Genomic DNA, 144,179 nt, shown 5'->3' with positions numbered 1-144,179 from the left:
ACATGGAGTTCCACTGTTTGTTTCAATATTCACTTGACAACTGTTGTAAATTAGGACCTATTAGATTACAGCAAGGTATGAAATTTGTCTCCCTGTAATGTTTCCCAAGAGTTATATATAGCATGAAAGTAGAAATTAACATACACCACACTACTACAGTATTAAATATTAATTAGGTTCTCTATCACAACTGCAAATATATATTGGCCAAAGTTCATGTTAGATGTGTTTGGAAAAAAAAATGGAAGAAGTTGTACAGATGTCACTGTACAACAGTGTCAGCATTTGGGAGAGAGGGATGGAGGCAGAAATGGAGAAACTGATCAGTATGAGGGAGAAGGAAAGAAATAAAAACGATGTTGAGGCCCTGATCCAGACAAACATAAATTCCTCTGTTGGCATCTCAGTCACTAACAACTGTATTGGTTCAAGTGATTTTCACATAAACTACAGACTTTGGATAAAAGTTTAAAAACCTTTTACACTCTTGATTTACACCACTCTAACAAAGTTACAACTAGTCTTGAGACAGTGATTAAACCCATTTTCACATTGAGTTACACTTGAACTGTAACAGACACAAATTTAAAGGATAAATATTAGACATATATCCAAGTTTAGTACTTTATAATTATGGCTCTTTTGTCACTTACCAGAAAGCATCATTATAAAAAAAAAATCTATTTGAATGTAATTACTCATGAACAGCTCCTATGAGGTGTGTTTTGAGGTTTTGATAAACAAGTGTGCAACACAATTAAAACTGATTTTGCAAACAGATTGTCAGAGACTAACTGTGACCACAGAGACAATAGTTATCAAAAATATCACCAGTATTTCACAGAATAAATATTTAATTTTATCTGAAACATTTCTGCTTTACTTTTCTAATTAAATTTTAAAAAAAACAAACAAAGCTTCCTTTTGTTATTTTACAATGTGACTTATCCTCACACAAAAACTTTAAAACATGGCTGAAAAAGCATCTGATCTGACAAACTAACAGAGTTTGCAATCTTTTACAGGTACACACAGCTTTAAGTGTCAAAAAACACAAAAACCATTTAATTAATCCACAACATGTATGCAGATACATATTTCTAAAGTCAACTCACAGTTTTCTCATAATTTTCCATTATTTTCTTAAATTCCAAAATAAATACAGACCTAGAAATTTAATTGGATTAGTTCAGTAGTCAATTTTATCTTTTGAGCAATTTCAGTAGTTTCAATGAACTTGGATTTAATCAGGAGGGAAATAACCTTTCAGATAGTTCATAAAGTCACAGTCAAGATTTTTTTTTTTTTTCCCATCAGATATTTTAAAATTAATAGATACTGACCAGTGTTTCTTTGAACAAATTGCAAGTCTTTTTTTATGCAACCATTTTAGATTAAAGCTTGAAACACAGGAATTAGGCCATGGCACTGGAAAGCAGACTTCACAGGTGGATTTCTTTGGTTGGATAATACAAGTCTTGATAATACTTTAATAATATATGAAAACATTCCTAGCAATCTATGCATGTTTTAGAAAATAGATATTAAGCATATTGTTTAAACAAGCCTGTTGTTGAAGACCAAAATATAGCAAGAGCATCCTGTTCTTGTATAGCACCAACTTGGCCCTGAATCCAGTGGTTGTTTAAAGAGATGTCCAGCTTTAAAGACAAAATTAATGCCAAGAACTTTAATGAAATTATGTTTTAAAAAACCTAAGGTTTCAGCTAGATAGAGGCCTCTGCCTACTTGTTTTCCTGGATAGTGTAACAGATTTGCGAACAACAGAAGTGAGCAATCTTACAGCAAGCTAATACAGAAAAACATAAAATTTTTCGAGAACAGGATGGGCTCAGGATCTGAATGTCAAAATGCACTCTCTAGGCCTTTTCACATGATATTAAGGAATTCAGAAAACATTTTTCAATCCAGTTCTGCCTCTAGAAATTTGTTTTACTGAGTTTTGTACTATCCTAACTAAAGTAATAGTGCCACCAAAAATCTGAACTCGTCTCAGTATTCCTTTCAAGTTTGAAACCATAATAACTTCTTGTTCCCAGCAAACATGGAAAAACAAGTTACTACTCTGGCATCAAAACAAGACCAAATACTACTCTAAGCATGCCAACTGACTTTTTGTGTTAAGCTTTACATTATGGCAGCAACTCACAACTCACACACCCAGACTGTTCAGGAGTTGCTCATTCCCTTGATCAGCAAGTAACGTGCCAACCAGCTTAACTGTATTAGATCATTTTAGCATCATTTGCTAGTCAAAAATTTAGTTGTCTCCAAGGTACATTTCCATCCTTCTCCAAACTTTTAATATCTTTATCAAATGGGATGCTGCAACACCAAAATATGGGGGGGGGGGCACTATTATTCAAGAGGGAAAGACAGCAGCAATCTCCAGAGAAGAAACAGATGAACAATTCAGAAAATAACATGATTTTATAAAATATTTTATTAAAGTGTTCATTTTTCTTGGTAATAGCTGAGAACTTTTCCCATGGCTTTCAAAATACTGTTTCTAACCATTTATATTTAGAAATCTAGAAATCTGTGTATGTACCCATGTTTCTCATTTGAAGACTCACACTGAAGTGCAACATTATGAGGCAAAGTTGGGGGAAACCATGCCTAGCATGTTCCTTTCTTTGCTCGAATTATTGCTTTTCAACTCTGAAGGTTTCCCCTACAGGGTCAGACAGGTATCTACGCAGGTTTTGAGGATGCTTCCTCACAAACCACAGTCATATTCCAACCAATTAATTCCGGTGCATGGAAAAGAAATGACGATTTACTGGAATGGTGCACCATATCTTCTGATACCTCATCAAGTGCCTCTATAAAGTGCTGCACTGCACCGTCAGGATCAACCAGCACATTCAGAGGCAGCTCAAATATCCCCAGCCTGTGCAACCTGGAACACTGCCCCTCTTGTCAATGTCTTACTACGTTACAAATGCAGTATCTGTAGTACTCACCAAATTTGTTTATATTTAAATACATATATTCCTTTTATTTCCTTCAAATAAAAAGGAAAAGAAACCAATGTTTCACCACAAAAAGTATAACTTGCCTCACACTGCTTCCACTGAAGACAGTGTTAAATCTCCTGCTAATCTCAGCAGCAGCAGAGCTTGGCCAACATCAAGTACTCTTGAGAAATCCCAGCATTCATATCTAGTGACTTGAGAACACACACAAGAAGGATCAAGTTGTTACCTTAAGTGTGTCATAGCATTGGATGGATGGTTGCCCATGCAGGGTCCCCTAGCTCAACTCCTCTGAGCAGACCTGCTTTCACCACCCCTACGTTCACTACGCAAGGAAGAGGGCATTTGTCACTGGGAGGTTGTTTTCCACAGCAGCATTGCTGTTTCTTGGGCTTGATTTTGAGGGCAGAGGCTGGGTGGTGTGAGTGGGAAGCAAGGGTGAAAGAGAGGGAGGAGGCAGACTTCAAAAGCTTTGAGAAATATCAGTTCAGCTTAAAAACACTTCAGAAATCAAACCAGCCAGGAGAAAAATAAAAATCACTAGGGGCACAAAAAATTGGATTAGTTTAGCCTGTTAATCTATAATAAGATATATGGACAGAGCTGTTTAGGAAAATTCTCAGTGGGAAACCTTAAGAATTCATAACTGAAGCAAAAAGGCAGCTGTGCCATTTGGAGTGTTTCCTGGCTCAAAAACGACAATATCCAGAAAGCACTGACTGACGGTCAATGCAGGGCTTCCTGTAGCAAACGGAAAGAATCACAATTTCATATTGGCAGCAAAGTTTTTAATATTTGCAGGAAGGGAAAAAAAACTTTTCTTTCACCAAACTATTAAAAAGATACTATGCACCTTCCTCCCCCTCTTTACCACATCTTAATTAAGTGATTTACAAATAAACAGCAAATACGATGTAACTTGTTCATATGCTTTGAATGAGAAAACACTAAGGGACTGGAGGCTGGCAGTGAACGGTTTTTGCCTCTTTGCTCGTTTTGGCTGGGATAGGGTTAATTTTTTCCATAGTAGCTTGTATGGGACTAGGTTTTGGATTTGTGCTGGAAAGGGTGTTGATAATACAGGGATGTTTTAGTTATGGCTGAGTGGTGCTTATGCAGAGCCAAGGCCTTTTCTGCTTCTCACACCACCCCACCTGTGAGTAGACTGGGGATGCACAAGAAGTTGCGAGGGGACACAGCTGGGACAGCTGACCCCAACTGACCAAAGCAATATTCCATACCATATGATGTCATGCTCAGCAATAAAAAGCTGAGGGGAAGAAGAAGGAAGGGGGGACATTTGGAGTTATGGCATTTCGTCTTCCCAAGTAACCACTACACGTGATGGAGCCGTGCTTTCTTGGAGATGGCTGAACACTTGTCTGTCAATGGGAAGTAGTGAATGCATTCCTTGTGTTGCTTTGCTTGTGTGCACAGCTTTTGCTTTACTTATTAAACTGTCTTTATCTCAGCCCATGGGTTTTCTGACTTTTACTGTTCTGATTCTCTCTCCCATCCCATCAGGGCAGAAGTGGCAAGTGGCTGTGTGGTGATTAGTTGCCTGTTGGAGTGCTAGAGGTATTAAATGATGAGCTGAAGTCAAAACTTACACCTCTATATCAACATATACTCTTCCCAGATGCAGCTGACATTTTATAGTTCAAAATAGCATTTGCTTAATTTTAAATATTACTTGGGGACACTGCCACAGGGAATAATAATGATTTCAGGCTTGAGGGTAGATGCTGCTCCCATAACAAAAATCCATAATAAAACTCTTCTTGAATTTAGTGGTATGAGGATCAGACCTGCTAGTCTGCGTTCTTCACTTCAAGACAAATAGCCTATGTCAGAGTACATCTGAAGTAGCCAATTTGCAATAACAAAAGCATTACATTAATATTGTTTCTACTGCTTAACCTTCTGGCTGTATTACAGTACAGGTCTCATTATCTTTAATAGATTAAAAGTAAATAAATTATGTAGATAGTAAATCTAGCTTAATGACTGAGTAAAATGAAGATATCAGTGAGGAAAAGTTTGGGGTTATTGAATTATTTGTGTGTGATAAAGGCAAGAAAGAATTCTATGCATCTCACACAAATGTCAATAGAAGTATGAAATTAACAGATGCCTGATCATAAGTTTTGTTTGCTTAGGTTGTCTTTCAGAAAAGTTTAGTTAATGAATGCCAGTAGTACTAATGTTCATACATTCCACCTACGCAAAGCTTTTCTCAAATCTGTGTAATCTAGTAATATTTCAAATCTATGAATTGAAAAGTGATCAGATGAATACTGATATATTAGAACTGCTAAAACAAAATCTTTTGTCACAAAGGGAACAAAGTGGTCCAGTACATTACAACAAAAAACAGAAACAAACATTACTAGCACTAGAAAAAGCAAGATCTTTTCAGTGCAAACATTTCTAACACTGATGAACCATGCAATATGAGGTAAAAGCCACTCTAGAGCAAGTTCTGCTCAGTACTAAACTAGGACTCATAATTTCTGGTGATACTAGAAGTTAACAGTAGCTTTCAGAGATCATTCTTTACAGTAGATCTTCTATGATAGAAAGAAAACAAACAAACAAACAAAACTTAAAAGGAACTCAGAGGTTTTCTTTTTTGTGTCTACAAAAATAACTCCAGCAGAGATGCATTAATGAGTAACTTGCAGGAAAGCAGAGAAAGGGACGATGCAAATTTAACTGATTACATGGTTTTACAAATTGTACTTAAAGTACAAATAAGGCTTTCCCAGAGCAACATATAAATTGGATTCTTTCTAAATTCCCAGAGTGGCACAAGGAAAAAGCTATCTGTATTAAACAAGTATCCAATTCTTAGAGTTCAACCAACCTACGTAATCCAGCAAAAAGACTTTTAAAGAATTTACAATAAAGTGGGAGGCATCCTACATTTATGGAGGGAAGGAAACTTAATACTCAGAAAAATGTTAGGTGTGAATACTGACTACTTCCAAGTGGTACGTCCTGTCAACATGGACTTTAGGCAATCTGTTACTGGCATATGTTTCATGTGTTGACATACATATGAATGTATGTGTCAACTGATAAATCAATATGGGAAATAAAGCTATTAACAGACAATGACAACTTACAGAAGCATAGAACAGTGCAGACTAGATTCATAATTAAAAAAACAACATTTATGTATGAATTGCCATACCTTGGATAGAATATTAATTTGCAAAGGGGCTGAGCCTTCAGGATAATTAGAGATAGAAGCAGAGATAATTGGCTGAGGTATCACAGAAACAGAAGAAAAATCACTGTGAAGAGGAAACCACAGATGTAAATGAAAAATTTGTCCAAAAATAAGAGCTCAAAACCAAATTTTCTTAATTTCTTTTGCACAGAGATGATTTAAAACATTTTTTGGTAGGAGTTTTAGGAATACTAAATCAGAAAAAAAACATTTTTACTCAACAGCCAAAAAACCTCACCAAACCCACACACAGCTATAGGACTTTTATTGTTTAAAATTAAGTGATGTGCTTTTTTTCACTTTTTTATATCCTGCACAGGAAATGTAAAATACACTGTAGAAACTTCTTTTTTGAACTAAACCAAAATAAATGTAACAATGTAAGAATACAAGTATCCTTTTTAAAATTATCTAAAAAAATGGTTCTCCTTCTCCCGTCCTAACACTAAGACTTGTCACACTTTGCCCCCAGTTATGAAAGACAGATTTAAAAAAAAAAAAAAAAAGTATCCCCACACTGGTAGTGTTGTTAATAGTTCCCACACAACTTTTTTAAGGGTGTGGCTCCAGGTTGAATTTCACTTTAAAATATTTAAAAATAATTTCAAGGTCAGAGACATCAATCATAGGATTACATTCATAGTATTACAACAATCATATTCATAAACTTGTCACAAATTTTCATCAACAAGACCATCACTTCTTAAGGCACATTCATAACATAACAGTTCTCTCAGAAAATCAGATCTCTTCAGATTATGTCCCCTCACCAGAAAGAACAGGTTCAATTCAATAACTTGTCTGAGCAGCAAAAGACATTACCCAGAACCATGCTTCTTGGTACCAGTCGTGACATCCCCATTTCCAAGAGTTTGGATTAGAAGATTCTTGTGTTACTTCTACCCATTCCCCCCAAAGGCAACAGCTCATTGATGCCAGAAGTTTTAAAATAATTTCTTCTAGATCTAAAAGCAGCTGCTATCTTTAAAATCTTACAGATTTGGGGATTTAAATGGTTTCTGAAGCAGACAATATATTGATGACTGCCTGCAGCCCAGCAAGGCTCCAGACAGTTTGAAACTGAGCAGGAAGAATCACACCTGGCATAGGTAACATGGGACTTCTTAGGTAAAAGAACTTGAAAGAACTTGAAAGGACTGTAATTGTTCAAGCTCCTTGAACAAATGAGATCTATATAGAACAACAAATCAAAACCTTTATCTAAACTAACATTTTGGCTGAAGTGTAATACATTCAAACCTGAGATACAGCCACTCCTAGTGTTAGAAACACATTTGTAACAAATTGGGGGGGGGGGGGGGGGGGGGGAGAACCAAAACAACAACAACAAAAAAAACCCACACAACATAAAAAGACAAGCCAGTCGACTCCTTTGGTGACACTCACAGACTCCTGAGTATAATTGTTTCAAAAATATTCCTCTAGAAGATTAAATGTCAGATCCACAGAGGATCTTACAGCAATTATAGTTCCCTCACCTTCAGAAACACAAGCCTAAAAAAATCTTGCCCAAGCTCATGAGTATTTGATTTTAGCAGACAGATTCCACAGACACCAGAAGATCTACTCAGGCACGTTATTAGATCTTCTGTTTTTTTTAGTGAGTAGATCCTCTGAGATTGATAAAACAGACCTTTCCCATCGATGCCTCCTCAGACAGCAGATATACTTAGAGCTGGCCAAACACACATCTACATTAACATAAGTCACAACAGGTGGTTTTGTCATCATACTTCAGGGCAAAGTGGCTTTTTCTCCCTTTTACACAAAGTTTAGCATTAAGAACATCAATTCGTAATGTGAATCAAAACACTTTTTACTCAGCCACAAGCATTTGAGCCGACTGTTCCCAGAAGTATCATCCCAAGTCACAGACTACTCTAAAATCTTGGGAATGAAGAAATGAGACCGTGGCCATTCCATTGTGTTTAGTTTTGTGCAAAAGAGTTCAGGTGTCCTGCAGCAGGGTAAGAAACAGGGCTCTGTACCCTCCCAACATGGATTTCAATGCTGGTTAAGGTATTAAAAGAATGGTACTTGTGACTGGGCTGCACTGAGCTATGTCAGTGATGCAACAGTGTAATAAATCCAGCTTAATTTACTGGTTACATTTGGCTTACAGCTAATACCTGTTACTGACAGAAACTCAATTTGTACTGCGAGTTGTCTGGGTTAGAGAATATCTTTTCCACTACTTATTTTTAACGTGCAGGACAAAAAGCTTGAGCTTCAGAACAGAAACAATTGCAAGAGCAGTTGACAGAGCCTGCTTGTGAATCTGCTTGACATTTGCTCTAGACGGCTATTTCAGAGCACTGCTCTTTAACTTTTGGTCACATGATTAAACTCATAATAAGTATTTACAGACAGAACCTCTGGTGGCTTTACATCATGTCCAGAGCAGATAAATGACAGGTATTTCTGCAACAAATTTGCCAATGAAATACTTTTGCAGTCTGGAGTGATGGAGACAAGGGGAAAGAATGAAAACGCCCCTTCCCGACCAGTTTCTCCAGTCTTGCTCTCAACTGCTTTTGAGAGTTTGACATTTCATTATCAAATGTGCCAGCTATGATTTTATTAGTCAGCAAAGCCTCAGTCAGCAAAACTAGCCTAGTAAGTTTGGCATTATGAAGAGTTAGATAGTGCTTCACCTTAGGGAGCTGTAAATATCAATGCTACTCTTGCCAGCCTTTTCTAAAGTGAATATGACGGCTTTGATTTTTTATATGAAGTATAATACAATGTCAGGTTGAACAGCTGGATAGGCTAGAGCTTTAACTGCTTACAAGGTTTTCTGAAATAACAAATCAGAAATTTATTTACAATACAAGCTATTTTTTTTTCCAGTTGTAGTCAAAAATCTCAAAGCTTGAATAGATTGAATTTTTTTAAATATATACTTGTGCATGTGGATATTGTGTGTACGTGTGTACACACATAACATATATGGGGGAGGGTTTTTGCACATATCTATGTGTACACATGTGTGTGTCTGTCTGTGTATGTACAATCTTTCACACACACGTGCAGAAATCACTGAAAGTAGGTGTTTGGGGTTGGTTTTTGGTTTTTTTTAACTTCAATGAGGATTCAAGATGCCTGTCAACTTCCTGACTCAGCATACTTCCACAACTTCCTGTAAATTGTTCTCAGGCTTTATCCTGTCTGAAATCAAACATAGGATAGGATAGGATAGGATAGGATAGGATAGGATAGGATAGGATAGGATAGAGTGGAACAGAACAGAACAGAACAGAATAATTAGTTGGAAGGGACCTACAATTATCATCTAGTCCAACTGCATGACCACTTCAGGGCTGACCAAAAGTTAAAGCATATTAGGAAGGGCATTGTCCAAATGCCTCTTTTTAAGGCACTGACAGGCTTGGGGTATCCACCACCTCTCTAGGAAGCCTGTTCCAGTGTTTGATCACCCTCTCAGTAAAGAAATGTTTCCTAATATCAAGTCTGAACTTCCTCTAATGCAGCTTTGAACTATTCCTACACATCCTGTTGCTGGATCCCAGGGAGGAGAGATCAGCAGCTCCCTCTCCACTTCCACTCCTCAGGAAGCTGTAGACAGCAATGAGGTCACCCCCCAGCATCTCTTTCTCCAAATTAGACAAACCCAGATTCCTCAGCTGCTCCTCACAGGACAGGCCTTCCAGCCCTGTCACCAGCTTTCTTGCCCTCCTCTGGATGCATTCAAAGAAAGACCTTCACATTCTTCTTTAATTGTGGGGCCCAGAACTGTACACAGTACTCAAGGTGAGGCTGCACCAGCGCTGAACACAGTGGGATAATCACCTCTTTTGACTGGCTGGTTATGCTATGTTTGATGCACCACAGGATGTGGTTTGCCCTCCTGGCTGCCAGGGCACACTGCTGACTCATATTGAGCCTGCTGTCAACCAGCAGCCCCAGATCCCTTTCTGCAGGGCTGCTCTCCAGCTGCTCCTCTCCCAGTTTATACGTGTATCTGGCATTACTCCATTCCAGGTGCAGAATCTGGCATTTGCTCCTGTTAAATTTCATGCCATTGATGATTGCCCAATGCTCCAACCTACCTAGATCCCTCTGCAAGGCCTCTTCTCCCTCAAGACAGTCAACAGCACCTCCCAGTTTGGTGTCACCAGCAAGCTTGCTAATGGTGCATTCAACTCCTGCATCCAGATCATTGATAAACATGTTGAACAGAACTGTCCCTAGAATTGAGCCCTGAAGAACACCACTAGTGACTAGTCACCAGCCAGATGTAGCCGCATTCACAACAACCTTTTGAGCCCTGTCATTCAGCCAGTTCTCCACCCAACACACGATGTACCTCCTCATCTCACAGCTGGACAACTTGTCCAGAAAGATGCTGTGAGGGACAATATCAAAAGCCTTACTAAAATCCAGAGAAACTGCATCCACCACCTTCCCTTCATCAGCTAGGCGGGTGACCTTATCGTAGAAGGATATCAGATTGGTTAAACAGGACCTTCCCTTTGTGAACCTATGTTGACGGTGCCTGATGATTGCATTGTCCTTGAAATGCTTTTCAATAGCACCCCGTATGGTCTTCTCCATCATTTTTCCAGGTACTGAAGTTAGAGTAACAGGTCTGTAGTTTCCTGGATCTTCTCTTACACCCTTCTTGTAAATTGGAATAACACTGGCTAGCTTCCAGTCAGCGGGGACCTCCCCAGACTCCCAAGACCTTTGGTAGATGATCAAGAGGGGTCCTGCTATAACATCTGCTAGCTCCTTCAGTACTCTGGGATGAATCCCACCAGACCCCATGGACTTAATGAACATTCAATTCATACAACTGGCCCCTTACAATTTCAGGGTCCACAAATGGCTGTTGCCACAGTTGTGGTCCTCCAACTCAGAGGAGTGGGCAGCCCAAAGTCTGTCAGTGTTATTAAAGACTGAGGAAAAAAAAGCACTGAATGCCTCCACTTTTTCTGCATCCCTGTTTGCCAGGTGACCATCTTCACTGAGTACCAGTCCAACATTTTCCTTAGACCTCCTCTTGCTATTAAGTAATTTAGAAATGCTTTCAAGAGACTCTTTCAAAATATGGGGTGAGGAGGAAGTTGACTATTTGCTTGTTTTGTTTTTCTTTCAAAACAAGTTTCTGCAGCTGAAAAATGTATGTTTGGTGGACTGCTTAGATCTGAAAGAGGAAAAGTGAAAGTCACAAAAGCGATTCAGATTGAATTCTGCCATCATTTGATAGCTGGCTGGTGTTAACATGATGTCTCCCACAGAACTGAGAAGGGAACAGTGGGGCAGGGGGTGTGCAGAAAGCCAAAAAACAGAGGTAAATAAAAGCAGAGAAAACCCCCTCAAAAAGAAGTCATTGAGCTGTGTCAGACTGCTGAAGCAGGTTGCATGAGAGTGAATATGAATTCTTCCTGTGCTTAAGGAGTCTGGTCCCCATGAGACCCCCCTTGAAGGCGGCTGCTCTCATGCATCATGCAGTGCCCAGAGAGAGCCTGTGCCTTGCAGCTGGGTTCTCCTCCCAGCGCAGAGCTCTGGCCCTCTCTGCAGCCCCAGAGCGCTGGGGCCTGGCCTGCTCTCACTGCTTTCTGCCTGCCTGCCTGCCTGCCTGCCTGCAGAGCCTCACCCCACTCCACTTCTCCCCAGGTTCCCACTGCATGCCTGAGGCATGCGGGATCACCTGCGGCCCTGGCATTGGCACCTGGGTCTTTCGCTGGGGGCCAGCAGCAGCTTTTGGTGCCAATCCCAGCAGCCGTCTTCTGCCCCTCCCCTCATCTCGTGTGGCCAGCTTGGCTGCAGAAGGGGTCCTGTGTAAGAGGAGGGCGAGGGGCCCTGGGGAGCATGGAGAAGATGCGCTGCCTTTTCCGCAGGGTTCACTCACAGCAGAGAGGAGCTGTGCTGGGGGAAGTCCTGCAGAGGGCATGCGATGGGGAGGGGTGATTGGGGTGGTGGTGAGGGGCACTGGGGAACTGACGGCGCCCATCTGCCAAAGAGGGGTCCTTTCCAAGCAGAAAGGAAGAAATGCCAGTGTCAAGGCTGGACCTGGAAGAGCAGAAAGAAGGCCTGTGCTGAAGGGCAGCAGCATGGTCACCTTTCCGTGGCTGCTTTCCAGCCGGGCAGCCTAACACATGTGCTGGTGCCTTGTGTTGTCCCTCCCCAGGTGCAGGACTTTGTGCTTCCCTTGTTGAACTTCTTGCGGCTCCTGCCTTGGCAGGGTACGACCCTAGGTTGATGCAGACAGCAGCACCAAGTTGTGACTCCATGCAGGAGGATGGATTTGGGTGCCGCTATTGCGAGGCTGCACCCAGCAGCACAGGCTGGTAGGAGAGCAGAGCCTGGGGACATGGGGGCAGAGGGTGCAGTGAGGAGGAGGCCAGGCCTGGGGTGATGAGCACTGGGGCACAAGCTGGCCCTGGAGACCCCCAGGCTGGAAACTTCTGCCTCGGGACCAGCTGCAGAGATGCAGGCCTGGAGCTGGGCAGCACTTGCCTTCGGGACAAACAGTGAAATAGTACCTGACATATGTAGAAGGACCCCTCAGCATTAACATCGCAACCCCCCTAGCAAAAAAGCAAAAAAGGGCAAACGTAGCAATGCCACCTGCATTGTTAGTAACATTGAGATGTTTTCTGTAATTTTCATGCATTTATTTTATTTGGATAATTGGATTTTTGGGGCTGGGACCCCTTGAGGGCGCGTGCCCCAGCTGGTGGCTCAGTCCTGGTTTGGCCATCCCCCGAGGCACCCTCCTAGGTCACTGATACGGTGCTGGCCTCTTGTTGGCTGGAGAGGCCTTGGAGCTGCTGGCCCTCCTCTTTGGGGGTCGCCATGGCCCCCCATGGGAGCATTCGCTGCCCCGGATGGAAGCAAAAGGCCCGGGCATATCCTCCCCTGGCTCTTGCTGGGGCTATTCTTGCTCTGCAGGGATGGCAATGGAAGCAGAGGGGTGGCTGTTGGGACCCCCCCCCAACAGCAGCAGATGAGGTGCCGGGGAGCTCGTCCACACTGGATCTGACAGGACTGCTGGAGAGGGCTGGGCCAGGAGCAAGAGACCCTCCTCGGGAGGTAGTAGGGCCAGGGGCACCCACAGGGCTTCCCTCCTGCCCCCTGGCAGCACAAGCACCCTGCCAGCCCAGCAGACGGCAGGCCTCCCTGTGGCACCGTCGCACAGCAACATGGATAAACTGTCGCACAAATGTCACTGTGTGGTTTTGGAGGGAGACCCCCAGCATCCTGACCAGCAGCTCTTCATCCATCCCATGGTTGGTCAGGATGGCCGTGATGGTGTCCTCCACCATGGCTGGCTCCATCTGGTTGTTCCCAAAGATGTGTATCAGCCTCTGTTGAACCCAGGGCAGCAGGGTCTTGAGAAGAGTTGGGTGGCTCCAGAAAAGGATCACCCAGTTCTCAGGCTGGAGGCCGCCCACAGGACACCTGGGCACCCTTTCACAGCCCGTGGTTGGAGTGCTCCAGGGAGGTGGTGGGCAGCTGGGTGTCCAGGAGCTGCTCCTGCCTGGCGGACGATGACTGGTGGTGTCACGGATGGTGTGATGACATGCTCCCTGTAGTCATCATCTGCCTGCACTGAGTGCAAGATGGAGAGGATCCTCCTCTTGCAGAGGGGGCACTCGGGCTTGCCCTCAGCCCACCGCAGGATGAACGGATAGCAGAACCGGTGGAGGCATGGCATCACAAAGCTGGCCTCCTCCCACCTGCCCAGGCAGATGGGACGGCGCTCCTCCAGCTCTGTGGCCATGCTCTCCAGTCACTGCGGTCGGCTGGGGGGAGCTGAGGACGTCGAGCTGCTCCCTCTCACTGGTGCTGCAGCAGCGGGTGTCACACCAGAAAAGGAAGGAAGGCCACAGTCATTGGCTGGCCTAGGGAGGGGTGGAAGAAATGCCTGGCTCCCTCAAGAAGGAAGCCCTACCAGCTCCCCAGGGTGAGGTTTCCCCATCCAGCTCACCTCTGCTGCTGCAAGCACACCTCTTGGGTGCCCCAGCTGCCTGAGCCTGGCAAGGCCTGGGATAATCCTTCAGCGGCTCTGAGATCGAGCATGGAGAGCTGCAGCGAACAACTCCCCAATCAGGACGCCAGCACCAAGGCCTCACTCAACACTCCAAACCTCACAAACTGCTCAGCTGGAGTGTGGGCATGAGCCAGCTGGGTGAGGCTTAGCACCTGAATATAAGCAGCGAGGGATGTCTGGGCACAATCCATCGCTTGGTGATGTCACAATCCATTGCTTGGGGACATCACAATGGACCATCGTTGCCTGCGGTGCTTGCCCCAGCAGTGCTGTAGCCCCAGCACACACATCTGGGGTTACCATAATGCCACTGCCCACCCCATCCCCCCATCTCTTGTCTAGTGCTTGGTGTTGGTGTTTCAGACCAGTCACCAAGGCCTCAGCCATATCTTCCTAGAGTCCCGTCAGGTCACTCCGACTATCGCAGACATCTCCAGGCACATACGGCAAGAGGGTTCATTTGGTAGCACCCTGTATCTCCCTTGGAGGCTGCAGGAAAAAGTCCCACAGGCTCTCCCTACACCTACTAGCAAGCCTTCTGGTCTCCCTTGCTTCCTCCCATGGGGGGACAAAGGCAGCACTTGGCTCAGTCTCATGAGTTTTCTCCTATCTTTCTCCCCTAGCCAGAAGGTATAATGGTGATCCCCTCTGACCAACACCCATCAGGCCTTATCGAGGCACTATGTCCTCTTTCGGGTCCCAAACAGGAGAGAGGTCGGCAAACCACAGAGGCTCAGAGAAGGCAAGGAGGATCTGTGGAGTTGGGGCTGGTTCAGCATGGAACAGAGAAGGCATCAGGGCACACTGGTGCCTATGGGGAAGCCATCAGGGGGATAGGGACAGGCTCTTTGCAGCACTGCCTGGTGGGAGGGTAAGAGATGGTGACATCTACTGAAATGAGAGAGGTTCAGGCTGGAGATAAGGAAGAAAAAACAAAATCCCTGTGAGGATCATGTAGCACTGGAGTGGGTTGCCCAGAGAGGATGTGGGATCCCTGAACCTGGAGGCCTTCAAGACCTGAGTGGCCACAACACAGAGCACAACTGTCACAAGCCTGTGAAGGGATGCCCTTTGAAGTCCCAGAAGAGAAAGCATTGCTCGTAGGAAAGGTATCATAGAATCATAGAATACCAGGTTGGAAGGGACCTCAAGGATCATCTGGTCCAACCTTTCTAGGCAAGAATTTGTACAGTCTACACAAGATGGCCCAGCATCATGTCCAGCTGAGTCTTATATGTGTTCAGCGTAGCAGAGTCAACCACTTCCCTGGGGAGATTATTCCAATGGTTGGCTGTTCTCATTGTGAAAAATTTTCCTCTCCTGTCCAATCGGAATCTCCCTGGGAGTAACTTGTACCCATTACCCCTTGTCCTCACCATGTGACTCCTTGTAAAAAGGGAGTATCCATCTTCTTTGTAGCTCCCCTTTAAGTACTGGTACATGGTGATGAGATCACCTCTAAGCTTCCTTTTCTCAAGGCTGAACAAGCCCAGTTCTCTCAGCCTGTCCTCATATGGCAGGGTTCCCAGACCCTTGGTCATCTTGGTGGCTCTTCTCTGGACCCTCTCCAGCCTGTCCACATCTTTTTTGTGTAATGGGGACCACAACTGTACACAGTATTCCAGGTGTGGCCTGACAAGTGCTGAGTAGAGTGGGATAATGACTTCTTTATCTCTGCTGGTGATGCCCTTTTTGATGCAACCCAGCATCCTATTGGCCTCCTTGGCTGCAGCAGCACACTGTTCACTCAGTGAGCTTCCGGTCCACCAGGACCCCCAGGTCCCTTTCCATGGAGCTGCTCCCTAGCCGGGTGGATCCCAGTCTGAGCTGCACTCCTGGATTATGTTTTCCCAGGTGCAAGACCTTACACTTGTCTTTGTTAAACTTCATAAGGTTCATGTTAGCCCACTCTTCCAGCCTATCCAGATCTTCCTTGCAAGGTGGCTCTCCCTTCCAGAGTGTCTACTTCCCCACTCAGTTTGGTGTCATCTGCAAACTTCATCAGGCTACACTTGATCCCGTTATCCAGATCACTTATGAAGATATTGAATAGCGTTAGGCCTAATATTGATCCCTGGGGGACCCTACTTGTGATGGGTTGCCAGTTTGAAAAAGAGCTATTTACCACCACCCTTTGGGTACAGCCTGCCAGCCAATTCCTCACCCACCACACAGATCACTTGTCTAGACCATAACGCATCAGTTTCTCCAGGAAGAGGCCGTGGGGAACCATATTGAAAGCCTTGGAGGAGTCCAGGTAGACAATGTCCACCACTCACCCCATGTCAATGAAGCACGTCACTTTATCATAGAAGGCCACCAGATTTGTCAGGCATGATCTGCCCTTGGTGAAGCTGTGTTGGCTTTTCCCAGTCATGTGTTTCATTTGACTTGTGATGTAGAATCATAGAATCATAAAATCATAGAATCATAGAATCATAGAATGTCCTGAGTTGGAAGGGACCCACAAGGATCATTGAGTCCAACTCCTGCCCCTGCATAAGACAACCCCAAAATTCACACCATATATCTGAGGGCATTGTCCAAATGCTTCTTGAATATTGTCAGGCTTGGTGCCATGACTACCTTCCAAGGGAGCTTGTCCCAGTGCTCCACCACCCTTTGGTTGAAGAACCTTTTCCTAATGTCCACCCTAAACCTCCCCTGGCATATCTTCCTGCTGTTCCCTCGGATCCTATCATTGGTCATCAGGGAGAAGACATCAGCACCTGCCTCTCCTCCTTCCCTTGTGAGGAAGCTGTAGACCGCAATGAGGTCTCACCTCAGTCTCCCCTTCTCTAGGCTGAACAGACCACGTGACTTCAGCAGCTCCTTGTACGGCTTCCCCTCTAAACCATTCACCGTCTTTGTGGCTCTCCTCTGGACTCTCTCTACTAGCTTTATATCCTTTTTGTACTGTGGCGCCCGAAACTGCACACGGTACTCAAGATGAGGCCGCACCAGTGCAGAGTAGAGTGGGACAATCGCCTCCGTCAACCGGCTAGCAACCTCAACCGGTGCTTGATGCACCCCAGGATACGGTTGGCCCTCTTGGCTGCCAGGGCACACTGTTGGCTCATGTTCAACTTGCCATCGACCAGAACCCCCAGATCCGTCTCCGCAGGGCTGCTCTCCAGCCTCTTGTTCCCCAGTCTGTATGTACATCCAGGGTTGCCCTGTCCCAGGTGCAAAATCTGGCACTTGCCTTTGTTAAACTTCATGCGGTTGGTGATTGCCCAGCTCTCTAATTTGTCTAGACGTCTCTGCAAGGCCTCTCTGCCCTCGAGAGTGTCAACAGCTCTTCCCAATTTTGTGTCATGAGTAAACTTTGATAACAAACCTTCAAGTCCTGCGTCCCAGTCATTTATGAAGACATTAAAGAGCACTGGCCCTCAGAAGGATCCCTGTGAAACCCCGCTAGTGACTGGTCACCAGCCCGATGTAACCCCATTTACATTAACCCTTTGAGCCCGACCTGTCAGCCAATGGCTCACCCATTGCATTATGTGTTTATCCAGCTGTATGCTGGACATCTTGTCCAGGAGGATACTGTGAGAGACAATATTGAAAGCTTTACTGAAGTCCAAAAAGATTCCATCAACTGGCTTCCCTTGGTCAACTACGTGGGTAACCTTGTCATAGAAGGAAGTTAAGTTTGTTAAGCAGGATTTTCCCCTTGTGAACCTGTTCTCACTGGCGCCAATGACTGCGTTGTCTTTCTGGTGTTTTTCAATAACTCCCAGAATAATCTTCTCCATAATTTTGCCAGGCACAGGGGTGAGACTGACAGGCCTGTAGTTACCGGGGTCATCGCTGTTGCCTTTCTTGAAGCCTGGGACAATGTTTGCTAGCTTCCAGTCAACTGGGACCTCTCCACATTCCCAAGAGCATTGAAAAATCATTGAGAGAGGTCTCGCTATGACATCAGTCAGTTCTTTAAGTACCCTCACATGAATCCCACCAGGCCCCATTGACTTATAGGGATGAAACAACAAATTTCAGCTTATTCCAGCTGAAACAGCAAATCCCACACAAGTTTGGGGTTGGTTGGGAGTTTGTTGTTCTCTCAGTCATGATTCTCTAGCCCAGGGCTCTGGGGGTCCCAGAGCACATCACTGGTGTTGAAGACTGAGGTGAAGAAAGCATTAAATGTCTCTGCTTTTTCTATGTCCCTGTTCGTGAGGTGACCGTGCTCATCAAGCAACAGGCCAATGTTACTTCTGGCCTGCCTTTTGCTATTAACATATTTTAAAAAGGTCTTTTCATTGTCCTTCACAGTACTGGCCGGCTTCAGCTCTATTTGAGTTCTGGCTTCACGTATTTCCTCCCTACAGTGGCGAACAGCCACTCTGTAGTCCTCCCATGTCGCCTGACCTTGCTTCCACTGGCTATAAATTTTCTTTTTTCATCTTAGTTCTAGACTGTAGCAAAGGTTTCCAGAGGTGCAATATCTTCCAGAAGCTGCAGTGCCAGAAAATCACTTTCTGGTTTCATTTGGTTTAGCAGCTTTCACAAACATTTATTTAGAATAGAACACAATAGTTCCAGTTGAAAGGGACCTACAACAATCGTCTAGGCCAACTGCCTGACCACTTCAGGGCTGACCAAAAGTTAAAGCATATTATGAAGGTGGACTTGGCAGTGATAGGTTAATGGTTGGACTCAATGATCTTTAGGGTCCTTTCCAACCTTAATGATTCTATGATTCTATGATTCTAAGGGCATTGTCCAAATGTCTCTTTTTACGGCACTGATAGGCTTGGGGTATCCACCACCTCTCTAGGAAGCCTGTTACAGTGTTTGATCACCCTCTCAGTAAAGAGAACTGCACACAGTACTCATGGTGAGGCCACACCATCAGTAAATAAAGCAGGATAATCACCTCTTTTGACTGGCTGGTTATTCCATGTTCAATGCACCTCAGGATGCGGTTTGCCCTCCTGGCTGCCAGGGCACACTGCTAGCTCATATTGAGCCTGCTGTCAACCAGCAACCCCCGATCCCTTTCTGCAGGGCTGAGCTTCATGTGTATCAGTGAACAGTAAGTCAGAAGTATGAATACTGTCACAGCTTGCTGGCTGGATAAGGCTGTTCTACCTTTATATATACCTGCAGTACTAGTAGATGATAGAAACTTTTACAGAAAAACCCAGAACTAAAATGCAGTTCCTTCTTCCAACAACACACCAACTCTCTTTCCAATCTTCTTTCCCTCTCCAGTCTACATTAATACAGGACATAATTTTTTGTCTTCAGTTTTGAGCATTAGGAAACACTAGAGGGAAGGGATGCCATCCAGGGGGACCTTGACAGGCTTGAGGACTGGGACCATCTGAAACTCATGAAGTCCAACAAGGCCAAGTGCAAAGTCCTGCACCTGGATTTGCATGGCAAGGTTTTGGTAGTGGTGGGGCTACAGGGATGGCTTCTGTGAGAAGCTGCTAGAAGCTTCTCCTATATCTGATAGAGGCAATGCCAGCTGGCTCCAAGACAGATGCACCACTGGCCAAGGCTGAGCCCATTAGCGACAGTGGTAGCACCTCTGTGATAACATATTTAAAAAGGGAAAAAAACACCTGCACAACAGCAGCTGGAAGAGAGGAGTGAGAATATGTGAGAGGAACAACTCTGCAGACACAAAAGTCAGTGAAGAAGGAGGGGGAGGAGGTGCTCCAGGTGCTGGAGTAGAAATTCCCCTGCAGCCTGTGGTGAAGACCATGGTGAGGCAGGCTGTCCCCTTGCAGCCCATGGATGTTAACGGTGGAGCAGATATCCACCTGCAGCCTGTGGAGGACCCCATGCTGGAGCAGGTGGATGTGCCCAAAAGACTCTGTGGCCCCATGGGAAGCCCGCACTGGAGCAGGCTCCTGGCAGGACCTGTGACCCATGGAGACAGGAGCCCCCGCTGGAGCAGGTTTGCTGGCAGGACTTGTGGCCCTTGCAGCAGGCACGTGCTGGAGCAGTCTGTTCCTGAAGGACTGCACCCCATGGAAGGGACCCATACTGGAGCAGTTTGTGAAGAACTGCAGCCCATGGGAAGGACCCACGTTGAAGAAGTTCATGGAGGACTGTCTCCCATGGGAGGGACCCCTTGCTGGAGCAGGGAAAGAGCGTGAGGAGTCCTCCCCCTGAGGAGGAAGGAGCAGCAGAAACAACGTGCGATGAACTGACCGCAACTCCCATTCCCCGTCCCCCTGTGCCACTGGAGGGGAGGAGGTAGCGAAAATGAGGAGTAAAGTTAAGGCCAGGAAGAAGGGAGGGGTGGGGGAAAGGTGTTTTTAAGATTTAGTTTTTATTTCTCATTACTCTGGTTTGATTGGTAATAAATTAAGCTAATCTCCCCAAGTCGAGTCTGTTTCGCCCGTGACGGTAATTGGTGAATGATCTCTCCCTGTTCTTATCTCAGCCCATGAGCCTTTTGTTATATTTTCTCTCCCCTGTCCAGCTGAGGAGGAGGACTGATAGAGTGGCTTTGGTGGGCACCTGGTGTCCAGCCAGGGTCAACCCACCACATGGTGCAGTCCCCAATATCAGTACAGAATGGGGGTGAATGGATTGAGAGCAGCCCTGTGGAGAAGGACTTGGGAATATTTGTAGATGAAAAAATAGATATGAGCCAGCAATGTGTATTTACAGCCCAGAAAGCCAACTGTACCCTGGACTGCATCAAAAGGAGCATGGCTAGCAGATTAAGGGAAGTGATTCTCCCTCTCTACTCTGCTTTCATGAGACCCTCATCTGGCGTACTACATCCAGCTCTGGCATCCCTAGCACAAAACAGACATGGGCCTGTTAGAGCAGGTCCAGAGGAGGGCAATGAAAATTCTTAGAGGTCTGGAGCCCCTCTCCTATGAAGAAAGGCTGAGAGAGTTGGGGTTGTTCATCCTGGAGAAGAGAAGACTCTGTGGAGAACTTATGCAGCTTTTCAATATACAAAGGGGTCTTATCAGAAAGATGGAGAGAGACTTTTCACCAGGGCCTGTAGTGACAGGACAAGGGGTAACATTTTTAAACCAAGAGAGGATAGATTTAGATTGGATATGAGAAAGAATTTTTTTACAATGATTATAGTGATACACTGGAACATGTTGCCTGGAGAAGTTGTGGATGCCCCATCCCTGGAAGTGTTCAAGGTCAGGCTGGATGGGATTTTGAGCAACCTGATCTAGTGAAAGATGTCTATGCCTGTGACAGAGGGGTTGGTCTAGATGATCTTTGAAGGTCCCTTCCAACTCAAACCGTTCTTTTATTCTGTGATTCTGCAAAAGCTGACCCTTGAGAAAGAGATTTGAAGTTTGAAAGTCTAACATAAATAATTTGCCAATCAATTAGGCAAACTGCAAAAATCCATACTATTCCAAGATTTATCTTCCTTTTCCTCTTCTCTCCAGTATGAAATTTGACAGCTTAAGGAAAAAAATTCAAAGTGTAACTTTTGTCAGGGCTACTTACACAGCATATTCTGGCCTGTGCTGAAAATACAAGCACATTTTGCCTAGATCTCCTAAGCTTGCAAAGACTCCTTTACATCCCTCAGGGCATGTACTTCTTTTCATTCCTTCACGCCTGGGAAGACCTGCTCTCTCAGCTGTGCAGGCACCACATGACACTTGTGCCACTTGGAGGACTGGCAGCTGGTAATCAGCATTCCACTGAGCAGGGTTCAATACAAACTACCCAACAAACTCAGGCTGCCACAGGAAACAAACATAAGTCACTGGGACAGCCTACTTTTAAGGACATTTTGGTTAGGGACGTGGGATTAAGGAAAAGAAAGATACTGACTAAAGCTCTAGACAGCTTCCTCTTCTACAAGACAAAGCAGCACGTCTTTAATCCAGTATTACATCATGGAAGGCCTGTATGTGTCATAAGAGACAAGTATTACATGATTCCACCTTCAATAAACATAAAAAATGTTCCTACAGGGAAATTAAAAGCTGTAGTCCTCCGGTTTCATGAAAAATTTCACTGCTGATAGAAAATCTTACACAGAAGTAGGATCTTTTACTGAACATCTGCACCCCCTTCTAACCTTGGTCACATTTACCATGGATGATCATCATACTCGCCTCATAAATATTTACATGACTTATAAAAATGTTTATAGACTCACTCTCAATTCCAGTAGCATCTTAGAATACATTCTGCAAAACATCTTAGCCCATTTAGTGCCCTGTAGCTTAATGGCTAGTAGTGCAAATTCTTGCCAACTATAAAAAATACAGATAAAAGATAATTGAGTGGTACAGCTGTGCCTGTCATCAGAAGAGCATAAAGAGTTTTATCCAGATGATTCCTCTGAAGACATTTTGACAGTCATGATCCCACTTAAGAAATGCCCAGACTCATATACTAACTATAGTTTCATCAATAGAGAAACTGACCGATTATAACATGGAAATCCTTAGAAAAAAAAGAACAGAAGTGAAATAATATTCATTTAAGTATTGTAAAAATACAGCTAACCGGTGCAACTCCTAGCATACCTGTGGGAAGCTGACCAGCTTCCTTGGCTTCAGAGCTGCAGAATCAGTCTGTTAGCCCTGAAAAGTTAACATTGCTTTTATAGTGCTAGAATATCAATAAGTATGGGTCACCATAGACAGCAGTTTTGCTCCTGGAACTGCTGCCAAGAAACTTGCTCAGTAAATGCAAGTCCTTTGATACAAATCCTTCATAGTCCTATGTGAATCACCATCAGCAGTTCTGAGAGAGGAGACTTTAAAAAAAAAGGAGAAACTAGGAAAAACAAAAGCTTTCAAAACAGTTTATCACAAATCAGACAATGATATTTGAAAAAAGAATGATCTCTGTATTATTACTTTTAAAGCGAATTAACAGAGCATTAGAGCAGTAGCTGATGAGGCAAAGCCTATGGAAGTCAAATTTAAGACTGGCCTGGTATCTTCAAAAGATATCAGGAGGTTAAATATATAGCTATTAGACAGATTATTTTGCACAGCTGCAGCACTGCTGGGCACAATCTGACTGTTGCGTACTTCATTTTTAAGAACATTTAAGAACAACATATATTAGGTTTTTTAGTTGCTACAGTTCAAGTTAAACATAGATAACCTAAAGGCTAAATAGTTAATTTATCTTCAATTTCTTTTTTTTTTTTTTTTTTAATTCATAGCCATAAATCACACCAAACAAAAAAGCATTGATTTTAATAACCATAAAGTGCCTATTCATGCCTCATCAGTAGGATGGAAAGATTAAGCGTAGCCGGTCCTATAATTAACAAACACAGCAATCACCCCAGTTTTCACATTTGTTAGAAAACGTGTTCCAGATGGGCTCAAAATTAATGAAACACTAGTTAATATGTGTACATCAACATTCCCTTCTAGTCTAGTTTTTTCCATAATACCTCCACCTGTTGCTATATTCCTGCATCTTTCACTGAGCTACTGGGATGCATTTTCACTTCTGTACAACCTGTCAATATCATCTTAAGACTTTTTTCTTTCTGCTGTGAAGATCACCCACAGTTTCAGTTCAGTACCATCTGCTATACACCTTAGGACCCCCCAACAAAAGCCTTTTTCTTCAAAACAACAATCATTTGGAGGCATAAAATTCCCTACAGTGTTGGTATAATTTGGAAAGCATCACACAATTACAGATTTCCTTTAATGTTTTTCCACAGACTTACATTTACTTACCTTTTTTTCCTTCATTTTTATTCACATTTTGAGCCAAAGCATGCTAGATAGAACTGCTCTCTCTTTTCCTGCTGATTTGAAAGTGATAAAACATGAAGAAGAGACAGCATAAGGAGGGCATGTTAAATTTTCTGTGTTACTGATACTCCATTGTTCAGTTGTTTACAAAGAATGGCCACCTTTCTGGAAACCTTTGTCCTTAGTTCTGCAGTTTTTAAGGACAAGGAAAGAGATAAGGGTAAATTCTGGTGCTGAACTGGCAGCTGGTTTGAAGACAACTGAGTGAAGACAAGGATAGGTAAATTTGTATGTGCTTTGAAACAATGTTTAGAAATATACTCAGGTTTGATCTGTCTGAAAGGAAATTATCTGTTTCAGAAATTTTCCTCAAGTTTGAAAAAAATCTTTCACAATCCTCTAAAATATTTTAAATTGAAGAAATAAAGTATAGTCACATTGTCAAAAATGCTCCTGAGGCAGCTTTAGCATGGCTCTGGGCTAAAGCAACACTAAGCCTTGTGGAGCCAGAGGCTCAGCACCTGAGATGTGTGTACTTCAGATAGTGGTACAGGTACATAAATTGTATCTAAACAAGTGAGTTTGCACCAGAAACATCTAGCAGTGGTTGCACAGAGCTTTATATGATAAGCAGGGTAAACCAGACTGTGAAAGGACTGATTCTAGTATCCAAGGTGGTTCAGCTAGCATTTATTGCTTCTACAGTCTGCACTGTAAACCACCCACAGACAAACTAAGGGCTTGGAAGCTTTGTTTAGTTTTCATTAGTACCCAAAGCATATCCCAGTGTTATACCTGTGTACAGAGTTTTTTCCTGTTCCACAGTTCAGCACTACAGAGCACAAATACTTACTAGACTGCACTGCTGCTAAATTAGCAGTGTTGCCAGCACACGGCACTTCAAATATCCCACACACCCAAACAATTTCATTTTCTTTCATTTGCTTATTTATGCAGGAAATTACTAAAGGAAAAATTAAATTAAAATTGACTCCAGCTTTGCTGAAAACATAACTAGACTCCTGATTGTTTTGTCAATTCCTGACTGAAAGTACACTGTACTTTTTGTATATTATAAAAAGGGAAGAGCATAACATGATTATGAATCAATGCATTGTTTGAGGAGATGTGACTGGCTAAGCTGACCTAGTCTACTTGAAAATAACCAGAACTGTGGTTATGGTCCAGCAAACGCACTTCCAAAAAGCCAACAGTAGTCAAGCGCATTTGGACAAAACATGCATAAAATCATAAAGCAAAATGTACACCAGGTTTTCTTTTTTTAGATACCATAGATGAACACAGTTTAACTAAAAAAGTTAATTACATAAAGTCCCAGGAATCACTGCACAGTAACTGAAACCTACAATAAGGTCAAACAGCTAGTATGAAACAACAAAATTATCTGTTGGAAATGATTGCTCTAGATTTCCCCAGCTGTCATGGTGTAGAAATAGCAAAGATATTCCTCATCATTGCTTTTTTATTCTTTTTTGGTTGGTTGTTGGTTTGTTGGTTTGTGGTTGGTTGGTTTTTTGTTAGACAACAACTCAGCTACAACATAGAATTAAGTTTTGTGCCTAATATTGGTCTGTGCCACATCACATAGAAGTTGGTAAGTCTCAGTAAGAATCATAGAATCATAGAATGGTTAAGGATCTTAAGGATCATCTAGTTCTAACCCCCCTGCCATGGGCAGGGATAATTTCCACTAGATCAGGTTGCTCAAAGCCTCATCCAACCTGGCCTTGAACACTTCCAGGGAAAGAATGTCCACAGCCTCCCTGGGCAACCTGTTCCAGTGTCTCACCACCCTCACAGTAAAGAATTTCTTCCTAAAATCTAATCTAAATCTACCCTCTTTCAATTTAAAACCATTACCCCTCATCCTGTCACTACACTCCCTGATAAACAGTCCCTCCCCATTTTTCCTGTAGGCCCCCTTTAAGTACTGGAAGGCTTCCATAAGGTCTCCCCAGAGCCTTGCCTTCTCTTCTTTTCTCTTCTTTTCTCTTCTTTTCTCTTCTTTTCTCTTCTTTTCTCTTCTCTTCTCTTCTTTTCTCTTCTCTTCTCTTCTCTTCTCTTCTCTTCTCTTCTCTTCTCTTCTCTTCTCTTCTCTTCTCTTCTCTTCTCTTTGCAATAAATTTAAACACAAAGTAGAATTTGTCTGTGTTAGACATGCACACATAGAAATACATTAAACAACCAGCTTTAAAAAAAAGAAGTCTTTTTATTTGCAGCTTGGTTTGCAGCAAAACAAAGATCCCTCTGAGCAGGTGTTCAGTTTTCATCACGCAATTTTAAGGCCTATGAAAATTAATTTTATAGCAAATTAATAAATTTGACAACTTAGTCTTCACAAGAAACATGGCAAGAGTTTCCTTGTATCCTTTCCAAAGGAAGCAGAAGTACAAATAAGGGATCATTTTGTTGTTTTCCTTTCCTCTGCCTCCCTTATCCAAAAGATGTAGGACATCTCTAGCATACAATTGTAAACAGGAAGAGGAAAGATTTCAACTAGAATTGAAACATGCCTTCCCTGAAACTGCCACAGGAGTCTGAGTGCCACAGCTCAGCTTTGTTTCTGTAGCCCTATTCTTCTAAATTTGCTGTAGGTACACACATTGACACTACTAGTTCTTCCTCTTTTTGCTAAAGGCCTGCTACGTGTTGTTAAACTCTGTTTTGTAGAGCTGCTTCATTTTTTCCCAACACTTTTTTTCTTATTGCGGTATCACTGTATCTTCTAGCTTAATCTTGCCCATTAAATGTTTCATCTCTCCTTGGAGCTTTCAGCCTATAAAGCAGGAACATAGTGAACTACAGACTTGCTTCATTAATGATATTTACAAAGCACCCTACTTCCAGAAATTGCCTGGAAATAGATTTCAGTTACTTCAGGCTTTCCCGTTTAGGGTTGTTCTTTTTGCTGGCTTGCTTTTTCCCAGGAGGTTCTTCCAATCTGTTCTGAAAGAAAACTTTGGACTAATGGCAGGGAAATGGAAACATAAACTAATGCTGAAATTTAGCACTACTAGGGACTGAAAGCTTGGGGAATCAGCAATAAGAAATAAAGAATTTAGCTCCTAGGTCATTTTTTTAGCTTGCAAAATCCAAGTCAGCAGCAAGCCTGGAAAAGCTGCAAGAAAGTAATGTTTATATTAAAAGCACACAGGTTGTATAGATAGTTTCCTGACAATCCAGTCAGTGCCCAGTAAAGAATACCCCTATCGGGTACCATAACTGAAATGTATACCCTTGCTGCAGTTTGACAAATATCATTGGGCAGCAACAAAGGATGGTTACCTCCAGAGCTCTATTCTCTGTGACAGAGTCAAGGTCCTACAGCAGGTTGTGATCTGTACATGGATTTTGTATTAAAAGAAAGAAGTCGGGAAAAGAATTATTTCGGATTTTTTGTAGCTTGCAATAGAAGAGGCGAAATCAAACACTGCTACATTTTTGTTATTAATATTTGCCTTTTGAAAGTGATAATTAAGCCAGTATTCATTAAATAAAATTTCTAGAAATATACATGTATTCCATATTTGACAGAAGTGCTGATGAACTAAATAAGTGTTTAGATATAATGACTTTTAAAAACCAGTTTCCCTTCAGCAGTGAGTTTTTTAAAAAGCTTCAGGACTTAACAGTTCACCATTTAATTTGAACACTTTTGAGAAAGCAACTTGCTGCCTCATGCTCTTGAAATAAGTTGCAGCCTTGTGCTCTTGGGCAATTTCTTAAACATCTGTGGCCCTTAACATCACTTGCTCTTTATCTTTCACTTCTTGTTCCAGGGCAGTAATATGCATCCTGTGTTGATTCAGTAGTTCTTTCCTTTCCTGCCATGAGTAATTCTTTTTTCCTCTGAAGAGAAATACTTCTTGTTTAACCTTCTGATATTCTAATTAAATGAAGACACAGCAGAAGATAGAGAAATAGTGAAATTGCATGTTAGAACCAACAACAAAACAAATTCTCTTTGATGACTGCAGTTGAAAGCATTCAGAAAAGGAGTGGGGAGGGAATTAAACAGAAGACATTTTGGTCATCTTTGTGCAAACAACAAACCTTCTTAAGTTTCTGTGTTACACTATTATCTAACTTGAATTTTCTCATAAGCCATTAACCTTTATCTGGTTCAGTGGAAACTTTATAAAAATGCATCTTACTTTCAGTCATGGTGCCAGAAAGATGCATGGGATGCTTCAGCTCTATGACTTTGCAACCACATTTAGACCATAAGTTTTTTGGTACATGTATTACACGTCCTAAGTAGAGCCTGAACAGGGGCTACACAAGGTGTCAGTTTAAAACAGTAAACAAACTTATTACCTATAAATCTTCCCTGGAACATATGAGGTTCTCATACTTAGCATCTGAAAGCCACGGTTTAAAGCAAATAATAGACTAAATCCAATTTTCATTTATCTGAAATTGAATATGTGTTAATCTTTAAATCTCTGTATAAATTGAAACAGTTATTTTTAGGTGGTAATTCTCTCTGACCGCAGAAGTCACAAGCAACCTTGCACAAATGCAAAACAGGTACACACAGAATCCTGTACACAATAAGGCATATCATCATGCTGATAAAGCACAGTCTCATCATCGAATTGATGAAGACCATAGTAGCTGGCTACATGATGGAGAAAATTGCATAGAAGAGCTTGAAGAACATTTGAAAAAAAAAAAAAAAAAAAAGGGAACCTAAAAAACCACAAGCACAAAAGATAGCTAAGTTAACCTGTGGCTATAATTAATGCTCAAAAACACCAATTTGCTTGTTTATTTTCTTTTTTACCAAGTTAAAGATATGGAAATCTTTTCTAAAAAGAGAACTACCAACAGAGTAACCAATTCATTTTATGGATTAATTCTGCTAAGAAAGTAACAATAAAAGCAGGAAACATTTTTTTTGTGTCAGCTTCAGCATAAATGTAGACTGTTCTGTCATGTGTCTTTGGTTAGTCTGGCTCCTAGTACAAATAAGTGCTTGTTGAAAGCGGAAAGAGGAGGCAGAAAAAAAATCCTTTTATTAATTGCAAAAAAGTCTCTCTGCTCAATTAAAATTTAAACTAAGTGGAATAATTGTACATATGGCATGCATAATAATGACAGCGATAACATCCTGTTCAATTCACTGTAATGGAAATCTACTACTGCTGCTAATGATATATAATAACACCAAATTAAAAGAATTGAATGAAATAACAGGTAAAAAATACCTCAAGAAGCTTCATGCAAGCAGAGAATCAATATATGACAGGACCTCAGAAAATAAGGTTGTAACTGTAAGATGGAAGAACGTTTAGCAAATAAGGACAACCTTCATTGCACAGGCCTTATTTTCCTAGTCTTTTGAAATAAAATTCTCCCAACACATAGGGCACAAAATTCAACTGCAACAGCACCAGATATCTAAGCTTCATGCATTCAGGACTCCAACACAGTAGGAAAGAACTACAAATTTTGAGTCACATCAGATTATATTGAATATCATGAGCTCTACGATTAAAAGACGCATAATTCAAAAGGCTGCTCATGAGAGTCTGACACCAAATTTTATTGTGACTCTTGCTGACTGGCTAGCAAAAATAGCTGTAATTCTGCCACAGATAATATAATAGTTTTGATTGTTCGGAACATCAGTACATATATCAAAATTTTCAGCTTATTTTGCAAACCTAAGCAGTTCATTTCCCAAAAAAAGACCTCAGTTCCTTGTCAACTAGAACACTCTGAAATGATGCTCACCACAAAATTAATGGATATCATCAGTGGACATCTCATTCCTCAGTAGCTGGTTAGCTGACTAGTGTGATCATGCATCCTATCCCATTAGGCACAGGCATCTCAATATATTCTTCCTTGATGTCCATTCTCTCTAATTTTTTAAGCCTGGTAATACAGGTTTTAGAAAAAGCTGATGATCTTCGTCTCTTAAAACGTGTTTCAACTGATTTAAAACCTACTTAATTGTATATTTTAATAGAAAAAAAAGAATGTTTTAAGCTACCAAGACACTATCCCATCCACAAGACAATTGACAAACATGATCATAAACTGTTTTTAATCAGTGTTAGATAGCCTGTGAAAAACCATGGGTTTAACCATAGTTAGATGGGTTGTGAAAAAGAATAAACCGTTTATACAGCATTTTTTATTAGATTTTCCCATCACTTTTCACAATGTGATCAACACCTTTTTATCTGTTTAATGATTTCTAATATTCAGACTTCTAATCACATCAAAATTGAACACTTCAACTTCCATAAAAGGATTTTATTACAACTCATAGCCAGCTAGCATCCAAGCTGTAATTCGTTGGTTTCACAGAATCTTCTTTTTCATACTGATCATTCAACTCTAATTCTATATATACAAAACTTGTTGTCCTAAACTTGATGTGATAGAAATTTCCTTTTATTTTTATTAACTCTTATATTTTGTTCCGGAAAGGTTTTTTTTGTTTTGTTCAAGACTTTTGGTATACAAAGTAGTTGAACTTCTTCAAATGCACAACATGGTCCTCTAGACTGGAGGTCTGAAGGGAGGGAGAGAGGAAAAGAAGGGAAGAGAGAGATGGAAGCACCAAAGCATCAGCCAGTCAGTCTTAATTGATTAGGTTACTGTCAAGTCTTTATTTCTTCTTCCTCTTCTGAGATAGTGATTTCTTCTTGAAGATAAGTTTCATTTACTTTTCTGAGGCAAAGAAAGACATAGTAGGAATGGAAAAAGTTCTGGCGTGGCTTCAGGGGAAAAACAGTCTGACAGCTGTAGCCAGTTAATATGGAAATATCTGATAGACACTTCATGGTTATTCAGAAATTACTATCTAATAATTATGCAAATCAAACTTTCCTTAGTCAGAGCGCAGGAATTTGCATAATTGAGAAATAAACATACAATTAAGGGTCAGTAGTGGCACAGCATCGAGTACTTGAGAGGAAACAGTTCAGTATCAACTGTATTTAAACCAAAACTGTGGAATAATTGAAGGGAATAGATGCAGTATGCTAAGGCTAAGCCTACAGAAACATGAATCTTATGAAAAATTTCATTCTGTGCATCAGAATAAAGTACCAATCCTCAGCTGCTAAAGGCCTGCACAGATTCACTGATTGAAATGGAGCTATACCAGTTTCTATAGCTAGAAACAGAGCACTGGTAGAATAAGTCAGTGTGCTGTGCAATCAAGAAGATAAAGATATGAAATCAAGGAAAAAATTCTTAGAGAATTACAGAATTTTTTTTTCAGCTTCCCCTGCAGCATGAAATGTGACTTGGAATTGAGATTACCTCTGATGTTATGGAGATTCAATCGATTCCCTACCAGTATCAAAGCTGCAAGTGCTGGCAACATCCTGGTCTCCCCAGTTCTCTGCTTGTGCTACACACCAGCATCCACAGGACTTGTATCGTTTGGGCTTAGTGGCAGATGTTTGGGCAAAAATTTTTTGCTTTAAGAAGACAGGATTAAATAATTTAGTAATACCTTCTGGTATAATGTTTCTCCAGCTACAACAGTAAGTGCGTGGCCCATTTAGTTTGATTTTAAGTTTCACAAATGCATAAAAATAAAGTTTGAAGGATAAATACTATTTTTACCTGCACCGCAATGTCTTTTCATTAAAAGAGAAGAAAGTGCAAAAAACACAATAGACCTGCCACACTTGTCCCAATATTATTTAAATTTTTTTTAAGAGACTAAAACACCCCTTGGTACAGGCTCCACAACACTGTATGAGCTAATTTTCAATTAAGTACTAAAGGATTGTATGATCTTCTGTATATCTCTTCAGACCCTGAAATTATGGACCTCAATCCCTCTTCATGACATTCAGATTTGTCTTTTCTTTCAACAAGATCCTTGTTAAGGTTTTCCAGCTCAAATATCCTGCTTTCTAAATTATTTAGTTTCTTGCCAAACATTGTTTCCATCTCTCTTTTGCTGTTCATGCTGGAATTGATGCTACCCTTGTATGTCAAGCAGGAAAAGGGAATTAATGAAGTCACGTAAACATGTCAGATTTTACAGACACTTCTTAAACTGACTAGTAAAAATAAAGAAAAGCATGCCAGAGTCAAGATAGAACAAGATTAAAAAAACCCACACATATACTCTATATTTGTTCTTTGGGACAGGGAGCTGATGGGACAGGGAAAGATTGCCCTGAGTGAAAGATGACAGTTAACCTTTGTTGGCACCTCATACATTATATTACCAAAGCTACGGGGATTCCCAGCATGAGAAAAGTGGCTTTGTCCTTACCATTAGCACTTTTTACTTTTCTGTTGAAATTTCTTGAATGTACTTAGCCAATAAAGAGGTCTACCCTTTTGTTTATTTGTTTGTTTGTTTGCTTGCTTGCTTGCTTGTTTGTTTGTTTTGCAAAAGCCTAAATAAACCCACAGGATGATGTCAGTTTATTTAGCTGAAATATTTCTAAGGGCAACTGAAATAATATTGTCATGTCAATTAACAGCATAGTGCCAGGTTAATCATGTTTATTTACTCTATGAAGCCTGCTTCCTACCTGTTGGGTTACAAGAAGTCTTTTTGAAAGTCTTTCTTTTGCTCTGTACAGTTTCTCCTCCAATACACTGTTATTGCACTAGCAATTAAAAACACAACACAAAAGCATTATGGAAACTATGTTTGTTAAACAATTCAACCAAAATGTGTGAGTGCTCTCATTTGTCAATATATGCAACATGCACTTCACAATTATAAACTATTGGTTATGATATAAATCCACTATATCAAAATACATCCTTAAGGCAGGCTCCGAAAATATAGCAAATATAAAACAAAGGAATGGTAGAAAAAGCCACCATAAAACAGAGAATGTGGACCATATACCATATAAGATACTTTATATCAGCCCTGATTTTGAGAGGAAAATGTTTTAGTTTTTTTTAAATTGAAACAGCTTTTTTTAATAGAAGGAAGAATTTAAATACAAGAAAGACATTTGATTCCTGTTCTCTCACAGTATCTTCTTTTCCCACTGGCCTCATACTAGCATTTTCCAACTCATGTCTTCATTATACCAATTAATCCTACTAAGTGGAAATTTGCTATAGTAAATTTAGTAGAAGCACTAAAATCTACTTTCACACTCATCTGAAAGCTAGTATAAAACACTGGGCCTTGTTTTCCTTTCATTCAAGTTGGTTTTAAAAAAAATAAAATTAAGAACTGAATCAAAAAAATTTCCCTTCTTCTTAGTCCTACAACTTGCATGCAATGGCACAGGAACCCTGCAATTCACATATCCACACAAACAATGGCAACATAGCAACGTGACTTAGCTGCTATGCTAATTAAAAGCTGTAAACATTCTTCTCCTCTTGCTTTTAATATTGCAGCAGATTTTGCACACCTTCTTAGTAAGTACATGGCATCAGTGGCAATACCAGGGTGCCAGACAAAGGAGAAAACCTCCACAGCTCCAACATTAGTAGCAATCCAGACCTTGACAGTAACGTATGGCAGAGACAGAGCAAGTGCTGGGAACTAACCCTAATGAAAGGACTTAAAATCACACATTTAAGTTTTTAAATGAAAAGGGAAAGATACTTTTTGACTTTGTCGTGACTTTCTGGCTAAAGTTTTAAAGATGAGTGAGCTGTGTGAGTGGTTGGATTTTACTCTGTTTAAACATGCTTATGTGTTATTCAAAGCAGGAGGTGTTATAAGCTGAATAAGCCACACCATAGCAATAAAAGCTAAGAATTAAGACCACATTATTAAAAGCACTTAAAGGTACTAAGACAATCTCTGGAGACAGAACGTCACATTTTTAACAGTCAAGCAGAGGTATCTGCACAATTAGTGTCTGAAGTCTCACACAACACCTCTCAGTTTTCCACCTGCAAACATTCTGCAGTAGTTACTGTTTGTGCAAATTTGGAGCTGTTTGGACAAGCAGCTGGATTGTAAGGGTCTCTTTTTATCAGTAGGAATCTTTTTCCAGAAAGTATTCTACCAAGGTTGAGCAGGCCAGTCCTAAGTATCCTTCTGTAAAGCAATTGATTCAAAATGGGCCTGGCTATATGAACAATAAATACTGAGAAATGGCAATTTTGCCTAGCTAATATCCTCTGAACTAACATTTGGCACCTGCAGTGCATTGGCTGATGAAAATATAACTTTAAGTACAAATTTGGAGGCCTTGCTTCAGTAATTAGGAATGTTTCTTAAGGTTTAGAAAAATAAGCAGTAAACCATGTACAAAAGAAGACAAGGCAAACTACATCAAACATCACAATGTAATGTGATGTAAAGAGCCATAGCCAGTCTCACAAGTTCAGTGCACAGCTCCACATGTGTGTGTTAGGGACGACTTGTGGGTCTCCAGCCTACAAGGAGCATTTCAGTGGTGGCTGAAATAGGAGAAGCTTTCCTTTGGTGAAAGTGAAGGGATATAAGATCCCTCAGATCTTTCCTAATTTGAGCTATTTTTATCAACTGCTAACTCAAGATCATTAACACATTTATAAGAGCTCTTCCTGAACATCATCTTCATGATGGTTACCATCTAGTTGTTGTACATCTATGACAGAAGCTTTTGTTTATTTAATTAATATAAATACGTCACCTGTACAGAACACAAACTCGTCTGATAACTGAGGAAGAAGAGTTACAGAAAACTCCAGTGGCAGTAAAATAAAAGTAAAAGCCTTTGGGCTTAAAGTAAAAATAGCTTTATCCTTCATTAGACAAAGAAAAAAGCTTAGTTGCAATGTACTGTAAAGCATTCTCTGTACAGGCACAGACATTGCAGATGACCAAAAAATGACTGCCCGTTGCCAAAAGGGCAGGAAGGAAGGAGTTGAGAAAAGAGGTGTGTTAGCATAAGGAAAGAGACAGAAGGAGGAGAGAAAAATCAGGTCTTTAGCACAGCACTGGTATGAGGACAGAGCAAATAAACACTGCAAACCTGAATTACAAGAAAATGCAAAGGACAGAGGAAGCCAAATGTGAGGTTACGATAACGGATTTGCCTACGTTAACTGAGATCTCTATGCTACATAACCAACATTTCGATGTTGCATCTTCAAAGAAAAATTTCCATTTCCTTTTTGATAACAACTCCCAGCAAAATAATGAAACCGATCTTAACAAAACACTTGATTATCTTGTTCCAAAATACATTGCTGTAACAAACTGATGAATTTCTGGGAAGTGGAAAACTGCACTGGATGTTCTTGTTATTTTTTAGTTGGAAAGGAAAAAAAAAATCTCATATTTGATTAAGAAAATTCATTCTGAAACATTGAGAGTCCATAAAATTAATATTTCTAAAATGATATTTATATTTATCATTGTACTGGGTCTGCCCAGGGTAAAATTAACTTTCTACATAGCAGCCCTTAGGGAGCTGTGCTCTGCATTCATGGCTAGAATAGTGCTGGTAACACGTCTGTGTTTTGGCTATTGCTGAACAGCGCGTGCTTGCATAGCATTAAGGCTTTCTCTCTTCTCCTTTCTCCCCCTGTGAGTAGGCTGGGGGTGGGTAAGAGGCTGGGAGGGCACATATCCAAGGCAGCTGATACAAACTGGCCAAAGCGTTATCTCATACCGTATGACATCTTGCTCGGCAATAAAAGCTCAGGGAGAGGAGAAAGGAGGAACCTTTGTGGTTCTGGCATTTGTCTTCCCAAGCAACTATTGCCCTTGCTGAGGCCTTGCTTCCCAGGGCGTAGCATCTGCTAGTGGTGCATGAATTCCTCATTTTGCTTTCCTTGCACATGCAGCTTTTGCTTTTCTTATTAAACTGTCATTGTCTCTATCTGTGAGTCTTCTCACCTTCCTTCTATTTTCTCCCCATCCCGAAAGAACGAGTGAGAAGCTGGGTGGGTGTTTGGCTGCTGGCCGGGGTGAACTCAACACACTCATTCCATGATTTGACATGATCTTTTGCATTGTCCATTTACTGTAATATCTATTCTCTATTATTTACTTTCTCTGATTAAAATGTTCTCTGGAAAATCTTGAAAATACTTTTTCCTCTTCCTTCCCTTTTTTATTTCCCTGGTGAAAAGTATGTTTGAAAATTTTAAAAATACAGGATAATTCAATGAGACAAATGAAACAACTATGCATATATTTGACCGCACACAAAATAAATAAGGATTCTTAAACAGAATTATAAGAAGTTTCATTTTGATTCTGTATTGAGGGTGGGAGAAGGCATATATTTAAGTTTTGAGAAATATTTAAAAGCATACATATAGACTCTTTATAGTATTATAAACAAGCACAAGGACTTACTTTTGACCATAATTCAAAACTTTTTAACAATATCATCTGGATTTAAGGTGGAATATTTCATAAGGAGAACATACTAAACATGGACAATATTTTAACTGTCATTGCAATAGTATCCATTTTTTTTTCGTAAAACCTTTCCTAAAGCAAAAAGACCCCCTTCAAAATGAGGCACATTTATTTTTCTTCATTGCAAATGAATTGATGAAGTACTTGTGGAAAGCTGAAATCGAGAAGATGGAAACTAGCACAAGTTCTTCAAAGCAAGGAATTGGTTAAAATGGGAGTCACGTGTCTTCTTTTCAATCATTTCCAACATGATGAGAAGAATCCAGATTTGTCAGTACGCAACAGAGTGATAATAAGTCACCAGTGCAGGACAGCCATAGAAAAACACATTTTGCTGGGTACCTGGCAAAACATTAACGTTGCTGCACACAGCAGTGCTGAAATGTGTATGTAATTCAATGTGCCACTTTAGTGGCCAATGAAAAAAAAAAAGTGTTATTCAAAACAATCATACAGAGTAAAGCTCCTAGGATCAGTGCAAATACCACAAAGGGAGTGCAACAGATCTTATCAGACAAAATGAGAATGGTTTAAGAAGGAACAATGTTGCTGCCAGCATGCATTAGAGAATTACGTACAAGGACAGGAAAAAAATCTATTTAAGGCCAACCTTGGTAGAAGACCAAACAAATACTGACTGGACAAAAATAAGCAGGGAGAAGGAAGTTTCTGATTGTCAGAATACAAGTCTTGACAACAGCATTTGAGAGCACTGATAACATATGAACTCAGGAAAAGAGTAAGGGAAAAAGCTCCTGCAGTTTTCATCTGGAACATGCCAGTTTGCAAGAGGGAGTGTTATGAGCATTACTCATGAGCAAAGTAGGCCTGGACTTGAAGGATATGCCTTCCAGTCCTGCACATCAAAACACCACGCTGCCTGTAGCACAAAAACTATAAAGGTCTTTTAGAAATAACAAACATGACAAGATGAGATGCATTTCACTCAATTTTTAAAACAGCTTGCTGTTTCTTGGAGAAAAGGAAAACTTGTAAAATGTTAAGGATGTCATGAATGGCAAATCTTTCAAAATGCTCAGTGAGCAGTCAATTTATTCAACACTTAGTTAAGACCAAGCAATCAAGTCTAGAAATACAACAAAGGATGTGGAAAATCAAGTTCAAACTTCATCAGTACATTCTCTTAATGACTTGTAAGTTTGGGATGACATCTCAGAGGATTTTTTTTTTTTTTAACCAAAAATCATTTGGCATTAACACCTATGCTGGTTGGCAAAAAAACCTGAAAAGAAAAACACTTCCAATAGCCAGTCAAAGTAGATAACAGAAACTGCTGATTTCAAATAAATAGAGCGCTTTTTCTGCCACTGTCCACCCATCTAATTCTCTCACTGCTTTCTTTTGATATCTGCAGAACTCTTCACCAAATATACTAATATATTAATTACATAGTAATAATATCAAATTATAATTTCCTTTGTGAGGAAGAGCTACTTTTTCAACATCACAAATGGCAAGAAAAAATAATAGATTTCTAAAACAGCTAAAAATATTCTGAAAACATCTGTAAACTTAGCAAAAAAATGAAAATAGGTCTGATCTAAAAGACACGGTTGAAACAAAGAATATTAATCTAAATTTTTTAAAACTGTCAAGAAAAGCAATATGATAACCTTGTGAAATGTATACACCCATGACATAAGTCAGGCTACTTCCTATATTACATTAAAGCTATAGTAATTAGCAGACTGTACTCACCTGCCTTTTTGCTATCATGCTATAATTTCTGCAAAACTTTCCACATAACTGGGGCGGGGGGAAGGGGGAGCAGGGGGTTGCTCACATTTTTAAAAACAAGTCTTAGCTTTGAAGTTAAATCAGCAAGCTTCAAAAACCTCAGGGAAGAAAAGTCACCAAGACTGGTACTTCCAATATTCTAACAAAAGGTGGCTTCAACAGTGGGAGACACTCCACTGAAGCAAGAAAACAGAGGATACCCACTTGTGGGGCAGTGGGGTCTGTAAGGTAGTTTGGCTAGAAATCAGTCACAGGGTACTTACATTAGGAGTTACAGTCTCTATGAACACAGGAAGAACCTAAAGTCTGCAGGATATTCATACCTCATGAATCTAAAGACATTGTCCCATAGACCTGAAGGAGACAGTAGTAGCAAATGCGCAAGCCAGAGGGAAAGTGAAATATTTGCCCAGCTGCAGAACTGTTCAAAATCATCTGATCAGTTGCATGCAATGTAACCATGATACTGTGAATTTAAACTTACTTTTTAATTTTGTCATTTTATATAAAAATTCTGGGGGAAAAGAAAAGCCCTACTTATCCACCCACACAGTGCATTTGATAGCCTGTTCCACAGTGATGGATGTTTCATCTCGATACCTTAAACTTATTTATGCTGCCAAATAATCCCTTTCAATCAATTTCATTGCTACAGTGTACTCACTGCTGTAGGCTTCTTCCTTCAACAGTTCTACTACAAACACCTAATTAAAAAAAAATTTATGTGAACATAAAATTCATGCTATTTTCTTTAACTAAACTAATCTGGACAGACATTAAAATGCAGACAAGTGTCTAGCCTAAGGCTCGTTAACACAAAAGAAATTAATGTATATGAGCGTATGTAATTTCCTGAAAATTTCTACTATAACTTCAGAAGTCGAAGTAGATCTTGGGAGCCCTTCTCCATTGGTGAAGTGCCACTGATTTCCGAGGCATGAATTATAAGGAATCAGAGTAATCACCCCAATGCCAGATAGCTTCCCTTCTAATATGCCTTTCTACATCTAGAGTATGACTAGGCTTTAAATTAAGGTGCTAGACATTACAGTAATCTTCAGTAGCAGTAATACTGGGGAGGAAAATCTCTGTGTTCTACTGAGTGCTTATTAAACGTGATTCCTAATAATTTGATCAAAGCCTCTCTCAAGTAGTCATGAAAAAAGGAATAAAAAAGTATGCAACACATATTTGTATACCTCTAGGCTATAACACAAATCCCAAGGATAAGGCAGACAGCGATACACCTAGCATTTGTGCTGCACAAGTCACTTCCAGCAGCTGCATGCCAGTCCTGGGCATACATCTTTTCTCCAGCCAGGCAAGAAAAAGACATGAAATGCCAACGAACTGAGGTGACGCCAACCTGCTCACCCCAGCATGTGCTACTACTAGTGCATGTTGCAGAGCCTCAACAAGCAGGATAAAATAAGAGATTTTAGGCTGGATCTCTCTTTTGTGAGTGTGGGGAGGTGGCTAGGGACAGGTAGCCAACCTCCCATAGCGGGGAACAAGACAGAGCAAGGTATAGAGTAGCAGCAGGCAAAAGGGGCTGGACGCTGCTACCTGGCTCTTACACATGGCAGTAACTGTCAGCTCCGGTTCCTTGAGCCTGTTCTTTGTTCACGACGCTTGTGGTGCCTAAATCTGTCACGTTTAGGAATCTCTGAACCAGACCAGAAAGCAAGTCTCCCCTGCACTCCGTTGTCATTTCCTCAGCACTCCACTGTCAGGCAGAAGACAGAAGAGCAGCTAGTTTTCTTGTCACCACAAAAGTCCTCCAAATACACCACTTCTCTCACTACCTGCCCTTACAGTCACTGTCTACTATCCCCCCATGTCTCCTACAAACAAGGAGCAGTCGGCATATGGCTGAGCTAGAAAAGGTCCTGTGCTTGCTCTTGGCACTCCTCACTCTGCATCTCTGTGTGTGACATAGCTGCAGTAGTAAATGTCCTATTCACTTTACAAAAGACAGAAATACTGTACTAAGCCATGAAATTTCTACCAACAGACGTAGTTGCCAGCCTTTCTATGTACAAGTACAACCAGCTGTAAAATTGAAATGGAAATCTCATTCCCACAAAGATGGGACCACAGAGATTCAGGATAAATTTCCTTCCTTCTGCCCGGACTGTACTACTTCTTAATATAAAGAATTGTTGAAAGAAAGCTGGCTAATTTGTATCTTGAAGCGACACAAAAGAGAAGGAGTAGCTAAGTCTTCTGGGCTAAAAATCTGTCTGAAACCTTAGAAAGCAAAGCTCATACAAATTTGGAGGCATGCTTTTTTTATAGACCACTGGTAAATGGTAAGTTAATAAAAGCCTTTTGTGCTGAATGTAGAGTTTAAGCTACCATGCCTAGAGCAGATGGTAGAGAGTCTTTTTTGCAAGAAAGATACAACCTATGTGACTGTGAAACGCGGTACCTTGTCCTGCATCCTTCTCAAAACTGCACAGGTCTTACAGCCTCTACTGTCCCTGCACTGCAGTGCTTCTGCTAGCTAGTCAGTCCTTGTTATTTACCAACAGATGTTGAAATTACACCTATGGAAACAGCCAGGTAAAACCAAATTCTAATTAGCTGGCTGCACATTACTTTTTGCCACAGTTGTTGCTGCATCTGGACACAGGCTTCCAGGATGCTCCTTTTGGTCAGAATAAACACAAAACATTTGTCCAGGGGTTGTTTAACAAACAGTTTTATCTCAGGTTTTGTTTTTGAAATGTAGCTAATGTTGCAGGTTAGAGACGAAAAACATTAAGCAATGCAAAAAAAAAAAAATCTTGTTCTTAATTTCAGGTGTATTCTAAAGCTACATAATGCACAAGGAATAAAATAGTAAGGGTACCATGTAGGGTGAGGCAAGACAAAAGGGTAAAACAAGGGAAAAACAAATCTGATAAAGCTGTTTGATAACGACTAACCTTGACTGAAATAGCCAACACAGCTTCAAAATACAGTAGCTCATCTAGCCTTCATTAAGCTGTTGCTTTTGTTCCATTATTGTTGGGTTTAGTTTTTATAAAAATAAAAACTGTGCTCATATTTGGAAAGACCTACATAAGACATGAAGCTGGAGAGCTAGAAAAATAATCAGTTTTGAAATAGAAATTTGACAACTTAGCTAAAGCAATTATAGGGAGGAAAGAAGTGCATAACTCATACCCAAATTCCAGTGCATCTTTTAAATTAAAAAGCTTTTTGAGGTATTCCAGTATGGGCTGAGAACCCTCTGGACTTGGAAGAACACACATGTTTATGTATTGTAACATTAAGAAGAACGGCAGGTCATAGGTGCAACAGCCTTCCAGCATTTTTCAAGGAACAGATCCCAGCAAAAACTTCCACTCTTGTATCAGAATAAAGAATGGACTATTTTTCCCACTTGCCCAAGAAATTATATCCAAAGAGACTGAAAAAATAAACGGTTCCAGCTACAGTTCCTAGAAGTCACAATACATTTTGAAATGAAAAGACAGTCCTGGGTTAAAGAAGATGTAAATTTCTGCTACTTTCTGAAACTGCTCTTTCACGTGTCATGCAGCAATTATTTCTCTAACATTTACACCACCTAAAACAACAGGTGCCCACAAAACAAGTGAAAACTTTGAAACCTCAGACCCATGTAATGTATGAATACAAATTAAAACCTTTCCAAAATACTGAAACGTACAGTTATGCCTTCCAGACAATAGAAGGCTACTCATTTCATTCAGAAACACTAAGAGAAACCCCTCAGTTTTGCAGCCTTTTTGGACTTTCCCTGTCCCAAAGCTTCAAGCTTCCCCCTCCAATCACACCATTTGTCCTACAAATACCTCATATTGCCTCCTAGAGGTTTAGAGATAAAACAGGAGAAAAATGCCATAAAACTGGAAGATCTTAAAAAAAGTGACCCTTGCACTTTGGATTGCAGTAATACATTGAACCATGATTTGAAAGTGCATACATATCAGTGTTTCTTTCTTTCTGACCCTTGATACCATACTCAAAATTAAAGCCTTGAGCTTATAAGCAAAAAATGTTAAGGACACAAGAATATTCACCAGTTTTCCCCACATATAATCTGTAAAATCAGTTTTGATTAAATTAAAAGTTCCAATGGAAAACTGCTCCAGTAGTGTTTATCTCCCTCCAAAACAAGTATAGGAATCATCAGTGAATTCTGTTCAGAGCTATCGTTGCTTAGTCAGTGGTTAGTTTGCCTTGGGTTTTCTTTGTTTCTCATATTTTTATGTCTGTATGTGTTTTAAATAGGTCATAAAGAATTCATTGTGAGCTTTTGGGGAAAGGAAGTAAAACAATCAACCAGATATGAAAGCCCTTGAAAATTAGGAAGTGCACAGAGCCTGAGGAATGGAGTACAATTTCCAGAAGGCTGCGTGTAAAACACAATTCTTAAGTACCACAGATGTGGCTGACATTTTGTTTTCCAGAGTTCATTCTTATTCCCATATTACAGAGGTGCCAATTACAATTGTTATTCTGATAGTTCACAGTGACACTTCCCATGTGTATCTGTTATATTGATTTTAAATAGATCACACAATATAAGGAGCCAGGTCTAACTAGATAACCTACAGCTCCTTCACAACCTGGTTGCTAATGCAGCAAGGCTGTAGTTTGGTGAACATTTATTTCAGAGATAATGCTGGAGTTTCTTTTTGGAGGAAATGCTTTCCTAATCCCCTTTGTGACAATAGATACAGTCAAACAAACTGAGGATCTGATCTGAATTAAAAACAACCCACACAAAACTTAACCCACTTCAGTTCCTTGAGGAGGCAGCAAGCAATATGAAGAACTGATTATGCTGACACCACCATGAAAAGAAATGACTGTCAAACTCTGACCAGGATATCTTACTAGTGCCTTCAGAGATTCCCTCTGAAATTGTTCTCCCCTTCACTTAGTCTTGTAGATTTAAAATTACTTTACTTACTCACCTGAGCCTGTCAGTGCTCTTCATATTTCAGACCGGATTTTAAACACAGCCAAGAGGCTGCTTTTTTTTTTCTTTTTTCTTTTTTTTTTTAACACTAAAAGCAACAAGCTGTAACAAAAGCTGTAGCATCCGAGCACACCAAATGAATTGTCCACTTAGACACTTGTTCACTACTTTTACCGGAAAGCCCTGTAGTACTAATGAGGAAGAAGAGACTATTGTAAAATACAGGACATTTGGCCATTTACTCTGCAGCTGTCATCAGTTTAGGCTAACAGCAAATAAGACGTAGTCCAGAGGTCACGCTTTAACAGGAAATCCAGGACTATACAGGCCTTCTCACCCTGCAGCACCAAGGGGTACACAATAGAGGCCTGAAACTTTTCCACAAGGGTGCAAAATGACAGTATTATTGCAAACTTCTGCTGAATTTCCTTACAATACTCACACATATTAATCCAGAGATCTGATGCACAGTACAGCGATACTGGGTTCAGCAGATATAGAGGGAAGCAGTTCTAGCACAGAGCAAATTGCTCTGTTTATTGAAGTAGCTTGTAATATCCACAAATGATGATGAATGTCAGGCAGTATTCACTCATGACTTAAGATATTATTTCAGTCTAGTTCTCCTGAACACTACTGCATTATAGAAATATTCAGTCACGATTTACGCTCAGGGTGTCAAAGTTGACAACACAGCAGATAACACTTCCATTAAACCTGCTATACTGAACCTGCACTGGGGCCATACAAACAAGCTTTCAGTATTACTGAAACATTACAGCTGGAATTAGCCACATGAAGCAAAGCAGCTTTCAGGACACCTGTTCTGTCCCTCAGTCACAGAATGGTTGAAGATGGAAGGGACCTTTAGGTGTCACCTGGTCCAACACCTGTACTCAAGCAGGGTCATCTAGAGTAGGTGGCCCTGGGCTATGTCCAGAAAGCTTTTGAATATCTCCCAAGGATGGAGACTCTACCACCTCCCTGGGCAACCTGTGCCAGTGCACAGTAACCCTCATAGTAAAAAGTGTTTCCTGAAGTTCAGGAAGAACCTCCTGTGTTTCAGTTTGTGCCCATTGCTTCTTGTCTTGTCACTGGGCACCGCTGAAAAGAGCCTGGCTCCATCTTCTTTGCACCCTTCTTTCAAGTATTTATATACATTGATAAGATCCTCCTGAGACTTCTCTTTAGGCTGAACAGCCCCAGGACTCTCAGCCTTTCCTCCTGTGAGAGATGCTCCAGTCCCTTCATCATTTTAATGGCCCTTCATTGGACTCTTTCCAGCATGTCCATACCTCTCTAGTAATGGGAAGCCCAGACCTGAACACAGTACTCCAGGTGTGATCTCAGCAGTGCCAAGGAAAGGGGAAGGATCACCTCCCTCGACCTGCTGGCAAGACTCCTGTTAATGTAGCCCAGGATACCATTAACTCTTGTCTTCTTGTGGCAAGGGCACATTGCTGACTCATGTTCAATTTGGTGTCTGCCCGTACCCCCAGGGAAGTTTCTGCAAAGTTGTTTTCCAGCTTGGCAGCCCCCAGCCTGTACTGGTGCATGGAGTTGTTCCTCCCCTGGTGCAGAACATTACACTTCTCCTCATTGAACTTCATGAGGTTCCTGTCAGCACATTTCTCCAGCCCATTGAGATCCCTCTGGATGGCAGGACAACCCTCTAGCATATCAGCCACTCCTCCAAGTTCTGTGTCATCAGCAAACTTGCTGAAGATACACTCTGCCCCATCATCCAAATCATTAATGAAGATGTTAAACAGGATCAGACCCAGTATTAAACCCTGGGGTACGCCACTTGCTACTGGCTTCCAACTAGCCTTTGCACCACTGATCACTACCCTCTGGGCCTGGCCATTCAGCCAATTTCCAGTGCGCCTCACTGTCTGTTCATCCAGCCCATACGTCAACATCTTGTCTATGAGAATCTTATGGGAGACAATGTCAAAGACCTTACTGAAGTTCAGGTAGACAATATCCACTTCTCTCCCATCATCTGCCAGGCCCATCATTTCAAAATAGAAGTTTATCAAGTTGGTCAAGCATGACTTCCTCTTGGTGAAGCTATGCTGACGGCTCCTGATGATTTTCTTGTCCTTAATGTGCCTAGTAATGGTTTCCAGGATGAGCTGCTTCATTACTGTCGTGATTTAACCCCAGCCAGCAACTAAGTACCACGCAGCCGCTCGCTCACTCCCCACCAGTGGGATGGGGGAGAGAATCAGAAGGGTAAAAGGGAGAAAACTCGTGGGTTCAGATAAGAACAGTTTAATCATTGAAGTAAAATAAATTAGAACAGTTAAATAGGCAAAGCAAAAACCGTGCACGCAAACAAAGCAAAACAAGGAATTCATTCACTACTTCCCATCGTCAGGCAGGTGTTCAGCCATCTCCAGGAAAGCAGGGCTCCATCATGCGTAACGGTTACTTGGGAAGACAAACGCCATCATGCTCAATGTCTCCCCTTCCTTCTTCTTCCCCCAGCTTATATACTGAGCATGACGTCATATGGTATGGAATAGTCCTTTGGCCAGTCTGGGTCAGCCCTCCCCCCGGCTGTGCCCCCTCCCAGCTTCTTGTGCACCCGGCAGAGCAGGGGAAGCTGAGAAGTCCTTGACCAGTGTGAGCGCCACTTAGCACCTATTTAGAGACAGCTTAGCACTACTTAGCAAGAACCAAAGCATCAGTGTATCCTCGACATTGTTCTCATCCTAAACCCAAAACACAGCCCCATACCGGCTACCAAGACGAAAATTAACTCTATCCCAGCTGAAACCAGGACAATTACATTTCTAGGGATCGATGTGAGGCTGACTGACCTGTAGTTCCCTGGGGATTCTTTCTTGCCCTTCTTGAAGATTAAAGTGATATTTGCATTCCACCATTCTTCAAGCACTTGTCCCAGTCACCACGATAGATAAAAGATTATTGAGAGTGGTCTTGCAATGACATCAGCCATATCCCTCAGCACTCATGGGTGCATCCCATCAGGGCCCATGTACTTAGGTATGTCCAGTTTGCTGAAGTATTCACTGACCTGATCCTCATCCACCAAGGGTGTGTCTTCCTTGCTCTAGCCTTTCCCCCTGGTTTCTAAGACCTGGGATTCCTCAAGCTTGGTCTTGCTAGCAAAGACTGAGACAAAGAAGGCATTAAGTGCCTCAGCCTATTCCATGTCATATGTAAAAGTCCCCACCTCATTCAGCAGCGGGCCCACATGTTCCCTTGTCTTTCCTGTGCATTTACATATTTATAGAAGCCCTTGCTTTTACCCTTGACATTCCCTACCAGTTTCAACTCCAGGTGGTCTTTGGCTTTCCTAGCCATGCTTTCTTCTGCATACTTGGACAGTGTCTTGTTATTCCTCCCAGGCTACCTGTCCCTGCTTCCACCTTCTGCATACCTTTTTTTTTTCTCTTTGAGTTTTGCCAGAAGCTCATTGTTCACCCACAAAAGCCTCCTGGCATTTTTACTTGACTTCTTGCTCAGTGGCATGAATTACTCTTGAGCTTAGAGGAGGTCATCCTTGGAGATCATAGAACCATAGAATCACAGAATCATCAAGGTTGGAAAAGACCCTTAAGATCATTGAGTCCAACCATTAACCTAGCACTGCCAAGTCCATCTATACCATGTCTTCAAGCACCATATCTACCCATTCTTTAAACACCTCCAGGGATGGAGACTCAACCACTTCCCTGGGCAGCCTGTTCCAATGCTTGACCACCCTCTCGGTGAAGAAGTTTTTCCTAATATCCAACCTAAACCTCCCCTGGCGCAGCTTGAGGCCGTTTCCTCTCGTTCTATCACTCGTTACTAGGGAGAAGAGACTGACCCCCACCTCACTACAACCTCCTTTCAGGTAGTTGTAGAGAGCAATAAGGTCACCCCTCAGCCTCCTCTTCTCCAGGCTAAACAACCCGAGTTCCCTCAGCCGCTCCTCATAAGACATGTGCTCTAGACCCTTCACCAACTTCGTTGCCCTCCTCTGGACACACTCCAGCACCTCAATGTCCTTCTTGTAGTCAGGGGCCCAAAACTGAACACAGTACTCGAGGTGCGGCCTCACCAGTGCCGAGTACAGGGGCACTATCACCTCCCTGGTTCTGCTGGCCACACTATTCTTGATACAGGCCAGGATGCCATTGGCCCTCTTGGCCACCTGAGCACACTGCTGGCTCATGTTCAGGCAGCTGTCAACCAACACCCCCAGGTCCTTTTCCACCAGGCAGCTCTCCAGCCACTCCTCCCCAAACCTGTAGCATTGCATGGGGTTGTTGTGACCCAGGTGCAGGACCCAGCACTGAGCCTTGTTGAATCTCATACAGTTGGCCCCGGCCCAACGATCCAGCCTGTCCAGGTCCACCTGTAGGGCCATCCTATCCTCCAGCAGATCAACACTTCCACCCAACTTGGTGTCGTCTGCAAACTTACTGAGGGTGCACTCAATCCCCTCATCCAGATCATCAGTGAAGATGTTGAACAGGACCTGCCCCAGTACTGAGCCCTGGGGAACGCCACTCGTGACCAGCCACCAACTGGATTTGACTCCATTCACCACCACTCTCTGGGCTCAGCCGTCCAGCCAGTTTTTTAGCCAGCGCAGAGTGCACCCATCCAAGCTGTGTGCAGCTAGCTTCCCCAGGAGAATGCTGTGGGAGACTGTGTCAAAGGCCTTACTGAAGTCCAAGTAGACAACATCCACAGCCTTCCCCTCATCCACTAAGCGGGTCACCTTGTCATAGAAGGAGACCAGGTTAGTGAAACAGGATCTCCCTTTCATAAACCCTTGCTGGCTGGGCCTGATCCCCCAGTTGTCCTGCACTTGATGCATAATAGCACTCAAGATGACCTGCTCCATGACCTTCCCTGGCACCGAGGTCAGGCTGACAGGCCTGTAGCTCCCTGGATCCTCCTTCCGACCCTTCTTGTAGAGGGGTGTCACGTTTGCTAGTTTCTAGTTATCCCAGACCTCCCCGGTTGACCAGGACTGCTGAGAAATAATGGAGAGTGGATTGGCCAGCTCCTCTGCCAGCTCCCTCATTATCCTCGGGTGGGTCCCATCTGGGCCCATGGACTTGTGCACATCCAGGTGGAGGAGCAGGTCAGTCACTGCCACCTCTTCGACAACTGGGGCTTCATTCTGCATCCTCCCTCCGTCTCCCAGCTCAGGGACCTGAAAAACCCGAGGATGACTAGCTTGACTATTAAAGACTGAGGCAAAGAAGGCATTAAGTACCTCAGCCTTCTCCTCATCCTTCATGGAAAGTTATCTTCTGTATCCAACAAAGGAGGGAGATTCTCGCTGGCCCTCCTTTTGTCACTAACATATTTATAAAAACTTTTTTTGTTGTCTTTAATGGTGGTGGCCAGTTTAAGTTCCAGCTGCGCCTTCACCTTTCTGATCTTCTCCCTGCATATCCTCACAACATCCTTGTAGTCCCCCTGAGTCGCCTGCCCCTTCTTCCAAAGGCGGTAGGCTGTCCTTTTTTTTCTGAGTTCTAGCCAAAGCTCTCTGTCCATCCAGGCCGGTCTTCTCCCCCTCCTGCTCAACTTGCGGCACACGGGGACGGCCTGCTCCTGCGCCTTTAAGATTTTCTCCTTGAATAACGTCCAGCCTTCCTGGACTCCTTTGCCCTTCAGGACTGATCAAACAGCTTTCTTGCCCCCTTATTTCTTCCAAGACCTTATCCCATGGGACACTTTCAGGCACATTCCTGAAGAGGCCAAAGTCTGCTCTCCTGAAGTCCAGAGTTGTGATCTTGCTTTTTACTCTGCTGCCTCCCCTCTCAGGATCCCAAACTCCACCATCTTGTAGTCACTGCAGCCAAGGCTGCCTTGGACATTGACATCCCCAGCAAGCCTTAGCTTGTTTGTGAGTATGAGGTCCAGCAGAGCACATCTCTTTGTTGGCTCCTCTATCATTTCCATCAGGAAGTTTTCATTGATTTTCTCCAGCAAACCCTTGTATTGCTTATGCTCTGATGTCTTGTCCATCCAGCAGAAACGGGGGATGTTAAAGTCCTCCACAAGGACCAGGGCCTGCTAATGTGAGGCTGCTTCTAGCTGGCTGTAAAAGGCCTCATGAACTTGTTCTTCCTGATCAGGTGGCCTATAGCAGACACCCACTACAGTGTCACCCATACTGGTCTACTTGTTAATCCTTACCCGTAAACCTTCTGTTGGCCCCTCATCCATCCCCAGGGAGACCTTCATGGATTCCCGCTATTCTCTCACATAAGGGGCAGCTTCACCTCCTCATTTTTCCAGGCTATCCTTCCTAAAAAGCCTGAATCCTTCCATTGCAGCACTCCAGTCACACAAGCCATCCCATCACAAGATCACAGCCCTGCAACTGCACACAGATCTCTAATTCCTCCTGTTTATTCCCCATGCTGTATGCATTAGTGTGCAGGCACTTCAAAGAGACACTTCAGCATGCTGATTTCCCGGAAACAGTCTGGGAGGTTTCCTCATAATGGTGTCCTGTAGACAGTTCCTTGCTTACATACAAATGCTTGAGCCCTGTCTTGTGGATTTTGTTCCCTTTCACTCACATCGCTCCAGTCCTTTGTATGTCAATGCTGCCCATCACTCCTTCACAGGGCTGCTAGTAATTCTCTCCCTCTCCTGTCATTCCCAGTTTAAAGCTCTTTTTACCAGGCCAGCCATCCTGCTGGCAAAGATACCTTTGCTCCACTTACTTAGATGGATCCCATCTTTCCCAAGAAGATGTTTATCCTCAAACAGGGTCCCATGGCCATAGAAACCAAACCCAGCTGGCAACACCAGCTGCACAACCAGTTATTAACATATAGTCAACCCTTTCCCCTTGCCAGCAGGATTGAGAGGAACACCACCTGGGTCCCATAACCCTGACTGTCACCCCCAGGACTCTTATAGTTACTTTTGATACTCTTGAGGTTGTCCCTGGTAGTATCCCTCATGCCCACAAGGGAGAAGAGCAGAGGGTAATACAGAGTGGGACAAGCTTTAGAAGTATCTCCACAACGTCCTGGATGTTGGACATTGGTCTCACCCTAAACCCAAAACACAGCACTACACCAGCTACTAAGATGAAAATTAACTCTATCCCAGCTGAAACCAGGACAAGGTGGTCAGGAGTCTTCCTGCTAGTTTGTGATGTGCCCTGGGATGAAACATGCAACAGGTTTTTAACAAACCGAGGAATGGTTAAGTAGCAAATATCAGAGTGTTAATTTAATATCATACCTAGACCATTAAGTGACAGATAGGCAGGAAAGAAAAGAAATAGAAATGAATCCCCTCAGCCAAGATATAGTATTCTCTGTTAAGAACTTCTAACCAGCATGCCAACACCTGTTATACACATAGCACGTGCCAAATACTGCAACTGATTCAGGGACAACCCAGTTTAGCAGTTGATTGTCAGTACCAGGTAGCCAACAAGCTCTTGAAAATTACATGCCTTTTTTTTTTTTAATTTGTAGGAGAGATTTCTAATATGAACTTCTGTTTTTTTAATTGTTAGATAAATAAGAGAATGAAAGAAAAAGAAAGGGTAGGAAAGCAAAAGACAGGTGAAACAAAGTCTTGAAGTCTTTCCCCATTTACCCTGAGCCTGAAAGCTCCACGTAGTCTGGTTTAATACAGTATAACCTTACACTAGTCTAAAGTAAGAGGAAAAGGAACTACAGGACATCTTTTGGGCAGAAGCTTTCCTATAGTAAGACCTTCCAACAGACGCAAAGCCTACTTATAGCATAAAAGCAGATATATCCTAATTATTTTCAGTCATATCACAGTATTGTCAATGGTCACTTTATTGCAACTAAAGCACTACTTTTTTATCTAAACCCTCATTCCTGAAATCATGTGCTACCTTAAAATGCCAATATGTGCTTTGACGTACAGCTCCCATTAGCTATAGAGAAAGGAACCCTGGTGATATGGACCTTTTCAAAATGTAAAAACAAAACCAGATTTACATTAAAAAAAAAAAAAAAAAAGAAAAAAAAAGGAAAAGCTCAATCTCCTTTAGCTATCTGGTTGTATTAAGTGTTGCCACTCATGGTTCCTGCAGTTGCCAATGTCTAACCACTGAACTTGGCTTCTCTGAATGCACTCAGAGCAGACAGCTGATCTGCTCTACCTCCCTGGGGCCAGGGCAGTACCACAACAAACTTGGGATCAACTTATTTCAAATCTTTATCTTGACAGAAAGTTATGCAGATACCACAGGTGTCATATCATTGCAGTTTGTAAACCAGCAAACACAGAATAAGAATGAAACATTGAATAACCTTTCATGCCACTCATAAACCTGTAGGAAGTCTGAAAGAAATACGTTGTGGTCTTCCTCTGTGCAAAACACTGCAACTAGTGTACACACAAAAAATCTGACACGTCCCAGGCACAGACATCAGCTTCAGTAGCTCAGACGAGCACCACATGTATTTACCAGCATAAGGCCCTACAGTGTAACACATTGTTTTTTCTAAACATATTATTTTATGTCACTACATAATACACAGGGCCAAAGGCTGACTCAGCCTCAACTTGTCTGGACCTGTATAATGAATGAAAAAGAAAATGTAATATTGTATATGTAAATCTGGATTCAAACATTGCTCTTATATAGCCTAAAACTGATTTTTAGTTCTCTAAGCTGATATCCTTCCTTACAGATCTATTCACTATGTTTTGACAGTTAAGTTAATTACTTTTGAAATGTCACTGTTGATTTTAGGAAAAGGCTAGAAGCATTAGTGGAAAATAGAAGCTCTGAACATAGCAGAGGCAATATGTTTAAGATGTAATTGCTTTTTAGACATAAAATGCATCTTTACTAAGATTTTGCTGAGCCTCAAGTAGTTTTGTTGCAGTTGGCAACAAGAAAACAGAAAGTTCCAGGGAGAGGTAAGAGATAGTAATGATCCTTTCATATTAATGCCAGTTGGCACACAATGAAAACACCGTGCAGATCCCCTGTTTACACTAAACAACACCCATAGCTGTTAATGGACCAGTGAAGTGGAGAGTGAGCAGTAGGATAGAATATAGTCACAGGTGGAATCAGCCCAAGTTGCAGATTCAGCTATTGAAAAGAGAGAAGATTCTTCCTAAAATGCTCATCATATAGAAGAGTTACCCAAGAAGTACATAACCAGAGTTATGCTGAGTTACAGTTCTTCTATTTATTAGGACTATGAGGCCACAAAATCAGAAAAAAAAAAAAAATCCAAACTACTCTCATCCCATCCTCTATGAAGCAGGACCTAATCTGTAAGGAAATCCTCTACAGACCAGGACCTAGTGGCTGCTTAAATCAAGTCACATCATCAAGAAAAGAACATTCCCTGTTTTACATTTTGCTTGATGCTTCCTTTGCAGAAAATAAACATAGTAAAAAAGTTCCAGTGGTGTGTAAATGTTCAAGGGGAAAAAAAGAATATATTGCCCAGTGTTAACTGTAAATTTTAAACCAATATCTGATGCAAGACTGTTATTCCTAGATACTCATTAATTAAGTTTCAGGTTATTTGCTTTCATTATAAATTTAACTTCCTAGCTTATACTTTGCTACCCTTAAAAACCAGGCCAAAACAATGCAGAACAAGGAAAAGGAGCACAATGAAAAGTAATTATCTGATTTACTTTTGTACATAGAGCCAGCGAGTACTCTACAACACATACTTCCATTGCTCCCAGTTTTGCTGGTTTTGAATAGCAGTTACTTGCAAAGCAGAAGGAAAGTGTTGAGCTTTAGGAAGCGGAGTATTTGGCAGCTATTCACAGCCAATAAAATTGCTGTACACAACACATACATGTTGATTTTGCAGCTCAGAAGAAAAAACACATTTCTTTCCTCTAGGTAGCTAAGTATCGGACATCAGAACCTTGAAAATAGCATAAATTGCCATTAGTACACGCTATTCCTTTAATTCATAAAATTATTCACTTTCAAAAATTAAAAAAGTATGCAACATGCCAGTAATAGAATTCTCTTATCTGGAAGTTTTGTTTTTTAGTGAAAGATAATGGTTTAAAGTAAAATTACTAGTAAATCAAGTTGAGTAAAAAACCAATACAGTTAGAACAAATTCAAAATGATGTGTCTTTTGACACACAGATTTTGTACTGTAATGGATGACACTAATAAAATTATATTAACAGCATGTGATAAGTATGTTCTCACAGTATTTTTGCTGTACAGAATACAGAAATAGAATCCAAATGCAGTTATGCTGAAATTGGGACTTGCAGTTATAGCTGACATTACCCACTGAACATCTTAGGTGTAATAGAGGCAGTTGTACATGTACACCATCTTCCTCTTAAACAGAGGTACTTGACAAATTCTGTGACAAAAATAATCCTTTCTTTCTGTGGATAAGATTTTTAGGAAATAATGTTCTACAAGAGCTAGGAATAAAAGCTCTCAGCCCTGCAGGGATGTACTTGGGGACGTTGGTGAATGAAAAATTGGACATGAGCCAGCAATGTGCACTTGCAGCACAGAAAGCCAAACATACTCTGCATCAAAAGAAGCATGGCCAGCAGGTCAAGGGAGGTGATTTTCCTCCTCTACTCTGCTCTCATGAGACGCCACCTGGGATACTGTATCCATATCTGGGGTCCCCAGTACAAGAAAGATATGGACCTGTTGGAGCGGGTCCAAAGGAGGGGTGTGAAAATTATCAGAAGGCTGGAATACCTCTCCAATGAAGAAAGGCTGAGAGAGTTGAGGTTGTTCATCCTGGAGAAGAGAAGGCTCTGTGGAGAACTTATTGCAGCTTTTCAATATATAAAGGGGTCTTATGAGAAAGACGGAGAAAGTCTTTTTACCAGTGCCTGCAGTGACAGGACAAGGGGTAACAGTTTTCAGCTGAAATAAGGCAGATTCAGACTAGATATAAGGAAGAAATTCTTTACAATGAGGATAGTGAAATACGGGAACAGGTTTCTTAGAGAAGTTGTGGGTGCACCATCATGGGAAGTATTCAAGGTCGGGTTAGACAGGGCTTTGAAAAACCTGATCTAGTGAAAGATGTCCCTGCCTGTGACAGAGGGGTTGGTCTAGATGATCTTTGAAGGTCCCTTCCATCAAAAACCACTCTGTGATTCTATGACAATTAGATTCACAGAGGTCCAAAGGCAAGTTGGAGAACACTAGCTTGATCCCCTGTACAGCACTGACCTTGATTTTTCTATGGATTAATTGTTACAGCAATTTTTTAAGGAAAATGTTAACCTGGACTTAACAATTGCTACTGACTGAGAATTTATCAATGTTTTGTGAGTTGTCCCATGGTTACTCTTACTGAAAAACAGGTGTTTTGTTTTGAGTTCAAATCTGTGAATTCAAGTTTTAGACTTCTGCTTTATGTTTGTCTGCTGCAGTAAAAAATCCTCTTCCTAGACTGTGATTTTTCATTAATAAACATTGACAAGCAAATGGACTTGTTCACTGTTCAACGAACTTAAAAATGCATGGTTTCTATTTATGCTATTGGTTTTCTTCTGCATGTTCCCCAGTTTATCTGCATCACTCTTATCTGTGAACAGCAGAAATCTTTCAAGATTAGCAACAATGCTAAATAAGTACTAATACAACTTCTCTATTCAAGTACCTTCTGTTTATATATCCAACAATTCTGACACTAGAATTTGCACTGGGAACTTTTGTTTAGTTAATTACATTTGCACCCCTAGGTTTTCTTAAAGTTACAACTCCCATGGTGGACATCTCCATTCTATAAACACAGCAGTTGTGATTTCCATTCCTATGATTTTCAGTGGATCATATTAGACTACAATAGAACTCTAGAAATAGAATTTCAAGCAATGCCAGATCAGATGTCTTACAGAAGTTTATTATATCAATATCAATACCTAATCAACCAAATTTAAAATTTCATTAAAAGAAAGTTTGGTAGGATAGTTTCAGATAGTCTGATTTCTATAAGCCCACTTTGATTGCCACTATTTTATATTTCAATAACTTTGTAATAAAAAAAAAAAAAAAACAAACAAAACATTTCAGATCTTCCATTATTGCGTTTCAGATCAATGTCAAGTTTTCTTGGAGTTTTTTGAAACTTTCTCTTTATCCCAGGACTTCCTTAAAATCATCATTAACACCTAGAGACCAACTCAAGAGGGTTTCATTTTGGATAGTAATATAACTGCAGGAGTTTGTGACTGGAATAAATAACACACCTAGTACTTACAAATTCTCTTCCTTCAAAAGAATGAATGCTAAAAAGTTAAAAAGGAAAGAAAGCATCAAAAGCAGTATCTTTCTTAAGCAAGTCTTGAGGAGCACATCCTTTGTTGTTTTGCTTTTTAAATATGACTGACTTAAGTGGTACTCTACTGCACAAACCTGGATATAGCTCATCTAAAACAAAAAAGCAAGATGTAAATATCATTTCCCCTAACTGCACTCATAAGTTTAGGACTATTTAAATTCTCTAATTTTAGTTTAATTTGAGTCTAAATTCCCAAAGTCTCAAGTCTTTTTAGATTTAAAAGTATTGATTTATTAAACAAAAAATATATGTAAAACTAGATTTCTGAAACTCTACAGTATATACACTTACATAATTATATATAAACAGATTATTAAATAGCAAGCAATATAACTTTTGATCCAGCAAACTCATTCTTATACAACCTGGAAAACTACAATAAATGTCCACAAAATCCTGTAATCTGAAACCATTAATAGAAGACCTTTATCATCATTTTGTTGATAGCATTTGTTCACTCTGCTTAGTCCTTAAAATCTTGTTTAATACACTGCTATATTCTGAGGTTGCTCAGCACAAAGTTTCAGTCACATTGGTACTTGAATTTGCAAACAGGTAAAAGCTTATAATATGCTTGAAAAAAGCAGCAGAATTGCTACAGCTTCTACTTATGAAGTTGTGGAAACTTATCCAAACTGAAAAGTCTGAGGAGGACAATTTTCTTGAAGAACAGATAGTAAATGCAAACAACTATGTATGTGTTTGCACTTTAAATATTGTAAAGAACTAAATGTGTTATTAAGTCTTAAGAATACAACAGATCACATTCATTTTCTAAATTAATCCTTCCCCACCTATAAAATCAAATCTCTTTTTAAGATAATGATTAATGTTCCACTATTTCAACTACAATGTCTTCATCCAGAGGGCATCTATGGCTGTGTATACTTCATTACAGTGAATATTTACTTTCACTAGTTTTATATGTAAATTAGTGGCTGTTGCTGTGGACTTGAAAATAAATATGTTGATTTAAAAGGTGAAGCAGCATCTTATGAAGGCTCTACTGCTCTTTGTTTTATCTGTAGTTACTGGGAGCAACTACAGTAACAAATAAAAAAATTCATGATTTTGAAGTGCTTCTGGCCATCTATGGTTTCCAGTGTTTTCTATTCAGGTGGATAAAAATAGAGTTATTCTGATATTCATTAGTGATTTAGAGATTTTTGATCTTCAGAGCTGAAGACTAAATAATACTTTGGTAGTGTAGGAAGGAGCAGAATCTGTGAAAAGAGAAAAAAGAAATACATCTCAGGCTTCAGCTATGAAATCCAGCACAAACAAATTGAACCCTTAGCTAGAAACAGCTAGGTTTGGTTTTATGTCGAAGGTACTCTACAAATGATCTCTGTGCTGCCTTTCAGAAATTCTGCTGGCTCATATTATACAGAAGCTATTCCTTCTCCAGTCTGCTTTTCAAAATCAGGTATTGGCATAATGTATAGCACAAGATTTCAGAAACAGGAAATCCAACAGTGATTCATGATCCAACCTCATCATAAAAAGCATGGAGGTAAGTTTTGTTTAGGAAAGCAGAAAAGTGTATCCTTGAGCTGCTTTGCCCCAAAGGAGTATAAAGCTGGCCTATGCTTGACAGGGCCAAATGCAGGTTTCAGGCAGCCTGGCAGCCACTATCTTAGACTCCACATTTCACAAGTATGTAAATACAAGTCCATCACTACATATTTCATGATTATCTCTAAAGCCAAATTATGATCTCAGTTTTTCCTCCATTGCTTCTCTCCATTTTAACCACTGTTGCTACCATTATCAGAATCTGGTACTTTTATAGCAGACTTCACTTTAGAAGTAGACGGCTTGAATACTCAAGTGTGCAGCTTAGGGACATTAAGGAACAAAAGTCCAGTATCAGAACATGAAAAGTATTCTGCAGCCACATCCTGTGGCCTTTCTTTACATTTCTCTTTTACCAGGTCTTGTAGGACCACTACACAGACCACTTATATGAAATGCAAGGAATGAAAAGATAGCATAAGATTCATTCCACAAAAATTCATTTCTACCCACAAACTCTCAAAGAAATTTAAACAGAGCGTATCGGGTATTTTGGCTCACAGGAAATTTTCCCTTTGTTTCCTAACACGTTTTACTAAACAACACTCAAGAGATTGAGAGTTACATAATTACAGTAAATGTAATACAGAATAGTAAAATAAAGTAATATGTAAACTTTCAGGTGCTGTGCAATAGATATAAGCAGTGATTTTACTACAATAATTTTACATTGGTTAAACAATCAGTACATTGATACAGATACACTGTTAAAGAATGTTCTATCAATGCAAAGAGCATTTCATATATACACTGTGTTTCTTTTTGAGAAGGAGAAGTACTTCTGCAGGAATTCAAAATCACTAATGATAATCCCAAGAGAGGTAAGTAAATTTGGAGAATTAGGATAATCATTGCATACATTATCATTGAATTAAGGTTAATGCGTGTACAAATACACCATTAATTTTGTATACATTTGTTCAATACCAAGTTTTTTAGTTAGGGCCCAAACTTTTAACAAAACACATTTGACATTTTCACTTTTAGTGTTATTTAATACCATAACAGAAAATTACAGTTTAAGGGTACATTTCTTGTACTCTTAAAAATTAATGTTCCCAATGTACGCCTGCCTTTATATCCAAGATAGCAGGAAGTTTACTGCAAGTTAACACATACCCCTTTCCTTTAGGTCTTCAATGTATGCTTTCATAAATTCTTTCTCAAATTGCTCCCGTTCACGTTCACTTTCTATAATTTCTTCAGTGTCTTCACATACAATAGTTTCAACAGGACTGTCCTTGAGACTTATGAATCTAGACAGAGATTAACACAAGAGTATATGCAACAGGCTTCTGAACATCACTGGCCAGCATGAATGACATTTTAGAAGTTGCTACTACAGCCGGAACCAGAAACATAAAGAACGTTTACTCAATGTTTACATTATAGCATTGTTAGGATCCATCTATTATTAGAAATAAAGATTTCAAATGGCACCTTCTTTATACTCCTCTGTCCATATAGAAGTGATCAGATTTATCTCTTTCTTGTTGTCTATCTACATAAGTCATTCTGTGCAATAACAGGTATATTTCTTTATTATGGAACTTCTGACAGGCTACACTGCAATTTCACATCTGTCAATGAGCAGTATGAACTCCATCCTAATAACATTGCCTGGCAATCTGGAATTTTGCCAGTATCACTTACCTGACACTATGTATCTCCATTTTTTGGTTGTCATTATGTTACTTCTCTTTTACAATGCATGACTGGAGGTGCATTATGTCATATTTGCAAATTCCCTAGAGCTACACATTGCAGGTGAAAAACTAGATGGTTGCATAAACAACTTACATAATGTGCAAATTAAGTGCACAGCATTCTGAAAATCTCTGATGATATTACGACTACAAGAAGGAAAAAAATCAATAAGATTGTTACTTTCAAAAGAACAAATGTTCCAACAAATCATATGGCCTTTTATAATCTCATTAATTGCTGCAAGTCTGTGGTCAGTTGACCTTGGCTGGCCAGGTCAAGCAGCTCTCTGACTGCACCTCCTCAGCAGGACAGAGGAAGAATATAAGATTAAAAACTCATAGGTTGAGATAAAGACAGCTTAATGAAGAAAAGCAAAAGCCACGCACGGAATCAAAGCAAAGCAACGCAAACAAAGTTATTCTCTACTTCTCATCAACAGGTGATGTCCAGCCACTTCCTGGGAAGCAGGGACTCCGTACATGTAGCAATTGCTTTGCAAGACAAATACCTCAATAACAAATGACCCACTTCCCTTGTCCTTTCTCTTAGCTTTTATTGCTGAACATGATGTCATATCGTATGGAATATCCCTTTGGTCCGTTTGAGTCAGCTGTCCTATCTAATTCCCATCCCAACCTCTTGCTCATCCTCAGACCTTTGTGGGAGAGGGTTGGAGAGACAGCCTTGATGCTATGGGAGCACTGCTCAACAGTAGTCAAAAACCTTGGTATGTTATCAACACCATTCTAGCTACAAACACAAAGCACAGCGCTAGAAGGGCTGCTATGGGGAAAGTTAACTCCATCCCAGCCAGACCCAGTGTAGTCTCTCAAATAGTTTCATAATCAAAGACCTGAACATTGCCTGCAGAAATGCAAGATCAATGTAATTGCAGACTAAAAGGCCTTTTAGTCTTATCCTGCATGCCATAACAAGGTGCTGTTTCACAACAAAGAATATATGAAGTACTAAACTCATGTGACACTATTCAGCCTTTTAACTAGCCATGTCTCCCACTCCCAGCAGCACAGTTTTGACAGCACTGAGCTTATCAACAGCTAACTGCCAGACTACTGGTCCCACTCTGGGGTATGGCTTTGCAACTCCAGAGTTAGAGCTACTATGACCAAGTCTACAAAGGAATAGCAGTTTAGGCATACAGATGCACAATGTGGGGAACTGGCGGATGAAAATCAGGAAGCTGCGGCTCCTCTGCAATTTCCAATCTCTCTAGTGCCTTCTTAAGGGCTCTGATATAAATTGGGTCAGAATTTGACCACCAAGTATGGTAGAAACTGACGCTTGTGAAAGTATTTGTCCTGGTTGCCTCTACCTTATCCTCTTAAGAACATATTCCTTTCTTTCTCACTTTTACTTACTTTAAACCTGTGGTTGACTCACAGACAGCTGTGGGTATCTCAACGAGGTCATCACCACTGACAACTAGCAAACTGAGCTTTGGCATATTGACCAGAGCTCGTGGAAGATAAGTCAACTTGTTTTTCTGTAGGAGAAGTGTCTGCAGTTGATCTAACCTGTAAAAATGTAAAAGATAGAGGTAGCAAAATATTTGTTGCAGACAGGAACGTCTATCCAAAATAACAATACAGACTTAATCTTGTGCAAAAGAAGAACAATTACATGCACCATCTCTGGCTTCTCAAAAATTACTCATACCACACTTTCACAATCATCATCAACTTTAAAGGAAATTTCCAGTCATGGTTCAACATTATGGATACTAATGGCATACCTCTGACAAGTACTCAGAAGCATGCCCAAGATAAAATGTTACAAAAATTACTGTGCTTTCATACAGAAGATGTTGGCAGAATATGATATAAAACCTCACCATGTGTATCACAGAACTAATGAAAAATATGGGTCATGAGCTCACACCTTTGCCTATATGCTGGTTTCTATGAACTAGATATGTCCATGTTAGGCAGTATATTCCCATCTACTGTTTTTCACTAGTAATTAGTACTGTGGGGAGCAAGAGAAAGAGAAGCTCCTGATCATATGGCTCTTGCAAGTTGTCCCACTGAAATCAATTTAATGACAATGTTTTGTGGAGGAAGGCATTGGGCTTCCTTTGCTTTATTTCCCCTGTCTTTTCCTAATGCAATAGTAATTTGTGGCTGAGCATTTATTCCTTGGAGTAGATAGAAGATGAAAAGCATAGCAAACGGATGAAAAAAGTTTGTGTCATTTGACCAGAAGGGTCCATTCCTAAAACACTGTTGCAGGCTATTCCTTATCAAGCCCATATACTTTGTTTGAATTCAGGGAAAGATATTAAGTAAGGCTCCAGATTACTACCAACTCATCTTTTTTAATCACAGACTTCATGGTAGTTCATTGAGGTTCTTTGACGCTGTAGGCATTGAAATCATGAGTCTGAATAAGAGTACCAGTTTACTGTGGGGGGCTGATAGCCTGACATTTTCTAGTCTTCAGAATGCATGTGAACCCAAGAGATCTCAAAATTCAAAACCCAAAGTCAAAGAAAAGCTTATTTTGTGGTGTCTGATTATGATGCTTTAGTATTGAGGCTGGCAACTCAATAAAAAATGGAGAAGATGAAATGTTGAAAAGGAATACTTTGGAGACAGAGAAATATATATAGGTTACAGGGGAAAAAATGACCCTTAAGTTGAGTGGGTGTCATTCTATAAAATAAAAATATCCTCTTAGAAGCTCTTTGAAGTTAATCAAATTTCTGCTGAGATCCCCTGGAAAAAATGGCAGGTTTGTTCTGTTGTGGCTAGAACATGTGAATTACTAATACAAATTAAGAATCCAACCCTGCTGTCAGAGAAATCTGTGATTACACAATATCCCAGAAAATTATTTTTGCCCAGCAACGAAGGTCTTGCAAAAGTTAAGGTTGAATGAATTTTCTGTGAAGTTTCTTCTGCCTCAGGGGTATCTATTCTCAGATCAATAAACAATCCTCATTTTTTTTAATAAACTTTAGTTAATATGTGTTTTCGTTTACTTATGACTATGTAAAGTTTTGTAAACCAAGTTACAACAGGAGTCCAGAGTGAATAAATAAGCCAGGGATAAGAAAAGTGCTTTCTCAGGCTATTAAGTCCCATTAAAGGGATCAGCATGATTTTTTTTAAAACTAGTTCTAGTGGATCTCTAAATTGACGGAGTGAGTGTATGTGTGCACATGTTTATATACTTCAGAGTAGGAGGTGGGGATTGTCAGTGGTTTGTTTTTTTTTTTTTAATCTTACCAATATTTTTCTGCTTTACTGCCAAAGTTTATCAGGTGCTTTCAGTAACTTAAATATGCTTTAGTTCATCTTTCCCTCCACCCCATGTACTCTCCAGAGAGATACTGCTTCTAACTCCATATGGTGAGTTGCCTTTGCTGGAACTGGGTCAGAGTATGCCCCATGAACTTCCCAAGTAACAATGCCTGGATATAATGACAAATTATCATGAATGCAGCAGAAAATTTACTTAGTTAACTGAACAGTAGAGGCACTGGCTGTGCAATCTGCCATCAATGAGCTAGAAAATGTAGTTTCTGTTCTCTGATCTAGTCCATCAATAATAATGGTAAAGCTTACATGCAAAACTATCTGTTGCACTTCCAAATGTGATTTTTTCATGAGATTTTTCATTAGTAGTGCCCCTTGGAAGCTTTTTACTTTCTAGATTTGCTTTATAGATCACAAACCTGTCAATGAATTAAACATAAACTACCTGTCTATGTCTTCTGGGAGATCTTTCAGGTTGTTGCTGCTAATATCCAACCACTGCAAATTAGACATCCGGAGTACACAAATTGGAATAGAATGGAACTTGTTTGCTGACATGTCCACAACTGTGACTTGTTTCAGGTTACTTAGCTAGAAAGAAGTGGTGCTTTATTTTAGTTACATTTTGCAAATACAAGAAGACATTTCATTCATCAAACATTCTTATTCCTCTCAAAGCACTTAGAAAAATGAGAATTGCATGATTTTTTACTCAACTTTTTGCCAGCCTTATCTCTTTTCATCATTTTATAGAAAAAAGGATTTCGGAAATAACTACCTCCCAAAGTGTTCCATCACCTTTCTAACACTGTTATGGTATTGAATGAAATTTTCGTTCTAAATAAAACTACAGTTTCAGATGGCACCAAGGCTGGATCCAGATAATGACTTGGTTCCTTCCTAGATTACATATGAACTAAGCTCTGAAGTGACACAACACAGCTTTGATAATTAACAGATACCAGGTAACCATTGTCAAAATCAGAGATTTTATAACTCCCATCAAAAATACATAGATTTCCTTTGCTATAACTCTATTATGCACTGAGAGTGTATTGCTAGGAGACCCTCAGAAAATGGAACTGCCAATTTAAGCTAACAGAAAATTTGGTCCAATATTTTTCAAAGATCTTTAAAAATACAACTTCCATATTGCAAACTAAATATATAATAAGGTGCACTAGAGCTTTTTATTTGAATACTTTTCAAAGGAATTACGTTTTTAAGTAATAAACCTTTAGTGAAATGAAGGTTAACTACAAATGTAAAATACACCTGTTAAAGAAATAAATGTGTTAAATAAAGCTCTCTGTGTGTTGAATCAATTATTCACACTACCAGTGTTCATAAAACCATGCAGCTAGCTAAAGTGAATGTCAAAGGAGTATAAATGTTAAGCAAAAAAAGTACTTTAGAATGGAAATTATGTCTCTGAGCTTCTAATCATATGTCACCATCACAATCTAGCTCTATAGATCCTGATACAGAAGAGAAAGTAGAAAGAAAATTCATTGGTCTTTGCTTGAAGGTTTATTCGAACGTAGAAAATAATAAGGAATAATAAGGAATGAAAAACCAAATGTATTTTCCACTTACAAAGTAAGCAAAATGAAAGAAACAGCATAAATTATGAAAAAATTAGAAAGTAATAAAATACATTCTGAATCCTTGAGATGGATTTTTTTAATATTATTGATTAAGAATCAAGCCCTATTTTGTTATATTTTATGGACAAACTTCTTCTTACTGCAATAGTGCCAGACTTTCATCTTAATTTGATCCTTGCCATTTAAAATCCTCACATTCATAGCTTGGTGCTGTATCTGAGCCAGTTTGGTTTGGGATTTTTTTGGCAGTGTTGGGTTTTTTGTTGTTGTTTGTGGGGTGTGGGGTTTTTGTTTGTTTGGCTTTTTGTTTTGTTTTTTTCTAGATATAACCTCATATTGCTGCCAGACCTTAAAATTTGGGGAACTCTTTTCGGGGAGATTTCCTGAAGTTATCATATTACAAATGACTACATAATTAAGTTTACCTTTCAAAAATATAAGAGATGTTCAGAGTTTCTCGAGTCAAAGATATAATTTTGAAATCTGCCCACCACAGCATTAAAACAGCCTTGGTGAGACATTACCATGGAAATGTCTCACTTCTGATTCAGAACAGGCAAGCACACATTTTATTCTGACACTTCTCAGTTCCAAACCATTTTGTTATTTTGAGGACTGACTACTAGCAATGAACACTCACTCTTATACTGTAAAGTTCCTAGATACTGAATCTTTTTTCCAACAAAACAGAACATCCCTTTGAACATGGAAAGCAGAGTGATTCTTCTAGATTGTAGCAGTGAGATAATAAAGAAAATATTTGGCACCATCTTTACACTGCATTTACTTTGTGGTTCCAAATTATTGTCACAATTCCAAATGCCAAGCAAATATTTCAAGTTTCTCTGCACTCAGAACAATTTGCTAAAACTGTTGATACATTTCTTTCAACAAACTCTCTCTAAAAGGAATTTAGCAGATATAGGATTAAAACAATGTCCCACAGGCTTAAATGCCACCCAAAAGGTTCTCCAACCATCCCCAAAGAAGAAAAGCGACAGTCTTTAAACACCAAGAGGCAGATTATCTTAAAATAAACTGACATCGCTGTTCACCCAAGTTCCTAAACACTTCACTTTCACATGCAGTCACTCGTCATGCTGAAACAACTTGGTAACATTAACACTAGGTGGTAAAATGATATTTCTTCAACAGCACTAACCCATTTTATATGTTTTCCTGATAGTGCTTTATTGTGTTAAATATTAAAAGTAACATTAATATAGCAGTATTATTTTTTTAAAAAGAGTTGTTTCTGCCATTTTTCATATAGTATTGAAAATAGATTGTTTTAATACTTGATTAGATGAAAACCTACATTTTCCAGAAGCTTGTACTCTCATAAAAATGTACCAACAAAATATAAGGCCATGGACTCTCTTGATATAAAGTTTGGTTCAGCATGCCACAGAATATATGGAGCCATGATGATATTGTGTAAGCTGCAAGCCCTCAGTACTTATTCTTTTAGGGTAATATTTAACAAAACCTGTCCATTTTCTGTAGTATGTTGAAATCTAACGGAGTTTTTATTTAATCTGTCTCTAATATGTTACCAACAAACATCTATGATATACGATGCATTGGAAATTATGGCAGCTATGTATTATATTTTCTAAAGAAAACCCTGTGTATTTTATTTCTTCTTGAAGGACTGATGGATTTTTGTACCTTTTATAACATTTCATTTTCAAACAAGCATGGCTCCCTTATCATTTTTATGTTATAATTTATTTTTGCTTGATGTTGATTTTTGCTATTTTCCTCTATTATGTGACTTTGAATCAGTCAGTACATAGGCTTTATGCAAGTTCCATTTTTAAAAATAGCTGTATTTGATAGTCTAGCTACCTGGACCCACTTATGGTGGTCCTTACATTTAATCACTCTTGTCATTTTTATTTGACAAACTGCCCCATTTTGCTTATCTTAATAATTTTGTTCATAGAAATAATCCAGATGATAACATTGTAGAACTCTGCTGCTCCTCTTTCCTTCCAACAATTTAACCTTCAGTTGAAAACAGAGAGCATGTCCTGGGCTGAACATGTTTTTTGATTAATGGGTGTGTTTTTATTTCTGTTCTGCTTTTTGTCATGGAAGGGATTTACTGATAAGGTTGCATGCAAGTTTATCATGAGTTGCCTACTACTTAGCACCAACAATGAAAAGGTGTAAAGTCATATCAACCCTTACCACAAAAATACTTTATTTTTCAATTACATGTAAACATTCTGTGACAGAAGCAGCATCCCGTCAAATCAATATATGACAATACATACAAAGGATTAACTCGGAAATGTCTGTCAGTGCTTTTGCCCAGAAATTTCAGATTCAGTGAATTCAAAGAAAATTTGTACCACTTCAGTAGGATCAGGTTGTCACATATGTTGTCTCCCAAAACACATAGCTTGGCACTCAGCATCTCATTAGCGTGCTGAAAGCAGTAAGGTGTATATGACAAAGGAGCACCTTAGGTGCAAATTGCACAGTTGCCCACTTAGATCTCATGCATTCAAACCAAATCCCCAGTTTTTCTTTCACAGAGCTCTAAGTGTAACCTCTTCTATAATCTCATTGACATTCCTGGAGAAAAGCACCAGTTAAAGAAACAGGGTACAAGCATCTTTAGAGGCAGAAGATATCTTTCATGAAGATATACTTGTGTATTTATAGCCCAGTCCACCACTGGGCTTCCAAACTGGACTCTTAAACTTCAGGAGGCAAAGGCATTTAACAGTCAACCCCACCCCTTAGTAACAGGGTACTTGTTCATTTATTTTTTGACGAAACCCTCTGAAGCGTAAAAATGCATGACTTCAAACAGCACTTCATTTGGTGGTAACATGATAAGCTAAATCCAAGAAATGCATGTGGAAGCAAGTCTTCACCCAAATGGCATTGTTCTGGTTTTGCAATGCTAAAATCCTGTATCTTTTGCAGAGTTAATCCACAAACAGACACTGTTATTCTCATGCCAAACTGTTTACTTGGTAGTTTAACATTATCCCCTTTCATCTTTGGAGCAGTGCTAGGTTAATAGTTGGACTTCATGATCTTAAAGGTCTTTTCCAACCTATATGATTCTGTGATCATTCAAACACCTAATGTTTAAAGTCTAATAGAGTAATTATAGCTATGATGATCTAAGCATAAAAAGTTCATAGAAAGGGACTTTGCTTTCTATTAGAGCAGGTTTTTTGTGTATACAAACCTTTCATCAGATCTGCAAAGAATGAGAAACCTGGCTGCATATGCAATATTCACAAAAATATCAGGTATTGGTCATTCACAGGTGACTGAAGAACGACAGCAATAAAAGCAGGACTATCTTCATACAATTAAAATCTCTAAGAATGTGGATCATGTGTTTAAGTACAGGAGTTGTTCTAATCCAATAGATATCATATGCATGAAATTAAGTACTGGATTAGTGATTTTCTGGGCTGAAGCCAAAACAAGTCTACTGTCTCAAAAAATAAATTTATGTTGATTAGTCACATTAAATTTTCATAGTACTACTGCTGCAGCTACATGCAGTCTGCATATCTTATTGCACTTTGCCATCTTAAAGTAATCTCATCTTCAAATCTCCAAAACTTGTAAATTAAGGACACATAAGAAAGGAAAACCAGGCTCTACCAAATGTCAATTACAGGTTTCTCATCAACTTAAATAGACCCAGTAACTCACTTTGGGTGCATGCTCTTCATATGTTTTAGTTAAAGCATTAGAAGAGCAAGAGCAGCAAGGTCAGTAGCATACAGGCATTAACTGACCTCTCCAGAACGTTTGGGTAGGAAGTGTCCTTTGAATATATCGAAAGACCCTTTTAAGATATATTCTGTTCCTTTATCAAGAGATGACCAAAACTGCTCACTTTCATAGTAGAACAGAGACAAAGCCAAAAACTTTTTTCATTTCTGCTCCAAAATGCAACAGCAATTGAAGAGATACTATTCAAATGGTGCCATCTTAATTATTTAAACATATACAACGATTCTGTTTTGCCATGACAATACACTGTAGCCTGTGAAGTTACTCTTCTGATTTTAAAAACTGAGTATGTTCATTTGAGCTCATTCTGAAACCCAGAGTAACTCACTATTTGCCAAAGTGGGGCAAGGGGAAAACGCCAAAAAGAGAAGGAAATTTTATTCTGTAGCAACTCAAAAAAGATATTATAAACAAAGAGGACAGCAAAAATAAGGAATTATAACATGCGCATTGATGGTTTTATTTTACATTGCTAAAATAGTAACCATTCACTTGAAAGGAAAAAAAAAAATCAAGGTTATTTGAAGAGATAATACCAGTAGAAGAGAACCAGGTAATGGCGTAATATTGAGAGAAGCAAAATAAATAATAAGAAAAATTATGTGAGAAAAACATTCAAATGAAACTAAGAATGTGGTCCTATGGCTCTAACCTATTAGCATTTTGATGATTGATGGTGAAATCTTTTCACCTTATGTATATTGGTGCTGGGCAATTACAACAGCTTTCTACGCCAGATTGAACAGATATAGCCTTATAAACTCGGAAACAAGACATTCATGGAATGTCAGCCAGAAATCAGCTTGCTTTTAAATCTAAGTGGAACACAGAATACTAAGGGAAAAAAGACATTCTGACTTCAGCAGCAGAGGTCAGAAGATTTGTGATCCATGCCTCCTATACCAGGAATAAGCGTCTCCATGTTTTTTTTGCTTTACAAACAGAAATGGTGGAACTTCTTTTTGACTTGGCACAGAGTAACTTCACTAAAATGCACAAGATTCTTGCCTGCTGTGGTGCTGGGCACCAGAACAGCTTGACAAATACCACTAATTGGCTACCAAGCAGGAGAATGCTGCAACTTGGAACTGGATTTATCTCTTCTTGAAGCCGGAGTTTCATAAAGAAAATCCCCAAATTCAGGAAAGTCACAATGGAAATAAGTCTGTTTTGCACCCTGTGACATATCTGGTCTGGAATTAGACCTTATCTAATTGAGCAAACTGTTGCAAAATGTCTATCATCAAAATTATTTTTCTTTTAATGCCACAGACTACACGTGCATGACACTGATAGTACACAAACCTACAACTGAGAACACTGTCAACAATTGAACACAACAGTTCACAGCTTTGTGGCTTGCCAGGATTATAGCAAATTTTCTCTCCTTCCTCTTCTTTTCTTTTTCTTTCTTTTTCATAGTGCTGTTAGATACATGTGAGGGGGTTTTTGTATACTATCTTTGAGGTGGTAACAAACTTAACAGGAAAAATTTTGAGTTCGTCTCTTTCCAAAGGATTCTTTTCTTTCTATATTATAGCAATAACTCTAGGAGGCTTTATGTCTTGTTCTGATACAAACATGTAAAAAATGGAAATATAGCTAATGTTAGTAAAAGACTCAGATATGGAAGAGATCTTTTCCTGATCTGGACAAGAAAGCTGAGGAATGGCACATATGTTGTATGCACAGTGGGTGGATTTTTTGCGCAGATAGACATCTGGCTACTTTGTAAGAACTTGTTGGAGCGTGAGGCTATGACTTCTTGTGTTTTTTAGTGCTTCATTGCTATTTTGCGCTACTCCATCCAGGCTGCATCCAAATAACCTGGGTGTGACCAGGTAATTTAAGGTATTAAATTATTATTGTTCTTATTAAGTGTCTGCTAATAAAAGTATAATGGAATACTTATTCATATACTTATTTATGAAAACTTGTAATGAAGTTGGGCTTTCAAGACTCATTTTACAGGATGAATTCCCCTGATGTGAAATTTACAGAGACCTGGTGCAAGCACTGGACACATTGCAGTCCTCCAATAATGCCACCCAGCCACATGACCTTTGGTACTGCCCCACAGATGAGAGTACAGCAAGCCTACAAACCTCATCTGCTTTTTACTGGAAATTCTTTAAAGTTTCTTTTCTTTCCTTTTTTTTTTTCTTTATAAACTAATGAAGCACTTGCTGAAATTACCTTTTTTTTAAAAAAAAAAAAAAATTGCCTGCATAAAAAATATCTGGCTGAGTCTCCACTGTAGCCAAGAGGCTCCTATAGTTCAGGCAAGCTTCTAGGTCTAAATTATGTCAGGAGCTCTTCCATCAACTCAGAGTACCTCAAGAAGAGGTACGTACAAATACAACTGAAGGTTTGGTCCATAATGCTCTTTGGATGGCTAAATTTTGTCCTGTGTCTCTTAAACAACAAGGAAAAGATGTCTAATAAAATCAGTCATCTGGCCTGTTGCAGCGTAATTACTCAGAAGATAAACTGTGTAGAATCAGGTTTCATGGTACTGAAACAGTGGAAGTTCAGATACATTTTACACTTTTTCTTCTGTATCAAAATAAGCAGCTTCCAAACAAGTGTTTTACTACCCAGTCCCCTTCAGATTGTGTCCAGACAACTTATTTTTGCTTAGCAACACATTGCTGCTGGTGATATGTATTTTCCTAGTAATTTTTTAACAGTAAACAACAAAAAACTTGTGCATATTTGTGTATATTATGTGCAATGCCAGATAATATTTTCTGTGAACATGACATTTTACAAATACCTATGTAATGCTTTGAGCATATAAAAACATGAATATAACAAAGGAAACTACGTCTACTGAACAAATACTTAGAAGGAGTAACATTTATTATTAACAGCATGCATCTAAAACTGTCGAGATTTTCACAACTGCAAATAAAATCTAATATCAAGAAGCACAAGCTAATGCAAGAACAGTGAATCATAGAATCATAGAATGTTTTGGGATGGAAGGGACCTTTAAAGGTCATCTAGTCCAACATCCCTGCAATTGGCAGGAACATCTACAACCAGATCAGGTTGCTCAGAGCCCCATCTAGCCTGTCCTTGAATGTTTCCAAGGATGGGGCATCTACCACCTCTCTGGGCAACCTGTTCCAGGGTTTCACCACCCTCATTGTAAAAAATTTCTTCCTTATATCTAGTCTGAATCTACCTTCTTTTAGTATGAAACCATTACCCCTTGTCCTATCGCACCAGGCCCTGCTAAAAAGTCTGTCCCCATCTTTCTTACAAGCCCCCTTTAAGTACTGAAAGGCTGCAATAAGGTCTCCCCACAGCCTTCTCTTCTCCAGGCTGAACAACCCCAGCTCTTTCTGAACAACCGTAGCTCTTTCAAGTAGTAGTGAACTACACACATTTCTTAAATTGACTGAAACCTGGGAACAGATGGAAAGATGAAAAAAGTCACTGTACATAACTCAGTGAAAGTTTCGTGTTCAATATGCACTAGTGGTCAAAAAAGCAAATGAATAGTTAGATATATATGTAATGTGATACACAATAATTAACCCCAAAATTACTTGCCACTAAATAAAGCAATTGTACACCTGCATACAAAACACCATACTTCTTGACAGTTTTTCTCAACGAAAAATACAGCAGTAGATGGGACTCAGAGATGAGCAACAGTCATTAACAGAATGGAAAGACTTTATTATTTTTGTTATTTTTTTTTTCACCGTAGTTCTGAAAGACCTAAATCAAGATTAGGAAAGACTGTAAAGATTAGAACAGTTGAGCAAGAAATGGTAAATTCGTGATGCATTCTTCCTTCACAATACAAGAGCAACATAACCAAAAAGCATTGCACTTCCTGATACAATGAAACTTCTATACAATTAGGCTATAGGATTTGCAACAACAACATGTTTTTCAGTTTAAGAACATTTCAGAATTCAGAGGAAGCTGACATTTACTCAAACAATGAAAACCTCTATTTCTAAGTCACAGTTCAAACAAGCACAGTTCAGAATGTTTTCAGCCTCAGAATATGGCACAAACACCTCACTGATGTTCTAGTAGAATAATACTGAACATTTTATATTCAGCTTGCTTATTGAGATTTCAAAGGTGAAAACTGCTAAGAGTTGAATTCTTTGGAAAGCAGATCTGTGACTTAGCAGTGTATTGCAATACTAGCATCATTATTACCAAAGCACATAGAACTGCAAATAAAGCTCTATGATACTATGCTGTAAAAACACATATTGAGAGATCTTTACTGTGCAGTTTTAATATCAAGCAAATGGGAGAAAGTGAATAGAAACACAGTGTCAAGAAGTCACTTACCAAGGTCAAAAAATACGTCAGACAAAGTATAACACAGGTTTCCTTATTTCTAGTCTTGAAATACTAAAAACCACTCTAGGGATCTATTATGAAAAGTCTCAGGCACCTATCAAGACTTTCTTTGATTATAGTAATGAAATTAGTGGGGATTTAAGATGCTCTATATTTTTTATAACCTCCTCATTTCTTCCCTTTTTTCAAAAAATGTACTCCAGCATTCTACAATTCTGAAGCATCACATTAGGTCCTCAAATCTAGTCAACCTTTTTATTGCCTCTAACCAGCATTTCAAAGAGCATGTTGTATTAGTAACCTGAAGACTTGGAGCCAGCTTCTGAGAATGAAAAATATTTCAACTATATTTAAAGCAGTTTGGGGTAGCCTGGCCTCCTCTTAACCATCTCCCTCCCCTACAAGGAATGTATTCAAAGAGAAACCAAAAAACAAAACAAAAAAACAACCAAAACAACCAAACAAACAAAAAACAGACACCAGCAACAAAGGTAGAAAAGAACAGAAAATCATGAAATGGTGATGCCACATGTGATCATGACACATGTATCTTCTAACTCATTGCAACCCCTCTGCCACCATGATCACACAGGTCAGACATAACTTTTAACTGACCAACTCTGTATTTCAAGTTGAGACAAAATAGCAGCCTCAAGATAGCTTGGCAGCCAGCGTACACCACCTGACAGGATTGAAGCTAGGAGTCATAGCCCTCAGCAGCAGTTTAGTGGTGCATACTCTCCCCAATCATACAGACATATAACCATGTATCGTATAACCAGACACAGTCAGGGTAAGTTCTGTCACATAGTCATACACATTCTTCACACAAACTCTACATACAGACAAGCACTGGCCAACGTATACCCAGCGTCCACACTGCCCATGTAAACTGATGCATGGATTCTCAAGTTTTGGGTCAAGGAATTTGGCAGACTGGGATTAACAGTATCATCTCAGATTAGTCCAGAAAGCAATTGGTTTATGTGGCTAGAGTAACACAGGTGTTGGGGAAGCAAACAGAACATACATCAAGTAAAAATAGACAGGAAGGAAAAAACTACCGGGATCAATTTTGCAAAGTAAAAGATAAGGGAGGTCTGGGAAATCTTATTCCTGCAAAGCTGTGTTTGCACCATGAAGCATGAAGTTACTTTAACCTTATCATAGCCTTTGTAACTTGTGTTTTAATTGTTCGTAAATTTACCCACCTCCTTCTAAACTCCATCAGTAGTAACCAGCTTTATGACAAGTCACACTAGTGAATTAGACGGATAGTCTAAGCAGCAGGTGAAGAGACGCGTCTTTTTTTATATTTTTTCTGAGTTTTCCAGCCATTAATTTTTTAACCTGAAACTCATCATGCTTTGCACTGCAGTTTAAAAGCATGACAGAGGCCCAGGTTTGAGAGCTGGCATCTCTTCAATAAGGAAAGCAGGAACCACTGGGCCATATCCTCCATTGAATTCCCTTGTGTCTTCAGCATCACTTCCACTTCATGTTGGGTATAATTCTACACTCTTTTGCCCAGTACTAGCAGAGCAGAGATCTTACCTGACAGACCTCTAAATGAGACAAAAAAATGGGATGATATCTGCTTTCAACTAATAGGGTTGGCTCTTATCTTTATGCCTTTCCCACTGATCAATGATGATGAACAAAAATCACAGTCAGCCTTACCAAGTGTTGTTTACAGCTGTGAAGAGTTGATCAATCATATAACTACCTACAATTAGTTAACAACTGATAGAAATGCATTCAGTAATAAATTAAATGCATTAACTTCTGTTAGACTCTCCAACTTTATTCTTACAGAATAAATAATACCTCTCATTAGCTGCATTTTATGGAATAACAAATAACATGCTTTTCTCTCCCTTCATCTACAACTCCCTTCTGACTCTCATCAATCCATGCATGTGGGCACCAGAGACATTTTTCTTTAAGTTAAAATATGTAAATGTAATAGTGATACGTGTTTGTTCTCCTCTCTGCTTCTATTCAGTAGTTACATAAAATCCGCCTCAGATTATCTCACTGATGAATGGAGAATATATAACAAGGATTTTGAAAGCCTATTTTGCTATTGGACTCAATGAGATTTTGAACTCTTTTCAGCAAAAGCAGAGCTGGAACAGTACCAAATACTTTTTCCTGCTGCGGAATTCTTTTACAATTAGATTCATGCTTTTTGTAACAACATAGCCATGTTGTAGTGTTCACATTATGCCCCTTTGCTCATTGTTAAGTCTTCTCTTACGCTGTAAAAATACTTCTCTGTCATTCCCTACTATAAAAAAAAATTCAGACCATGAAAGGTGATGTTACTTTTATTGAACTCATGTGAAAGGTAAAGGAAAGGTCACTGGCACCACAGCATGGAGGTAGGCATGGGTCAGTTCTCCGATGAAGTGGGCTGTTATTATTAGCTGCTGACTTGCTTTGATAGTGGAGTGGTTTTGAAGTGATGCTATATTAATTAGTAGACTATGGAAGCACAGTGTCAAGAACAGGATCAACTGACACACTTTCCTGTACCTAACTGCATAATCTTGTTTCCTAACATAGAGCCATGCCCTTCTTTCTTTAGCCCCTTGTCTATTAAAACATTTATGAGACCTCCTGCAGCAGTAAGGCCTCCATGAATCTCCTCTGACACCTAACACCTTTGCACCTGCTCTTTCGGGTTTCACACCTCTCCTGCTAATGTTTGATGTTACATCTTATACCAGTTCCATAAAGCAGCTGTTGCTTTGCATGGATTGACAGCACTTTGGCCAACTGTATCAGAAAGCAACTTGTCATGAATGTTAAGCAAATTCGAAGAGAATACAAGCACTGAGCAAAGAAGAGCAAGATGAAATCCTGTCCAACAGAAATGCACCCAAGCCAAATAATTGGAAAAACATTTCTGAGACTGTGACATGTATGCACAGAAATGCTGGTCCGATTAAACTCAACTGGACTTTTGCCAGTGATTTAAAATGAAGAATTTCACCAGACATTGGCTTAGGGCTGTTGGCTTCACAGTACCAAGTTAAGCCCTTTATTACACCACTCCTTTCTGCTTTGTGTTCCTGAAAAACCCACACAAATAAAATTCAGTTTTTAACAAATCCAATACCTTACTTTTTTGCAACTTTCTAAAAGTTCGACAAATGTGAAGATTTTACAGGTCCTTTATAATCCCATTGAATGAGAGAGGAAGGAGCTAAGGCTTAGTTCTTCTGGTTTCTGACCAGATAGTGGAACTCTTGAATCACCTCCTTGTCCTCCATGTGCCTCAGCATAGCTTCTAGGAGGATCTGTTCCATGATATTCCCAGGCATAGAGGTAAGCCTGGTATCCCTGGTATCAATGCAGCCTGGGGGATGAAGGGATTGAGAGCAGCTTCGTAGGGAAGGACTTGGGGATATCAGTGGCTGAAAAATTGGACATGAGCCAGCAATGCGCACTTGCAGCACAAAAAGCCAGTTGTATCCTGGGTTGCATCAAAAGAAGCGCGGCCAGCAGGTCGAAGGAAGTGCTTCTCCCCTTATATTCCATGCTTGTGAGACTCCACCTGGAGTACTGCATCCAGTTCTGGGGTCCCCAGTACAAGAAAGACATGGACCTGTTGGAGCAGGTCCAGAGGAGGGCCGTGAAAATGATCAGAGGGATGGAACACCTCTCCTATGAAGAAAGGCTGAGAGAGTTGGGGTTGTTCAACCTGGAGAAAGAAGGCTCCAGGGACACCTTATTGCGGCATTTCAATACTTAAAGGGGGCTTATAAGAAAGGTGGAGAAAGACTTTTTACCATGCCTGTAGTGATAGGACAAGGAGTAATTGTTTCAGACTAAAAGACAGTAGATTCAGACTAGATATAAGGAAGAAATTTTTTACAATGAGGGTGGTGAGACACTGGAACAGGTTGCCCAGAGAGGTGCTAGACGCCTCATCCCTGGAAATACTCAAGGACAGGTTGGACGGGGCTCTGAGCAACCTGATCCGGTTGAAGATGTCCCTGCCAATTGCAGGGGTGTTGGACTAGATGACCTTTAAAGGTCCTTTCCAAACCAAACTATTCTGTGATTCTATGATTTTATGATTTTGAAATCTCCTTATCCTGGTTTCAGCTGGGGTAGAGTTAATTTTCATCTTAGTAGCTGGTGTAGTGCTGTGTTTTGCGTTTAGGATGAGAACAATGTTGATAACACACTGACGTTTTGGTTCTTGCTAAGTAGTGCTTACACTGGTCAAGGACTTTTCAGCTTCCCATGCTCTGCCAGATACACAAGAAGCTGGGAGGGAGCACAGCCAGGACAGCTGACGTAGACTTGGTTAAAGGGCTATTCCAGACCATATGACGTCATGATTAGTTTATAAAGCTGGGGGAAGAAGAAGGAAGGGGGGACGTTCGGAGTTATCGCATTTGTCTTCCCAAGTAACTGTTGGGAATGTGTGATGGAGCCCTGCTTTCCTGGAGATGGCTGAAGGCACCTGCCTGCCAATGGGAAGCAGTGAATGAACTCCTTGGTTTGCTTAGCTTGCATGCGTGGCTTTTCCTTTAGCTATTAAGCTGTCTTTATCTCATCCCATGAGTTTTCTCACTTTTACTCTTCCAGTTCTCTCCCCTGTCCCACCTAGGGGGAGTGAGTGAGCGGCTGTGTGGTGCTTAGTTGCTGTCTGAGGTTAAACCACGACACTCCCATAGTCTGTACTTGCTTATATCAGGACTTCTATGCATCAGAAATACAAAACAAGATTTTATTTCATCTGTTGAAAACATGGTGTGCTAAAACAGTCAGAAAGCATAACCTTGCCATTTCTCTGAACTTCAAAGATCGGTTTATACAGGATTGACATGGAACTGCAGACATACATACTTATGCTCTTTCTTTGACAAAGTATTCATATGCTGTAACAGTTTCTGTCTCGTTCCTTCACTTTGCACTACCCAGACCTCACAAAGGATACAGAAAATGTTTCAGATCACTTGCTGGGACTGCTCAGTTGCAGTATTGAACACTGTTCAAAGCAGAATAACTTTGCAAAGCCTTTTTTAAATTCATTTTCATATCAGAACATCTATCTGTAAGCATTTCTATCTTGCTGCTGGTACTGTGGAGTGACTTGCCTGTGCTGTGACTGACAGCGTGTGTCACACCAGATGGTACAGATGGAGGAAATCAGAATTTCTTCATCTTCCCTTTCTTCTTATGAAAATTCCTTCTGGTCACATCTATAGATACTCTTGGTTGATGCAGCAGTATTAGCAGAGTTTTATAGCATGGAACAAGAACTGTCCCTTCAACACAGCAAAGCCGTGTCTTTGAAATACCAGCACAAAACAGGTATTCCGTTAATTGGGTCATTCAGTAAATAACTGCAGAAAGCAATACTTTCTGAAGGAAGCACACCTCAAAATAAGGTCAGAGCAGTTTTTCTACAAACCTATATCAGAAAATAAGTTATATATAATACTGTTTTTATTCCAAAAAAAACAAATTAGTTGCATGACATGCATAAAAATAGCAATAAGAACTCTATCCAACAGTTAAAATACAAATGCCGGCATCATACTAATTCTTAAATTCACACACAAAAGGTATAAGAAATTTAGAAAAAAAATCCATCCATCCCTCCCCTTCTCTCTGCAGCTACAGAGTATGGTACCCAGTATAACCCCACTATGCTAGGAGAGGGACTGGATAACATACAGTCCATGCCTCTCCCGACAATCTTAGCTAGAGGAATAAATTCACCTCCCCAGAGGAGTCTTATCAGCTGTGTCATCTCAGGGAAGATTGTGCCCTAAACTTCATAATGCACCTTTCCCGGCTAAGCCTGGTTACTGAGGTCTATAAGTATCACAAACAGGCTGCATAAATAAAATGCCACGTAGGTTGCCTTTTCTAACATTTACATTTTATTTCAATTTATATTTTCATTCATGTTTAGAGAAAGGCATTCTTAATTTACAAATGTGGTCAAAACAGATTTAAATTCAACTGCAGATCCATAAACCTTTTCTGCCAAAGGACTTACTTTGCAACTAATACTAATCTAATATTAAAGTTAAATGGAACTTTTTAAAATCTAAAAATGTTAGACATCCAACAGTAGAAGAGAGAAAAATAAATTGAAAAGTAGACATTGAACCTGCTTGCTCTTTCTTAGGCATAATATGTAATGGTATGAAATCCTAAGCCCTGAGAAAGTAAAAGGTGAGAGCACACACCCTCAATTTTTTTTAATGGAGCATCAGATTATCTCATTTTAAGATTCAGTGAGATGACTTACAGAGTGCTGGAAGTGGTCTTTGAAAACAGTGAAAGAGCTTTCTACAAGAACTGAACAGGCAAGTGAACAGTGTGCTTGCCTCCTGATGTTGTGGCATGAAGCATGTCACTCAAGGCATGGCTCCAAAGCACACCTAAACAGAAATACTGACAAAAGTCCAGGTACTGGACGTACATGTTCTTAGCAGGCTGATACAGCCACTCCACAAAACAAGTTGCATTAGGCTGAGCAGAATGCTATGGTTTGGGGTGGGTTTTTTTCCCCACACACTGAAAAAGGTGGATGTATCACTACCAGATATTGAATCTATTAACACAGAATGAAGGTCCACAAGATTTCAGTTGTGCTAGAGCATCTCAATCATAACATACCTCAGCTTAAAACAGCTGCATTGAAAAATGAAATTGGTAGATTAAAAAGGCAAGAAGTAAAGTCAGTATACATGCTGGACTCCTTAACAGCTGTGGTTTACCTGAAAAGCAGTACAAGATAAAGGTCCTTAGCATCTTGTCTTTCCTGACATTTCCCTGTTTACAAAACAAATTAACAGATTTAATAGACATCATAACACCTGAATTTCGTATGTGGCTGACTGACAAATTCAGACACAGAAACAACTGATATGCCAGCAAAAATTTATACACATATATGGCAGCTGTCTTCACAAATTAGGAACTTCAATTCGAAATGGGTATTTGGTGACACTGTGTGGTTTTGTGTAATAACCTATGTTCGCCCTCTATCACTTCTTGGTAGCAACAACATTCATGTGTTATATGATCCATCTCATTGAGATTTCTCCCTCTAAATTAGCTCATCATGTAATATTTTCTGTCTATTTAAAAACAAAAACAAAACAAAACAAAAAAACCAAAAACTGAACTCTTTTCCTAAGAAAGCAAACAAGTAAATAACCAAATAAACCAAAAGCTTCAAGACTTCTCTATTTTTTGCACCTGTCATAAAGAAAATAGATAGAAAGGGAACAGGGGGACTGATTATTGAAGATGTAATTCAGTCTCAGAGTTCTGATGATCTCATAAACCTTTATGGGTCTGTCAAAAATTCTTGACTGAATTACAGGCATGTTATCAATCTCTTTGAATCCATTTTTGTATATGTTATCAGTGTCTCTCTGGCCATTATTCTATGTACAAGACCAAGGTAAAATTAGACTTTGAACATTTCTGCGGGGGTGAAGTTTGCCTTTACTTCTTTTGACTAAGTTTTACACTGGAGAACACTGTTGCTGCTTTCATGCATTTCTCTGCCTTCCCAGAAGAAATTTTAAATGATTTCAAAGTCAAATAAAAATTGAACTTCCTAAAAGATGATAAACAGGAAACGTTTCTAGCAACTCTCCACCTTATTTTGTGTATCAGTTGCCAAGTTTTCTCTTTTTTTCCTAATGTTGTAAAGGGAACCCATTCAACTACCAAAACAGAGCTTGCACGCACTTGCTCATTCACACTCTCAAGTTCCCAGTACTCACACGACAGGAGAGAAAGATGACCAACACTTATGAGCATTTCACTAGATTAATAGATGTTAGCAACAACTCTTGTAAGTACTAATTGATCTAATCTGTCTAACTTGGGGTCATAAATACTTGTATTGGATGCCCATGGCAAGGTGCTGGCAGCATGGGGGCTGCAGGTTGGCTTCTGAGGGAAGAGACGAGGGGCTGCCCCATGCTGGACACAGTCAGTTCCAATCAGCTCCAATGGACCCACCACAGGACACAGCCACGTCCCTCAGCCAAGTGTGTGGTACCACTCTAAAAACTTATTTAAGAAAGGGAAGAAAACACCAGAGAAAGGGGGAGAGAACAAAAAGAGTGAGAAAGAGCAGGGGGAACTCCAAGGCCTGAGCAGGAGGAGGAGGAAGAGGTGCTCCATAGTGGAACAGATCTCCACACTACAGCTGATGGAAGACCCATGCTGCTGCAGAAGGATATTCCTGAAGAAACTGCAGCCCATGGAGACCCCATGCTGGAGCAGACAAGTGTGAGGAGGAAGAAGAAGCAGCTAGAAACCCCAATATATTGGCAAATATCAAATTAATCTTCCCTAAGTACAGGCTGTTTTGCCCACAACAGTAAATGGTAAACAATCTTCCTGTCTTTTTTCTTGACCCATGAGCTTCCTTATCCTATTTTCTCCCAATGTCATGCTGAGGAGGGGGAAGGAATGAGCAGCTGGGTGGGTGTTTGGCTGTTAGCCAAGGTTAGCCCACCACAACACTTCACAGTGTCTTTCTGTTTTCCCTTTTTAGACCTTTCAGACGAATTCAATATTTTAATTCATTAAATAGTTACCTGCCAGTGACTACGGCCTTTTGCCTATCAGAGAATTAAACATCAGACACCTATTACATTAGCAAGGATACTAATGCAACTGCTGTGCATTACATCAACCATATTGAGTACAGCAAAGGCCAAACTCTGCAGCATTTTAAATCATTTGATAGAAGTGTTCCATTAATTGTATGTTCAGCTTCCAAAGCTGCCCTCGAAATGTTGATTCTGGGGAACTAATTTTATAAATTAAATCAGAAGAGTTTGTGCAGCCTACCTCCGAGGTCACTGCAAATATAAATTAAGTGCCAGCCTCCAGAGAAACAAGGAAACACAATAGACAATACCAATATTTTTCTTCTTGACCCTTTAGACCATGCTGACATTATGTTGCTTCCAGTTTTTGCTGTTATATAAAGTGATTTGTACAGCTCCAAATTTTTTCCATGGATTGTAAGTGAACCCTTACCCAGCAGCCTAGACTCAGTTTTAGTGGCTTTCAATCCCATTGAATAGGAGGCTGCCAGAATGGAGCAACATTTTTGAGATTTACAAGAGAAACACTGGTCTCTTAGGACTCAGCCCTGGAAAGACTTGCATGCACAGTTAGGTTTACATGCAAAGGCTACCCATAATGCACAGACATGGGTAAGCCTTTGCACTACAAGGCCTTTAGAAGCAACTGGAAAAATACTTATTGATTAAAATACTCATTTTAACATACCAATGATTGGGGCTAAATTCACCGTTCTAGTCCACAGGTTTGAATATACACACTTTTCCTAGATGCTTATATTTAATTCCTTTGCCAGTTCAGGATATATATTTTTCCGATTCTATTATGGTTCCTTTTTACCAATTAAGTTTTACCTGGTTTGTCCCCTATCTTTGCTATCTGAAGGAGGAGGAGAGGAAGGAGAAAGGAGACCTGCACTGTTTGTGGTGTTTGTGCTAGCATTTCTATGCAGTGTCCACTTATGATGTGAAGTTAATGTTCACCCTTTGTTTCTGTTTCCTTCAAATCATTTTTTAGCAATTCTTTTCAGATAAACTACCTTACAGTGAAAAGTCAGAGGGGAAAATTAATTACAGTTTATATTTCCTCAGAACAGAACATAAGCATGGCCAAAAGAGATCTCACATAATTTTAATCCACTCCAACAATGCCTGTAAATCACCAGTAACAGATGTTTAGAGAAAAAGTAGGAATCAGTAAAGAAGATCCTGACATTTCTCACTAAAGCTCACCCTACTCATCCTCCAGGAATCAGGATATTAAGAACCTGAGAAATACAAATGACATCTGAAACTGTGGTTAGGTACCAGCCAATGTTTTCATTTCTCCGTGAACAATAAGTCTCAGAGCAGCTGTGGCAGAGAGCAGTTATGCAACCAACAGAAGAAACAATGTTGGTGCATGCCTGGGAGTCCTTTTTGCAATCTTTATTATATATTCATACCATGCCTCAAACGTAATATCCTTTTTAGACAAATATTTATGCTCATAGCAACATGCAGTGTTGTTTATAGACCTCCCCATACTCTTTTTAAAGGAAAATAGACACTGGGAACAAATGAAGGTTAGTATGTGAATTTAACCATCAAGATGCACTTCACTTCCATAGAAAATAGCTATTTGCAGCCTTCTGCTTATCACCACTGGCCAAATACCCTTTGGGATCATGTCCCTCTTCATATATCAGAATAAATACAAGCAAAATTTAGTCACTTGACAACCAAAACAAAGAAGCTCGGTCCCGTTTAACTGCTGCTAAGGCATTTTCAGTGATATTACTACTAAAACATTATTGCTAAAAACTACAAGGAATGTGGTTTAATCTGTTAAGAAAAGATTTTAAAACTCTGATAAAACACCTTATAAGCCAAATAAAAAAGCTGGAAGAAACATAGTTTGTTAGCTTACTTCAAATGGGAGCTCTGTTATTTCCATATTTCCAGACAAATCCAGTTTTTCCAGATTCTCACAATCACCAAGTTCTGGAGGAACTGACTTCAAATTATTGAAACTCACATTGAGCACTTTGAGCTTTTTTAAGCAGCCTGTGAGGGAAAGATAATTAAAATCAGCCCATAAAAAAAAAAAAAAAACCAAAAACAAAAAAAAAAACAAAAAAAAAAAACATGAAGGGAGAAAGTAAAAAGAAAAGGCATACTCAGTTTAACAAAGAAAAAACTCCTAGATGTGATGATGAGTAAGAGATTAATAAATATTTTCTGCAGTGGTCACTAACATTGCAGGGGGGCAAAGGTGCTGTGTTGCACTCATATGGACTTCCCTTAATCAGCAATGGTTTAGTGAGAGTTTGGAAGGAGGCAGCAAAGACTTGCAAAGATCTTGATTTTACCAAGGATGAGATACCTATTGACCTCAGTTGTAACTAAAGAAGGTGGCTTTTGGTTTGGCCACTTTAGAAAACTTGCCTGCTAACTGAAAAGCATCTCAGTGTTTTTTATAGAACCTGTTCATTAGGAACAATCGCTCCTACTAAACTTACTATATCAAGAATTCTGTCTTTGGTACCCAGCATTGCATACTTTTGATTATAAAAGATAATGGATGTGTGCATTTGTTTCATTATTTTCTTTATTGCAATTTATTATCCCTTTTGGCTTAATTTTAAGGCCCTTATAATATTCTAGGCTACAACTAGTCACATCGTGTTTTCTGTTTCTTCGATTTACAGCATTACATAATCTTCAGTAAAAACAGGTTTAGAAATATCATTAAAATGCAAAATGTAATATACTGAAAAAATACAAATTATACTGTGACATAGTAAAAGGGGAAGGAAGTAAGGAATTTGAATGCATCAAATAGCTGATGTGTTAGCAAAGGAATCCTTAAATACATATATAACAAAATGAGAACATTCTATGAGCAGCTGTTCCATTGTGTTACATGGACAATCAAAGAATCAAAGAATCACAAAATATTTTCAGTTGGAAGGGACCTTAAAAGGTCATCTAGTCCAAAGCCCCGTTCAACCTGACTTTGAACACTTCCCATGATGAAGCATCCGCAACTTCTCTGGGCAACCTGTTCCAGTGTCTCACCACCCTCATTGTAAAAAATTTCTTCCTTATATCTAGTCTGAATCTACTGTCTTTTAGTCTGAAACAATTACTCCTTGTCCTATCACTACAGGCATGGTAAAAAGTCTTTCTCCACCTTTCTTATAAGCCCCCTTTAAGTATTGAAATGCCGCAACAAGGTGTCCCTGGAGCCTTCTTTCTCCAGGTTGAACAACCCCAACTCTCTCAGCCTTTCTTCATAGGAGAGGTGTTCCATCCCTCTGATCATTTTCACGGCCCTCCTCTGGACCTGCTCCAACAGGTCCATGTCTTTCTTGTACTGGGGACCCCAGAACTGGATGCAGTACTCCAGGTGGAGTCTCACAAGCATGGAATATAAGGGGAGAAGCACTTCCTTCGACCTGCTGGCCGCGCTTCTTTTGATGCAACCCAGGATACAACTGGCTTTTTGTGCTGCAAGTGCGCATTGCTGGCTCATGTCCAATTTTTCAGCCACTGATATCCCCAAGTCCTTCCCTACGAAGCTGCTCTCAATCCCTTCATCCCCCAGGCTGCATTGATACCAGGGGTTGCCCCAACCCAGGTGCAGGACCTTGCACTTGGTCCTGTTAACTTTCATGAGGTTCACATGGGCCCACTCCTCAAGCCTGTCAATGTCCCCCTGATGGCATCCCTTCCCTCAAGCGTGTAAACTGTAGCACTTAGCTTGGTATCATCTGCAATATTCCTCTCTAATCAGTGATATTCCTGTGATATTTCTCTCTAACCAGTGATAGAGTACAGCATTCACAAGGAAAAGCAGCAGTAAGAAACTTAAATGCAATTCAGCAGTTGGAAATGGGGAGAGAACAGCATCTTGTGTCAACAGGTTCTTAAAGCAGGCTATATGTTGGCAAACCAAGACAAGACATACACGAGATTCACAATTTTATACTATATCAGTCTTCAATTTATAACCAAATTTTAAAAAAGAATCTGGTGTTTCATGGGATTTGGATGACACTGGAGAGAATCTCTTTAGAGTACGTCTCAAGTGCTCAAAACAGTGTCATAAGAGTGAGCTTATCTTTAAGGCACTAATGCTTAGTTAAACTCCCCCCAAAGCAAACGTCTTATAGAATCATAGAATCATTTAAGTTGGAAAAGACCATCATCAAGTCCAACTGCTAACATAGCGCTGCCAAGTCCACCGCTAAACCATGTCCCTGAGAACTACACCTACCCGTCTTTTACATACCTCCAGGGATGGGGACTCAACCACTTCCCTGGGCAGCCTGTTCCAGTGCCTGACTACCCTTTCGGTGAAGAAACTTTTCCATTCTAAACCTCCCCTGGCACAACTTGAGGCCGTTTCCTCTTGTCTTCTCACTTGTTTCTTGGCAGAAGAGATCAACACCCACCTCGCTACAACCTCCTTTCAGGTAGTTATAGAGAGTGATAAGGTCTCCTCTTAGCCTCCTTTTCTCCAGGGTAAATAATCCCACTTCCCTCAGCCACTCCTCATAAGACTTGTTCTCTAGACTCATCACCAGCATCGTTGCCCTTCTTTGGACACACTCCAGCACTTCAGTGTCCTTCTTGTAGTGAGGGGCCCAAAACTGAACACAGTATTTGAGGTGCAGCCTCACCAGTGCTGAGTACAGGGGGATGATCACTTCCATAGTCCTGATGGCCACACTATTTCTGACACAAGAAAAGGACACAGAAGAAACATAGGGAATTGAAAGCCCCACATCTTTTGCCTGAGAAGTTGCTGTTGTCAGAGGCAGAGGCTTGTAGTTTGATGACCAATTCTAACAGCCACCAAATCACACAGCATTTTACATAAACCCCAGAGTCTCCCCTGGACACAACACTGTCTTCAAATGATGGCCGGACCACCCAAATCTTTCTCACAGGTTACAGACAAGCCGTATATGGTAAGAACTCCATTATATTAATCTTTACATGTTGCAACGGAGAAAAATATAGAAGCTTCCACTCAGCTTCCTCCCAGTATTAGGTCTGTCAGAAACAGAAACTGAGGTGGTATTTCAAAATTCAGCTGTTCTTTTAGGAAAGTAACCTTGTCCTTCCTACTTACTGTGAAGTGCTGTTTTAGTTAAAATAGCAGAAGCAAAATTTTCTGTAAGCCGACAACAGGCAATGTTTTGTCAGTACATTACTGTCCCACAAGGGTCATTGGGGCTGGTACAAGAGAGTAATAGAAGCAACTTAATGGTGTAAATATGTGAACCGCCTTATTTCTGGATTTTTAAGCACGTAAAAGTAATAAAATGTTAGCCTACCCATGATGAAGGTGAGGACCAGGTAGTGACGTAGACAAATGAACATATTACATCACATGCTAACATCAACTTACCACCTCACTGCAACAAAATAATCACTGAAACAGAAATAACCACTGAAAGAGAAATGCCTTAAAATAAAATAGAGAATCAGAGAATCACAAATTAATTCCTCATCCAATTAATCCCTCAGTGAAGGGGAGCAAATCCCATCGGAATGAAAAAGGAACTACTTACTCATTAGCACTGGAATGTTTTGTCTTTTTTTTAGCTATGAGATATTGTACTGCATCTGTCTAGAACTGACTTAATTTTCTTCATAGCAGCCCGTATGGAGCTATGTTCTGGATTTGTGACCTAACAGTGGTGATAACATACTACTGGTTTTGCTATTGCTAAAGAGTGCTTACACAGCATGAAAGTCTTCTCTTGTTTCTCACTCTGCTGCCCCAGTGAGTCAGGTAGCGGTGGGCAAGAGGCTGGGAGGGGACAGGGCCAAGACACTGGACCCAAATTGACCAAAGGAATATCCTATAGCATATAACATCACATTCAACAGTAGAAGCTGAGGAACAAGGGGGAGTTTTCCAAGGTGGCTGTTGCTGAGGGAATGGTTCACATTGGTCAGCTGGTGGTGAGTGATTGCTTTTGCATCACTTGTTTGTTTGCTTCTTTGTTTTTGATCACTTATTAAACTGTCTTCATCCTGACACACAACTCTTCTCATTTTTGCCCTTCCAATTCTCTCCCTATCCTGCTGTGGGAAACTGAACAAGCAGCTGCAGGGGGCTCAGCAAGCTGCGTGAGGCTTAGCTGCCTATGAGTGTTAATCTGTAACAGATACATTTGCTAACTTTTCGACTGAAATTTCTACCTCTCAGTTCCACTAGTAACTGGAGGACTAATGTAGACAAGGCATTTAGTGTTACCAACACCCTAGTCACTCTCTTGTCTAATTCTGCTCAGATGATGTGTCTCTTGTGCATAACTAGGAGACATGGAGCAGAACTGCTTACAAAAAAAACCACAAAAATTTAACAGCCTTTCTGGGCAGAGTGATGGAGACAAGCACAGCTTCCCTTTCTGACTTCCCTGCCTTCTGAAACCATGACATTTCAAGCTTTTTTCTCCTTTCACAGTTTCTAACATGTATATCAAAGATCACAATATGGTTTGTCCCAGTTTACAGGTGCGAGAAAGCAAGTAGAAGATGCATCACATTTTTTCTTGTCATATGTAATCTCTCTCTAATCTGACAGAAGCACGCTACAGAATCTACAGTCAACTGCCAGTAATTGCTGTGGCTAAGATTATGAAAATTACTGGAAAAAAACATGAGTCTTTCAATTGAATTTAATTTTGATAACAAACTCAGGACAACATAGATGATTGGGATACAGTTCACTGAGATCTGCCTGTAGGGAGCAATCTCTTGCAGTTCCGTGTAACGGCTGTTTTTTCACCTGTGGGCTCTCCAGTGGATTAAGTTATGCCACCTGACAGCCAAGTAGTAGTTAAGCATTAACTCTCCCTCTAGGACCACAAGACATACATAGGAGTTGCCAGGACCTCCTGGATAAGACCCTTACACCACCACTTCACATAATCCCATTTTTTGATTTATCACACTCTGTCTTAAAAGTAGTTTGGTTTTTTACATCCACTGCTCTTATGGAAAAACAAAGTTACAGAGTTTCATCCTTTTCATGATTTGGAATGGTCTTCAGATTGCCAGTCTGAATTTATTCATAGAAGTTTCATAACCATTAATTCTTTTCCCAGTTTTATCTTTAAATGGCTCTTTTCCTTCCCTGGTGTTTACTTCTCTGATGTTTTCATAGGTAGCAGACATACCAGAATTTATTTTACTAGCCTGAATAAGCCAATTCTTCTAATCTCCCCTCACAAAATAAAAATTCCCCAAATCGTCCTAACAGAATTCTTTTGCATCTGTTCCCATCTGAAATAAATTTTCTTGAATCTGGGTGACCACAACTTTATGTATGTATCATACTGGATTGTCCTTCTGTGGCTCTTAGATTAGGAATTTTGTTTCTTCAATTATTTGCATATAATGGGCTCATGACTTGCTGCACAAATTAGCTCCTGAGTACATGACCTTGAACTCTGCAATCATGAATTCAGTCTCTATTTTTCTGGAAGCCCACCTGCTCATCCAGCTTTTCATATTTCCTCCTGTTTGTGCAGTGACAATAACACCCAAACTATGTCAGCACAAAATTTCAATAGCCCAGTTCCTCAAAATAATTAAGAAATAAACTCAAGACCGATCACTGAGAAACTCCACAAGTGATCTTCCTCCTAGCTGATAGCTTCTCTTTCCAAAGGAGTGACTTATTGCCTCAGCTTTAGCAAGTCCTTCGCTCATTTTTACAATTATTGCATCACAGTCCATTTTCTTAGATTCAGACATTCATTTTCCATAGTTCACTGTATCAAATACTTTATGGGATGCCAGATAGACAAGATCTACTACTTGAAGCTCAATAATCTTCTCAAAAGAAAGACAGAAACCAAATGAGTTGGACACAACTTGCTTTTCCTTTATAAATTTTTAATTTCAACCTTGTTTCCATTCAGTTCCATGTCTCTAATTACTCCTTCTTCTAAAAAACTGCTTAAAATTCTTACAAGCAACAATTTACACAGGGGTAGAATTAGGTTATATGAATTGCCTGAATGGTAATCCAGGTTACAGACTGAGATTTCCTTTCTCAGACAAAAGGAGTAAGACTCTCACTCTCCTTTTCCCCTAGACCTGTTAAACAAGGCTGCTAGGCTACTTTTGTCAGAGAAAGAGCACAAATATACAACTATAAGACAACATTAATGACAATTCAAGATTCTCAAATCCAGGTATCTTGGCTGAAGGAGTGCAAAATTAGGGAGCAATGAATCCCTAAATAACCTTCAAATGTCATAGGCATAGTCAGTAAGATTCCAGCCACTCTCACCCACATTTGGAGTTTACTGCAATAACAGCTGGGGGATTGGGGAGGGTGAGCGGGGTGGTAAGACAGTATGAATGACTTTCACTACCCTGTAATCTGCATTTAGGGGCTTACTTATACCTTCTTAGCACAGAAGTTCTCCACTGTCTTATGTATGGTGCCCAGCCATCACCAGGCTTAATAAGTATGCAATACAGCGATTAAGGCAGCCTTAGGAGGGGACAGAGGAGGTGACACCCCCTTCACAGCTGCACAAATGTAGAGCAGGATTTGATCGCCACATCTGCCACCTATACATTCAAATAATACTCAAGCACCGCTTCTCAGTTAAAAGTAGTAATAATAAAATTGTTGCTGCTACAACACTGTTGTTAACTATGCTTAATGGCACTGAATTTTCAGTTCTATAAAAAATGCAAATTAGGGAATTAAACAGCTAACATCTCTGTGTTTTCCAAGGAGAGGCAGTAAAAGGAGTAATGAAATCCATGGCTTCCCTGGCAGTTTCACAATTAAGAATATTTTATTTTTAAGTGGGACCTGTAATGCCATAGCTATTGCCTAAGATAGCGTTTACTCCCAGTTTAAATTTTTAATTCATTATGTAAAAAAAATTAAAGCAGTAATTAAACTTTATAATTTCTGATGGGCAATGCAGCATAGTAATAATGGTAATGCAACTTCACCATTTAGACAAGCCTGCATTAGTGCTCTTAACAAAGTGTCAGAGACAAAATACAGACGAGGTTACAGCAAGCCTTTATTATCTACGGATCCCATCCAATACAAACGCCGATCCACTTGTATAAACTGGAGTAAAACACAGAGAAAATTTTTGCATTGATCTGCAGTGATCTAATAGCAGCTTGCTACAGGCCAAGAGAAATAGTCTCCTATTTTCAGTCTTCTCTGTTGAATTGGTGACAGTGCCTTTGATTTATCTGAAAGGAGATATTGATGTTCAAGCTTACAGGTAACAGTTAAAACATCAGGTTTTTGTTTTTGTTTTTTTTTTTACTTCTGCTCAAAGTATCCAAGCAAAGGAGAGTATTAGTACAATGTAAGGGGGGAAAAAAAAGGTTTTCTTGTAGCAAAATAGAGGTAGAACATGAAGAAGTTCTTGTGGGCTGAATAGTAGAGAGAAATACCTTCAGGGACAAAACGTAGGATGAGGGTTTACTGAAAGGTCTGAAAAGGAAATTAATGAAAACAAAAATGCAACGAGCTGAACTGAAGATATTTTGGTAGATCAGAAATTCTATAGAAAAGTATGTGATTTCCTTTTTTCATGTGAGTAGATATGCTGAAACATGAACTCTTGTCTCCCTGGGGATCCCAAGAAAGGGTGAGTCTCCCAAGGGCAAAGTAGAGTATAAGCTCAGTCTCCAGGCTGGAAAACACTTTCTGAGCATCAGAAATAAACATGGAGTAAACTGTTTTTCAGAAAGGTAGAACAATACACTTTGATCACCTTGGAAACTAAAAAAGCTTGGTTTTGAATAAAACTTTTCCATCGTAATCAGAATGGTGTGCACAGCCTCCAACATTCCCACTCTGACCCAAGTAAAGTTTGAGAAATAAACTACAGAGTTTGCTAATACCAGTCTGCTCTGCATAGAAGGAGAGTGTTCTAGCATTGTTGTATATAATGTAGTTACATAAAGCAATATAACAAAGTCAATAGATAGGAATCTTTTGGCAAAAATAATTTATGTAATGAGTAGTTTCCATGGCAGTATTTACAGTCTGAGCCCAGTACCCAATGGCACTATGTAAAATCCTTTCAAGAAATTCAACTTAATAAAGTACTGGCATTTGCAAGATCCAATGATGTTGAAAATTGTTAAAGCTGTATGTTTGTATTACACTTTAGTACAATATTCCCATTTTTGATAGCTTAAGCAGATGAACAAAAAAAGACTATTTCCTCACTAGCTGGTCCAATAAAAAGTACAATTTTTTCCTTTTGTGATTCACTAACCAAGGGTTAAATTTTGAGGAGCTTACCAGCTGTTCTAATATGAGCAAGCCATCATTTGAGCAGCTAGCCTTAAAGTAACTGGCATCCTCGTACCAATAGTCAACTTGCAACAGAGGTGTTTAATACTTCCCCTTCAAACAGGAAATATAAACAACATTTTCCTCAATTGTATACAAGGCTGAGGTGCTGGATAGATAATATTCAATACTGAATAAATGGCAAGGGTAAGAGATGAGTCTGCAATTCCTCAGAACTAGGCTGAATTTAAACTGAGAATATGTATTTTCTTCTTAGAAACTCACACATCAGCACATTGGGAATCTTATTAATAGAAAAAGCTATTTTAGGTATCTAGAAGTCATTTAAAACTGTATTACTTATAGTTTTCCCCTCTGAGTTCTGGGCAATTGGATTAATGATATGCACAAATGAAATTTTATACTGTGAGGTAGGGAAGAGACAAAAAATCCCTGTGATTTCTTATTAAAATATGCCTCAAAAGCACAGTTATTTTTCCTCTTAAATATTTGGCATATCAAAAATGTGAGAGAACATAATGAGGTACAAAGATTTTATTAACAGCTCTTTGAGATGTTTCGTGAATAATTTGTGGGACAAAAAATCCTGGTATAGCCTCACTATCCCATCCCAGCACAAAAGCTTTGGGATCACATGAAAATGCAGTTCACTACTCCCTATGTGAATATGGGAATATACTCTATTGGATATTTTCAATTATAGCAATTACTAATGTACTAGCACTAACCGATATACAGCGACTGCACTGCAGCCATGCAGTCAGAGCCAGAACTGCAAACTCTCCCAGAAGCCATTGCCAAAGAAAATCCCCCAGCTACATCCCTGTTCATGATTTTTTCTGTTATTCCTGGGAAAACCAAATCTAGCAACTTTGAGACAGACAACTCCATTTTGCATTTTCTCCATTTTTGTTTACTTGCTTCCCATGAAAATATTTGCTATTCCACAAAAAGAATCAAATCAAAAGTATTCTCATCTGTCATCTGACCCAAATTTGATCTGTTCAAGTGCATAGGTGATTATAGCTAAGAGTGTCATTTGAAATATCTGAGAATGGATTTAAGCCTTCCTTCTCTCTGATTCAGAGTAGAGCATTCCCCTCTAATCAGGTGAAACAGGAACATGAACTTCAGTTCCTGCAGGTATTTTAGTCCAGAGGCTGCTACTACAGCAATACTTTTTTCCACTGAAAATATAATCTCCTGTTCTCTCACACCTTTAAAGCCCTCTTGTGAGAATCAAAAGTAGTCTGAACATGGCTCACCAGTTTAGCTTCTGCTGGATGATTTGTTGCTCTAAACTTGGCATCAATTCTGTCTGAAGATTAAAGACTCAGCAGCATGCATGTCACTGCCAATTTCAACCATCTGTCATTACTCTCAAGTATGTTTTAGTTGTGATATTTACCTACTTGCTGCTGTTTTGTAAACAGAACACAAAATGACGAATACTTTAGCACTTAACCTTTCCAGAGACCTTACCTTCTGATTTAGCACCCATTCCTCACTCTTTGCTTAGATAGAGCTCCCAAACCAAACACACAACAATTATTTTCCTTGTAATAATTTAGCAGCTAGATGGCTAAAGTATGAAAGGTTTTATTTTGAAGCAACATCCAGAAACTTCAAAATATCCAAGACCTTTTGTAATAATGTCTTATTAAAATAATGAATGTTTCCAATATGTATTAGTGTCTATGTCTGTATGCATATATAGTACATGAAATAAAAGCATAGACATTTACAAGCATAACACCTTATATGTCAACAAAGAGAGCATTATAAAAATTGAGAAAAAAACTCTCTGTAATTTATGCCATAACAAGGGCAGCTCCATTGCATTACTAATAGGTGGTCTATCAACACAGGACATTCACTAAGACTGAAAGTCATTAGGCAGTTTTGGCAAAAAAGTGCTGAACTGTTCAGTTGCACAGTCCTGGAGTGGCTTTTTTGTATTATTTCTTTTTAAACTACATCAGTGAATCTGTGTCTTTGTCTGGATAGGCTAGAATTACTGCTGTAATGTAGAACTATTGTATCAATACTATTGTACTTATATATATACGTATATATACCTATATATACATATATATTTGTATATATATGTATAAATTGTATTGTATATAAATATACAATAGTTCTACATTGCAGCAGTAATTCTAGCCTATCCAGCCTATTTAGCATCTATGGTTAACCAAATTTGTTAATTTGGTTATGCCGTGTCTCAAAAGGAAAGGTTCAAATCCACGCCAGATGAGTGTTTAGTACAGTCATGCCCACTCTCATTTAATGAATCTTGAAAAAAAATTTCTGAACAAGAGTTCACTGTCAAGAGGAGGACAGTGAGTGCTATACCACTGTGTCTGAGGCAGGACTTACAGCAAACAGTTTTCTAATATTCCCTGGCCCTTCCAGTAAAACATTTGCATAAAAAAGCAGCAACAAAACATTGAAAGGAAGGAAGCAACACCTTGGGTATAAGGTAGAGGAATGAGCATATTGGAGGCAAAGTGAATAAATGGGAATAACATGAAAGTTACTGATGAGCAGAAATCACATCATTTAAATGCAATTGAAAGAACGGTGATTGCTACTAGAAGCATTTGAAACTTTCTTCCTTTTTTCCCCAAAAAGGTCTGATACAGCCTCTGCATTACCCTCTACAGAGAATTGGTTATGCTAGAATGATCTGGTTTTGTGTCTTTATTCTGGAAGCAGACTTTATTAGCATCCATAATCACTTTTTCTTGGGGATCATTTTCATTAATGATGCACAATATTACAAGAAGAAAGAAAAAAAATCTTTCTTAGCCTTTACCTGCCTCGAATGTTAAGCATCAACCCCTTAAAACCCTACATTTTATGGTTTAGGGTAGCCTCTTGAAGGGAACTATGTCCTTTCCCCTTTCTTCCATACCACCTGGTAAAAGGTGTTTGCCCATTAAACTCACTGACTCATCTGAGTTCCATGGTCAAAGTGATGACAAAACAGTTAGTGTTTATTTTCTGTCCATTATCTCCTGCTTGTGTCTTGTTTTTGATTTGTTAGTATATTTAGCTGCCAGGTTGAAACTATAAAATATATCTTGATGTCAGTGGGAAATTTTCTGTGTAAAATATAATGTTAGTAAATAAATCAAAAGCATTAGTGTTACTCTACTAATAGACTAGAAAAAGAGTAGAAAAGAGTAGAAAAGTCTAGCACTGATTTCTGTGTTTCAGGATTCTCTCTCTCTTCCTGTATTTCTTAGTTAAACCTATGATAACTATGGAGGTGGAGGTTTTAATCTTTATGGGTTTTGAAAGTTGTTAGCTCTTAGTATACATAAGGAATACGAGTCATGGGGAAAACTTAAAAACAAAGGCTGAGGTATTAGGTATCCTGGGTGCATGGACATGCATGGACACCACATACCACTATGAGGGACCTCATAGTGGACCCAGTTTCTTCAGCCCTCAAAGATACCACTGGTTACAGCAACACTCTTCCTTGTATGGGCAGTAAATCACTCTCAAACCATTAGTCTTTCACACAAGCTTTTTATATTGTAAGATCAGAAAACACAGGAGAGCCAAACACTAAAATTCTTGTTATTATGTAGCTTAAAATAGCAAAGGCCAAAGTATGTAAGCGTTAAGAATTTACTTCTCTAAAAACCCTGATGTCATGTTGGATGTATCACTTTATTAAATGGGGATCATTACTGAACTCATTATAAAATTCAAAAGATGGATTTTATGCAACATTATATTTTTTATTCCTTTTTACCACAATTTTATGTTTCAATTCATCTTGTTTGAGGCTTACAGTTCTGTAATACTTCTATTTTTCTTAACCTGTAAGGAACATAAACCACCACCTGTTCTCAGGAAGAACTCTCCATCTACTTGAATACAAGCAGTAACAGCCTTATAGTCAAAACAAAAATGTGTCAGTTTTTTCCTGTGTTTGAGCCATACTACACACATGGTATTGCATACAATTTGGCACATATAATTACAGCCAGAAATCTGCAAAAATTTAGAGGGCACTGTTCACGGGAAACAAGCGAGAAGACAATTATCAGTAAATGAATAAGAATATCCATGGATGCTCATTTTCCTGTGATATAGTTAAATGGCATAAGTATAAAGAGCTGAATATCTTGAACCAACTTACCAATTTCCACTGGGAGATGGTTGATTTGATTTTTTGATAACTCCAGTACTCTCAGATCTTGAAATAATGCAATGTAGCCTGGAATGGTTTGTATCAAAGTATTGTACACGTGCCATTCTTTCAGGTAGATCTGTTCTTTCAGAGAATCTGGGAATTCCTGTAAATGAAATAAGAACAGGTGAATAGAAAGCATCAAGTTGGACTTTTGTTCTACCATGTTTCTAAACACAGGGGGAAAAAATTCCACAGCCAAACCTCAACACTTTGCTTTAATTATCTTGATACAGAACAGCAGTTTGCCAAACCCTCATAGGAGATGTTTGCTTTTGAAGAGCATTGCAGCTGTATGTCACCACATATTCATTTTTTAACTGCTAATGCAATCATTTTGCTCTAAAACTGAAACCTATCTGAAGCACTCAACCTGTTTGGTGTCTCCCATATTATTTCCTTTTTCCAGCTGGAGGATTTTTTTAAACCACATTTCAGTGCTTTAATTCACACATCAAGATGTGGTAAAATGCAACACCGAACAGAAGAGTGGGTGTATCGAGAATATCTAAATAGGGTTTTCCACAAAAAAAAAAAAAAAAAAAAAAAGAAAAAGAGAAAAAGTGGCTACGTTCTTAATGCCTGCCAATGTTTCAAAATTTGTTTGCCACAACGGAACACAGTCCAAGGAACAGAAACATTTCAGGTAGGTTCAGATACAGTTCAGATACACACATATCACCTTTTGAAAGTCTTTTTTCAAATAAGTGACTTTTAGGTTCCTAAGTTATTTCAGCAATGTTTGAAAATTTTTACTAAATTTCTTTAGGAAGAATAAAAATGCTCAATTTTTAAATCAGTCCACAATTGCAATTAATTCTTGCTTTAGTCATGCAGAATCATTTTCTTTAAGAATTCTAGTATAGTTCCAAATACACAGCAAATAAATTTGCTTCCGAGTAATTTTCAGGCTATTTATATGTACATAACAGTTACTGAAACTAAAAGTTTTAAAGCCTTTAATTCTTACAAAATTGCTTTAGTTAATTGATATTCAGTTCAGATGTATGCATCTTTGTTTGAGTTATGTCATCAAATTCCTTGAACTTGAAACAGACAAAAATCAATTCATAAAGTTGAAGGTCAGACCATTTAAACTCCACTTTCTAAAGCGGCACATAATTTACCAGTCTGTCCTGGGTTTTATATCACTGTGCATTGGTAACATCTGGAATAAATAATCTGGATGAGGTGCTATCACTAACTTTGCTCCATAAAGAGACGTAAGACATTCGGCCTTTAATTCCTTTATAACTTCCAAATTTACTTCCTGTGTATGAATAATACAACACAGTAGGAATTACTGGTTTTTATACAGAGGACATTGCCTACTTTATTTTTTCCTTCTACATTTCATAGATCCCCCAAAATCTTAGCAAGAGTGGTACATTTTAATTGTTTTTTATTAATCCTGAGCTTCTGAACTAGGAATAGTGCTACTTAACTCTTAGCTAAATTAAAACATCTAATTGTAATTAACTATATACTGGGCTGTTGACCATAAGCTGTTCTTTGTTCAGTTGTTGTTATGTCTAATTTCAGTTCTTTTCAAATTTTCACACACAGACACTTAGCCTGTATATGTAGTTCTGCCTTGCTACCTGCCCTTCCATATTTGATATGGATCGTTTCATTTCTTGCTTCATTTTCCCACTAGGTGTATATTGCATTGTGATCCATCTTCTATATTTGTCAGTTTATGGCAGTTAAAAAATGAAATGCCTGAAATGCCCCAGGGCTGGTAATGAGAAAGCTCTCCAACTTTCTGGAGTGGGTTTCCATTCCTCCACCTTCAGTGCTGCACATTTTTCTGCAGCAAAATAAAAGAATAAACACCAACTGCAAATTCAATTAGTAATGTCTTTCCCACCCATACAGAATTGAAAATGCAGCACATAGGGGATAGCATTTAGCTGGAGTGTCATAAATGCCACTGTAGGAAAGAAGCCTGATTCACAGAGAAAGCAGGTGCAGAATAGTCATAGTGGAGGGAAAAAGATGTCTGGCTAACAGATACCATTTCCCAATCTATTTCTCTACACTCCAGGTCTGTCCTTGTCTTTCTACTGGCCTACTGGTTTTTTGCACCTTGTCACAACCGTCCATCTCCAGCTCCTTACTGGCAGACACAACAGGGAGCAAAGGGGAATGTTTGCTCCTGTGAAGCCAGCAGCCTTGCTGTTCTCCCAGACTCAGGAGGGTATCCCACAAATTTCTCCTTGATACATTGAAAGCAGTGCAGTACACAAAGCACTCTCTCAGATTAAAATCAAACTCCTTCTTAATTTTAAAAAATTAAGCCAAAATATTTTTAAAATTATTTGTTATTAATGGGAAAAGATTTTTTAAAATCTTTACTGCTGTATTAAGGGTAGTTTAAAGCACCAAGATATTCTGGTGCAGCAACTGAAATAAATTCAGATTTCAAAGGAATGGAAGGAGCTTCCATTCTTCTATCAATTGCCCTGACTAACTTTTCTTTCTTGAGATTATTTCTTTATATCTTATAATCGTATTTACAATTTGCAAATGTAAGTTTACTTACTTAATGCTTTGCTATAATGTGCTTTTTTTAGCATTCTCCATCTTACAATACATTTTATTTGTGTTGCTGAAACATAAATTGATGTGATATTTTACTTCATTTACAAGCTAGATAGGGATGGGAACTGAAATTTGCACAAGCTTTACGTTTGCTTTACTCTCTGATTCCCTTGTGTTCTTTTGTAATCTTCTGCTGCCACACTAAAGCTGGCAGCCTGCTGATAAATTGCTCCATGAAGACTGACACTTGGAGGATAGCCAGTCTTCTGCCTTTAACAGCAAAACAATACCTCAAACTCCTTTGATTTTTGGGAGGGAAAAAAGAAGTATTAAAAGGAAATAAATATCAAACCTACAACCATTGCTGATTATACTATTTCTAATTAGGAGAGAGTTTACCTGCTAGACATGAGCCTGAACTAAAGCTGTGATCTAAGCTCTGAGAAGTTTCAATTCTGTTTCTTTTTCAGATCTGCAGTTTTATCTGTCATGGGCCAAAGCAAAACCTGGGATCCAAATCTCCCTCATCTTTGAGAAAGTTTGGAACTAGTTCCAAAACTATTATATCTCAGGGCCACTTGTATTACCTGACTGGGTCAGAAATTTCGAACTTTTGGGGGGAAAAAAAATCTCTGGGAGTTAAATAAGCACAAAAGAGATTTCCTTTGTCCATTCAATGCAGTTCAAGTAGTATTGACTACTTGAACCTTTGTGGCAAATAAATACCTCACTGTCACTAACAGTTGGGAATAACAAATGGAAATTCTCTGTTCTCTGTGAAAATACATAGCATGTTAGATGATAAAACTCAGAGAATAAATACAAATGTAGTACTTAATTTACTGCCTTGTTCTATGAAGAAATGATATGCAAGAAGGCCATTATTTATGGGTAAAGAATTTTACCAGTTACTTGTTGTGCACATTTGACATTAAAGTTGTTTAAAGTAGATATGCATCCAGAGCCTCTGCTTAGGTAAAGCAGCACAGCCAAGAACAGTCCTGCTCCGTATTTAAGTGAACATCATTACCTTTTCTTTGCCAATATTAATATCACAAATTCAAAAATTTGTCTTTCCTGAATATTTTCTGAAAATAATTTAAAATTCACTGATCCACTAGAGAATAAACATTCATTAGTTAGACGCAGAAAGTAAACACTCAGAGGGGAAAAACACAGTTAAAGTGAATTCATTGAAAAATTCATATGAATATTCATGGCATTATTTTGCCACAGTTTTCATTCTGCTCTAATAGCAGTGCTATTTCTCTGAAGAACTAATTTAACTCAGTAGATACATGTTTACATGTACAAAGGATCTCAATGAAGTGTTTCATCAAATCTCCATCATTCTCTCCTAGGCAACTGATTCAAACACACAATTCAAGAGTCCAAAGTCCTTATACAGTTCCTTTTCATGGTGGGTTGCCTGGAAAACTCTCAGATAAATAAAAAGTTTTTCTGAAACATACCTTGGGAACCTCAAATTACTTGTGGTACAGTATACCATTCTTGTGCTGTCAAGTCCCAAGGGTTTTGCAAATACAGGAAGATGTAGGAGACGCATTGCTGGGGCAATACATCTGCGTTTTGCCCATTTTTTATAAAGAGAAGAGAAAAGCCTATCTGATTTCATTTACAATACCAGATTATGAGACTAACCCATTTGTTATTATAAGACCTTTTCTTTCCTAAATGCAAATATTCATTCTTTACTGTTCCCAGCTGGCAGAAATGCACCACATAGGGCTGTAGACACTTGAGTCATAAATATTTGCTTGGTAAGTAAAAGAGGAGGCAAGGACCACTGAACCTTAAGGATATCATCACACAGCCTCTTCCAGGTGGAGCTCTGACAGATAAAGCTTAAACAATCAACCACTGTCCACAGCCAGAAGCTAACCACCCCGGACAGGCATGGCCAAACCAGTACCCAAGTTACAGGATGACTTTCGACTCAGAGGGACTCACTGAGTAAATGTTCTTTGAGCATAAAGGCTTGACACTAATCCTACTTACAGCACTGTGGTTCGGAAGATTTCCACTAAGTTAGTGTGACCACGCTGCTAGAAAACCATTGTGACTTGAGATGTCTAAAGGCTCAAACTGCATGTCTCAAAAAATTAGCCTAAAAGTGAATGATAACTAGTAAGAATTAATGATCCACAAGGAATTATGGGTCTGCATAAACAGAATACAATTCCTCAGAATTCATATACTGTAAAATCAAGCCCTACCCTCTTTAGCTAGTACTCTGTGCCTATTTGTCTAACCTAATGTTCATTGTATGAGCTTTATCTTTCCTCAGCTATGTTAAAATAATTACTTTACAAGTACAAGAAACAGTGGGTCTCCACCTAATGAAAATACATTATCATGTGGAAGGTGCGAAAAAAGTGGCACAGAAGTGCTGAAGGAAGGAATTTCTATCAGGAATTCAAAATGTGTGATCTGCTCTGATTTGTTCCCTTACAAAGGTTCTCAGAAGGAGATCAGAGATGATTTTCAAAAGAGCACTATCTAGCTGATTTTCAAAATAATTGTCCAAGCTATCCCAGCATACGACGGAGTGTTTTACAAAACCTATTTTTAACGTCGTACTCAACAATGCAGAATCAGTGGGCCAGATTCACTGTTATGCTGTATGAATATGGAGCACGAGACAATAGCATCTTTGTAACATGTTTACATTTTTACCATCTAGACAGTCTGGGCACTGATTAGTGCCCAACACAAGCTACGATTCTTATTGACTGCAACATTGCAAATGACACCACTAGCTGATTTGTGGACTCAGCTCATTTGCTGCTGAAGTTTCCAGTGAGAGCCCTTACACTGAGACCTATGGGAAGCATGTGCTAAAGCCACTTGCTTTGATCTTGAAAAATCCCTATGCTGGGGATTACTCCTCTGTGAGACTTAACTTCACAGCATCCAGAAAGAGAACTCGTACAGCCCAGAAGTAAGCCCAGTTCTCAAAATTAAATCTGTAAGTCATACCAGCAACCCACTCGGGTTTAGCTATCAACTGTCTAGAGGATATATTACTGCTTCATTGATGAGAGGAAAGGGGAAACATAATAGAAATACTTATCAGCTAAAAGCAAGTGAGATAGAGGATTCAGCAGTTAGTTCCCAAATGGACACTTCACAGGGCTGTGCTGTTTGCTGTTGCCAATGGTAAGTGGCCAGCCAAGAGCAAAGGAAGCTGGTTATGTGCCTGTAAAACCACACAGGCAATCCCAGCTCTGACTTCTCCTAATGTCTGAGTGCTTCATCTTCCAAACTTTCAACTCATAGATGTATTTGTGTGCAAAACGTATTACAAATATTAAACGAAAATTGATACCACAGCTCCTAGCTACATAGCATACAGGCTCCTCCGAGAAAACTGTCACACGTCCACAGATCTTTTCACATGCAAATTGACAGCCTGTGCAGCTTTGGTTGTATAGTGTGCAGATGCATTTTGCTTAAGTGCACTTTTTTGTGAGAGAGTAATAGGGGAAAAGAGTGTCATGTCTGATTCTGTCTTTAGTCTAGAAGAAGCAGTTGAGTGGTATGATTTGTATAAATAATATAATTTTTACAGAATTTCTGCAATAAGGGGAAATACACTTCTTTCAGAACTTTATTAAGTGGTTTTTCACATTTTTTAAAATAATTTTCAGCTGTTAGAGACTGGCAATGTTCTTTGATTTTGAAGGAACATTGGTCTTCTCTAAATAAAGCAGCTTTGATTTCATCTTTGTCTGCAGACTCCTGAACTATGTCACCGTATCTTGTTGAAACAGGAGCTCACTTTAACCAGGCTAGAGCTGGACAATGAAGCACAGTGGCTGGGCGCACGGTGGTTAGGAGCGTACTGCTTGAGGTGGCATAACGTACATAACAGGACACCAATATCCCTTAAATATGATCTTTCAGCATGTCAAATTGAAATTAAATGCTCTGGAAAACAAACTAAATTATGTATGTTTTATTTTGCCTCCTAATGTAAAACCTTGTTTATGGTGACAAAGTAAAATGCTAACAGTTTGGCAAAAGAGAATAAGCAACAGAAAAGTTTAGTTATGCAGCTCTCTGCTCCCTGATGCACTGAAAATATTTGCAGTTGCTACTATATCAGTGTCTAAGGAGCTATAATGTCTCTTTCTTTTCTCCTAACGTACCTACAAAGTTTACAGCGCAGGAAAGTGTGCAGTATAGGACTACACAGCTTTAACAAAATTTTTAATATCCAAGTTTCTTGAAAGATGAGATGTGATAGCTCTCCAGCAACCAATCCTACCACATGAGTGATTGACATCAGTTGAAGAAATAGTCTCCTTACTAGAGCTGGATGGGAACCAGTGTTTTCTATTTTCATTACATTCCAGAAATTTAACTTATTTTATGTTTACTCAGAAAAGAACTAAAGCCAGAAAAAAAAGAAAGCTGAAAAAGAAAACACCTTCATATTCAAGATCAAGTCTGGGACGAAGTCACGTTTCAGGTCAATCAAAAGGATTGTTTTAGTAAAATTTAGCCACTTTATCAATTGACTTTTTAACTTGCATTTTTTGTAATGAAAATCTAAAAAATATATTTCGAAATTATGAACTATACAAAAGTCAAAATTCTAATTTCACTTTATCATTAATAAAGTAGCGTATATTCAAAATATGTTTCAGTCAAACCTTTAACGACTCTAGAAAACTTCAGACCAGCTCTAATCCACATTTTGCTGAATTTCAAAACAGCATTAATTCAGAGTTTACTTCCAAACTGCTATTTCACATCAAACACAACTCTAAGTAAAAAGTGCTTTTTTCAGCAAGACCATTGTGGATTGGTGGTAATATTAGTTTTGATTTAAGCAGAGCTTGAGAAAAGTGTTATCACACCATTAGACCAAGAAGACAGATCTCTGAGCAGTAGAAGACATCAACAAGCCAACAAAGCTGAATATTATTTTCATCTCTTTCCATCCATTGGGGAATTTCAGAGAAAGATACCTTATTGCAATATGATTGCTTATACCAAAAATTTTGAGAGGGCTAAATTACATGGATCAGTAGAGAATTTAAAATAAACATATTTGAAAACTAAACCACTAGTTCAGGGTAAGATAGGAAATGCTTTTGTCATTTCTAACGCTGTGGAAAAACATCAATTTCATGTGCATTGGCAAAAAAAAAAGTTTGGGGGGGATTAAAAGTTACAGTGCTATGCTACCCAAAATCTTTAACAATAGAAACATATTTTCCATTATATTTACCGTCCACTGCTCTCCAGAAAGCTGAAAAATAAATTTGTTTCTTTCCTTATTTGCTTCATCTGACAAAGCATGCCTTTTCTGGAGCTGAGGAGTCTTTCCATAAGTGTCCAAGATCTTCTCATCGGTGTCTACGAAGCCATTCTTGAGGTATTTTGATTGAGGAATGCCTTTCTTCCGGCACTCTAGTATGAAATTCCATTCCTGCTTTATCCTAAAATAGTGACATAAAGGGTTTATATCAATCAGCTGAAACAATATGGCAAATAAGTCTTAAAGCTTGATCTTTGTTTGCACAAGTACTTAACAAAATATAATTATGCACTTAATGTATTGACCATTTTCAAATTAAAAAAAAAAAAAAAAAGCATTCCTGGAGTAATGTTTAGCTTTTCTAGACTTCCATATAGATTTCAGGTGAGCAGGATTTAATTTACTGACCAAAAACAGTGACACCCAGGGAATAACAAAAAAGTGGAGACTGAGCACACTGCCACAGAAAACAGCATGAATGGTGCTCTTTATTTCAATAGGGTAGGAAATACATTCTCATAGAACAAGTTATATGTATAAACAAGGACCTGGTGATATATGCAAAATTTTTCAGTTGGAAAAAAGTCATTTTAGAAAGTAAGAATTTAGAAACATACCCTCTTCCTGCCCTTTCTTGTTCAAGTATAATGATCTATTTTCATTTTTTACACATTATCTTCTAATACCATCTTAGAAGGTGGAGGTAAAGGTCAAAGTTTTCACATGCCAACTAATTTCAGATTCAATTTCAGTGTAACTTTAGGCTCACCTCCAGGGCAAACTTTTATCCATATAACTTCAGGTGCAAATTCAATTTAATATAATTAAGCATTGCCAAAAGCACATGTTTTAATTTAAGAGAGATTTATTTCAGCTTAGTCAATTAAGGAACAGGTTGATTAACTGAAGCAAGCCTTCCTTATACCAAAATAAGACTCTGCAGAGCCCCTTGCATCATAAATCTGATCTCACGCTTTGAATGTTAGAGTCTTGTGGTACATGAGATTCATTTATGTGATCTCCATCCTCTGGTAGAAATGTTAAGCTAAAGACTTGAAGAAAACTGACAGGTGAAGAAGGGCACAAAATTTGGGATAATGTGCCCCCTAGACAAAGTCAAAAATGGCATGTCCTAGAAAGAGAATCAGATGCAAGTTTGTAAAGTTCAAGTAGGAAGTAACAAAACCTGTGCACTACATATATTCCCAGCTAATGGGATTTTCTCTAATATGCTAAGATGTTAAAACCATGGCACATGACACAGAATGCCTGCTTTGAAGTCACATACAAGAAACCAGTTACAAACTTAGGTACAAGAAGCATCTTCCAAACTTTCTGAAAATAAGTAATTTTTGGTTGCTCATAGCAAGGTATGAGATAGATAGAAACTGCAGGGCATAGTATATTTATGGGAATATGTAGCATAGATTAAAAGTCATATTTGACTCAATGCTATCAAAATAAATTTTTAGGGATCAAAACTGCATGCCTAAATAGGAAAGGTATTACTGAGACAGCTGTAAACTGCCCAGCACAAATTGTGGCACTGAAACCTTAGGGGATGTTAGAGAGACTTGAAAGCAGAGAGCATAGCAACAGTAGGAGACTTCAGCTATCGTCATACACACAGCACATTGACACACTGCAGACAATATACACTTTTGGAAACTACGCATGACTGTTTATCAGAGCAGCTAGCCTAAGACATCACTAGAGGACCTGATTTAGTTTCAAGGAGCAGCACACTATACATGGGTCATCAGAGAACTACAGAAAGCCCCTTCTGTAATAATGACCGCAATGTATTCCCATGCAACATCTTTATAAAGAGAAAATAAGGAAAAACATCTTCTACAAAGCAGACATGAAAGTTGAAACACCTCTTTCAGATGCTTTGACATGAGACAATTCAATTTTTAGTGTTGATCTTGCCTACTCAGTCTATCATTTGAACCCCAGAGACCACCAGCACAACAGAGGGCAGACAATACAATACCAAGAGATCACTAGGAAAAGTTAGAAAATAACACTTTCATACACTATAATAAAAATAAACAGGCCCATTTTTTTTTTTCTCATTTTTTTCCAAAACTCATCTACCAGTGAGCACAGCTAATTAGCTATAAAAGCTCTGTATTACTGTGTGAGTTGAGTGGGAGGTGAAGTGGGGCAGGGAAGTGAATTAAATCCCCAAGGAACAGAACAAAAGGATCTGAACCATTAAAAGCAGGAACTGAAAAGGACCAAAACCCTGCATTCTTTTTTTTTTTTTTTTTTAAATCTTCTAAATAATCCTAGCTTCACTGGTCACTGCTGTACAGCTGTTTCTCACATCCTCCTCCAGTCCTCCACATACAGGTTTTCTGTCCCTCTGTGAAGCTTAAGTCTGCATTACTGCCCTCTCATTTCCATGGAATTCCTTCATTTTCTACCAAAGCAATAAACATGTGATCTCAGTGCATAATTACTTGGGGGAAAGCTTGCCCCCAAGATGCTTTTTTTGTATTCATTGCTCTTCACTCATGCACAAAAAATTACTGACTAGTTCCTCACAGTATAAATTCTAAGAACATTAGAAACTTAACAAACAGAAAGAAGAGGTCAAAAAGTCTAACTCTTGATAAAACATAAGGCACTTAGCTACACCTCAGTGCTGGCTGCCAGGTAGACCCCAGGAACACAAGAACAGAGGCCTCAGATCTGAAATTTTACTCTCTCATGACAAGAAATATAGAAAATAGTGAGAAAGGAGCTATATTAAAGATGAAAGAATAAACTGTCCTCTGACACTTTACTGATAACATGTAGAAAATACAAATCTCAGGAGGTCATGACACATTGTTAGCCAAATAAAATAAAATGCACATAACAAAAACCGCTGTTAACCAAATCAGTCAGTGAAATATTGACCTAGGAAGAAATACAGGCACTAAAAATTAAACCTGATTAGGAATTCAGCATGGATAACACACACTGATGTGGAAATTCTGTGTCAAATTTCTTCTTTACTCATATATTAAATGATGGCAACATGCTCTGTCGAGCTTTTAAAGAATGCCCGCTTATGATCACCAGGCTTAGTACTATGTACAAGCACATTTTAAACAGATGGAAAGTGAATTAATAATGGAGTAATAAACATGCATAATTTTGTACAATACATCTCAGAATGAAAACATGATATATCCTAAGGGCAGAGGGTCTGACAATTTATAGCTCCCACTTGTACCCTTGGGGAACACACTAACCAAATGAACCAATATAAGCCTTCCTGGCCTGGAGGTGTGACTTACATCAAGCCAGTATGTATCATTAAGCAAAGATTACAAAGCTGTAATTTGCAGGTTACAGTTGAGATCAAACCAAAGGGATCTATTCAGCTACATGGTTGTCACTCAGCTCTGTCACTGTCAGACACTGTCACTGTCACGGTACTCTTAAAGGATCTTTATGAAAAAAAAGACCATTTTAAGTCTTTTAAGTGAGGTGACAATCCTCAAAAAAAAATACAATTACCACCAGGTTTGTCATATCTGGATGCTATTGCATGAATCTTCAGGAAAGACAGGAAAGGCATTTAAGCCAGTGTGGCAAACAGAAAAAAAAAAATCCACACAAATAAAATCAGCCTTTAAATACACTAATACACTTTTAGAGAAATCAAATTTCTGGTCTTGGCACTTTAAAGGCTCCTGATATTCCAGGAACACATTTTCACATATGACAAACAAATGAGTTGGTTACAAAATCACAGCCCTCCTGAAGTTTATGTCTTTTTATTACTATTCAGCAATAAAATGTTTTGATCTTCCTCTGGAACTTGATTAAACAGTTGCAGTCAGATTAAAGAAACAACTATCATCTTCAATATTCAAAAAGTTGGTGTTAGTCAAGTCAAGCCTAATTTAGGTGGGAGTATGAACACAAAAAAAATATTTTTGCTGGACAGGACCCAGATGAGACCTAAGATTCCAACTCAGCTACTTACTGCAGTATTCCCACTTCAATCACACAAATAGCCCAACTAATTTCAAAAAAAGGCTGATTGTATGCTGCTTATGTTTGTCAAAAAAAAGTTATGTTTCATACATACCTTTATCTCTGTAACACAAAAGCACACCTGTCACTAGAGCAGACCATAAATGGTATAGAGGAAAGGATAATTAATTAATGGTAGAGAGGAAAGCTATTTCCCAATACATTGCTGTTTTTTAGTAAGCTTTCAGGACAACACACTATAGATATTAAACAGGATCAACAGGGAAATGGAATATTCAAGTATTTCCATTTTGGTTAGTGCTGAACTTGTCTTCAGGTAATTGTTCCCCAAACATTATTTCACTATTGGAATATAGCTGCAGCAAAAAGATTTAACAACAAATAATTATTTTTTTTTTTATTATAAATACTTCCTTTGGAGGATATCAGAGTTCCTTGCTTGACATTTTAGATTCTCCAACAAAATCACAAATCTAATCAACCTGATGCAAAAAAATTACTGTAGAATAAATTAAATTATTGGACCCGTCAAAGGAGCGACTAGCTTGGAAAACAAGAAGTTTGCATTAGTAAGGATTTCAGAGCCATCCCAGTAAATAAGGAGTAGCTGGGTTTCTTTGAATGGTTCTCCCGTCTGCAGTTACCCACTGCTCAATATCTGACTAGTAGGTCTTGAGGAAAAGCTATGCTTCTTAGGTAAAGAAAGGAAGTTTCATTAGATGGCACTGTTTCCTCTAAATCAGGATGGAAAAAAATTGCCAGGACACTACCTGGTGACACCAGTTTAGTACTCCTGGGTGATGTTTAAATCAGAATCACTAGCCACACAGGATCACTAAATAATCCTATGGAATTTTTATAAGCGGTACAGTTAAATGGGAGCTCAGCCCAGACTAATATTCCTGATGGACGAGTAACATTTCTTCAAATTCAATTGGATTGATTTAATTTCAGTCCCTCTGCCAGGCTCTTCCATGAGTTCTAAAGGATTGTGGCTGAACAGCAGCTTTTGTCTTTCAACCCATTTGCGTGCATTATACTAGATGCAAGGTCTGTATGCCCAAGTGCCTAAAAACAAAGGCAAATAACTTAAGTGGTTATTAGTGCTGCAGATCTACTCCCAACTTGTTGCCTATAATTTGTGTAGCTGGGGATACAGACTCCCAGCCTGAGTTTTAGTCTTCCTTAGAAAAATTTCTGAATTGGGTATTGAGTGGGAGAATAAAGATAAACATCACAAATAAAATCTTAGTTCAGGTTCAAATAGAGTTATAACACTGAAGTTTGGCAGAGAGATAGAGACAAATCTATTTTATTAAACAAACACACAACCACTCAGGGAAAAAAAGTCACTGTCTGCCTGTAAAGTGAAAGTTTTCTTTTGACTTTAAACATTCAGGAAGTGCATAGCTCAGAAAAGTAATACATGCACTTTTAGCTAGCCAGACCTTGAGAGGAAATTTTTGGAGAAGAGACACACCGGAAGAGGTGGCTGAACAAACTGTCATCTTTGCTGCATGTTTGGTTGGTGGACAGGGGAGGCTGTACCATTTCACAGCAGAGATTTAGATAGCTAATCTGGTCAAACAGCTCTGGCATTTCCTTACTTGAATGCTTAATTTGTCAGTCTTCAATTTTAACCTTACCTGTTTTTTCACATAGAAGACAAACACATTGCAATCCTTCAAAAAAAAAAAATCTAACTGTAAACTTTCATTCCCCTTCTAAAAAAATGACAAGTATAAAGGAAAAAATAATGAGGAAAATCGTCATATCACATCAAGTTAGTCTGACAGCATTCAGGATTTCAGGGTACAACGTAAGATTGTTCACCACTACCAGAAACTAGAAGATGAAATACAAAACAGTGCTATAAACACAAACTTCTTTCCATAACATGGAGTTTCATAACCATCTAGATAACCACAGAACAGTGCACATTTTATGTAACAGTTCATGTTTCATATCCTATGGGAGATTTAGGATAGGCTTGTCTGATGGGAATAAGGACAGGTAGTAAAATGAAATTACTCCTGCATAACACTGTACAGTTTCTTTTTCTTTTATACTGGTTTATATGTGCCCCCCAGAAACAGGGGTTCCTTAAACTAGTGTACTTCCACAGTCCCACAAAACCAAAGGAGAAACAGAGGACTGAATTGACTCCACCCAAAGTGACCTGATATCAGTATCTCAGAGAGCCAGATATGAGCCTCTCACTATATTCTCAGTAGACTGTTCTCTAGAATCAGCTTTCACTGGCCAGCTGATTAAGCATCTGTTCTAGACCTGTAAATTCCCAAAACCTTTACAAGACCTCACCATTAATGCAAACACAGTTCAAGCTTTGCATTTATTTGTGAGGTTTTCCTCTTAGAAAATCTTCAGTCAGAAAAGAGAAATACCTTACATGTGACTGCTTACTGACCCTATATAAACTAAATTACCTTGCCCCAAGGCAAGCAAAGTTCTCTAGAGGTTAATTGGGAGTTTTTCCTCAAATAATACATACTACATTTCACTACATGTTGTCAGGTCATTTTACATAGCCCCACGGCTGATAAGGAACCACACAATCTCAAGGGCATGAGTGAATTGTAACCTCCTTGAGCAAAACTGGATTTTGTTTTAAAAAAAAAAAAAGGCAAAGCAAAGCAGCCTCAGCAGGCCAGATTCCAAACTCTTCTGTTACATGAGTATATTTGCTGAGAAATTCTATTAATTTCAGCCCTAGTTAGGAATTCACTCTGGCTGCTGGCAAAAGTAAATATCTAGAATCTTAAATGCTAGAATTCAGTCCTCAATTTGGGAAACTCAATTTGGGAAACTGCCTTCTTTGAACATCTTTTTGGAATTATCATCACATTTTGGAATTATCACAATCCTTTCCAAAATACTTTCTTACTGTGATTTGACAGTAAGTACTAGCATTGATTTCAGTGGACCTACCTGACAGTGATAAAATTTTAATCTCTGAGTACAATACCAGAATTTGATCATGCATGGAACTCCCTAAAATAATGAAATGTATTTCTACAGGGGAAACATTATTTCTATTAAGCTTTTAATTGTAATTACAACTTTATCTATACTTTCGACCTAACAAGAAAAATCTAGTCCTATTTTTGGCCCAACCTTTGGAAGCGCTGAAAAGCATCTAAGAAATAACTTGTGATCTGACATTTAGGACCTAAAGGCCAGTGGTCACCTCATAAAACAAAGAGGATTTTTCCTTTACCTGAATTTTGCGGTTTATTACCAATATTATTATTATGGTTTTTACCACTATTCTACCAGCTTTATCCGTTCTATGAGACCTGCATCATAAGAACAAACATGAACTTTGCCATTCATTTCAGTGGGTGAAATACTGATCACTCACATTCAGGAAACAAAGTCTGATGTATTGCCTCCTTTTCTCCAGGAGCTCTAAAAGAAGTAGGACTAACTGGAAAGCAATCCGATTGCATGCAGATGTGCAACAAGACAAAGTACCATATGCAAATTACAAACTAAAGGAAGAAAACAAAAATCCTTTGTGAATGCTGAAAGTGCACTTGGAACATTTTACTTCTCTGCATCATATCTGAAATTGCCCAGTTTGTGCTGCATTTCTCTTATCTGAGGAAAGGAGGTGAGAAATCACTGAAATCAAACCAAAAAAAAATTAAATTTGAATAACCTGATAATGCTTAGTCTATGACAATGTTAGTAGATAATAAAAATGGATTCAGTTAAAATGAACAGCAGAAAAGTTAGCTTACTTCTCCAATGAGCTTTTTTCTAATCTTTCTTTCTCTTTCCTCTGACGTTCTTTGTTCTTCTTAACTCGAGCTTCCCACAGTCCTCTTATGAGAGAAAAGTCAAATATTATCACCTGATGCCCCATACTGTCGACATTAAGCTTCTCCTGCAAGAACAAGCCATCATGAACACTTCAGGAAAGAAATAGTGAGAAAAATAAGGAACTAAATGATCCTGTTTGATTAAAATTATCTGGGAAAAAAAGCTGAAGTCATAAGAAATATTAACATAGTATGCTCTCCATCTTACCTAATTTGTCTAGGGTTTTGTGCTGACAGTAATCAATGTAGCATACAATTGACTTCCACATAAAATCTAAAGCAACAGCTAAATGTTGAACTTTTTTTATTCCTTTCACTTTTCCCTTTCCAAGATAAAGACACAGCTGCAATGAAATACTAATTTGATTAAGTAACACTGATGAAAATAACTTTAAAGATTTTGTATTTTTAACAATTTATGTAACTAATATTAAAACAAGAGCTCATAAAAAAATTATTACTTGTAAATCATGCAAAAGCTCTTCATCTTGGCTTCTCATGTATTGATCTTTATGCACCCAAGCTATTCTGTTCCAATGGAATTTGGGAATTTCCACTGTTTGCATAAGTAGGTGCTAGTCTGTGAAAGGCATTGAAAGACCAGCCCTGTAACATATAATGAAAACATACCTAAGGCAGAGATAAGGTGAAGGGTTCGTGAACACATAGTCTCCATTTATTAGCATATATAGAATTATCTTCCAGCAATCGAAGGCTTGGTGTCAATGTGTTAAGTCCTGTGCAGTTAAGAACTGAGCTGAACTGGACCCTAACTCGCCAAGCTTTCCATATTCAGTTAAAACCACAGAAACTTCTTGCAGGAACCTTGCCCCTACTGAAGTCCATGACAAAGCTCTCATTCTCTTTAGCAGGCATGATGCTTGAGCTTGACCCAATATGAACACTACCTTCTTTTTACTCAAGGAAAAAAACACACTGTAATATCTTTAACAACCACAAGAGATTAAGACCTCAGATTTACATCTTGTGAAACACAGCATGAATGGCAACATGGTGTTCCTTACTAAACTGTAGCAATGGTTTAGTACCAACAAAGGAAACAAATTACCTACTAAATCACTAACACAAATACAGATACAAATCTTGATAAAATAGGTAAAACTGTACTCTCTTGCGTGGAGTCGCTGGTGAGGGTACAATCTTCACAATACACTGGTTTTCATGAAATGCAGCTACATTGTCTACAGAGGACTTCTGTCATGCTTACTTCTTTATAAAATGGTTTGCTGAACCACTGCAAACAAGTTTTATAAAACAGAAGTTTGAAGCCTTTTAAAAATAATTGCTTTCACCAAGATAAGAGCAGAGAAAAGGAGAATCAGTTATTTAAACTTTGCTTGAAGTTTCATTAGATACCACATTTATTACACCATTCATAAACTTAAAAAAAAAATCAAGAAAGGACAGAAGAAAACCCCACTGGACCATGTACTGATCATTTAAAAAGCAATCTGCCCCTTCCTTTACTGGGTGTTTTCCAGCTTGTATCTATTACTTTTTCCTCAGACCTTACTGTGATCATTTTTACCAATCTCTACATCCTTCAACTGGGGTTATTTATTATCTGTCCTTCTGTTACAATACTGAGGAAGAAGGGGAAATTATTCTCCCATCTGCATTTTTCCTCTTGTAACTTCGTAACTGTCCCTTTACTCTTTCACCCCCTTTCACTTATACATCTCCCTGTAATACATAACACATAAAGGAATAATTTCTTCTGAGCCAGCAAAACACCCTTATGTCCTCTGGAAAATGCACGGTGTGGACTAAAAATGTTATGTGTAGGTACACCAAGAGAAAAGGTTCACACCTGTCCACTTTATTTGTCATCTCGGTAAGAAACACCCTTACAAATACCTCCAAATACTGTCACAGAGACTGGTCAGAGACCAATATTTATCTATTACATAGTCTTCTGTATCTTAGGATGTTTATATAAACTGCTATCTTTGCTGTTCATAAAGCTGCTCCCATTGCTTGTTTATCTTTACGAGCACTAACAATGAGGCAAAAATAGTTCCTAACCCATTTGGAAATGACTGCTGACAACAGCCGAGTCAAAACCCCATTAATAGCAGTGTAATGAGAATGGTGACCTTATTCTCAGTGGAAAGGTTTATCTATAATCAGCTGCACCCTTCTAAAACTTATTCACTAATAATTTACAGGATACTGTTTACTGCATAAAATAAAACATTCTCCTCTGCTGCCCAAATCAAGAAACCCAGTGACAAGGACTTCTCCCTCACAGTAGCTGCAGACCAGTATTCAGTCTGCAGGATCTAATTCATTTTAATAGACCAATTCATAGCAGTATGTTTTGGTAGAAGGGCTATTGCAGGAGCTGAATTGCTGAGAGACAGTGAAGTGGCAGCTGGACACTTGACCTCTGTCGGAACTAGATGGCCTTAATCAACACAAAGTCTGAATAAACTGTGAAAGTACTCTATTTCCTTGACTTGTTCCCCACCTTCCTGTCTCCCAGGTTAAGTCATCTGTTCTTTATTGAGACAGTGATTTATTAGATACTCAGGTTGGAAAAGTTCATACAGCTTTTATCCACATATGGGATTAGGCTGCAATGCATCAGGGTTTTTCTTCAATGGTAAAACCAAGCAGAGGAGAAACATCAGTGGGAGGTGAGAGGTGTCCGCCATAACTCCTCAGGACTAATCTCTTCAGAAGGAGCAAAGCCATAAATCCTGATCAGATCACAGGGTGGCTAAGGCTTCAGAAATATTCATTAGGACAAGCATGAAACTTTGTTGCTATCTACAACTCCAAAAATGTCACCCAACAACCTTCACAGGGCTGTTGCTTTACCCCATATCCTAGTCCAAAAGATGGGCATGAAGTATCGAGCGTGATGGCAGAATGTGTATTTCCCAAAGTTCAGATGCCACCGTTTTCCTGTTGATGAGATGTTGCCCAGAAAACAGAGCCTGGCACGCTGGTAGAAACTAGACTTATCTGATCCTATGTGTAGGTTCTTCAGGGTGCTTACTCATGCACGGCAAGAATTTGTGACAGAAGAAGCAACTACCAATAATAATTTCCATTTCTAGAAATACATAGGGCTGTACCTGTTCAAGTTCACACACAGCAGTTGCTTTCTTCCAATCATCACATTAGGTCTGCACAAGAAAACCCAGAGCTATCATCTATTAGTCATGGCTGAGAAGTTAAATTTTGGTAAAGAAATGACTCATCATACACGTTTGACTTCTTCCCTTCAACTGGTATTCCACACCTGTGTTCCCTCCCACACTTAGGCTCTTCACAGGTCATCACTCTTAGCATTTTACCTGTTGTCAGAAATAACAGAACCAGCGAGGTTGGAAATGGCCTCTGGAGGTCACCTAGTCCAACTGTTCTGCTCAAAGCAGTCACATGGTTATTCACCCAAATCTACACATACTTCAGCCCCCTTCCTCTTCCAATTTCCCTATCCTTTTGTAATTCAGCATTGCTCCTTTCACACCCCATACTCATGCTCATTAAGGATAAGCTTTGGTCATACTTGTGAGGATTACCCAACGTACTAATATGGCAATAAGTGAAAAACAAAAACCATACGCAAGTTATTTCTCACCCAAGAAACAGGCAACCTTGCTTTCATTAAGGACAAGTCCTGACCACAAAAGCAGCGACCACCTGCACTGCAAGGCCCGACTTCATAACTACACTGAGTTTGCAGCTTAATGCCATCTTCCCTCCTTGGGTGACATCTACATCTAAATTATGCTGTAGATCATCAACCCACCTTTCTTAGATGATGCATGGTTATAACGTTCAGTCAGTCTCATTAGTGAGATAGATCACAAAAGCAAGGTTCTTCAGTAATGTATGGTAACGAAAGCATAGAGCTTTCCAGAGGAAAAGGGATTCAGGAACATAAAGAGAAGGCAAAGATGGTATTTACAAAAGAATAACTTGTGGAGAAAATAGTTCTGTGTATGTCTTTGGAAGCAAATAATCTCATCCCTAGCCATTTACACCTCCCAAGAAGTAATCTACAAGGCCTTAATCAATATCCTTAAAAGGCAACATACTGGGAAGTCAGTCTGATTTTTTATCTTTCTTGTAATGGTTAGCTCAGAAACAAAGCTGGCTGTTCAGGATACATTTCTCTTTTTAATGATTACAAGATTTTCTGTTCATAAGCAGCTACACATTACATTTAAGGCAATATTTTTAAGTAATATATATTTTAGGTAATTAATTTTAAAATAAAAAATATCTTTTTTGATAATAAGCATTTGCATTATTTGGCAAAGTGATACTAGAGTTCCTAACCAGAGAAACTTGTATTTATAACAGAGGAAAGAAGTTTCCCTTTGCTTCACTCCTTCCCTCTCTTTATACTTTTATTAAAAAGAGGGAGAAGAAAAAAATAACATTTATCTTTGAAAAAAAAAAAATCCATTTGAACACCACGGCCTTTGCAACATCTTCTCTTCCTCAACTAGCAGACTAGGTCATCTGCAACCTTGTCCCAGTTTTCATCACTAAGGGACTCACAAGAACCCCTTGTCTACATTCTAAACCAGAAATTTGTATTTCTCCCCTCAGGGCCATACTTTCAGTCCCAGATACTATGACCTACAAGCTTTTCTCAATTTCATCATTCCAGAGCCCTGTGCCTTTGGTAAAGTATCTCAAAAAGCCCCCCTTCTCAGCAACTCTCTCAGCCTTGCCCTACTGCAGGCCCCATCTCAACACTAAAGCCCATCTTTACTTCTTTCCAGGTGAATTTATTAATCCACCACCTCTGGGCCAGCTGAGGTGAGAAGAAGCACTTGCTCACTTAAGAGCATTCTTGCTATCAATATGTGGTTTTAGATCTCTGACTGCCATGAGCTATCCCTGCATGCAAGGAAGAGAACAAATAACTTTACAGACACTTCTGTGAGATTTCTGGTCTTAAAAAGAAGAAAACATTATTCCTTTACAATCTTGCAAAAATTTTATTCATTTAACTGTATATACAAATAGGCCTATTAAAATCAGAGTCCTTATGTGTATAAGGATATTGACACTCTCAAACATTTGGAGGATTAGGTGGCAAAAAAGCAAAATCTTAGTAATGATACTTGTCATATGTTTTCATTTAAATGATACAACATTAATGCCAAATGTTATTGCTAGTAAAAGCATCTGCTTAAGTATCTGCATGAATTATTTTTATTTTATCATTTATTTTATTGTATTGTATAAATTCACCTAGAGGTACGCAGACAGTTCTCTAGCATCTAGTTCAGAATTTCCTCTTTAAATAGTAGGAATACCCAGGAGCTCTAGACCAGAATCTATTCAGTATGGTGTTGAAAAACTACAGAATGGAAAAGAAGACATCTGCCTTGTAATGTCTATAATCTTTATTATTTTCTACTTACTGTTATTCATGTTGTTGCTACAAAGATATGCGTACTTCATACCATGTCAACCCACCAGTAAAACTGGAGAGATTTAGTACGCTATCCTTCAAATGCCCTTGCTCCCTTCAGCTACTGATATCTCCACCCCTTGTTTACAGTTCTGCCACAGACCTGCCAGATGTTTACACACACGCAGCCACCTTTGACAGCAGCCAGTGATCTCATGACCACTTGCTTATATTTGTTCCCACTTGGCCTCCAAACCCAGAGGCTCTCACCCATTTGACTTTTTTTTTTTTTTTTTTCCCCCTGGGCTTAATAAAAAGGGGTGAAATGATGAGTTGCAATACATCTGGAAGTGTAACCAATCTGGGATACAGAGGAACACTCAGGCAACTGGGTTTTAGAATGGGACTGCCTTTTGGTAGCTCCTGGTGTTTAATGCTGAAGGAGTTTCTTCTCAGTTGCTTGTGCTTGCATCGCAAGATGCCATGGCTTGCCTGATCTTCGAGAAGCAAACTGTTTAGGGATACATAAGCTAAAAGTAACACTGAATTCCAGACAGAAGGCCTTCCACAGAGAAGTGCTCTTCAAATCAGCAGCTTTATTGAATGAAGAGTTTGCAGCCTTTCTGCACTCATCTCAGCCTCTGAGATATTTCAACACATAGATGCACTGAGGAGCATACTACAAAAAATTAAGGATAAGGCAAAGTCTTCTTTTGAAAGGAGAGCAGTGGAGCACAGGGGAAAAGTGTTCTTAGATATGATGAATGTGTGGCCTTCCAGGACTAACTGTAGCAACTCATCTACAGCTCCTCCCTGTTTACCAATAGTACCTCTGTCTTGTCTGGAGTGGGTTAAATACAGCCAGTCATAAGCCAAACTTGTATTCCCTTTATTATACTACAGTCTAGCCTCCTCTGAACATAGCTGGCATCAGTGTTAATGCTGGCCAACTTGCACAGTGCACAGTGTATTCTGTAGAACAAGACCTGTGTCTTCTCTTGAGTCTGGAAGATGTCCAACATAGTTTTGATACTACAGATACAGCCAATATTAGTCTCTGTTACAGCCCTCCTGAGCTCGTCTGGGGCCTGGTTGTCCTCAATAACAGCACAGTTTATACTTTCATTTGCTGCTTTACATGAGTTACCAAATTATTAATGTTTTGGTTTTTTCAATTTGTTTAACAGACTTGTTCACTTGGGTGCTTTTTCTCTCAGATAATCACTGTGGGAGATCTGCTGCAATATTATGAATATTACTGGCAGGATTACATAGGGGAAAATGTGGGTGAACATATTTTCTACCAATCCTTCAAATAATTTCTTAGGAAATAAGCTCGCTCACACTGTGCTTCAGAATGATCAAGTCATTTATCTCACAAGTTTTTAAATAATTCAAAGGAAACCTGACATTTGGATAGCAACTGAACACATTTTTTGTGTTATCAAGGAAAGATTAAATTACAGAAACATGCTGTGATTGAAAGAGCAATAGAAATGGTGAGAATGTTCCTAGTATACAGCTACATTGTGCTAACTGTGCACAGCTTGTAAGTGGAGTCCTGCTTCCCTGTGCCGCTTGGGGAGTGGGAGAGGACTGCAAAGCAGGAAGTTGCTCTTCCCTACCTAGTCTTGCTGCCAGTAACAATCTCTTGTTGTTCTACACCGGCAGGGAATTATCCTCCCTGCTAGTTTGGCTGGTTTATCTGTCGCTAAACTTGCCGAACGTGCAGATTTGACAGTCAGACTGTCTGGTCGGGGATCCAAGTTAGATGGTGCTTCAGATCATATATGCATGCATGTGATGGCTGGGTCCTGGGGAGCATGTGGGCAGGGCAATGCTATGGATCGCAGCGGGTGCCCCCCTGAAGGCCTGGGTCCACAGGGATCCAGCAAATGCAGCTGCACTGCGGAATAAATAGAAGAGGAAAGGGACAAGTTGCTCCAGGGTTGGAGAAAGCAGTCCTGACACCTGGACGTGAGCCCAGATGTTTTGGGAGTTTGAAATGTTCCCTCCTGCTCTCTCAAGAGCACAGCCTCAGCCAGCCGGCTCCTAGATAAACAAACACAGACAGACAGTGACACTTTCAAGCTATTAATTAGTTCAGCTTTCACTGAAGTTAATTTCAGAAATTAGTGTCTTTGCGTATCACGGGGTTTAATCCTGAATGCTCTGATGAATCAAGTTCCTTTTGAGTTTTCTGCTTTAGCTATTTCATAAAAGAGGTATTTAAAAACAGAATCTGACATTAGCCTCTTTCACACACAAATAAATAACAACTTCTGCATTGTTTACATACCACAGCTAAGAGAGCAAATATGTCTTTTCTTAACCTACTCCTTATACTTCAGGTAGAAATAACTATGAACATCATAAAATTAAAAAGGTATGTGAATATAGATATGCAAAAGCTTAGCTTGGTTTCCACACATTTTTATATATGTATTTCTCTTTGTCCAGTGCTGCAGCACAATGTCTTACTGACAGTCTTCATTAATCAGTTCCTATTCTAGATGTAAATTAACAGTCTCACAAACAAGATTCCACTTTATCATTGCAGTCTTCACATCTTGATTTTTAGACAATTTTTCACAGGGTTATTCATTAATTAGGTCTTTAATTATGGATTAATTAGCAGCTGAATTAAAATATTCCTTATACTTCCTCAACTCTTGTAGCACTAATATGTTTGCCATCAAGCATGATAGGTGTTACATATGCACGGGGATTTATTACAGATGTATTCCCCTAGCACTTCAGTGAGCTGACTAATTAGTCAAAGTGATTCTTCCACTGACAATGAAGCTAATGAAACACTGGACTGACGTCTGTGACATAAATCCATTCTTTTTTTTTTCACTGGGCTTTGCTGAAGAGAGGTCTAATTCTTACAAGATCGAGAGAGGGCTGAGGTATTTGAAATGGGCGTGCATTTTAAGACTGTTTATTGTCAAAGGAAAAAGAGTAAGCTCAAAAGTGTATTATACGTTTTTAAAGGTGGTTGAATCTATGAATGTAGCTGTAGTCAGCAAGTGAAAACAATTGTCTCTGGTACTAGAAAACAGAGTCCTGAGAAAACTAGAGCATGTGCTAAGAATTGATTAGAGAGACCCCACTTAATTAGACCTACAAAGACCCACGGCAAATGAAATTGCACTTCATGCTACTGAACAAAACACGGAGGTTTTCATATACAATTAGATGATCTTAATTAAGCATAAAATTACAGTCTCAGATTTCTCAGACTTGTCTTATGCCATCCAGATTTCTAGCACGTTTCATTGACTTATTCTCATTTGTCTTAAGATTAATGGACCTGGACCATCCCCAGGAAGTGAGGCTACTACTGTTACCTTTCATGTACAGGGTCCAGCCTCTGAAGTTATGTATGTGGATGACAGCATCATAAATGTTATGTTAGGCTCCCTGTCCTAATTGAGACTAGCCAAATATCCTCCAAATTTTGATCATTTCCTTTTGCTCCCAGGGGTCCATTTTTCATGCATTGATCTAAGAACCCAATCCTACCACCTGCATCTTCCTCTACTGAAGAAGGAGAGCAAAAACCTACATCTGACCTATGACATAAAACCTCTTAGTCGTATTTCCAGTGTTAGATATCAGATCATTTTACTCATTATATGGCTATAGTTCATAGCCAGTTCCTAAGCTGTCAAATTCTGTGATTTAAGAAGATATGGCAGACAATTTAGATAAGCAAGGGAAGACGCTGCTTTCAACTACTCCAGCAGCCAAGTTATTTTAGCTCAAATGGTCCAAACCCCACCACACAGTCATGAGGTGGCAGCCATACTTTATGAGCTCTCTTCCCTCAGCACAGCTGTGTCTTTAGCCTTTCCCACAAAACCTTCCCATGGCTGTGGATAGGAGACACAGGAGGCATGGACAGCTGGACATCCTCCTTGGAATAATTCTGCACCTTCAACTTCTGTCTCAGAAGAGCAAAGTAGATGAAACTCTTTGGTAGTATCTACCTCTTTGGCTAATGAGCATTATTCCATCACTGATCCCTGAAATGGTGCTCAGTTAACTACTAATGAGAGAAAGAGAACTGGTCAGTACCTTTTAGCCTACAGAAAGTAACATGACAGTGATAGACAGCACATAAATACTTATGGTAGCAACAACAACAACAACAATAATGACAATATTTGACTTTAAATGATAGGCTTTGTTCACAAAAGATTTAGCAGGCTACATTTCCTATACCACTTAGACTAGCTGTTAAGTGGCCTTCAGAAAGTGAAGTTCTATGACACTTTTTAAATTCCACTCTAAATTTTGACAGACAACAAAGATAAATGACCAATCTCTCCAACCATTTTTTTATTGAAAATCATTCTCACACCATCATATGTCCTTGAGACATAATAGCAAGGGTTTATTACAACTGAGTCATGGAGTGAGTCTTGAAAGCTTTCCCAAATTACAAAGTTTGGATTTGTCACAGGTGTAAATCTACTTAGAGGAACTATATATGGGGTGAATCTTACTATCTTTAAAGCTATCCAGCAAACACACCACTTTGGACTAAGGCTCCTCCGTGTTTCAGCTATTTTTCCCATATATATTAACATTTAAAAATCCACAGCACGGTAGCAGCAATAAAGACCTGATAACAACTTCTCACTTTCCCTGCCATTTCCCACCTTGACCTCACACATCTGAAGAAACACAATAATCAGCAAAACTGTCACTTACCTACTACTAAAGAACACGAGTGTCCAGAGCTCCCGAGTGTACTCTGCGGTTATTCAATTTGGGACACTGAGGTTGATTATAGCAGCAGCATAGCTCATGGCCAGCCAGACCTGTTTGAACCCCACAGCGTGACTAGCCTTCCAGATGTACTAATATGCTATATTTGTAAAGTGATAACATGATCTGTAGTCTTACAGCAGACATGGGCAGGATAAAGTATCTACACTGCATGACTCAACCCAGGACGAGAAACAGCAGCGCTAGAGCAGCATCTCTTTTGCACCAAGAAAAGTGTGACAGCTAATGTTACTCATGCTTATGTATTTTCCCTGGGAAAGGGCAAGGAGAATCAAAAAAATAAACATAGTCTGCATTCCTCTGGCACAGACTATCTTTTCCTCCCCATGTCCGTGCAAGAGTGAGAGGTGAATAGACACACATACACGCAAACACTGGCCATGCAGTTGCCATGAGTGATTGATTTACGGCAAATTCTGCTTTTACTTGATGATGATGGCTCACTCTTTTTTATGCCCACTGCTTGGTATTGATGGCAGTATTCCTGCTTACTGATAGTGTTGGCCCACAGCCCAGCAAGGCAGGGCTGTGAGGAGCTGGAGACCATCCCTGCTGTGGCATTAGCATCGCTGGGGCAGGGGCTGATGGCCCCGAGGGGTCTGATGTGGGATCCTGGGCCATGTGCAGATGGGGAAGGCCCCAAGGTCAGGGCTGGGAGGCCCATTAGGACCCTAAGGGCCCTGACGATTCAGCATGAATGGTTGAAATTTTCTGATATTACCTTTGATGAAATAAGCCCATTCATTCCTAAATAAAAAATCTTTCTTAGTCAAAAAATCACTGATTTACACCTAACCAGAGAAAGAAAGAAAGTACTTTTAGCACAAGGGTTTGGGTCTGAAGTTTCCAAAAAATAAAGTTTTTCATCGGAAACGTTTCCTAAAACTGCTTTTGATTTAATTTCCTTTAAAATTCAGCTTTTCAATTAAAATATTATTTAATTTTCTGATAAAAAAAGAACTGGCATTTTTCAACCATCTCTGTTTATTATCCGTCACTGCCAGTAATAATAAGCATTAATTACAGCAGCTGGGCTTGGCTGAAATTTCACATACTAGTTTTATATTGCTGTGTTTTCAATGCCTTCACTGAAACCATATCACATTGGTACCAATGGAAGGGAAAAATCAGGGAAAACCATGAACTGTGGATTTAAATGTTCGATTTTGTCTTCAAGCCTGAAGGAGTTAATATCAGGATTCACTCTGATCTTTTTCAATGCAGTGTGTTTCAAGGTATGGTGACATGCCTGAAGGATCTGCATCACAAGTCCTTACTGTTTGGTCATCTTATTCTTCACAAACATCAGTGATAAAAAGTGTACCGATCACCACTACCACGTCTCAGTTGCCTAAGATTTTTTTATCTTCTCATATATCTGCCCACCAACATGCACATTTCTGCCAAAAAGCTGTCTGGGTTTGCTGTAGCAGTGATGCATATCAGACTTCAGCTGCAAGAGCTGACGAAGCAATCAGTGAGGGAGGCAACACTTTGGAGCAGATAAAATGCATCCCTTGTGTGATCAAAAGCATGCTTCATGTTTCTGCTTTCTTGTACACTGCCTAGGAAAACATGTTTCTCTATTTTTGTTCAGAAAACAGTAACACGAAATAATTCTTAATTAGCAATTTTACTAAGAAACCTGTGATCTCCCTCTCACTTTTTCAGGATCCACCAGTTGCTGTACAGGTGTTGATTTTGGCTAAGGAAGGTAAGAGGTTTTGTACTCTTTAAATGTTGAAATACTGAGATGTGTCTCAGCAACAGAAAGCTGACCTTGTGGTTACTTCCCTGGCCCTAGCCAAGGAGTCATAGATCAGCCATTCTTCAAATTACAATCATAGCCTATCTATGAGGAGGAGAGACTTGCAATGTGTGCTGGGAAGGGAATGAGAAAAAAAGATCAGCTGTTGAAATAGCCATTACCTAATTTAAAAAAAAAAAAAAAAAAAAAAAAAAAAAGGCTGTCCTATGAAGGAGAAGACACTAATGATGGAAGAACAACTGAGGAAGGGCATGAGAGATGATTTAGTGGATGTATAAAAGATGACTGAAGAGGTGGAAGGGGGGGGGGAGAGAGAGAGAGAGAATATATAATGTAGTTTAGTGGTGGATCTCAGTGTACTTTACAAAAAAAAAAATTTAGGAAAAGGAAAATTGTAAGTCCAGTCAATACCTAGATGTGTCTCCAACGCCAGCTTCATTCAAAGAGTATCTTGTATCTAAGGTTGCACAAATCCAGTCAAAGCATAGTCCATTCTTGGAGCTAATCAGGGAGCTGCTATACCAGCAAACAGTAGGAAAAACTTGGATAGTATGGATAACACCACAAACAAGGGAGTAGTAGACAGCACAGACCAGTGAACAGACAGAAGGCTTGTTTGCATCCAACTGAACCTATTGGCAGGCTTGCACCAATTTAAGGCATGCTTGCTTGACAGAGGCTAGTTCCCTCAAAGGTATTCTCTGCATACTGCTTACTGCATCTCAGTGCAGCAGCAGCAGTGTTAGTCTGCCAGAGCCAAACTGGCCTTGGCAGAGTCTCAGACATGGCACCGTATGCCTGCCACAGTGCTCCCCTAGGAAGTGCTCCTCATCCAGTTGATCCAGTAGACCAACCGGGTCTATGTACTCATGTGACACTGCAGTCTACTGAATCACCTTCCTGGATGAAGAGCACTGCCTGGGAAGCTGTACCAAAGCAGCCATTTCACAAAGAGGCAGGTCCATTTTGGCTGCTGGTGCTCATCATCCTCACTGAACCAAACAGAGATGGAGCCCGCACTGAAATCCCTGGCATCCCAGTCTTGGGAACAACATGCAAAAGTGCCCAAGCTGTCACAGTGTGAAGCCAGCTGCTCCATGAAACAGCAGCTATGTTGCTTCCAGTGATGAGCTCGCCCTGAAAGCAATACAGCGTTGGTCATGAATCACTGTACTTATCTAACCCTGCTACTATCCTAAGATAGTAGATCCTCTACCCATGACATTGATAAATCCACAGCTCAGATAATCTAACTGGGGTAACCAAGAGTTGACTATTAACAAACCAACCAAGGGATATTTCTTTTTTCCACTTTTGCTCTAGCTGGAGCTCAGTTCCTCTACTTAAACAATCACTTCTGGTGTGCCACTTTACAGAAAACTCACAAAGTAAAGGCAACAAAGATACTAACCACACAATCTACTGTATAAAAGATTGCTGTAGATAAACAACTGCAGTAGATATGCTTATTTTTCTGGTCTATCTTCCTTGTTCGTTCTACTATGGATAATAATATGTGATTAAATTAAGGTCAGTAGAAGACTGGACATTCAGGTGAGTGTCTGGGTAACACAGGCTCCAGCCAAGACCTAGCATGGTTAGAAGTAGGAAGAGCATTTAGTGTAGACAAGGCACTTTCACAACACTTCAGACAAAAAAGACTGACAACAGAAGTGCTTCTAGCATAACTGTCATCAAAACACCTACTAGAAGGAAACACATGACAATTAACAGCTTTTCAGGGACACATTTCCCAGAAACATACAAAAAAGCAAAATCTATGAGAAGACTTACACAAAGTTAGGCTGAAGAGGGGATAGAACTTGCTATACTAATTTATCATGTGCTGAACAGAACTGTTCAGCAAAAGAAAATATTTTTGCTTGTTGCTTTGTTTTCACACTATTCATGTGGCCTTCAGTCTAGAGCTGTCAGAGCTGCAGAATAACTGTAATAATACTGCAGAATCCCTAAGTCACATTACAAATCACTTCAGCAGGGCAGATTCTTATATCTGTGACCTTTCAGTCTTGAGGGTCAGCCCTTTCTGATACAATCTCAGATTGCACCAAGGAAAAGATCCAATTTATAACTCCTGACAGAGCTACAGCCCAGAAATGGCTGTTCTGAAATGTGCCCAGAGCATTAGTATGATGGGAAAAGTCTCAGGCCATGTTTGTGATTCTAGGCTGTAAGTCATACCATCTTGCTGTCCTACCTGTGCTATAAAGCCTTTTGTGCAGACTTAACTTTGCTATCACACAAGTGCTTCAGCAGGCTTGGCTTATGGCTCAGTTTATGGCTCATTTTATATTTTTTTTGGTGAGGTTGCATAGCTCTGCTGAAAACAAACCCTTCCTCTGCTGCTGTTTACAGACTTCATTGGTGACCCTGTTGACAGAGTAGGTAAGTCCTCAAGAGTCACAGCTCCCAAGTGATCTGGGAATAAGCAACTCTCAAAGAACCACAAGATACCTATAGTATCTCCCCAGTATTTTCCCAGTCTTTCATAAATGTCTTTAAATAATTTTGGCTCATTGCAGCTGTTTGTCCAAAGTAAATCTCCTTCCAGTAAATGTGCAAGGACCTTAAAATCATGACAGTAAAAGTGTCTAAGAGTTCCTGAAGGATTTTGCAAGCAGTGTGAGGAAGAAATATAGCACTTAAAATCAAGAGTTGTACAAGAGACCACAGACTTTGCCAGTCTCTTTGAGTAGACAACAAGGCTGTGACTGGTTGAGTTCTTCCCAGGAGGTTGTTAACAAGGTTATAAGGGATCCCAAGATGAAACCATGTCAGTACTAATATTAGCATTAGCATTTGATGATCAGCCCTCCACGTGAAAGATGCACAAAGATGTAAGTGGAAGCACAGCTTTACTCAACCTCAGGCTCCTTTTAGAGCTACTTACGCTTGTACGAGATTTGAACTGAATCACTTCATTTAAGAAGCATTTTCTGAGCAAAATAACAGGCATGTTATCTATTGATCTCTCCCTTATTACATTTAATTTTGCAACAAATTAAAGGCACAGGAGCCTACTGGTGTGAATGAGCAGAAATGAGATGTATGTTACATTTGCTTGACCAGCAATTGCTGAGAACAGGAGGGTTTTTGGTAGGAACCAGGCTCAGTAGACAGCCTCATTGGATGTGTCATTAAAGAGGGTGAACTGTAGCTATCCGTCCACCCTGACCAAGTCAGTGAAGCAGCACAAGCTCTTTCCAGGGGTGTGTATCTTCCTCAAGGTGTATAGGGTGCTATCTCCTTGTTTTCCAATTAAATCTGAAAGAAGAAGAGGAAACACAGGAAAACTCAGTTCTCTTTATAGTCACCTTTGTCCACCCAGAGCACAGGAGCAAACAGACCACTGGGCTATCAAATGCAACACCCTGCCATGGTAACCTATTCAGGCAGTATGTCTGAGAGGACGAGGTGACTTGCTGGTGCTGTGAAAACGGCATCACACCATAGATCCCCTCAGATTAATGGCTCATGCTCCGTTGCATTCCGCTGTGGTACGCTAAAGAAAAGCAAAGAAACATTCCTACTATAAGCCAGCTACGAAACAGCACACACACTGTTGTCACCCACCCTCCTGCAGACCTGCTACTTTACAAAACCACAGCAGAAGAGGATGTTTTTAAGAACGAAACAAATGGTGCCATCTACTGTCCAAATAACAGGGACACCCAGCTCATCGCATCTATCGCATTGAACCCTGAGGTTTTTCTGCCTTCAACAATACTGCTACGAAGAGATGAATACAAATATCTGCTTTTTCCTTTATTTCTGTGTATCACATGGAGCCTCAGAGATAAATCTGCTTTGGCAGTCTATTTTGCAGAATACATGCAAGAATATGCTAATAGAACATGTAATGCTCGGGTGGGACTGCCTTGTCCCAGTGGTGCCACTGTAGTCCCACATACAATATGCAGTACACAGGGGTCTATGTCTCTATTACTAGGCTACAGGCAGTAATTTCCCTGGAGAAACAGCATGTATGAGTACTAGCTACAGACAGAAAAGAAAGAGAGAGAAGCTGTCTCTGTCTTCTAACCCAGAAACATGTTTTTATTTTTAATTCCTGACCTCCTGCTAGTAAGCTAAAAAGTCCTCAAATAAGCAACCATTGATCTTTACACTTTTTTTGTAGGCAGCACGCCTTGTAAGCATTGTACTTAAATACCTCATGCTTGGAATTAATTGTCACAAGAAGACACAAAAGCAAATAAGAAAGTAGAACTGGCCTTTGCAGAGCCCCAAATCCAAGGCCAAAGAACATGAATTTGATTAAATAAAGGAATAGAGACACCAAAGAATTAAAAAAACAGACAAAAGATCATTGTAGCTTCCTCATGAGAACTCATGAGGCTGTCACATGGGTCAGGTCAGCAAGTGAGGAAAAACTGTGACATGAGAAAATAAATCTGCCCTTGAGTGCCCGCTCTTGTCTTTAGAGGAGAAAAGATGTAATCGACCTCATATTGTCATTCTGACACATGGTTAATCAAAGGAAGCTGAACTGAAAGTTCACAGTGAACTTTGGGATTCTGACTCATGACCAAAGATTGCCCACCAGGTAGCAAACACCCTTACGCCACCCATTGCCTGCTTCCCACCAACCATGACACTGAAGCATGTTTGCAGACAACATTTTGAGGTTGGTTGGTACCAGTTTTGATTTACATAAAAACACCAGGTAGTTTTAATGTTTTGCTGACTCAGGAGCCACCTCTTAGACTACACATGAGCCAGAAGAAAGAGTTAATTACAATAAAGGTGTAACACAGGTGGCTTAAATAGAAAATTTGCCTCAAGAGTTTTTAAAACTTGTTTCTTGCTCCTATGCAGCCAGCCACCTCTTCTGCCCCTACCTGCCCAATATTTTTGAACTTCTGCCAAATTCTTGTCATAACTTTATAAGGTAAGATAGAGCCATGGGGAAAAGGAGTTTTAATCCATACCTATAAACTGTGAGCAGAGGAAGTAGGAATCTGGACATGATCTCCAACAGAAGCAACTTTCAGATAAGCACAGCAAAAAAAATGCTGAGTGACTTCTCAACTCAGTGTCATGCTACTGATTATAGATTAAATTTAGATCACACTGGCATGACCTAATAAATATGACAACAGTTCAGGTGAATTTCCTATGCTTGCAGCCCAGATGAGAGGGCCACCAGACAAGGATAATTTCTTGTTTCAAAGTAAGTGACACATGAGAAGCTAGAACAAACTAGGGCAATAAAGCTCAACCTAGGGTATTAATGAAAAGTTTCTGGTCACTGTAGCTCTTGTGCCATCGGAGTTAAGTTAACTTTGTAGTGCTTCTCTCTGTGCTTTATTTCCTGCTCTATATTGCAGACAGAGCTGAAAGAACTTACACTGAATGAAAGCTCAGCCTCAAAAAACACCATTTTGACACTGCAGTTGTAAAGACTTCAAGAAGAGCCCTGAAAGGAAGAGAAATAACTTAATTGCACCAGTCTGATGGATTGTTAATGGTTTTCGTTCATATAGAGTATTGGGTTTTAACTTAAAAGGAGAGAAATGCAAAGACCAAGAATAAGAATGGAGTCCTGGAGGTGGATAAGGAGGAGTTTTAATTTTATGAACATTCTTACCACACATTAATATTGGTAAGGTAGTTCACCCAGAAACAGTCAGGCATCTCCTCTACACGTGACTCATGGGGCTAGTTAATAGAAGGCGGATGCCACTGAATCAAATATTTAGCAGGAACAGAGTACAGTCTCTGGCAAAAGAGACTTTATTCTGCAAAGATAGAGTCACCAAGTTTGCTGACCCCGCAGCCTATAAATTTTCACATGGCCAAAAGCCACAAGATACATATCCCGATGCCATGGACAGCTGAGGATCTGGCAAGGTCTGGGAATAGTACACAGGGTGGAGGTGACACCCAGTTCCAGGAGTCTCACCACTCAGCTGCAGAGGAGACAGGATTGGGTTTGGCAGGTGCTTTGGTTCAAGAATGACTACTGACACTGGTCCTAGCAGCCCTTTCTGGGTCCCTCTGCCCAGTCAGATATATTAATTATTTCTGTGCCCACACAGATCCACCACCGGTTGTATGCCATAGTCTGCAGATGGAAGATATACTTGAAAATCTTGCCAGCCATGCAAATGAAAAGCTCCACACCAGCCAATTCTGTACTAGCACCATACTAACGACAGAGTTATCCATTACCAGTACAGCTTTAAACAGTTGAGCTTTGTATTCTCAACAACAGCAAATATTAGAGGTGCTACAATCATTAAGTATGTATTACCTTTCAGTCTGTCAAGCAAACATTACAAGAGGGGGCAGTGGCAATTACAGAAGGTAATTACAGGTGGAGACAAAGCAGTTTATCACAGCAGATGATGAATTGCAAGAAAGGATGAAGGACCCTTGTTCTGTCTGGGCAATTCATACAGATTAAACAATAACTTTAAAATAATTAACCTAGTAGAATGTAATGATTTTTAAAAACAGTTTAAATGGTGTTTAATTTGTTTAAATGAACTATCCCATTAAGACCAAAATTCATCATTTTGATTTGGAAGGGAAGTTTTAATAAGCTCAACCTTTAGCACAGCTTTAGTAACTGTATTACAGATTTATAGATGAATGTCTGAGGTGGAAAAGATCCTGATACAATGAACTCATACGTAGAGCTGGTAATAATTTCTCAGGAAGTATAAAATCAGAGAAACTGGTAATAATTTTAATGGAAATATTTTGCTATGTTTTTAACTATTTTCAGCAACAGATAAATGTGCCTTTATGTTAGGACTGTAAGACATTATGAGCTGTAGCACCAAGATTACAGGCTTCTAACATGGATATTCAAAAAAGCATATGAAGTGCTTAGGTACTACAATGAAAATATCAAAATACCCCAAAAAGAAGAGGCATTATTCAAGTAGCATTGTATAGATAGCCACTGTGGTGAGAACATCTTTTGAGAAGGTCCTTTCAACTCCAGGGTCTTTTGAATTTGGACCCCTACTACTGCAGGCACCAGTCAGACAGTGTTTTTTATCAGCTGATCAAACTCCACCAGCGCTATTGAAAAAGAGGCTCCTGCATCTCATTTGTTTAGAGGTGAGAAGCCCTCTCATTGTGTCCTACCCGTAATTACTCAAAGCCAGTTTGTGCTGGGACAGATTGCTGGGTTGTGCGGAGGCTTGCACAGCACTGACCCACAACAGCATAGGAGCTGAATAAAGGATACTTGTATCATATTCCTTGACTCTGCAATAATTACCAAGCAACACAGGATGCCAGGACTAAAAGAACTAGGAAAAATACATCCTGTGTAGAAAACAGAGCAATTAAAACCTGTGTTTCTCTGTACTTGAGAAGAAAAAAGGATTTAAGCAGCACTTTACTCCGTATCCACAAGCAGTGGCTGCCAAAAAGAAAGGGAGACAATGAGTTGTTTTCTGACTGTCATTGATTCTCAGGTAGTTTGTGTTTTAAATAGTTTTTCATTAGCTCTGATAAGGCCAACTGGAAGACTGTATTCAGAGATTTGAGATCTGCATTACAAGCAAGTAATGAAGTAGCACAGAAAATAAGATAAATGTTTTTAAAAGGTGAAAAGACACTTTGTGACTGATTCAAGTTTGGAGAGCCTTTTTTTTTCACTAGTGGAGGGCTATGCCAGTCCCCTGATAGGAGGCAGCAGCAGAAGCAAGTGGCATAAAAGCTGCGAGAAAAAAAAGAAAGCCTACCAGACCTGCTTCAGTCATCTTTCCTTTTTCTCTGCCCTGGACATGTACCTCCGCCCTTCTGCTGGCACTGGTACTTGCATTGTTCTGGAGACAGCAAGTTTGGGGAGCTAAAGCATCTGGGGAAAAAATCCATCTCTTTTTGCAGTGTTATTTTCTTTATGGTTAACTGCCCACCTGACAAACCTCAGTCTCAGGTGAGCACCAGCAGCAGCAGAAGGGAGGTGTCCCACATAAGCACAGCTTTAGGTGAGCAGGACCATGGCAAAGCCAACTTAGCTCTGATCTTGGGGAACTGAAGTCTCAGCACAGTCTAGGACAAACAACCACAACTCATTTGGACTGCTGACAAAAGAGCTAATGACCTTACTGCTACTGAGCAGATTTTAAAAGAGACTTAAGCGTCTTCGGAAAAGCCCCAGGGACCTCAAAGACCTTTCAGGCCTCTATCAAGAGATTGTGCATATGTATTTGAAATTTTATACTTTTAATATTGACTGTTAACTATAAATATTGATAGGTTTGGCTCAAGTGTGGATGGCAGTATCTTGAAGAAGTTCCAATAAATACTGATGAGAACCACCTGCTGTGCTGTGCTTGTCCTCCGCAGTGATCATCAGCTAAACGCCAGGCAATGAAAGCATCAGACCTTTGCTTTGCTCTAAGCGATTTCTGACCAATGTATCCATAGCATCTCTTAGGAACCATTATTTCCTTGTTTGTGCCTGGTCCATACAGACAGTAATTTACTGGTATAAGGTTTTGAGAGCCAAATTCAAAATTTTTCCTGTGTTTTCAATGATCTGTTCTGGAAGGGAACAACATATGTCATAGCAGCTTCTGCCTGCAGACTTAAGGTCTGAAGTAGCGTATACAGGTGCCTGCAGGCCTTGTTTCTCTATCATAGCATGTAGTCCAAGTCTGAATGTAGGGTTTAAGGCACAATTTCATGAGACAGGGTAAACTGACCTGAAGCTCAATTTCATTGAAAGGGAGAGGTCTTGATGTCTGTTTTTCAGTTCTAATTCCTTCCCTGCTCCCAGCTGTATACTCCCACCATTTACCTTGTGCCAGCACTGACAATCATCAGTTCTTCTCTGTAAGCTTCTTATTAACTCAGAAGAAAACTGTTCCAGCAAAATATGTCAGTAGCTTTCTGAGAGGCAAATGAGTTTAGTACAGGGTTTCTAGATCTAACACATACCAGCACAACTGGGCTGTATAGCTGGGAGTGGGAATAAAAAAAGCAGAGAGGCAGAGGGAGACTTCCCCCATCAGTGGCAGAAAGTTTTTATACTTAGTTCAGTAGGATGTGAAACTAGTTTAAAAAACCAAGGGGGCAGGGGTGGGAGGTGAAAAAGAATGTCATAGCACTATTGGTTTTGTCTTAAGTCATAAATGCTTGGTACATTCTTGGAAGAGATGACATTCACTTTTTACTCTGGAGTCATGTTACTTCACTATCTAACTGAGCATCATTTAACACTCCATGTCCAAATCATCCCCTAGGATTTAAATGTATTTACAGTTACACAAGGGAAAAACTCACAGTATTTTTACTGACACAGATTATTTTGCCTGGATTTATATCCATGCAATTGCAAATACAACTGTGGTTAAGAGAAGACATAGATTGGCAGGATCTCTAAGGTACTACATGCGTTTGATACACTCATGGCACCCTGTCTAAACTGTTTCCTGAAGAATATAGAAAACATGCAGAGAAGAACATAGTTTATTATATTCCAGTTTACATTGCTGGGAACTTAACTTATGTAGTTCCATTTACCTCAGCACATACCCATTTTTAAATGCCTATCAGGCTGATGTAAATCTTTACATCATCTTTACAGATATGAACCATATAAAAAAATTCTGTTGGCCTGCTGGCCAGTCCTTGTCCCAGTGTACTCACTGGGAGGTCTTAGTAATTGTGGATTATCATGGCATTGCAGATGAGAGTCTGCGATGTTTCTGACCCGGTTTTTAGGATCCAACATTTCATATTTACATATTTAGCCAACTCTATTCCCAAGGTGAATTACAGCGGGGTTGCTGAGCTGGTGGGTGAGCTGACAGAGCTTGCTGACAGCAACAGAAGCCATAGTTCCCACTCCTTCCTTTTCCAAATCCCCTTCCCACCTCCCCTGCTTTTGACCAAGACACACTCAATGTACTATCAGTTGAGCCAATTCAAGTCACAGGCCAAAGAAAGAAAAAGAAACTTTTTCTTGTTATTCAACGTGTTTTCTCTCTGAAGGGATGGGAGAAAGTCAGCAGCCGGTGACTAGAAGCAGTTCACTGGACAGGAGCAGCTCATATATTCCCTATTAAACGGCATGACCTGCCCTGCTAATCCAGAAAGAACTGCATCACATCAATAGCAAGGACTACAAAGGGAAGGAAAAAATCTCTGCTCTCACTCGCACACCAGGGACCTTCTATATTTTCAGTGCAATATAAATGATGTTGTAACCAACATGTTGGCTTCACTGCCTCTTCCAGTTCTGGCACAACAGTGAAATGGTGCAAACCACATGCAAGATAGTATGAATATGTCCAGTCCAAAACTGACTTAGCTGTTTGAAATCACAGTTCACTACGGAAAAATTGGGTGCATTCAAAAGTAAACCTGTCTGAAGGGTTATAGTTTGCAAGCCCACACAAACTGGTTCTTATATATACACATATCCATGTAAAAAAATAATATTAATCCCTTTTTAATCAAACTTGGAAAGGTTCACACAGCTGGAAAACTTGGGACATCTGTGTGGAGGAGCTGATAACTGCTATCACTGCCTCCTCATTGACTCTTCATTGGCAGCTTCACACTTCTTGCAGTTCTGCAAGCATTGATTTAAAATGGCCTGTAACACTGCCAGCTCAATGTAATACCAAGAAGCTGAAGCTAGTAAAAGAAGGTAAGGAAAAAACTATGCAGGTGCTACAAGGGAGTTTATGACTTGAAGATATTTCACAGTACATCCTGGAAGAGACATTGCCGCTCCCTTCCTGTAGATTTCTCTTTTTGCTTTATATGAAAACCAGGGAAATGCATAAACATCCAAGGAATGTTGGTAGCTCAGAGTAAAATTTTAGTAATCGCCTATTTATATTCGGCCTTTAAAGTTCCGTTTCTCCAAGTTACCTAGCAAGTCATTTTGTATTTTGCTCACGTAGCTTTGCACATGAGAAAAAGAGATGCTTGTTTTTCCAAAGACTGCAGTACAGTCATTCTGTTGTGCACTCAGGAAACTGCACAAATTCTGTGAGATCCATCCCAAATAGCTGCAGATGATGGTGTACTCAAAACACCAACAGCGGTCACCCAAGGGGCCAGCACTAATTTCAACAGCAGTGGACTTGACTGATTATTAGCCCCATATGAAATGACATTGATATTTCCTTAATGGAGGTATGGCTTCTAGTCCTTTATTCTCTATTGCCTTGACCGTGTGTTGTGCCCTTGTGTTGCAAAATGAGTGCATAAATCTCTATTGTCATACCATTTCTCCCAAAGGGCCAGGCCCTTTGACATGACAATTTATGTATAATTTACAGTGCCCACAAAGCTTCAATGACTTGTGTTAGACTTAAAGAGCCTTGGCCACCTGCCTGACATTCACCTGATGATTTGTTCAAATGTAAACTTTACACGTGCAAATTTCCTTGAGGTAGGTACCCATCTGCATACAAGGCAAGGTTCGCATACAAGGCTTTCCGTTTTGTATTGGCTTGGCAGATCCTTAAGCCTACCTAGAGATATTGTGATTTCATGAGACTTTGACAGGACTAAAGACCTGCCAGTTTGTAGCCGCTTTCGGTTCCATGCCCAAGTAATGGCTAGGGCCCCTGTTTGGGAAGGAAGGGATTGGATCAACTTTCAAAATTGTCTGCTACTGCATAACTCAACCCTATTTAGACATCCTAGAGTTTATGTAATTAGGATTTCTTTTAAAGATGAGAAATCATTCGATTCATTGCTGTAGTGTTTCAGTTTTTAATTAGATGTTTCCTTGAATGTGTTACAGATGGGGTTTTTTCATTCACAAAAATCTTTCTGCACTACCTGCTGGCTTTCCAAAATGTTCCTGGGACAATTATGCCTGCATAGGTATAAATAAATCTTCATCCCACATATATCACTGAAATTGCATTTGCCTCTGACACCTGCTGCACAATGTGTGCAGTACTGGGGCAGTACATGCCAGAAAGAGGCATAGGCAGCCTGTATCTGCTGTGACATATGTTCACTCAGCTGAGCTGTAGTGGAGATATCCATACTGGGAGTGGGGGGTAGACAGGTGATAATTGCCTTTCAATTGCTTATTGACTGACTTGCTAGGCAGGAAAGCAGAAGTAGCAGCTTTTAAGTCTTATAGGAAACAACTTGGAAAGCTGCTTCAGGTTCTTACAGTGATTTGTTCTTGAAACAGATGATGGTAAGCAATGGCTAGAGGGACTTGACGACAGAATACGTTGTTATTTCTTCCTTGGTTTTGAAAAGCTCCAGAAGGATAATGAGTAAGAGCCTCCCTACTAGGCTAGAAAGGTCAAGATCCTCTTTAGAGCTCTGTCACTGTTCTTGACTGATTTTTTCACCAACTGAAGGGAAAAGATTTCTCTGTTTTTCCAGTGGGTTGAATTTAGTTAACATGAACTTTTGCTAACTAATTTTTTTTAAATGGTATATATACCTATGGAGGGATTCCTCCACCCTTCCCACCTATGCTACAACTTAGAATTGTCCTTCATGCCTCTGCTAAGCCCCCTTTGGTGTCTTAGATTTGTTTGGGTTCTGCTTCTGTTCTCTGACACAATGAAGCTGGGAATGGTAACTGATAAGAGCCTTTTCACTGTCAGTATGCTAGAGAAGATTTGAAAATATTTCTCTCTTTTTTTCTTATTATATGTTTTCATCTTTCATAATTAAGAGCACAACAGAAGACATCCACAGAACTGAACAGAGACACTTGCTTTAAGACACAGTCACAGCTGAGGTATTTTTATTTTATTGTCCCTAGAGTCAATTAATGGAACAAATATATTTTCAAAGGTATATCCTCAGCTACCTGTCCTTGGCCTTACAGTCAGTAAGTTCCTGTGCTACCCTATAATCAAGAAATATGCACTGGAGCAATCTTTCTGCCACAGGAATTGTGGCAATGTGGCTGAATAAGTCACACCTTAGTGACTTTTGCCTCTCCCTCTTCTTTCGCTAATTGTCTGTGAGGAGATTTCATTCCTCTTCAACTAGTAATTAAACAACTATGCTCTCCATCTGTATTTAATTTCTAAAGTTTTGTTTGACCACCATATTTGCTCTGCATGTTTCTAGTCCTTAATTTAGATGACTTGCTCGTACTTTAAAATCATTCTAACACAAATGCTCAGGATTTCTCGGATCATTCTTGTAGGAAAGTATTTCTGCTGCTAGTAAGTTTTCTCACTTTAGAAAACTTACAATAGAGGACCACCAGTCATGACAATTCAAATGTGTAACCTTGCTGTGTATTCACCAACATCTACTTGAAGCTGTTAAAAGTCTTTCACACTGGAAGCCAGGGAGAGCTTGCTGTTTCAAAGAACCTATTTTCCGATCACTTGAAGCAAATATTTTTTAAAAAGGCGAAGTTGTGTGGGAAATGAACTATACATGCTGTGCTTTGAAAATAACCTTTTCTGTATTAGAAGAGACTTGGTCTTGATAGGGAAAGGCCAGTAATGAATGAGGGAACCAACTTTGCCTCTTTATGATCATATTTTAAAACTTTGGCAACATCCCAAATTTCTTATCTCAAAATCTTTTTTTTAGGTGCACTCTTACTTGAAAAAAGATTCACGAGTTTTCTCTACATCCTTGCCAAAGTGATGCTGGCAATAAATTAATACAGCTCCCCAACCACTGCAGACTGGGATGATTTTTTACTAAAAATGGTTTTACAGACCCATTTCCTCCTTTCACCCTGACTTCAATCTGTGTTAGGCAATAACATGAAGAAAATATAGTACTGAAGGACAATCCTGTTTCTTAGCTTCTGCTGAAAGTATATCAAGCAATTACAGAGCCACAAAAAAAAGGGGAGGCAAGACATCAAGAGGTCATCTTATTGTCCTGCCTTGTGGTCCAGGACAGGATGAAGAATACCCAAAAGCAATATAGTCTTTGTACAACAGACATTTCTAATATTTCTTTGTTTTAAAATATGGGGGTTTTTTCCTAGTTCATTGTATTTCAATACAAAGGAACATCACTATCTGTAACTCTCAGATGATGAGAGATGTAAAAACACATGCATATGTGAAGGTAGGATTTAGGAGTGTAACACTGCTTTTAACAACATTTCACAGGCAAGTTGTTAAATTTGTTAAACTTTGCTACAAAAATGAAGAACTTGTATCTTGGGCAGTTTTTTGTGAATGTCCTAAACACTTCTGTGGCCAATACTATGACTGATGAACAAAAAATATAAAAGAAATTTTTAAAAACAGTCTGTATTCTACTAGTTTACGAATAGGCTCATTTTAAAAGCACTGTATTTTTCTGTGCTTAACAGAGACTGTGATGCTGTTATTCATGGTAGAAAGGAACTAACTCGTCTCTATACAAGTGTGTTTGTAGGACTCTGCACAGCATAGCACATATTTCAAGATGACTGTGGGAAGTAAATTAGTTTCAGAGGCTGAGACAGCAGATATATAGTATGCATTTTCTCACTAAACAGGATCCTAAACTGTTAGGTTGCAGAAGGCAGCTGACATCAACACTACAACTAGGACATCAAACATGTCAGAAAATATCTCGGAGAAACCAGATACCACAAGACAACTCTCTAGTTGGTTGAGGGGAAAAATGCTAAATCAAAGGTCTGTGTTAATAAAACAACCAAAAAGGGAAAATCTAAGTTTATAAAAAGATTATTTTAGTAAGCTACCTAGAAGTCCAAGAATCTGACTTTGGCCTACTAGATAAAGAACAAACTGCTGCTCTAGCTTTTCTAGCTCCCACTATCTTCTCTTTTCTGAATGCAACTGTTAGCAGCTATTCACAGCTCCTTTCAAACTTCCTGTGCTCCTGAGTGCCCGCGAGAAATGCATTCCAATGGCTCAAAAAGGTTTTTTCAATAGAAGGAGAAAATGTGCATGTTCACTGCTGAAAGAATTCCTCCTTTTAATTTGTGCTAGCAGAGGAAAGTAAGGATGAAGAGGAGATTCTCAAAATACTTTCCCAGAATGTTACCAGCGGAAAACATCTGTGTTTTTTTCACACTGCTTGTACTCTGCCTTACAGCATGGAAGCAGGTCAGAACATTTCCACTTGTCTTTGGGCTTACAAGTGAGATTTCAGAGTTGGGTTTTGTTCTTTTAGCAAGAATGTTTTGTAGAACCTAACTAGCAATATCAGCTTTTCCCGGCTCTTTCAACAGTCCTGAGAAATGGAAGGACCTCGTTCTTCTAAAGTTGTGGCTTTCTGTACCTGTCGGGATCTGCTTCAACCACCATAGAAGATGTAACAGAGAAATCGAGCTGACTGTCAGTAGACCTCAAGTCACTATTCAGAGATCTTCACACTTCTGTGAGGGGAAAAAACAGGGAAGCACGGGATTTACAAATAAAGATTTTGACACAGGATGTCATTTTCTACAAATGTATAGAGAATATATTTGTTCCTTTAAATATCTGTAGGTTTTTCATGGACATCTAGACAAGTCTTTTAGTGATGTCTCTAATTCCCCAAATTATCTTCCTTGAGAGGAATGGAGTTTTTTAAGCAGTGTTTTTTTCTCCCAAGTACTGCAAGGTAAAAAAGAATATATGTTCTTTAGGAAAGACTCTAGGGGTATAATATATTAGTTTCAGTGACTGATATGAAAGTTAAAATGGCAAATTAAATAATGCAGTACCCACTTACATAGTTCAAATAACTACTTATTAAACCTTTTTTCCTAGGCAACTAGGTGACTTTTCTTATGATTGGTCTTCAGATAACTGAGGTGACTGTACCTCACACCTTGGAAGTTTTCCATTCTCTATCTCATCAAGAAGTTTAATCTGAATACCACTTAGCCTTACTTTTCTGTGTATACATGTCTCCTTCTGTGGTCTGAAACGTTCCTGCCATGCATGTGCAAATACAATGGAAGAATTACAAATCTAATTGTGTTATAACCTGCTGTTTTAGCTACCTCAATTTCTGTACTTCAATCATGGCAAAACAAACAAAGCCCATAATATTTTCCCAGGGCGTCTCTTAAATAGTTTACCTCTTACCAGAAGATTACACTTTTAATAAAAAAAAGGTTTAGCATCCTTAGAGTCTTATGTTTCCCCTGTTACTCCTTGAACTGTTTACAATTTTCAAACTTCCATTTGTCTACAGTTGATACCTACTTTGTGCTTTAAGAATATCTTCTATATAAAAGCCTTTTTACAGCATAACACTTGCTGGACTTTTTGCTGAGCTGCAGACTTTTAAACACGGTTGATTTTAATCTCAGTGTGGCCATTTCTTGAATCAGACTTTTCCATGTGTGTACACAGGCAGTCTCCTCTAAGAATGGCTGTAATGGGCAATAGCTTGTGCTCTCAACTGCTAATAGGCTGTGGTTTTCCATGAAAAACAAATTCCCTCCTGCTGCAGGGCTGTAGGATGGCCAGTCTTTGTTTCAACCAAAGCAATGGCAAAATAGAGCTACAAAGACCTATTGTGGAAGCCCTCTGATCTCCAGCTTCCAATAAGGTCCTAAACTGCTGATTGAAGGGATTCCCTGAATATTAGCAGCTACAGATTTCACATATATGCTTTACAATAACACTTCGTTCGTCCACAAGCAACATGAAGATCTCACTAAATAGGTCCAATATAAAGAGAAGGAGAAACAGATCCTACCATTGGGAAGATGACAACTTATATCAGGCAAAATAGACAAATTAGGGATAAATTAAAGTTCGTCACCATTTCAAAGCTATAAAACTGAGATCCAGAGACAAAGTAGCACTGGAACAAAAGGTACTTTTGGAGAAGGCAGCACTAGATTTTCTGAGGCCCAGAACAGTGCCTCTGCCCTAGAGCAGTGGCTGCCAAATTAGGAGCCTGATGGAAATTTAATTGCTGAAGTAGGCTTACACTTAACGTCACCAGTGAAAGTTTGGAAAGTACAGCTTTCAGGTCTTTGTAATCCAGAAAAATCAGTTTTATTGCAAACACAGTGCTCCCAAGATCTACAGTTAGTCTGTGAGGAGGTGTCACTGGGGAGAAATGCATAACTTCTTCTAATCATTTTGTATTATGAAGGCATTAACCTCATTCAGAATCTAGCTAGTGCATGACTGTCTTTACAGGATTACCTCATATCAGCTGGACAGGCTCACTTGTGGGAAAATATGACCCTTATTTCTGGTGCCTTCATCAAAAAAGGTACCAAAATTTTAACTTGTTTTTGAGTTTCTTGACTTCTCTTTGTCTCCCAGTTTCCTTTCTAGTTTCTAATCTCATTACTGCTGTAGATACCATCTAAATAGGTTAATAGACTGCTGCTGTGGAGCACTGAAAATCTGTCTAGGCAATCAGTCTTCTGTTTAAAGCAGTCAAGCGAAGCTTTAAATTAAAGATGGGGCCTGAATCAAAATGTTAGGTCTAAGCACCTTTACCTGGTGGGATAGACTGGATTCAGGGTCATGCTTTGTGGTCCTTTTCTGAGCTGTTCAGTTATCTCACCTCACACCCACCCACCAATGGGGGTTTCTTGCTGTTCAAGTGTTTCTAACAGAAAAACAAGTATTCAAGCAGAAGCATGTTAAATAGAAATGAGCACCACCAATTAATTAATGTCAGACCTAATCTTTTCAGCAGGTGAACTGAAAAGTTCAACACCCCATCTATGCATCACATGGATAATTAGGTCCACATTCTCTTGGGTGATTAGGCATTGGTCCCCCTTCAGTTCAGGAGGAAAAGCAGGACATGTGAATGCCTGTGGGTGATCCCACAAATTATGTCAAAGAATACAGTAGGCCAAAAACGGTAAAATAAAAAGGTGCTTTGCATCCCTGTTGTTCCTAGATAGACCTTTTGTGTGTTGGACACCCCTCAAAAAGGAGCAGACACACTGAGACAAAGGCACTCAAATACCAGTGTACGTTCAGACTCAGCTTCCAGATGTTGAATGGTAGCAGGTAGAAGAGCAAAACAGGCATTACTATCCAGGCAACTGTGTACTGAATATGGACGGATGTGAGAACCCTGTCTGAAATGACCCAATTATTAACAGCATCCCTGATTTAAACCCAAACAAAGCAGCTTCCAGGGGCAGGATGATGGTAAGCCTTCCTTCAGCAATTCCTTCCAGGAGACATAGCTGTAGCAGGAGGTTCTGGCTATGATGCACCTCATAAGAGTCTTCATTAAATTGTGATAAACTAGAAAAAAACTTGGAGGAACCTCAACTAATACCTCACATCAAATCTAACCCTTGGAGTCCCAAACCTGAACAGGACAAAAATGGCTGAAAGCCAAAGTCTGGGACAAAGCCGACCTCTTCTCTTTGTGCTTCTCCAAAAAGTATTACAGAGACAGGTAATATCAACAACCACCTAGAAGCAGCAAGAAAAAAACCAGCACCACGACCACTACAAGCATGAATAAGTGATTGCAAGGACATCCAACAGTAGCACAATGCTGATCTTAAAGGGATTTTGGTAGTACAGGTCTAGTGGAAGAAACTCTTTCAGACACTTCTCATTCTGACCTATGCATTTTGCTGCCTGTACAAAATTACCTTTAGCAGTATCTATCAGCTTTTCCACTGCAACTCTGACCACACCATGGATTCTGTATTGCTTTATCTCTCTACTGAGGTAGCTGAAAATACAAGTATGGATTTTGCTGACCTTCAAGGGGAAAAAAGGGAGTATTTTGCTGTGTGATTATACCTACAGTAATTTTTTCTCTTTTCCACATTTCTAAGAAAAATCTCTGTATCATCAGCAGAACTTTTACACAGAGAGAAAGAGAGAAAGACAGAAAGACAGGAAAACAACTTTACAGTGCTTTGATTGTTTTTGATGTGCTCACTTGGGGTCTTGGGGTGGGTTTTTTTGCTAGCAAAAGTCAGGAACAGCATCTTTAATACTGAATGTATGTCTGCCTTTTTTTTGTTTTTGTTGACTTTTTTCAGTTCCATTTCAGAATGTATCTATATCCTCTTGACAAAGCCAGTGGTAATGCGTGTCCCTCAAGGAGGAATCAGGAGAAATTCTGATCCTCTTTAGTGTCTTGTGAGTATATGCTCTAGTTTGGTGAGGAAATGCCTGCTGTGCACAGCAGGAGTTGGTGCCAGCCTGCAAGCTCACAGGATAGCTTGTGACAAGGTCTGTTTTTTCCCATATGTCTAAACTTAACCCCCTCCCTGCAAAACTTTGGCAACTGGCTTCATAATTTTCAATTTTTTATTGTAACTGAATGACATGCTAATATAATAATTTGTTGTCTAAGTGGGGTTATTTTTCTTTCTTTCTAATGGGCAGTTACAATTTTTTTGTTAATGAGTGACACCTTTTTCCAAAATCATCCTACAGACAATATCATCCATCTTATGAGTTGATTACCTCTTTGAAGAGACTGAGTGATCATCTTTAACTGCTGATGCTGGTGTAAAGACTTAACATAAATTGTTTGCTTGACCTTTTTAAGACTGAAAGTCTTATATTTTTTTAGGCTCATACCAAAGTATTTATTTGGTAAGTAGAGAGAAGGCTTCCCCTCCTGTTCACCCTTTGCTCCAGAATGAGAAAAAGGGACCTATGTTGAGAATTTGTAAGTTATATGATTCTAAATACCTCATTATGGATTGGTTCAGGCTTTCAAAAAAAGCAGTCCTTCTTATGAGGGTCATTATCATTTATCCTCCAGTTTGTAAACAGGTGTTATATTAACTACATAGTTAATATTTGTGTGTTACCTAGTCAGGCAGCATAAAGCAGTACCAATGACTTAAAGCAGATCAAGTTACAGCAGTAAAAAAAGGTTTATAATTATTCCTGAGCAATTCTATAGTATGAAGTATCTTTACTGTAGTATAAGTTCACATTTGCATAAGGATTTATACCAGGAAAACACACCCCTCACCAAAGTGACTGTAACAAGAAAACACTTAAAAGTTTAGGCCAGTTAAAATTATCTGGCTGAGGTATCTCACATATTTTTTCTCTGTAGAAAGGTTTCCTCAAGGACTATAGGCTTGTCTTGGGAAGTTAGGTATAATGGAATTAGGACTCTACCAGGCATTATCCCATGCAGTAGCATCCCAGGTGTGGAGATGCTACACCTCTCTCACTGAGGATGATGTAAGGTGCATTGTTCTTTTCCCTAAGATCTTTCACACACCTTAGGTTTGGGGGGAAGGTAGACTCACATATTCTATGCCTCAACTGCAAAACTTATACAGAATTAAAGAACAAATCAAATTGACTTCTGTTTTATGCTATTTTACTAGCCCCAGACTGGGTGCCAGATTCCAATACAGAAAGAACTCTTCAACTTGCCAGGAGTACTTCAGTTGCTCTTAGACTGGGCAAAATGTTGTGTGAAACTATATTAGTAGTCTTATTGCTTATCCACATTTTATTTTGTTCTGATCGTAACAAGGTTAAACAGTTTGAATAGGGAGAGGTTGAGGGCCAAAGTCCCCATTCCAAAAAATGAGAGATCAACCCTTAAACATCTGCTTCTACCGGTACTGGTACAGATATGTCAGTAAGTCTCAGTCAGCATCTCCAGGGACTGAAAAAACAGTTCATTCCATATTTTTGTCAGTTTTGACGATCAGGATTAAACCATTTATGTATCAAGGCTTGATAACAGATCTGTGGGAGTATTGGTTTTTCAATGAATGAGACTTGTCCTCTGAGCAGAACCAGTCTTTTGGAGAGACGTGCAGAATAGAGTAGGACAGGACAGGACAGGACAGAACGGAACAGAACAGAACAGAACAAAATAATAGAATAGAATAGAATAGAATAGAATAGAATAGAATAGAATAGAATAGAATAGAATAGAATAGTTGGAAATTCAAAATCATCTAGTCCAACTGCCTGACCACTTCAGGGCTGACCAAAAGTTAAAGCATGGTATTAAGGGCATTGTCCAAATGTGTCTTTTTAAGGCACTGACAGCCGTGGGGCATCCACCACCTCTCCAGGAAGCCTGTTCCAGTATTTGACCACCCTCTTGGTTAAGAAATTGTTCCTAATATCAAGTCTGAACTTCCTTCATCGTGTAGTCTCCACGGAGAGCCTGTGCCTTGCAGCTGGGTTCTCCTCCCAGCGCAGAGCTCTGGCCCTCTCTGCAGCCCCAGAGCGCTGGGGCCTGGCCTGCTCTCACTGCTTTCTGCCTGCCTGCCTGCCTGCCTGCCTGCAGAGCCTCACCCCACTCCACTTCTCCCCAGGTTCCCACTGCATGCCTGAGGCATGCGGGATCACCTGCGGCCCTGGCATTGGCACCTGGGTCTTTCGCTGGGGGCCAGCAGCAGCTTTTGGTGCCAATCCCAGCAGCCGTCTTCTGCCCCTCCCCTCATCTCGTGTGGCCAGCTTGGCTGCAGAAGGGGTCCTGTGTAAGAGGAGGGCGAGGGGCCCTGGGGAGCATGGAGAAGATGCGCTGCCTTTTCCGCAGGGTTCACTCACAGCAGAGAGGAGCTGTGCTGGGGGAAGTCCTGCAGAGGGCATGCGATGGGGAGGGGTGATTGGGGTGGTGGTGAGGGGCACTGGGGAACTGACGGCGCCCATCTGCCAAAGAGGGGTCCTTTCCAAGCAGAAGGGAAGAAATGCCAGTGTCAAGGCTGGACCTGGAAGAGCAGAAAGAAGGCCTGTGCTGAAGGGCAGCAGCATGGTCACCTTTCCGTGGCTGCTTTCCAGCCAGGCAGCCTAACACATGTGCTGGTGCCTTGTGTTGTCCCTCCCCAGGTGCAGGACTTTGTGCTTCCCTTGAACTTCTTGCGGCTCCTGCCTTGGCAGGGTACGACCCTAGGTTGATGCAGACAGCAGC

The 144,179-nt window shown here is 39.5% G+C and overlaps 1 protein-coding gene across 1 annotated transcript; it reads right to left on the bottom strand.

Moving 5' to 3' along the window:
• Positions 1–56,466: 56,466 nt before the first annotated feature.
• Positions 56,467–110,483, bottom strand: LRRC2 (leucine rich repeat containing 2). Its single transcript, XM_082336005.1, has 8 exons — positions 110,341–110,483; positions 102,548–102,758; positions 94,693–94,849; positions 82,122–82,258; positions 62,342–62,487; positions 59,998–60,153; positions 58,031–58,167; positions 56,467–56,559 (listed from the first exon to the last, which is right to left on the bottom strand). The coding sequence occupies exons 1-8, from the start codon at positions 110,463–110,465 to the stop codon at positions 56,510–56,512; spliced, it is 1,119 nt and encodes a 372-aa protein (XP_082192131.1). The 5' UTR covers positions 110,466–110,483; the 3' UTR covers positions 56,467–56,509.
• Between the last annotated feature and the right edge of the window lie 33,696 nt (positions 110,484–144,179).

Source organism: Platalea leucorodia (genome assembly GCF_965183815.1).
Source record: "Platalea leucorodia genome assembly, chromosome: Z".
Taxonomy (NCBI): domain Eukaryota; kingdom Metazoa; phylum Chordata; class Aves; order Pelecaniformes; family Threskiornithidae; genus Platalea; species Platalea leucorodia.
Note: the sequence above shows the minus strand (reverse complement) of the source record. Positions and strands in the feature narration are given on the sequence as shown.

Bases quoted from the DNA above. Each gene is read 5' to 3' on its own strand.
- LRRC2 (XM_082336005.1), bottom strand. From the start codon at position 110,465: ATGGGGCATCAGGTGATAATATTTGACTTTTCTCTCATAAGAGGACTG. The intron at 94,850-102,547 runs GTAAATATAATG...TTTCATTTACAG, and splicing joins TTTCTGGAGAGCAGTGGACG to GAATTCCCAGATTCTCTGAA. The intron at 82,259-94,692 runs GTAAGTTGGTTC...TTTCCCTCACAG, and splicing joins CCATCTCCCAGTGGAAATTG to GCTGCTTAAAAAAGCTCAAA.